General features: G+C 39.7%; 2 protein-coding genes across 4 annotated transcripts; one reads left to right on the top strand and one right to left on the bottom strand.

The window, feature by feature from the left end:
* Positions 1–51,805: 51,805 nt before the first annotated feature.
* CEP162 (centrosomal protein 162) lies at positions 51,806–99,564 on the top strand. 3 transcript variants are annotated; one of them, XM_082048855.1, is made up of 28 exons: positions 51,806–51,987; positions 52,836–52,939; positions 58,094–58,232; positions 66,686–66,823; positions 67,082–67,268; positions 68,242–68,291; positions 70,496–70,611; positions 71,589–71,619; positions 72,003–72,125; positions 72,799–72,990; positions 73,163–73,244; positions 74,078–74,345; positions 75,211–75,478; positions 77,143–77,285; positions 78,101–78,328; positions 79,004–79,141; positions 80,075–80,187; positions 80,932–81,040; positions 82,828–82,954; positions 83,876–84,039; positions 85,513–85,617; positions 86,670–86,894; positions 87,990–88,660; positions 89,553–89,694; positions 91,584–91,682; positions 93,940–94,074; positions 96,160–96,381; positions 98,286–99,564. In XM_082048855.1, exons 2-27 carry the CDS (start codon positions 52,880–52,882, stop codon positions 96,379–96,381), a joined length of 4,275 nt encoding a protein of 1,424 aa, XP_081904981.1. In that variant the 5' UTR covers positions 51,806–51,987; positions 52,836–52,879; the 3' UTR covers positions 98,286–99,564. The 3 variants fall into 3 exon arrangements, with proteins under 3 accessions (XP_081904981.1, XP_081904982.1, XP_081904980.1); XM_082048856.1 differs by having other exon boundaries at positions 99,044–99,561; XM_082048854.1 differs by lacking the exon at positions 98,286–99,564 and adding an exon at positions 96,963–98,191.
* A 2,527-nt stretch (positions 99,565–102,091) lies between these two features.
* MRAP2 (melanocortin 2 receptor accessory protein 2) lies at positions 102,092–113,617 on the bottom strand. The gene is made up of 4 exons (XM_082048142.1): positions 113,573–113,617; positions 112,745–112,894; positions 108,848–108,947; positions 102,092–103,603 (listed from the first exon to the last, which is right to left on the bottom strand). Exons 2-4 carry the CDS (start codon positions 112,869–112,871, stop codon positions 103,210–103,212), a joined length of 621 nt encoding a protein of 206 aa, XP_081904268.1. The 5' UTR covers positions 112,872–112,894; positions 113,573–113,617; the 3' UTR covers positions 102,092–103,209.
* Between the last annotated feature and the right edge of the window lie 21,648 nt (positions 113,618–135,265).

Consider the following 135,265-nt stretch of genomic DNA (forward strand, 5'->3'; position numbering starts at 1 on the left):
AAAAAAGTCTCTTTTTTTTTGTGAGGCTACCATAGTATCTTTCAACTAGTTACTTAGAAGCTGCAGGGGTAAGGAGCTGCCTCTACGTGTTGACCAGCTTCAATAGACTATGACGTTTTACCCAAAATTCCTGTTATATGCAACTCAAGGAGAAAGACATTTTCTATTTCTCCATATTTCTAAAAAGAAGGCAATGCAAGGTTTCTATTCTCTTTCTCTGGAGAGTACAAGAACAGCTTAAGCTGGGTTTTTTTGGCTGTCTTTTTCCTGCCCTCATCACCTAAGGACATTCCATTTAATTTGCTAATATCAACATAGTTTAGGACGACACTACCTGCTGGCAATCAACAATGAGGAGGGCTTAAGGGAAGGAGAAGGGACAGGTACCAAGATGCTTTTGCTTATTAACTCTCAGTGCTGGAAGACAGGGAACAGAGTTCCATTGTATTCACTGTCAGGGATCATTACCTTAATCATAGACGTACACTGTTGCCGGTCCTCTCTTCCCCTAGCAAAATCCTTTCATTCCACACCAGACCAGTGAAGGGGTTAAGCCTTTGTATGAGTGCCAGGTTAAGTTGTTCCCTGTTCTGAGACACATTGGTTGATGTGGCTGGCTGGTTTTTAGAGGATATGGTCTAAATTGTTTTGGGGAGACCTGCCAGATCTCCACTGGTATAGATTGGCTCACATCCCCGCTGCCGCTCTGGGGGAGAGGACCTTGGCACAAGCCATCCTCTTCTCTGTGTTTTGGCTGCTTCTTGGAGGAGATGGTTTGGTTTGTTGCACAATTGAACCCTAGAGTGAGCTACCAGTTAGGCAGAGGCCCTGGAGTCAGAGTAGAAAAAAAGCTGATGGAGCCATCACACCCGCTTCAGACTACCCCAACTGCTTAGACCTGGCCCCTGTTACTACTTTACAGCCTCTGGCAGAAGGAGTAGGTAGAGTTGTTTTTACTGGCAAGAACAAGATATGGTCGTAAGAGAATGTTACCGATGCACTAGAAAGAATGAAGATGGGCATTTGCACTAAAAATACAGTGGTCACAACATAACAGTTAACAACCTTGGTGACTGTGATCACATTTCCCCTGCAACCACCTTCACTGTCTCAGGATCCAAATAATTCATCTCTTCCCCTGGTGACAGAGGCACAAGCCGATGGGATCAGCATTCTCCCTTTGTTGAGAACTGCAGTGCACATGTCTGTCCAGCTGATTGTAGGTTGGATCCACCAGTTCAGCTGCCAGGAGTATTTGCTTCAGAAACATTAATTTGCTACTGGAGTAAGTGGTTTGCCAAGGTATTTATTCCCAGATCAAACTCACCCCAGTGGGAAGTGTTGCGCTCTTTGACCTGTTCCTCTGACTGCAGTGTCCCTTCAGCTCTCCAGGAAAGGCACAAAGGAAGGTAAACAGATGCCCTCCTTCTCCCCCTTTGGCTCCTCTGCCTGGCTGAGGTTCCCACGTCATTTCTAGTATTGAGTTCCCACATCTTTTTTAGTGCTGAGTTTTGGATCAAGGCCCCTAGTCTTCCTGCAGCTGTAACAACAGCAGCAATTTAGTGGTAAATTCTGTCAGAAGGATTATGAAATTCATTGACAAATGTTCCTGTATAGTGTGTCAGATCTGAAGCATAACTGAATGGGAAAAATAGTCTTACTCCAAAGAGTTTTGAAAAATGTGCAGTATGCACAACTATTTGTTCTATTTTGTTGTTCAAGGAATCAGTTTTGGTTATATTCACATTTCTTTTGTCACTGGTTTGTTGGACTGGGTCTGGTGGTAGCTGATGGATCTGTTTTTATGACATTGCCAAGGGAGTCCAGAAGTGTGAGGTGGGAGTTCTGGCACTGTAGTCTAATAAAAAGGGGAAAAATGCACTCAAAAACTGAATGCAGAAGGCCCAACAAGAGTTTGAAAGATGCAATGAGGGTACTTTCTTTTTTCCTTCTCCCTAAGTAACTCCCATTTATCATGGCCCTTGGGATGGCAAACAGCCACCTGACTGTATTATTTCTCTTTTGTGATTAAGACTTTGGTGTTTTGCTGTATTTGTGACTTAGGAAGTGATTTAGGAAGAAAAAAAAAAAAAGAACAAAACATCTCATTCTTTAATATGTGGAATGTGATTGTGCCTGTCAGTAAAGTGGGAAGAAGGGATAGAGAGTATTTCTCTGTATGAAGGAAGAACAACAGCTTTCCCAGTACGCTGGTGGGGTAGAAGGACTTACAGAAACTCTCAAGTTCCACAGCACATTGAAGAAACTATTTAGTTTTTCCTATCCATTTTTAGGATCAAATTTTTTTTAGTGCTCATACTTGACTTAACTCTGATCCCACTGACTTCAAAAATAACAGAAATAATCCACTGTTGAGCTCTTCTGCAAACCTCACTCTTAATTCTTATGCAAGAAGGAAAAATGCAGCCTCGGAGAGCAATGGGTCATGCAAAGAAGGCGAAACTCCTAGTTTTTCATTCAGAAAGCACACGGATGCAACAGTAAGTCAGAAGCATTATGGCAACAGAGCCTGGTATCATGTACACATTATAGATGCCAACTAATTCTCTGCCAGGATAAACTCGGAATAGCTAAGATTTCTTATTTGCGAAAGAGAGATCAAAGACTCAGGAGCAGGTCATATTTCATAGAATGAAAATACACACTTCTGGGAGCAGGCTGCCTTTTTCTTACTGTGGGCAGCTAAATAAAAGAGAAACAGGAGTGGCCAACCTGTGACTGTTGAAGCATGTGTAGCTCACAAGCGACACAGGAGTTGTTTCCTAAGCTGAGACTGCTCCACATAAGCAGCAGTAGCAATGTTTTGGTGGATAACTGAGATGCTCAGGGATAAGAAGAAATGGCCTATCAGATGCTACAGATGTTACAGTGACTGGTGGTCACTCAGTCTGCCGGGGTCCTGGTTGCTTCCTTCCTCGTGGAACAGCTGGAGACCTGCAGAGCATTTGCCATCTTAGAGTTTTCTTTTTCCGCTTGGTGTTTTGAGATATGTGTTACATATGGTGGGCTTTTAAAATAGATTAAGAGCTTTATATACTTAGTGGTGCACTAGGGAAGGTTAGCGACTCCTGTTTGTTATAAATCCACTCCCCTTGTGGACCAGCAAACATAGTAACACCCATTTGGTTCCCTACTGACGGTACTGAAGAGAGTGGCTCCTGCCCTACTCACTGTCCACTATTACATATGTCTCCTTCGGGGCAATGCTTATGGTAATACATGATTCCTGCACAGAGAGTAAATCTTTCATGACAGACTATGAGACTTCATCTCTGCAGGTACATGTTCTCCAATGCTTAGAAGAGAATTCTACAGTAGGATACCTCAGCTGGTCTTCAGCTGCAGGATAGACAGAGGAACTTGCTGAAGTGCTTAGAAGAAGCTAAGTATAGGTCTTTCCCTACTCCATAATATATTGCCTCCCATCTCTGGTTGCTTACTTCACAAAAAAGTGTAATCCAGATGAATAAAGCTTGGAACCGGTATTTGGGCCAACATGGAATCAGAGAGTCAAGCACACTGTCTCACCCCTCGATACATTGCCATGTATTTTACATCTATAATGATTCTGGGATGCTTTCACCAAACTATGCAGTTTCTGTCAGTAAACTTATCAAGTGAAAACCATGGTAATTTAGAAAGAAAATAATCCAAGTCTCCTTCAGAAAAGCATTCTTCTAGGGCTGTGTTGCATTGCCTTTGTGAACTGTCATTGAAATAAATGCAGCTTCTGATGGGATCAAGAGGTACACACTACAAGTTATGCAAGTTGATCCAATGCACCAGAGAACAGAATTCAATCTGGTCCTCAGCATGCCAGCTATACCTGGGGGCACTACTTGGAATGTCCTCTGGCTCAGCTGCTTCTAAGTGTTGTCTTACTGTTTGCTTGTGTTATTGTTTCCCCGTAGGAGGCGCATCAGAAATGGTCCAAGATTCCATTGCAACGCACTTATCCATGAGTCCTTTGGACTGAATTCCTATTACTGTACCCCCCCTGCTTCACTTGTGAAGCCCATGAAAAAGAAATCAGAAGCACTTTGTCATCTTCTCCAGGAGGTATATTTCCACCCCATCCCAGCGAGCTGCTGCCGACTCCGGTGCCTACCCCCTTGTACAATGGGTGTGTTTTATGAATGTTGTCCAAATTGTCTTTTGATAGCTACAGCACAGTATGTTTACATACTGTGAATGCTTAAGTAAATACATTAACCTCAGATCTGTGACTTCACAAAGCCTCATTATAGTTTGCATGCTTCACTGAAACTTTACCCTGTAGTACTTAACATCTGTGATTCAGGGTGTCAAAGCGTTAATCAGCTGGCATGATCAAGATTAAACAAGTAGATTATTTTGATATTCTTCAGTAATATATTAAAAGTGAAACATGATCCATTGGCCCTTGAGGTTCAAGTCTCAGCACATGCAATTATACAAGAAGTTCCCTGTAAAAGGTATCTGGAGAGCTGAAAAAGGCAAGTCCTTCCCAGATGTGGTCTTAGCAGTGGTCCATAATACATGACATCAATGAGTTAAACTGAGGAAACTAGTGAAGGCCAACATCTTGGTTTTAAGTTTCAGTTGAGGTTTTTGCTTATGCCCACCTCAGGAAATGAATATTGCATTCATAAATTGTTTTTCTTATCCAGGAGATGAACCTTAACATTTTCATTCAGCCCCAGAGTATTAGATTTCTTTAACACTTTGCCACATTAGAATATGTTTTCCATCTGACTCTGATGATGCAATATCTGAAGAAAAAGTTGACTGAGTGGCATTCCATAACAAGCAATAAAAGTTTATGATGCACAGAGTATGATAATTGGCACAATATGAATTGAATGCTTCCTTATGGATAATATTTGATAAGATATAGCATGTGCAGCCATCGTAACATTTCAATCAACCCATGATTGCTACTTTAAACTGTATTTATTTTATTGTCTCTATAATGGATTTTACAGTGCCAAAAATTGGTCTGACTTCACTAGAAAGATGAAAAATCAGTGTGTTGTTTTCCCTGGTGCATTTATTTCCCACTGAAGTCCTTTTCTCTTATTTTCTTCTCATTTTTTTCAACCCATCTCCTTGCCGTGAGCTGTTGACATATGATTTGTTGAAAGTCGAAGCTAGTGGACACCAGTGTTTTATTTTTTCCCCCCATCATGGCATTATTTTTGCATAGGGGCTTTTACAAGGTTAATTAAACCATAATGGGGAAATCATTCACGGACAATGTCCTTTCCCAGTTTCCAGATTTTATAAACCTCACACCTGTTTTTCTTATGGTTTTGTGCTACATCAGCCTATAAATCCTCTTGTATTTCCCAGTGTAGTTTCTTATGAAATAAAACTTTTTTTCCTTCCATTTGCTCAACTGTTTTCAATACTTGCAGTCAAGCCTGAAGTTGTCAATCAAGGAACAGCTTATCAGTCTGAGCTTTTCCTTTTCAAGCTTATACTCAGTGACTTTTGAGACCTGTCAACACCCAGTTGATTTTAGCCTTAACAATAAAGTCACACTCTATCTCCCACCTAGTAGCTTTAGATTAAATTCTGATGTCATATACGTCATATTTACATAGTTAAAACTCATAACAAAGCAAGCCACAGGCAATAGGATGTAATAACCATGCAACAGAGCCATTTCCTGTCCCCTTTTTTCTCTCACACTATGTTTCGTGTAGTTTATTGGATGTGAATGTTTTGAAAATGAAAATCGTCTGGGAGAAAACTGCTAGCCAGGCGTGAGGTTTAGAAGAATTCAACTAAAAGAATATATAGAGTTGTAAATGCTTGGCCACCTCTGGTATTGTAAAATAGAAACTCTTTCAATATTCCTTTCATTTCCACAAGAAGAATGGATGGGAGGCCACAATTATGTGTTCTAACAGTCGATTTTTAATATCTTTAATTCTGCTCATATTAAAGGAAAACAATTAACTCAGAGTCAGAAAGCTTTAAACACCAAAAGTTTTACAGTTTTCATTTTAAAGCACAAAGGACCTACTTCAAATACAATGCAATGGGAACTTTAAGCACGGGCAATGTTTAAAAGACAGATCCACCATGGTACTTTAAACAATCAATTAAGGCAAGTTTAACAATTTTTTTTTCAGCCTCGCAAAACAGCCCCATTAAAAGTAAGGAAATAAAAACTGCTGTGTGCTTCTCTCTCTCTCAGACATACATGCACACAGAGTACTCTTCACACAGTCATATCAAGAGATTGTGTTTTATCTAAAAATAAAGACTAAGCCTTAACCATTGAACTTTGTACAGAGCAGTGCAGTACCTCCTGCAAACTGTTTTTTCAAACTGAGGACAACCGAAATGCTCCCATTGATTTGGCTATTGCTAGGACTCTGAGTGAAAAGTAAAATATCACTTCAAACTATTTATTGGGGGAGAATTTTTTCACTAGTATTGATTTATTTTAGAATTTGAACCATATGCACGAATAAGAGAATACCAAGAGTGAAGGAAAAAGGCATCAGTTTCTGCCGGAAGGCCAAAGAGACCCTTCTGATGGGGAATCTCAACCACCTTTCACTCCTGTCCTTGCCATGTCCTTCTCCATGAGGTTCCAGCATGGAAACAAATCATCCTTTAATGCTGAAGGAGGGAACTCTAGGGGATCCTCCAGTTGCTAAAAGCTTACAGGTAGGCTGAGTTTAAACACACGTCTGTTTGGATTGAGCAGGGCTTGCATCTTGGGTTGCATGCAGTGGGCTTGCCCAGATGTATGGCCAGCATCCAGTTCTTGCAAATCTCGCTGCTTCTGTTTTCCTTGCTGCTACGACTGCTACTATTGTTCCATCGGCTTTCTTTGCTACAACAGCCTGGCCTGTGGAGGGTAAATCAAACTGGCCTTGGGGCCAGACAGCTCTCCACAGACTTGGGAGAATTATTTTATTTGTGCTGAGTTCTCCAGTTCTTGCTTGGTAAATAATGGTCCATTTCAAAGTGAACCATGTGTCAAAGCACTAGCTTCCTAGTTTGTCCTGAGAGTGCTTTATTTCTCAGCAGTCAGCAACCTAAATTCCTCAGGATAGACAGCTTGTTACACAGAAAGATCCACAGAAAAAGGATCTCATGGGTGACCCTGGCTTGGACATCAAATTTAAGCTACTGGTGCTGGAAACCACAGAAAAGGTGAATGCTGGAGGTATAAACAGGAGTGAAATTTGTGAGACATCCTTTGGCTCGCTTGGACAACTTCTGCTGAAATTCTGAATCTGGTCTTGGATGCAGCACTTCAAAATAATGTGAAGGGAGGGACTCACAGAAAGACAATGAGAACAAGCAGAGATTGAGGAAACAAGGAAAGAGAAGAAATTTTGTGCTGCTTAGCCTAGAAAAAAAGAAAACTGAAATGAGAAATGGTAATAAGGTTTGAATGTTTTGAATGATAGCTGCCAAAGGGGAAGGATCTATTCTCCTGCTTTTCACCTCTCTTTAGATATGACAAGCAATAAGATGCTTAAGATCAGGCATTATGAAAACCTTCTATCCATAAGGATCTTTGAGCACTGGAAGGTTCCTCTGAGGGAAGTTGTGCAGTTTCTAGTACTGGTGGCCTTTGTAAAAAGAAACATATCTGCCAGAAATGGCTTTGGCACAGAAGATCTTGTCTTGAGTCAAGGAGACGGGTAGTGAACTCCCACAGATTCTCACACCCTTGTTATCTACCTCTAAGTTTATGCTTGGCCTTTGTTTCTCTTCCTGACTAACTCCATATCAACACCTGTTTCTCCTAAGCCATCCTGCCCAAACCTGCAGCCCCTCCTAAGGTGAAGTTAATTGTCAGCAGGCAGTAGCACTGACTGGAAATAGCTGCCTCTATTCCCCCAGCTTCTGTTGGTGTTTTCTGACAGGAGTTTACAACTGCAGGAAATGGACGACCAAGAGCAGTAGCAGAGAAGGAAAGTCACACAAGGTCAAGCTACTGGTCAGCAGCTCAGTAGTCATCTTGGGCCTCCCACACCCATAGACCTGTGAATCCAATGGATCATGTTATGTCTGTCAATCAGTCAAGTGGCCTTCAGTACCAGGGTTTGGCTATCTCTACAGAAGGAAAAAATATATGGGTATAGTTAACATGTGTAACTCTAATGCATAACACATGTAGCCATGTATGTAGCCAGAAGGTGTTCATTGTGCTTGCTGGAGTGATGATTGCCTCAGCTTGCACCACATTTTTTGTGCCACTGCTGCATTTCCCCCATCAATTGCCTGTTTGGCCACAGAGCATGAATGCTTTTTTATTCCCACATAGTGAAACAACTGGTCTCATGCCAGCATCAAACCCACTGTGGACCTCCCTGTACCACAGGAGATTTCAGGACGTCACGCAGTCAGTCTGACATTCAGAGTTGCAAAGCTCTTGCTGAGCTTTTGCACCATGCTCTGAAGTCAGCAAGAACAACAGATGTTCAGCAACTTTGGAAATCAAGCCAAGAGCCTTTGCTGGGGTTGTTCTGATGGCAGAAGGACCCTATTCTGTGTATGTGATATAAAGCCCAAGCTCTAGACTCCCTATTCCTCAAGTGGCCATGCCATGTACAGTGAAATTACACTCTAAGTCTTCTGACTGCTTCATTTCATAACAAGGAGGTTCATATGAAGCCTTCATAATGGAAGACTTGATTGAGTGGACATAGACTGCTTAGGCCTGCAGAGATTGTGTATGCCAATAGAAACACATGAGGTGCTGCTCATCGGAGAAGCATGATGCTACTGAGCAGCATCTGTCTCTGGACTCCTCGTAGGCTGAGATTAGTGACGGAAGGATGCAGAAGCTGGTGCCCCTCACAAACACCCCTTTTATAACACTCTGGTTCCCATCTTCAGGCCTTGCACCAGTCCTTTTGCATATCAGCCCCAATATGCTGAGTACCAGCCTTGGCACTGGCGTGGAGGTTGTTGACCACCTGGTGTAAACTACCTACAGGACACCACCCAGTTGCTTTAAGGACTCAGTGGAAGAGCTTTTCAGCCAGCCTGAAGTAGCACACATATATATGTGAGAAACAGCTACTGCCCTTCTCGTTCTTTGATCATTGTATAGGGCAATGAATCCTGACAAGAGAGCTCATGTTACTGTCTGTGCATTTCAGTCCATAATGGCAACCAGTGCCTTCTCAGCTTGGCACATGGACTGATGCCGAGGAATGAGTTCTTTGCTGCCCTCACAGCTCACAGTGGCCTGGGTCTGCAAAGGCTTGTCTCCAGCAGGTGGGACACCAGCTACACCTCTTCAACCCCGACTCTCAGCTCTCAAATGCCTTTTGTACTCTCTTTTCTTACTAGCAAAGCTTTGTCACAACTTTTTAGAGAAAGTACAATTTTTCCTTCACTTTCCTTACCTTTTTATTTATTTAATCACAACATTTCCTCCTCTCATTTACTAATACTTTTATTTGTCTAGGGTAGAATAACTTTCTTTTAGTCTGACGCTCATTTGTACAGTGGCTGAGACAACATTGCTCTAAACCACTATTATTCTTTAAATAATAATTGTAGTGGTGGTGATAAGAATAACAAATGCTTAAGGCTTTATATCTCAGGAAACATGAACTGGGAGTCCATGCTTGCAGGAAATGTTGGGAAAAGTAAGCTAGAGGTTACTTGCTTACAAAATGCGTCCATACATTTTCTTCTGCAAGTGTTGCCTCATACATTAGGCTTTCTGGTTCTTCAGTGAATGAAGCACAGCATGTATAATATGTCAAGAAGACATTGTACCTGAGAAGTTTATGATGATTACAAAGGCAGAAGCCAGAGTGCAGTGTGAGTTCCCTTCAACTAGTCTTCTACCAGACAGTTTAATAAGGAGGAAATACAGGGGCAATAAAGTGAGTAAAAGAGTAACTGAATTAGTTGGAGGAATGAAGCAGACTGACATTCAGCTTGCCCAGCTTGTCACTATTAGATGTGTAAGGGATAAAATAATCAGAGGAACAGAATGGTCTCAAATACTGCAAACTGTTACACAAGTCAACTCTATGTGTCACATGAATGAGTATTTATGAAATTAATATAAAACAATGAAAAAGTTCAGTTGTTAAAATATGACCTGCCAACTGCTTCTACCATTGTTTTCACTGCATGCCATGAAACAAAGAACATTTGCAGTCCAGGCCTCCACTTCATTTTCAGCTCGTCCCAAGCTTGTGATTTGTTGTTGCAATTTTGTTAAGATGCGAGAAAACAGTGGCTGATTCCACCACCAGCATCTTCCAGTGGGCTCTACAAGGACTTTGCTACACAGGAACTGCCACACTGAAATGAACTGTCTCTTGTCAAACATCACATTGCATTCTCTTGTGAAGCTAAAGGCATTTTCTTGTCCTTTGCTACACAGGAAAAATCCTGTTGTTTGGGTTTTTGTTCCACTGGGAGCTGGGCCCGCTGGGCTGGGATAGATACCTGTGTTACAAAATGGCAGAGAAGATGGTTGTAAATCAAAATCAGGGCTCAAGTGATACCTTTCTACCAAAGTAAATCAGACCTGAGGACCTCACTTGGTATCACTGGCATATTATCATGGATCTATAATTCACACACAAGCGTAGCTGAGATTAATACGTTTTTTCTTTATTCTTTAGATAGAAGATATCTGTGGTCACAGTGAGATAATGACTGGCACATGATGATTTTCCAGTGACCTGTAAGGATGCTGCTCTTGATCTCAATTCAGCACTCCTGCTGGTATGTTTTCTTACCCTTTTTTAACATAGCGTCTTGGACTGGCTCCCACACATCCAGGCTTAGTTCTCTCAGGCTACATGTAGCAAATGCTGTCCCCTTTCTGCAAGAGGTTTGTTTTTTTTTTTTTAAATTACTTTCTGTTCTTCAACATGTGTTATTCCCTTTTTTGTTCGCTTCCTTTCTCCCCTCTGTATATTAGCTTTCCCCACTGAAGTGATGGGTCTTTACTTTCCATTCAGCCTTCCGACCTTATTATGCTCTGCCAGCCCTTGTATTTGGCTGGGGGACTCCTCTCACCTTTGCCATGCCCTGTTCAGGGCCACGGGAGGCAATCTCTCAGCATTGTTGATTCTTCCACACCAGCCCTTTAGCTGTCTCACATCCCAGACCTCCTCCTTTCCAGAGCAAAGGATAGAAAAACAAAGTAACAAATAACTTTCTTCACTAGGGGGTTTATGCATATAATGCATCTTTCCCTGGCTTCCTGCTTTCACCAGCTTCCTACCTCTCAGAATTCAAAGTTGTCCCTTTTAATGTCAGAATGTCATTTTTCTTGATTTCCCTCTTGGCCCCAAAATTTTGGGGTGTGCTGTCTCCTCTTTGCCTATGTGATGTATCATACAGATACTGCTCACTCCTCTGAAGATAAACTGCTAGTACACATACAGAACAACTGAGATGAGCAAATACCTGGGCAACTGTGATCAAGTGAGAAAACTGATCATTTTAGAAAAATAATACCTCACACTTTTAAGAACATTTGGGAAAATAATGCTTTGCTTTTGACATAACTCTTCCTTCCAAAGACAGCTGCAAAGGACAGCTGCAAAGAGACTGGGGTTTTTTTGTTTGTTTGTTTCCCTGGCTCAGATGTCAGATTTGTGTGGTAACTTCGGGAAAAAAAAAAAAAAAAAAAAAAAAAAAAAAAAAAAAAAAAAAAAAAAAAGTTCATCTTGGCTTTAGATACATTCAGTTGTCCCCCACTGTTATATCCAGAGACAAACTGATAAAACTGATAAACTAGTAACACAAGCACAGCTCTGAACACAAGTGGAGTTTGAACATAAATCAGACTGTGCCCAACAGTCCCAACATCATCTCTCCCCCATCTCGAGGTCCCATTGGCATCCTCAACACAGGTCAATGCATGGGGGATTAAACAAAACCAGGAGGGCTGGAGCCAGCCCTGGATATTTCAAGTACCTGCTCATATTGCCTTGTCCGAGTGCATTGTCTTTCATAATTGCCATCATATGTTCCTACGTGCAATGTGACTGAAAGGTAGCTTTATATCCATTTCATTGTTTGCTTATGCTGCATTACAGTATGTAAAGCAAGAAAATCGGGACCAAAATGTCCATAAACAAGCAAAATCAGTAGCCTGAACTAATTTTCACTAGCAATAATATTTTAGTTGTGTGTTTTGTGATGGGAGGTAGATAAAATCAACTCTCTATTTCTACTGATACTAAATGCAGATAGTATTTTCCCTTCTGTAATTGTGTCTCTTCCTTTAATTGTAGTTTGGTTAAAGCAGAAGTAGACTCTATCACATTAAAAAAAAACAAAAAAAAAAAAAACAAAAAAAAAAAACAAAAAAACTTTCTTTTTTTTTCCAAATGTAGCAATAATATTAAATTGATGTGGCAGAAGAAAATAATACATTATTTAGTTCTTCAAACTTTAACAAGAAATTCAACCTATGTACATAATTTGTCTCAGACTGTTTCACACATGACTGCCACCACTGCTTTGCTTTTTTCCACGTGTTTGTTCATTTTGTTTTTACCACTCCCTAAACCCAAAATTGCCATAAGGAAAATTTCACAATTTTGTGTACTCAAGGAAATTCAACAATCCTACTTCATCAAAGGCATTTGTATTTGGAAGCTAAAATGAGACAGTTCCGAATGGATGGGAGGACTAAGTTACAAAATGAAAGATAGTGTTGCAAACTTCACAGCACCATTATAAATGAGGATGTTTCTATCTCTAAGTCACATGATCACCATGGTTCCCTATTTCCTCAACAAATTAAGAACATCCATCAAATGACAAATCTTTCCACTGATAGAGAGGAATGTTTCCAGGCTCAGTAAATACATATCCCATTACAGAAACACAACAGTATCAAGAAGATCCTGTGCATAAATACAAATTAAAAGTAGCCTACATAGTTTCGTAATTTTACACAGCATCACCCAGCCAAAGAAAATCACTGTCTGAAGTGAAAGGACTTGAACTTAGACAACATCACTCAGAAAAGAATTCATTCAGCTGGGGGACTAGAGATTTGGGGTGCCATCAAAATGTCCATAATGCCCATGATGAGGTCCACTGCTAATTATTGCTACAGTGCTCCATTAGACAAAGATTTTCATGTGCTAAACAGTTCTGGGGGGTCACACAAACATGTCTATGCAGATCCCCATCTGCTTCCCTTGGTCATCACCTTCTAGATTTCAGCAGAACTGTGTTTTCTTTCTGCATCAAACCATCAAAGGAGGCCAAACACAGTCAGGGAATCCATTACAAACCTCAAACCTTGGTCCAACCTGCTAAATATTTATTGAATTTGGAAAAAATGTGAGACAAATTTAGACTGAACTTGGGCTGATTTATTGTGTTTGGCAAAACATGGTTATTTCGTATGATTATGACTCTCAAACCAGACAAAGCTAAGTGGTTTCTTTTGAATGAAACTAAAGCTTAAATCAAAGCTGGAGAGACATTACTGGAACAAAAGTTGTTGGGGTTTTTGTCTTTTTTTTTTTTTAAGGAACAGAAGTTATTTTGGTTTGATTCTTTTTTCATCTTGAGCCAAACTCCATAAAATATTTTACCTGCGGTTTTAGTCTGCCTGCACGTATACAAATGGAAAATCATGATGATTTTCGGTACGAGGTTTTTCCTGATCTTTATTTACCTATCTTCACTGGAATGTACAAAGTCCTCACAGTCTTCTCAAGGTGGATTTCTTCACAACAATTAGATTCTTCCAGAACAGAGAATTCTTAAATATGCAGAGACGCTCAACTAAAAAGAGAGGAACTCTCATGGTTTTATTGGAACGGTTAAAACAAATTACTATTCCAAATGTTAAATTACAGGCAATAGACAAGTGAAAGCAACAATAAAATAGCAACAGAAAGATGCAGAAAACAGGTTAATTTTGCTATTCTGGAAAATTCCTGTGCATTGCAAAATTCATAGCACTTCTTTATATCATCATCATTGATATTATTTGGAATCATCAAGTGGAGTTTTTGTTTTCCAGACAGAAGAGTTTTGGAGAACATAAGTTGCAAACAGTTTTCTCATAGTTTAACTGATATTTTTATGTAGATTTAATTTTTAACAAAAAAGAAAAGAAAAAAAGAAAGGAAAGGAAAGGAAAGGAAAGGAAAGGAAAGGAAAGGAAAGGAAAGGAAAGGAAAGGAAAGGAAAGGAAAGGAAAGGAAAGGAAAGGAAAGGAAAGGAAAGGAAAGGAAAGGAAAGGAAAGGAAAGGAAAGGAAAGGAAAGAGGAAAGGAAAAAAGAATCTTATATTTAAGAAAATGCAGATATGTAGCAAACTCCTCACAAAACCAGATATTAAGCAACAAAATTTGAAGAACTTGGACAAGTAGCACTACATTTTTCCCTCATATATTTATGCAAAATCATTTCTATTCAGGTTTGAATTATAAAATTCACCAAAGCAAACACAATTTTTAATTTGAATTGCAGATGTTTTCCTTGACAGAAGAATGCATTTAATTTAATTTGCAATGCAGTTGATGATGGAGTAAATAGAGAAGCAGTCATATTACAGTTTTTCTTAGGATAAAATTAAAATATATTTAATATTTTCGTCACTGGAGGATAAAGGAGAACATTTTGGTATCACTGTAGCCATGTAAAGCAGAATACAATGCAGATAAGAGTTCATTTGCACTGATACTCTGGCAACTGAAAGTAGAATCAGGGTCTTTTGGGTGGCATTCAAGGAAATCTGAGGATGGTATTTAAACCTGAGCAAAATGCAAAAGGAGGGTACAGAGTACTTTAGCACAGAACATGAACAAAGGTAAGAAAATAAGTTTTAAAAATAGATAGGGTTTTTATATAGATAATAAGACTATCTAGAAATGCAATGGGTAATGCTTAGGAAAGAGGTGGTCAGAAACATGCCCTTCAGAGCTTCATCTTGGGATTGTTTGTTCCTTGAAACCTCACAACCACACCATGCCCTTCATGGGGTCAGATCTTTGCATACAAGCTGGTTACACTCCCCAAGCCTTTCTGTGCCCGTCTCCAAGGCAGACAGGGCACACCGACAAGGCACATTGCTGGGGCAAGAGCTATAGCAGCTGCTCAAGCACCAACTAATTAAAGATAACAGTATGGTAGTAGGGCCACGCAAAGACCAATGTAAAGAAAAATCCTGCAGTTTTTCAGTACAGCAGATGTAACAACTGCCTCTGCTCTGTGGGTAGCTGCTGGCTAACATGTAGCCCAACTGGGGGTCTCCTGCTCACCTTCCCCGTTGTCTCATGCGATGCCGTGCTGCTAAGTATGAGCAACATTCCACAGCCTGGCCTTTCAGGGGGTCACCCCAAATTAAGTGTTTGCAGAATAACACCCTGGAAAGGTGAAGTGAAGCCATTTTATACTCTGCCACAAGCACATCTAAAATAATTCCCGCTCCCACTGAGGTGGGAGAAAAAGGCTAGCTGTAATGAAGCTGCTGAAGTATAGCTCTTTCATTCATTAAAAACAATTCTTTGATTTAGCGCACAACACAAAACACCCACAGACCACAGGAAATCTCTGGGCTAATTCTCCTGCCCTTTCACCTCTCACACATTCGAGCTTTCTGCTTTCTTCCTCCTGTCCGTCTGCTTTAATCATTAGCAAAAGCCTTGTGCAACAGCTCTAGCGAGTAAAGTCAGCTGTCATCAGAGCATGTTTAAACTCTGACTGTTAGTTTCCACTAAATCAGCTCTATGCCCACAGGCCTCATTAAGCAAGGAGAGGGGCAGTAGTGCAGGTCCCAGAAAAGGTCTAGAAGGAACCAGCCTTTCCCAGATGAAACTGTGGTCCACACAGTCCTCAAAACAGGTTTATCCTTTCCTGAGTTTTCCTATGGCTTTGAAGTGGAAACAGGATCAGTGCAGAAAACAGCCACTGCATGACTGACACACTGGAGGTAAATCTGACGATGGCAGTTTTGTTATTTTTTAGTTATTTTGGTTTTGGGTTTGTTTTTTTTTAGTTATTTGAATGCCAAAATACACTATTATTAGAAGGTAAAAGTAAGTACAGCTCTTGATAGTGGTCGAACATGGTAAGTACAGAGAGGACTACAGTACAAGACCTGGGTGGGGTTTGATTTTGCTTTGGAAATGAGCTCCCCTTTCATAACACGCTTGCCTTCCCACAGAGCGATGGCTGAAGGAAAAGAATGAAGGAAACATCAGGAGAAGCTCTTGATGTCTGATCAGGAGAGGCTCATGGGCAAAGAGGTTTGGAAAAGTCACAGCACTTGTCCTTGAAAGCAGCAACATAATAAAGCACATAAAATGGAGATGCAGTCCTGCATTGTAGAATCATTTACACACTTGGATTACTTCTGCTGGAGAACGGGGTATTAATTTCAGAGATGCAATTAAAACTACTCAGATTAAAAAAAAAAAACAAACATTTGGCCACAGGTAATCAAGCAAGCTGAAGGGATACCAGGGCACTTGCGTTTCCGCTGTCTTAGAAGCAGCTTTGGGGGTTTTGGCTGTGCTCCTAAGTGTACATGTACTGTTTGCCTTGTACGTATAATGTCCACTACAGTGTTCAATCAATCCCTTCATCCCCCAGCCTGTATTGATATCAGGAGCTGCCCTGACCCAGGTGCAGAACCTTGCACTTGACCTTGTTGAACCTTGTGAGATTCACATGAGGCCACTTCTCGAGCTTGTCCAGGGCCCTTGAAATGGCATCCCAACCCTCAGGTGTGTCAATCGCACCACTCAGCTTACACAGCACCTGCCATTCAAGAGCAGAATACTTGGGTTAGGTGTCCTCAGTTTGGAAAAGTGACAGTGGAAAAGTGACATCACAGAGTGACCAACAGTATCGCAAGTGGCATGACAAAGATGAATGACAAATCACTATTTACTGTTTGGAGGTAGACACAGTGTCTTTGGACCTACTCTTTGCCCTGTGCAACCTGTGAAATTTTCAGATGCTTAAAATGCCTGTACAGAAGTAGTTTTTGACACTGCATGCAATTAAGTTATGGAAGCTGAAAAGAAGCAGACAGATTGATGGGAGGAAGGTGTGTCTCAAGTTATTAATCATACTGGATTTCAGTGTAGGGCATCACTAAACCACTGATTGCTAGAAGCTGAGAAGATGGGTGAAGGTCTACTTGCCTTGTGTTAGTGTTCTGTCACTACCTGTCTGCTACCAATGACTGCTAGAAACAAGATACTGGGTTTGAGTGATCTTAGCTTTTCACGATGACAAGAACACCTTTATGCTCTCCAGAGAGCTTAACAACTTATAGGACACCTTGCCAGGTATTGAATTCAAATGTTAAAGTTACTGACTGAAACACTACAAAGCAAACAAATGAATGAGCAATGAAAAGTCATATTCCCATTGCAGGATTGTCAAATTATCACCTGGTATATTGAATAGTGTTTTTAATCTCAAGCATACTTTACTTATTAGCTGGTGGAAGGGTGGCAAGTCTACAGAGGAAATTACCCTGAGCTTCAGAAAATAAGGCATGTTCCCCTCAGAGTAGCAACAGATTCACGTTACCATGACTGTACACTCTATAAATGGGTACATTTAATGAAATAAATTTTAGTGTTTCAACAAAGTTGAATTGTTAGCATTAACTTAAGCATATTTAAAGTTAGATCAACATCTTGGTTCTGAAATCACGTCTTAGTGAATCAGTTTCAAAAGTGTCTTTTGGACACAAATTTCATCAAGCGAAAAAAATCTGTGCTGAGAATGGTCCTAGAGAGGCAGCTCCAGAGGGTTCAGCTACACTTGGAGCTCCTGATTTCATGGTCCAGGCTCCTGCCTTCCACTTCCCCCCAGAGGACCGTGGAGCTCTTGGTGGTTAGAGAGTGAGGCAGTGCTTTGGACCATCCTCCCAACCAAGGCACCCTTCCATATGTCTGCTGAAATGAATCTGGCTGTTTTCCGCCTCTTACACCTCTCTAAATGGCCACATTTTAAAATACACACATACAACGTACACGAGAACATTTAACATTTGGTTTTTGCAATGTAATGGTTTTGCTTGCTTTGTTATGGTTTCTTGCACCAGATGTTCGAATGCTGAGACATATGGAAAAGAAAATCAGCTACAGCAAGAATGAACTACCAGTCATTATTGCAGGTTCCTTGGAGATGATAGGTGAATAAAATTAAAGACAATGTCAACCAACTGGTAGCATGATTTAGAGAACCACTAGTGTTTCCTCCTTCTTTATCAACTCCCTCAGGCCACAAGTGTAATGCTGGGCCATGTTTGCTCAGTTCTTCAAAGGAAGCAATTCCAGAAAAGATCCTATTATGATAGTCATTAACTAAAGAGCCTGTTATGAATGTTGCAAGGCGATAGCAATTAAAAGAAATTTAAGCCCCTTCGCAGCCTAGTTTGGATCTCTTTACCAAACATTTAGGAGTTTAGATTAATGTCTTATGAGCAGTCCAGCCTTAGAGATGTTACCCAGGACAAGCATCACAGGACGAACATCACAGGACAAAGTTCAAAAATCTCTCCATACTGAGGGAAAACTTGGACAAAAGATAGAAAATCTAGTGAAGATCTGGTTACTCCTGGTTTGTAACCTACCACAGTGCCTTCCAGTCCACCCCAGCCTTACTAGATGTCATCACTTCCTCACCACTCTCTGCCTAAGAGCCTCAGCGGAGACAACATGGGCACACTTGAAATAGGTTTAATCTCACCAGCCTGTGGCCCTGTGGCTAGGGGCCAGCATAGGCACAGTCATGGCTGCAGAGAGCTGCCTGGGGTGCGGAAAACACCCACAGCTCTGACATCTGTCCTGTTCAGCTGCTGCCATCCCTAAGGCAAAGACATGCGGGGCAATGCCTCTTGCTGAGGCACCTGGCTAGAGCCTTTCTGCAGCACAGCCCTGGTCCTCCTTCTCCTCCTCCGCCTCCTCCTCCTCCTTTTCTTCTTCCTTCTCCTTCTCCTCCTTTTCTGCTTTCTCATCCTCCTCCTCTTCCTCCATGAGGCAGCAGCCCCAAGTTGTACTGCTGAGGAGCTTGGAGGTGTCGTGACATGCACAAGTGGCTGTGTTGGTAATAGAGAGCAAGATGATTGACTGCCCGTGGACTTAGCCAGTCTCTTGGCTGGGTTTCCCAGCCCTGGCTCCTGGCCTCCTCCCAGTACCTCACCCACCTTGTTTAAACCTAGTTTAAGTATGTCTGCACCGCACCACGCTTCCAGACGCACGCACCGTCCCAACCACCACAGTGCAATCTTGGCTCCAGAGATAACTCTTTGCCTGCGCAGTCATGCACAGAAAACCCTGGTTTTCGAAAGTGTTGACTCAACCCTTCATGCAGGCGTTAGGATCACTTAGAGAAACATACAGAATACTTTGTTTCAGCCATCAATGGTCTGTTTGTGTGTTTACCAACTGGAGGGGGGTTGTAGCATGCAGTTTTGCCAAGGCAAAAAGGTGTTCCAAGAAGAGCAGCAGCAGCTGTAAGCAGGCTCTGGGAATTAAATAATGACATCTTATAAAACTTCACAAATTGAGCCAATAAGTGTGCAATAAGTCAGTTTTGAAATTACTGTCTTATATCAAGTTTCTCTAATAAAAGTCAAATTTGTGCTTAGAAAAGCTTAAAGCCCATATGTAGGAAAATTTTATAACTCTAATGGGAGTCATGATAGAGCAGCATGTTAGTAAATACATGTGTAAGCAGCACAGTATAAAGAGAAAAGTAGCAATATGTTAATTATCTCCCTCTTGTATTATTTTTGGTTGTCACTGTGGATGCAACTGCAGGGAAACACATGCATGTTCCTGACAGCTGCTCTGTTCCTCAAGGAATAAAACAGCAGGAAGACTGGCAATGTGAAAGAGAGAAAACAGAGGCTTTTCTTCTATAAAAATTGATTACATGTCCATCCAGAGATAGAAATAATGTTTTTCATCTTCTCAGTGACTGACTCAGGGGCAACCTTTTTAAAGGAGATACATGGACTGGAAAAGAAAGCTGTCTGATGCTGGAGAACCAGTCTGCAGGGACAAGCTCCTTATTAACAGCCATAGGCTCTCACTTAGTTTGGAAGCATTGCAAATAGTTGTGCCAACATGGACAGAGATGTTGTCTCTCACATCCAGAAGGTCTTCATGGCCTCTGGCAGTTCACCCAGTGAGTGTGGAGCCAGGCTGGAATCCACTTGGCCACCAGAGGAAAGGTGAGCAAAGCTGTTGCTGCTCTGCTGGTGTGAGACTTGGACACTGTGCAAAAGACACGTCCCATCACTGGAGATGTTCTAGCTGCACTGTGCAGAGAACCACCAACTAATGGCAAGTCAACCAGTGGTTAACTGTGTTTGCCAAATGGGCACACTTTCCTTTGCCCTAAAAAAAGGTGGGCAAACTCTTTTTGCTTGCATTTTTCCTTAGCCACAGTACAAAGCAGCACTATTCTGTCCTGTCCAAATCGGGTAACCACTGCAAGATCTTCAAGGACAGATATTGGTCCTCTCACTTGAGCTTTCAGAGAAAAAAAGCATCTAACAGAGCACCAACACAATGGACACCATAGGCATTTTTCCATGTGTGGCAGTACACTCTCCCCCTAGACCCCACCTCCTCTGAGAACTGATGTGACAGCTGCATGTGTGCACACCCTCCCCGCCTCTCCTGCAATGGAGCAAGTTAATGGCTCTTATTGTGAGACCCAGGCCAGGGTCAATAGGAGAGAGGAGGGGGCACACGTAGCCATAGTAGTGGAGTGCAGAGGCACATGTAGCCACCACAGTAGGGGGGTGCAGAGAAGCTTCTGGAATGCCCACAGCCAGATCTGACACGGCTATAAATGGGGTCTGCCAAGGCTGCCTTGTGTGTGGTCCTCTCGGAGCACGGGCTAAATGCTGCCACTGAGAGCCCTCCTGGGACTGGGACGCCATCTAAGGTAACCTCCCAAAAGGAAAATGGGACTGCCTCATCTCCACGTGTGGGTGAGTGATAACTTAGGTATTTCCTCACCAGATAAGCAAGTGTATTAAATAATTCCTCACCACTTGGGCAGGTGTTTTCCTCACTAGACACAAGTGTATTCCATGCTTACATATAAGCACCTGTATTTTCTTTAATAATTCCTTGCCAGATTCAGGCAGCCATATATCCTTAATATAATTTCTCACTAAACACGTGGATGTATTTTTCCTGGAGTCAGGGATGGCTCTGGCATTGTTTTTGGTGAGACGTGTGTATGCACACTGTGGATCTCCATTATTCTTACTTGTTGTACCCCAATAATTTCCTCAAAGTTGATAGCCAAATCTGTATTTTATATTACCGGAGTAAATGATTGTACGAAACCCATTTCTAATTGGTTGTTTTCCCAAACTTTCCCAGACAGAATAAAAGCTTGTTTTGGACCTGGTTGTCTACCTAAAAGTAATTTTGGGGGTCCCTCCGTGACACCATGGAAAGAGCATACCCTTAAATTGGCAAGATGTAAAGACAAAGGACAGAACACCTTGACAAGGTGGTTTCACATGCTGAGTTAATCCAGCAAATTATGGGATAAAACACATGCAGTCCTCCCTCCATCCTCCAAACCTCGCCTATCTACCATATCACAGAATCGCCTTGTCACCTGGAAGACATTAACCACAATGGGGCAAATAGAAATATTTCCAAAGTTATCAAAGACTATTGTGGCCAATCCACAAAGGTGTGGATAACTAAACTGGAGATGTTGCATTAAAAAGGTAACAAAGTGCCTAAGTCCAAAAGGACATTCAAGGCTACAAGTCTCAGTGAGTCCAGGGTTAATAATGTAAGTCCCACAGTAGAACAGGTCTTTCAGATATACCTTTCTCTTCACCATTTCTGTATCTCCAGTTCAGCTTATTAGATGTTGTGGTTTCCACTCTTAGGCATTTAAGCCATCCACTGCACTGCATAAGCACCAGTCCTAATATCTTTATTAGATAATGTCTAAAACTTGGGCATTACAATGTCTGCTTCTTTTTATGGAACTATACTTGGGCTTATTGTAGTAGACTGGGTCATCTGTGTTTCAATTTTTTTTCATTTTGAGTTATTAGACAAGGCCACTTCAAAGATTTCCTTTGTCTTTGAGAAAAAAAAATGTAGCATCTATAACCTTTCCTTATCACTGGTCTCGTTAAGACCTACTGTTCTTCAGATTACTTCATGCTGTGCTTTTAGAAGTAGACAAATTATATCATTTTCCTGTGACATGGTAACTAAAACTGTATAAACAAGTGTTTCAGATAGCAATGTGTAAACAATGCACTAGGTCATCCCAATGTGAAAATGTAACAGGAATTCAAAATTTCCTGGACCACAGTGAGGGTGTGAGCAAAGTAACTCCCCAAATATGCAGGAGCCCTGGACTTGGAGGCCAGAAAATACTCCATCATCACAAGAGCATGCAAGTATGGGAGCCTCCTTCCTTAGCATGGTGTATGTTGTATATGGCTGATTATCTGGACAAAACTTATGTATATGGCAGTGGTTTGTTTTGCTTGGGCTTTTTCTTTTGTGTTTTGCTTTTTGAGTACACAGAGAGGACGAGTGTAATGGAGAGAACAGGTCATGGATGCACAACTTGTTTATTGGTCAGGTGCAGATGGTGCCCCTTTCTTGTAATAGGTTATTCCATGGAGATGGATTGTCCCTGTTGCTGCCAGGGCCTTCAAGGTGAATCCAGGCAGCCATCCAAGGTCTTCCCTCCCAGACCTCTTAGCCAACCCTCTGGAAAACCTCAGATCGGTTCCTGCCTTTTTTTTTCAAACAAGCATCGAGACCTTGAACTTGATTCATAATTCAGGGGAAAAAGAATTTTGCAACACATCCTTAAGAGGGAAGAGCTGCCTAGAGCTCCATGGTCCAGACTTTGGGCAGCCCAATTCCACATTAATCCCTGTGCTTATAGTTTCCTGTGGCTGATATAGACCTTCAGGCATCCTGCTCAATACAAAACACTAAAAAAGGCATTTCAGAGTGAAGCGAGGCTGACTGAACCTAGGAAGGTTATCACTCCAAGAGATGTTTTTCCCCATTTTTTATTCTACAATATGACCAAGCCAGGCAGGAAGTGTCCTGATTGACAGCAAATTACACAGCAACCTGCTGCAACTAGCCTGAGTTAAAATACCTGACCTTCAACAGGACTTTCAACTCTAGAACTCTGGATCTAGCTGCTGGTCTTCAATATTGGCTGCAACACCGGGGCAGAAAACTGCAGCCTCTGTTGAGTACAATGAGAGTAGCATCCAGAGGTGTTTTTGTCAGATGTTGGGAGAAGGGATTAGACAAATAAACAGTCTCAAATTCAGTACCTGAAACAGCAAGTCTTGCCTGTACCTTCACAGCATTTTATCTCTGGCACTGAAGATTTTTTACTCATCCTCTTGGCCTTTTTATGTGTGTGCATGTACACTACAAAATGGAAGCAGGGTCTGGAGCAAATAGTACAGTTTAGTTTAGTATAGTAATTCTGACAAATCTATAAAGTTTCAGTAGACTTTAAGTTGGATTCTGTTAATACAATAAATACACATTATTTTTAAAAAATATGGGGTTTTTTTCCATGAAAAGATTACAATCTGTCCCTAGCTTTTGAAGGTCTTTTGCCTTTGAGATGATGAAGCTCCACAAATGTGCAACCTTGGTATGGCCATTGTTTTTTTCTAGAATGTCACAACATGCTCTGCTCAGAAATCAGAAAATATCATTGTCTCCATATTTCACTATATTCTAGGGAATACAAAGTGAGCTTTTTTATGGAATAGGACAGAGAGGCATTGAAACAGCATGTGCAGGAAGTCACAGTGTGACCACTGGGGATATGTTGAGATGCAAAAAACTCACTTTTCTACTTACAGGGCTATCTGGGAAGCAATTTCCCAATAATATAAAAAGATATATGGATAGTCTGACCTATTTTTTTGTACAGACTTACTGCAGCTGAGTATTTCCTGTAGTGACCTGGATCCAATATCATAGAACCTAATAAATCAGATAATATTTCAGGTAACTAAAATATTAAAAGATGCCTTAAAGATTTAAAATTTTTCCACATATCATACTCCATGTTAACAAACAAAGGTAATGTGAAACATGTAAAAATTTCCCTCCTTTATTAATTTTTCATTCTTTTTTTCTTTTTTTTCTTTTTTTTTTCTTTTTTTTTTTAACTTGAAAGCTATCCAACTAAGCAAGGGGAAGCCATGACCTTAGAAAGCGCTTTTCTCTTTACCCGAGTGTTCGGAGACAATGTGTGTGGCACATTTAAGTGATACATAATCCCCAGTTCTTCCCCTCAGCCTCTAAGGAATAAAGACAGAATCTCTTGTTGTGGTAAGAGCTATTCTCCAGAATACAGATTTCATCTATTCAGTGCATCTAATGTTGTTCAGTTATTAAAAATCCTGTTTAGTTCTGATCTGTCTGCAAATACAGCATTTTCTTCTGTGATTTTACTCAAGAATCCAAATTTTCATTTCTGTCACAAAGGCTTTGTGGTGATCACAGAATCACAGAATCGTCTGGGTTGGAAAAGACCTCAGAGATCATCAAGTCCAACCCTTGGTCCAACTTCAGTCCATTTACTAGATCATGGCACTGAATGCCATGTCCAATCTCAGTTTAAAAACCTCCAGGATGGTGAGTCCACCACCTCCCTGGGCAGCCATTCCAATGCCTGATCACTCTCTCCGTAAAGAATTTCTTTCTAATATCCAGCCTAAATTTCCCTTGGCAGAGTTTAAGCCCATAAGAAGTCCTTCACTTCTCCTATGTATGGAGACTCCATATAACCACCTCAGGAATAAATATACTCAGAATAGTCCTAGCTCTTTTCACTTTGTTGGGCTCTGCTGACCATGATGTAACAGCACAAGTATCACACTGCTTAGCCCGGGAGAACCTTTCCATTAAAAATGGGAAGGAAAGGAAAAAAAAAAAAAAAAAGAGGTCTTCCTATTGTTGTCCTAAAACAATAGGATCCCAGTTTCATAAAAACAAGGCTTTTGTATTAATCAGAGAATCTGTTGATCTTTGCCTGCCACTACATTTCTTGGAGGTTCAAGGAGCTGAAACAGTTAATCCAACATATCACTAGAAAAGGGTTGGCTGAAGGCATTTTCTTGTGCTGAGTTTTAGTTAATTTTTACATAACAACTAGGACAACATGCTATTATGGAAAAGATTAAAATTCATTCCAGTCCATTTGCAAGTCAGGAATTCTAGGATTTGTATAAGTCTTCTGTAAAAAAGCCAATTTCATGTAGAGCATGCAAACACTCAGAATTACAACCATCAGGAGACAACACCAATAGCTGATGGAACTAAACTCAAAAACATTGCAGTTACTGTCTTCCATACTTGATAAGCACTAAATGAAATTTTACAAAAAAATGGTTGTGGTGCCAAAATGATATTTTGTCATTGATCCATATGTATGAATCCAACCCAAAATCCATAAAAGTCAAGATTCTGAATTTTTCATGAACCTCGGATGCAGGCTTCTACGCTTTTCAAGTTATCCTGTCTCTCCAAGCCCTGCAGAGAAACACGCGAACTAACAGTCCTTGGTGTAGCCATAGTTAACAGCCTAGTTACTGATTTTTTTTTTACATATATTTGCAAATATTCTATGAACAGACTGTAATTTGACTTCTTATTTCTTTAATTTCATGTAATTTCATCTTCAGGTTATAGACTGGACACACAGTATTTACTGCAAGTATCAAGTAAAGTCCATCTATGTTTTAAGCTAAGATTTCAGGTCATCACTGATAAAGCAGTAGACAAAGACCAAACTTTGTGTGTTTCTGTGCTGAAATTTAACTGCATAATGTCCTTATGTTTACACATATACCTAATGCTAGAAGTCAGGCAGTTAAGCTTGCAGCTGGATCAGGGGCTTGTCATAGGAGGAACATCAAAATGTTCTTTGGCATTGTTTTTACTTCAGAATAAAGAATAAAAGATGGTGTTATTTCATTTAACTGGCTGATTCTTTTTTTGTATATAAATGTGGACCTGACAACATCAGGTTTATGAACTCATCAGGTTTATGAATGCATAGTTTATGAACACATTTTGTTTTTAACAAATTGCTTATAGATGGAGAAATGTTTTAAAAAAAAAATTTATAATGAATATTTTTAATTTTCCTAATTAAAATAGGACACTTCATTAGACAATCTTTCTTTTTTTTTTTCTTTAAAAAAAAATCCTAAGACCTATAGGTGTCCCTAATGTTTTAGTATTTTACCTGTGCTACTCACCAGAAATCTTAAAATGTTTTAGATCTGGGTTAACTTGATTTTCTCCCCTCTGAACTGCAAACAAAACAGCCATCCTGGCTCAACAGAAAGACAAAACAAGCACAAATTTCAGTCTGAAATTAGCCATAAGTTTGGTTCCTGTCAATGCCATAAGCAAGTCAGGAGCTGCCCAAGCCTGGTGGTGGTACCTTCCTGCAGGGACGCAGCCCCCTTGTCTGGCTGGAGGGGATAGTAGGGGCAGGAACCCCTTCAGCTCCCTAATATTTATTCACTGTCATGTGTGAGTCAGAGCCTAAAAACTCTCTGGAGCAGAATTGCCATTTCATAGCATTCTTGGTACGCTCTAAATTTGGCCAACTCAAGCAGCTGCAATCCTACATTAGTCATTTGGCAAGCAGGTTGATCGTGCAATTTGTTGAGCGCATATAGCAGTCCTTCAATGTAGTCCATTAAACAAACCTTGATGCGGGTGAGAACTTCTCAGATTAGGTGGGAACTGTGTAGTGACTGAGAGGTTTTGGTTTCAAAGGTCCCACCCTGGCCAGTACATGGGAATTTTGCCACTGAATTCTGCTGGTGTGGGGGAAGATACTCTCGGATCAGGTCAAGTCTGTAACAATGTGGAGGAAAAAATGCTTTCAGGTGTCATGTGTCACGAACCTGGCATCCTTGTTCTGCTACAGGAAAGTTTTCTACATGCAGAATTTGCATTTTCACTTTGTAGTGTTAAAATTATGGTCTTTGTAAATGTCTTTGAAAGCAGGGGTAAAACTGAAATGACTTGTGTTAAAGGTGCCGCACGTTTGCAAAGGCTTAAAATGCCTTTTTCTCCAAACTCCTCACAACACACATCCTCCTGGCTAATCCTGTGAATCCAGGGAACAAAAAGCCACTTCACACAGTCTGGCTCATTTGGATAATGAAAAATCCAGAGGAATTAGGTCTGGGGAAATGCTCTGATTTGCGGTTGTTTGAAGGCAGGACAAGTTAATAGTGTCACTGGTGAAGATAATCCAAGGAATTTCAGAGATAAACAGGGCTGAAGTGTTCCTCCTTTAGTGGATAGCTGATGTTACACCTTGTTATTTTTTTTTTTTTTTAAAGTCTGCACTTATTAAAGACTGTCAACAGCAATGGATAAAGCAGACTTGAGCCTACTCATATCCACCAGACAATCCTGTTCTTACCCAGCTATCATATATTATTTGACTTGCAGCTACTTTTCTGATATATGCTGCTACACATCACTGCTGACCTGCCTTAATTTTGGTGCATGTGGCTATTGCTGTTCCCAGAGCACTGATAGCTGGCTGAAGGCTCTACTGTGGAGCAGAAGAAAAGGTCACTACTGAACTAACTCTCCAACTACAAGCCCTGTCTTCAGGGGCAGATGCATCTTCTCACACACACTCCTCATCTCCCTCAAATCAGGGGTCTCCAGGAGGAGCAGATGGGTCTACCTGTAGGGAGAAAAAAAGGAAAGGTGCAGATACACCCCTGATAGGAGAGATGTGTCAAGAGGAGGGGAAATAAAAGTGTCTTGCAATAAACCTTTCTCATTATAAGGGTCTGAAATCTGGTTTGGGTGATTTTTTTCTTCTGACCTGTAAATGCCTCTTTGAAAAGGAGACATGTTAGCCATTTAGAAAAAGTGTATCTTAAGGAAATGGTTAAAAGAAAATAATATGAAGGAAGAGCCAGCCAGACACTGCAGGCAAAGAAGACGATACTTATCAAAGTTGTTTTAATAGCAGAAAAAAACATAACTGTGTTGGTCAAGTAATTTCTTCCTGCTGAAGATGGCAAAAATAATAATTGAAAAACCTACTTGACAAAAAACTCTGGCTATTATTTAGTCAGCTGTAGTTAGAGCCTAATTTATGTCTTTTTCCCTCTTCATTGTTATGAGAGCATCCCTCAGGAGCTAACAGTGTGAGATGGTGCAAAAATGCTTTTATTTTATTTCATTTTATTTTATTGCCTACACCCAAATGCTTCATAATTGTACTAGGTTTTCTCAACATGACAACAAAAAGACATGCTGAGTGAGAATTTTAATAGGAAAAATTACTTAAGAAAATTTTTAAAATCACACTTTTCTCAACTTCCAATCTCTTGGACACCAGCAAATTACTGAATAGAAAAATGTCAGCCAGAAAGAAGTATTCATGACCCAGTCAGAGCATTAATGGGCTTTAACAAGATGACCAAGGTCGCTAGAATCCACCTATCTACAGCAAATCTTACAGGTCATCAAGGTAGAGGTGTTTCCAAGTCAACAAACTAATCTAGTATCCACACAGCAGGTTCTGAGACCCACAACACAAAGCATCCCTACAACTTCCTTTTTGCATGTGCACACAAGGCACGCACATATTTTTGAAAACGCCCAGAAAAGCAATCACAGTAAAAAATGCAGCAAAACCAGCAGGTGTTTGGGGACACTGGAGTATTTTCTCCCTTTATTCTTTTGCTTTTTCCTTCTGCTTTTATCCTCCCTCTCCCCTGAGCAGCAGTCCTTTCTGCACTTGATCCTCAGCTGTGCTAACCCTCTGCTGCAGCCTTCCTCCCATCCCCTGTATATCCCTGTACATCCCCATACATCCTTCAGCGACTGGCAGTGCCAGCAAATACTCAGCTCCTGGCCATGGCCTGCCCACTCAAAAGGAGAGAAAACGATGGAAATATTCCCTCTGGAGCTTCCCTTCAGCATCACCATCAGGAAACCTGCTGCTCACAAAGGCACTGCTGGCCCCAGGAATCAAACACCGGCCTGAAGAGCAGGGGCTCTTGCTGTAGCCCAAACACAACTTATTGTAATCCCTTGCTGCCTCCTGTGCTTATACAGTACAGACCTTCTTGGGTTACAAGACACTTTGAAGATCTCACCTTCTCCCATTACTTGTCTTTTACATAAAATGGCCACAGATGTGAGGCTGCTAGCATGCCAGAGTACTGTGGTTAATAATTTATAAACCAATACTTCCTATTGGGTATATTGTTTAATGTAGGGGTGTATGACAGAGGGAGCAGGCTGCCTCGCTGCAGGAGCACCCTCTGCTGATGCCTGCATGCGGTGGCAGCCCTGAGGCGGGGTGATGGCGGCCATGGGGGGCCTTCTGGGAGCCAGCTCCTGGCTGCAGGAACGCTGCGTCTCAGCTTCTCCAGGCTGATGGTGACTGTTAAAGCCCTCACTCTGCTTCAAATAGCGGGGCTTAATGTCTCCAGCAGAGCACAAATGAAAGGGACTCTAGTGGAAATAATCCGATATGTAATTCTTGAGAATCCCATGCAACGCACCCCCAACTCGTGAAGCATCACTTGCAGAAAGCCCAGCGTTCCTGTGTGCATGCTCCAGCAATCACACTGAAAAGGCTCCACTTGAGCCAAAGCCACAAGGAAATGGTCTAGACAGCTATCCCTTAAAGCAGACCGTTGTGTGTGACAGCATTTGCCCCATAATCCTAACTCACCCCAGGTCTGAGCAGAGCACAGGAGAGGATGTGGGCAGATATATTTGGCATGTCAAAGATAACTCTCTGCAGGTGGGTCTGGTGCTCTGGACCAGGAGTCACAGACTGAGTAGAAGGGTTCTCCAGAGGAGTATGCACTGGGTGGGTCTTCCTCAGACTCCTTTCCCATCTGTGACAGCTCTGGAGCTGGAAATGCCAGTAACAATGGTGAGAGCATTCGAACAGCATCTTCCTGCAGGGATGTGTGGACTAGCTCATCATAAATAAACAATCTGACATAGCCAGCAATGGCTGCTCAATAAAGAACCATTGTGTAGCTCAAGAGCACTGGTGGCAAGTGCTTGTCCTTCCTAATCTTACCACATCTGTCTCTATGAACAGCAAGTCTATTTACTATGCCACTTCAAAAAAAAAAAAAATTTTAAAGCTTCTAAAAACTTCTTAAGTATTTGCTAATTGGCGAGCTAATGGTTTTTCACCTCATCAGAGATCTTTGAGAGATTTTAAAATTATGATTCATTTCAGATTCCCAAAATGCAGTAAGCAGTATAAATGTTACAGAAAATTTTCCCAGGACACTGTGCAATTTCAGCTTCCTTTTAGTTTTACTTATATTGTAGGCCTATTTTTTACCAGAAAAGTGATTAGAAAGCCAAAATGTTGATGGGTCTCTAGGCATAGCTTTACTGACCTGAAGACGAGTTTGTCTGCTGAAAGCTTGTCTGCCTTTTCAGACTAGCATAATAAAAGATATTACCTCCCTTTACAAACCTTTCCTCGTTGACTGATCAAAATGCTGCAAATGTTATTTCCAGCAGTGCTTTATTATTTAGATTAGAAGGGCAGGTTTTGAAACCTAAGGTAGAGGGATGTCCTCATTTAGCTAGAAACCAAACTGACATCCTTCTGTCTGAAATTTCTGGCTGCTTTTCTCCAGTCTATGGCACAGGAGCCCATTTTTGCACCAGTGGTAAACATGAATGGCTGTTGGAAGCTCTATGTAGGACATCCTCCATGGAGGGATGGAGGTGGCCATCATTTCCTTCCCCCTGCCCCAGACAAAGCTTCAGTGTTCTCTCATCATGCACCAAAGGTGCTGGGCTATTTCTCCCTCCACACTGGTGCTTGTGAGCCCCACACTGTCCTTTCCTACTATTCTCATGTTGAGGATGCTGCTGGTTGATGCATGTGGGGAGGCATCACTGGGCAGCCTGGACAAGTGGTGGGGCACATGGAAGCTGGAAGCTGAAGAGGACTGTCATGGACTCCTTCAGACACACAGGTCCTTACCTGAGCTAAGGGCTACCTGTCTTCACAGGCTGCTGCACCTCCAGGAATGCCTTCAGGGACTGCTGAATGCATTAGCAAATTGCATTACGCTCTGCTTTCTCGGATTATCATATGACATAGAATTTGTCTTACTGATCTGGTTTTAACAGGGCAGGGATACAGGCAGAGGTGATATTGTGGTAAAAGATAAATTCTTTCTCAATCACCTACCCAGAGGGAATCAACACCTTCACAGAGGGCAGACCTGAACTTTTGCAAGGACAGACAGTAAACCAAGACCAAATGTTATCAGAAATACTGTGCGTGTTTTACTGCTGTGGAGAGGCAGTTTATTGAGCCCTCTTTCTGTGTATCAAGACATGTTATATTTTTAGAGGAGATGGTAAAATACAGAAAGGCTCCTTCTGCCAAAGCATACCTGTTAAGAGAAGTCTTGAGCTATATTTAGTTGGAAAAATGTTCTGATTGAACTGACTTTTGGATTTTACTTCTAATTCTGTTAGAGTTAGTGCATCAATAACACATGTACCATCTCTTTTCCACAGCTACGTAAGCACCTCAGTTTCCTCAGTGACCTCCTTTTGTTGGTTCTCCTTTCTAATTCTCTATGTTTCTCCTTAATTTGATAGGGAGAAGGAGTTTCTTGCACATATAGTCTTTCATGATGTGGACCAAAGATTGGTTTTGCAAAGTACCAGGCTTAAGCCAGCAGCTGTAATGTCATAGCATGGACCATGTTCCTAGGAAAAGGCTGAGCTTTTGGGGTTTTTCGTCAGACTCTCACTTCCATCTGACAGTAACAGAGAAAGGATTCTCAATAGTAATCTTGGGAATCTTGAATGCCACCCAGTTGCAGACGTCTGCACACAGTGACATTTCTTTTTCTCTTGGCTGCATTTAACATAGCCTTGGGCCATGGCAATTCTCAAGTAAAACTGGTGGGAGTTATTTTCACTGAAAACCAGATATTTCTTCCTGGTAGATGTCATGTTTTTTCACCACATATACGGTTTAGTTTTGTCTTCTCTTTGCCTCCTATCCTCAGAGCCTCATTCTCTGTATTTTTACCTGGTTTTGGATCACAGAATCAGAGAATGTTAGGGATTGGAAGGGACCTCAAAAGATCACCTAGTCCAATCCCCCCGCCAGAGCAGGAACACCTAGATGAGGTTACACAAGAAAGCGTCCAAGTGGGTTTTGAGTGTCTCCAGAGAAGAAGACTCCACAACCCCTCTGGGCAGCCTGTTCCAGTACACTGGCACCCTCACTGAGAAGAAGTTTCTTCTCATATTTAAGTGGAACCTCCTGTGTTCCAGTTTGTACCCATTGCTCCTTGTCTTGTCATTGGTTGTCACCGAGAAAAGCCTGGCTCCATCCTCATGAGACTCACCCTTTACATATTTATAAACATTAATGAGGTCACCCCTCAGTCTCCTCTTCTCCAAGCTAAAGAGACCCAGCTCCTTCAGCCTTTCCTCATAAGGGAGATGCTCCACTACCTTAATCATCTTCGTGGCTCTGCACTGGACTCTCTCCAGCAGTTCCATGTCCTTCTTGAACTGAGGGGCCCAGAACTGGACACAATATTCCAGATGCGGTCTCACCAGGGCAGAGTAGAGAGGAAGGAGAACCTCTCTCGACCTACTAACCACCCCCCTTCTAATACACCCCAGGATGCCATTGGCCTTCTTGGCCACAAGGGCACAGTGCTGGCTCATGGTCATCCTACTGTCCACCAGGATCCCCAGGTCACATTCCCCTACATTGCTCTCTAATAGGTCATTCCCCAACCTATACTGGAACCTGAGGTCGTTCCTGCCCAGATGTAAGACTCTACACTCGCCCCTGTTATATTTCATTAAATTTTTCCCCACCCAACTCTCCAGCCTGTCCAGGTCTCGCTGGATGGCAGCACAGCCTTCTGGCGTGTCAGCCACTCCTCCCAGCTTAGTGTTATCAGCAAACTTGCTGATAGTGCACTCTATTCCCTCGTCCAAGTCGTTAATCAATATGTTGAATAGTACTGGTCCCAATACCGACCCCTGAGGCACTCCACTAGATACAGGCCTCCAACTAGACTCTTTCCTATTGACCACAACTCTCTGGCTTCTTTCCTTCAGCCAGTTCGCAGTCCACCTCGCTACCCGATCATCCAGACCACACTTCCTCAGTTTAGCAGCAAGGATGCTGTGGGAGATTGTGTCAAATGCCTTACTGAAATCAAGGTAGACCACATCCACTGCTTTACCATCATCTATCCACCTGGATCAGCAACAGTTTGCTGTTACTTATGTGCTTGATATCCTCACAGTGCAGAGTCAGTCATCAGATATGGAAACAGGACAGTTTTAACTACATGTTGTTTCACTCATGCTTGTTACAAAGCAGCATTTAACAAACTCCCTGGCTCACTCAGCTGAACATCCACAGAGAGTAAGGTGCAAGCTGACCGACAGAGTCAGCAGTAAGAGGATTTGTTCTGAAGGTCTTTTATTTAGGAAGAGGAGCAAAATGTTAAGAAGTGCCAAGATTTTTCTTTTGCGTATAAATCCTCTCACTTTTTATTTCTAAGGTCACGCACCGCTGAGGTATGTGGTAAGGAAATAGCATCTTGAACTTGCCTTATACTGAAAAATGAAACAGATCTTCAATATTCCATGGAGAAGAGGGTGTGCATCGTTTCTTGAGAATAAGCCCTTTGTGTCTCTATTATTTTTACAATGCACTTTAATGACCTGAAAGCATGTGTGTGCCTTCTTAAATCATCACATACAAAACTATATTTTGACTGTAAAATATATTAAGAATCTTATAGAGGAAGTTATGCCATGTGTGCAATTTTTTCCTCTGTTTTTCAAAGATAGGATGAGCTTTGCCCATATTACAAGCTCCAAAAATGAAAAAAAATAAGGTGAGAAGAGGAAGATTGCTTCTTTTTTTTTTTTTTTAAATAAAATAAAATAAATCCTAGCCCTAGACACCAGTGTTAGAAAAGGCACCCTAACCAGATGGCTAATACAGACAGGGAAAATAGCCAACTTGATTTCAAATGTGAGAGTGATTTTTAAAATGAATGATAGAAACTACTTTAGATTCATTATTTTAAGCACCGAAACTCATGTGTTCAGCTTATGGGTCTGGTTTGAATAAAAGTTTGTCTTTCTTGAATAGAAATCATATGTGATTCCAGGCAGTGGCCTGGACCATTTGCTAATACTAATTGTTGCTGGTTGAGAGTAGGGTAGAAGATTGTTAAAGTCTTCCCTGGCAGTAACTTGATCTGTGGAAATGTACTTTACAGGAACTGTGATGAGGTTTACAGCTGGCAGAAGCTTGTGATAGGATGGCCACATGACTTTACATCTCCCTTTTAATAATAGAATAAAAGCTCACATGACACAGTTTGGTAGGTAAAGGATGGCAGGGACTATATAAACTGAAATGGGGATATATATTTTTATAAACATTTCACATTTTGAAAGATACTTGATGATGTGGCTATTTTGAAATAGTATTGTCACAATAGGCTGAAGTATAGCTGGCAAGTTAGAAAACCACCAACTGAGGCCAAATGGGCTGTTGGAGTTGTCACATGAAGCATCAGTGGTGAAAAATGTGTCAGATTATAATCATATCAGTTTTCCCTCATCCAGTCTCAACAGAAACCTGGTCAGTTGTTGAATACTTCATTTATGGATAAGGAAGAGCTCTAACATTAATTAAACAAAGAAAATGTTATTATTCTGTATAATTTAAATGCTAGCACCAGTAGTCTGGTAAATCCCAGAGTGAAACCTTATCTTCTGTTTCTGAAATGTCAGGGTTACACTATTTTCAGCCTTCAGCCATAGTGTAGCACTGCTATCCATATTCACATCCAAGCTGGCAACCTCCTACAGCTGCGTGAAACACCTAGGGCATGTATTCAGCTGCACAAAAGCCAGTCTTGGTGCCCTTCAAAATGCCCTGATGTGTCTTGGACATCCCTGAGGGGCTGACAGGTGCAGTGCATGACCCACCACACCTAATGACCCTGCATTCCAGAGTGGCGGCCAGCCACTCCGTGGGGACACCCTGCATCATCACAAACAGCGCCAGACAACAAAGGTTGAAGCACTGAATGGAGTCCCCTATGTCTGTGGTATAAACCTGCTTAGCCACCTGGGGATCAGGCTCTGTAGGCATCCCTAACAGCAGTGGCTGTGGAGCAGAAAAGAGCTGTGGGATTGAACCCCTCTTGTCCAAGAGGGATGCCATCACTTCTTTCCCACAGGGAAGTATGCTGAAATTGTAAGAAAAGCTCAGTCCTGGTTGAAGGGGTAAGTGGCATTTGGTTGGAGTTCAAACCGATGACATGTCACTTGCAGGCTCATCCAGAAGATTTTCAGCCTGCAGTTCCAGTCAGAGCAACACATACTTATTTTCACTGCACATCCAATCAGTATGAACGTGTTTTCTGAAGCTTTGTCATGATCGAGTAGACAGAAAGTATTCTTTTCACTAATATTTGTATTGTTTCACATCTGGTTCATAATAATTTTCATGCTATTGTCAGTGGAATTGCTCTGCCATTTCCTTTCATGATGTGCTTGATGGCTGCTCTGGAAAACAGTTTATTTACAGGTTCAAGAAGATGCCATTGGGTGTATTTCCATTTGGCAAACTACAAAAGTAACATTTACAACTATAAACACTTGCAGAGACTAACATATATGTTGTATAACTCTCTTCACAGAGAGGTATACACCATAAATAACATGTAAACAGCTTTCCACAAGTCAAAATGAATGCAGAAAAAAAACCCCGAGCCTCTTAAGGAAATAAAAAATAGAGAAGTGCAACTTTTTTCAAACCTTTCACTTCCATTCCTTCCCAATCCCAGTCTTTCTTTAGTGACTCTCTTTTGAAAGTAGTGAATATCGTGTGATCAATTTATATTCTATTGAAAAATAGAAAACCTTCACAACATTTGTTATTATTCATAATTTTACCACTCTACGCATTTACTGAGTATCAGCCAACTATGAAAACACTCTGTGTTGTGTTGTGTTCTGTTCTGTGTGGTCCTATTAGAAGTTTCAGTGTATTCTTCTTTGGGGAAAGCTGAGCTCCTTGGTTGGGTCCCGTCCACAGCCAAGGCTGGCATTAAGTCTTTTCCTCTTTTGCTGGTTCTCACCTGGGCATTCTCTGGCATTTTTAGGCAGCACAGTGTCCTTGCCCTAAACACAGCTAATCAATTTCAGACCCATTGCTCAACTGAAGAACAGATATATAAATTTCAGAATTAATATTCTTGACATTAAAATGTAAGCTTCAGTCATGCTGTTTTCTGGGTTAACTCTTGCTTTTTCTTGATGGTTTGTTTGGGTATTCTTGGCAATTTCTTGTGACAATTACAATAACCTTACAAGTATAGGTCCAAAAGCAGACTCTTCTAATTTCTTCACAGTTGTCACGTAGAAATAAAGGTAGTAGGCTGGAATGTACAAGAAAGTCGATATTTCCATTGTTCTGATGTGTTTCGAGCAGTATATTGCAGCATGGGGTATGTCTTTCATGGACAAGCACACAATGCTACCCATATAAATACTATGTTTGGATATGAACTGGCCACTTAGAATCACAGAATCATAGAAGAGTTTGGTTTGAAAGGTTGTGTAGTCCAACTCTCCTGCACTGAGCAGGGACATCTTCAACTGGATCAGGTTGCTCAGAGCCCTGTTCAGCCTGGCCTTGAATGTCTCCAGGGATGGGGCAACCTGGGCCAGTGTTTCACCACACTTATTGTAAATAATTTCTTCCTCATGTCTAGCCTGAATCTCCGTTCTTGTAATTTAAAACCATCACCCCTTATCTTCTCATAACAGGCCCCACTAAGAAGTCTGTCTTGTGTATAAAGACTGCAGCTTCCCCGACTATGGAGTTTCCAGAAGACTGTAACAAACTCACAGCTGCTCATGGCAAAAATACCTGGGAGAAAGTTCAGCTCTGACACTCATAAACCTGATACTACTCACTGAAACCTGCCTCTTGTCTGCATGTCTCTCCAGAGGAACAGAGATGGCTGTGGTACAGACCTTCTCTTCTCTGATCCAAAGGCCAACACAACACCTTTTTTCCTGGCACCTACATTCCTCAGGAAATTTATATATTTTTCTCCCTGTGCCTTGTATGTCCTTCAGTCCTCTTCCAGTGGAGGATACGAGGGAAATGGGCATAAAATGTGCAGCAACACTCATGTCACTGCCTGTGGGTGGAGTCTTACCCTGGAGTCCTCTCCTGCCTCTGCTCCTGCACACTTCTAGGAGGTACAAGGCACCAGTGGTGTGGAGAAACAGATCAAAGGACCAGCAATCCATAGCTGTTCACTACGGACAGAGCTGCAGCATGGACTTGTGGGCAGGTTCTTGGAAAGGACTGATTTAATTTAGCTGCGTCTCCAGAACTGCCAAGATTATGCAGAGACCACTGAGGCCACCAAAAAAGAACAACAAGACAGACTGAAGCCACCTGAGACCCGCACTTTCTACGCCATACCTCTGAGAGTTTCTGCACGTGTCAACCTTTCACAGGCAGTTTGGTGCAAACGCTAAGCAAATGTTGGTCTTTGCCAGGAATATGCTTTAAAGAGCAGTGTGGACAAAGGCTAAGAAAAGCTTTCACAAAAAGCACAGAAAACAGGAATTCATGGAATCTCTTCCCCTGCTGTAATCCACGTGTGTTTTAAATACTATTAACACAGACAAAAACAAATTGTCAGATAATTTCTGTAATAGCAAAAGTGGTTGCTATTGTAACAGGTTATGATTCAATGTTTCTTTTTCTTTTACGCATTATAACTTACATCCAGCCATCTTTTAGCTGTTTCTGTCACCAAGTCCTGACTCCCTGTTAAACTTCAATCTCTGGCACTCATGACTAAAGCAATGAGACCAAGTCCTTAAACTTATCCACTAAATGTGTTTGCTCTGAGAGCCTTTTCCAGAGTTATGTCAACCCTCCACTTATCACTTATCTTCCTACCTCCTGCAAGTGCCCCTATTCACAACACTTTGTATATAGCCTAGAACTTTCAGAGACCATCATGCAACATATTAAAACCATTCTAATCTGCTGCTTCACACCTAACCCCTCAATCACAGCTCGTACTGATTCCAACCATCAGGCTCATAATCTTTGTAGCACATTAGCCAAAAAAAAAAAATATCCATTTTCATTCTATCTTATCCATAACATGTGCAAATATTACCTCATCCATCCTTAAGCTGGCTCCAGAGATTAACCCAAAGCTGACATGATAGATGTCTAATTTAAAAAATAGTCTGTTTCCTGGCAGTTGATTTTATTGTCAGTTTTGTTTTAAACTTCAACTTCGGGTGTGACATTGCTACCAGAATTTCATATTTTTAAATACCATTTCACTTTCAAAGGCTGAAGCCAAGGATGATGTCATGTGTGCTAGTAGCTTAGCGCGTATCTGAAGTGGGAGCTTGAAGATTAAAAAGCAAGTTTTCCTTGCAAAAGCAAGAGCCGGACATGTAGGGAAAAGATTTTTGTGGAAACCAACATGACACTATTTAACCTTCTGATTAGGTAAAGCATTACATGACTCTTTTTAATTGAGGGAATGTCACTTAAGCAGTTTACCAGGCAGGAAGCGGCTGCTGGTGCCTGTGGAAAGGAGGCTGCATATGAGGTTTGAAGCAGCACCCTTTGAAGTGAATGGAAAGAGTTTTACTGTGCTCAGCGGAGGCATTCTGCATTTGTATTAATGCAATTCTGAGCACAATTTGACCCATGGGGATAAAGGGCATCGGCTAAATGAAAAAAGAGCATGAATCCTTTGTTTATGTTACAGAAAAGCTCATATTTTATGCAATATTACTAAGAAATAAAATATCTTTTGCAGTGAAACAGTTTGTTCTTCCTAATCCAGTATTATTGTTACGCATGTGTTAAATCATAGGATACACATGGCTGTAATGCTGATTTATTAACTAACTAAAAATCAGAGGCATCCACCCAAGCGCCACCCAGCATCTGCTGGGACTAACGTCCCTCAAAAAAGTCACATATGTCAAAGGAGGGTATAGGCTCAGAAAAATACTAATCCCAGCTGGTCAAAAGGAGCAAAAGAAAAACAGGTTTTGCTTTATAGACTACAGTATTTTGTTTATTTTCATTAAACACTCTTACTGATTTTAAACATCTGTATTTATTAATTTGTTTAGTTCTTTCGAACTTAAAGAGTACAAACAGCACCATATGTGCTCACTGCTGGCATTTCTGTTCCCCATGTTAACATTTGCCTCCAGAGCCAGGCTTATCTGTGACAACTCGGTAAACACGGCTCATGATGAAATTTGAACTATGTGAGGTACTTTGCTGCCTCGATAAGGCAGAAAGGACACGCAGAAACCTCTCTCAAAACCTACCACGCTCCCTGTGGCAATGTGAGCTCAGCTGAAGCAAAGCTGACATATGGGGGAGTAAAAGGAGTAATCATTATTACTGACTGGAACCAGTTACTAGAGGAAGCCATGTCTTTGTGGTTGCTTTCCTAGAAGGCAAGTCATGGTGAAACAAGTCACCAGTCCCAGTACCACAATACTTCCCATGGACAGGAGATCAGACTATATGATGTGTAGTCACCTTCACCCTGTATGCTCTGGGAACCCGCTGAGCTGTGGATATGTCATACTCCCCAGAAGTGTAGGGAAATGACAGTCATGCTTCTTCTTCCACTTTGGGACCAACTGAGAAAAAAACCCCACTTTGATTTCTGCTAACTTTGGCAATTTGAACAGCCACATTCAACAAAAACAGACTCATTTAAGGCATTTCCTATACAGTGCCCTCATTTTGAATATTCAGGCTACTTTTTGCAACTATTAATCTAATTTCAGGCTGATACCTGTTTCAGAATATTTTTACTTCACCTATTTATTCTTCGGTGATTGACCTGTTATGTCTAATTCCAATTTATGATATGCCTTTATGTCTCCTTGGCAGGCGTAAAATCTTGGAACCTGGCCTGGAATTATCCAACCTAATTATTGGCACCCAAGTTTCCTGCAGAACAGTTAATAAAAATGCACACGTTTTAAGCAACAATTCTTAGCTTCTTTTTCTCAGGTAGTTTGCCCCTTCACACAGAGACCATAGATACTGACATTAAACTTTTGTCTATGTTTAGAATTACAGAAATATGTATCTCTTTGCTCCTCAAACCCTGTCCCACTTGCATTCAAAACCTGTATTTCATACTTAGTCCTTCTCTAAGGCCTTGCACCCCACCTGTGTTCCATGCTATAGAGGTACAAGTCTGTGCTTGTCTCTCCCAGTTTGTTCTCCATGAGCCAGGCAACTCCTTGAGACGAGGTGTACCTACACAAGAGAGCATGTGCATGCATGTGTGTGTGTGTGTGTGTTCACACACATGGACTCACTTTTTTCAACATGTGCAGCAGCTCTGCTGCCTCTCTCCAGCAGAAGACATGGGAAACACTCATACTGTATAAAAGCTGGGGGAGCAGAGGCAGGGAGAGGGGGTGGTAGGTACATGTATACATACATTTCTTCAACGGAGAAGAGGAAGTGTTAGTGGAATATATATGTGTGTGTGTGTTTAAATGGTAAATGAGGGGGGAGAAGCAAAGGAATGGCAGAGCTTACTTGCCAAAGGCTACAGAAGGCAGAGGACACAGGCAAATTGGGTTTGTGGATATAGGAGAACAGAGGAAAGCTTCTGCTGTTCATGTGCAAGAGTGTGTATAAGTTGGGGTAAGGGAGGATCATGTTGTGAATAGAGGAAAAAAACTTCTCCTGATCCTCTCTGGACATGCCCCATGTGAGCCTGACAGCAGCTGGATGAGACAACCAACAGAAGATGAGATCGGGCAAAAGCTATGGTACAGCCTTGGTTCATTGAACACTGCCCAAAGGCAGGAACCCAGTGTTAGGAGAGGTGCATCACAATCCTTCAGAAGTCTAGTAAGCAATCCATCAGAGCCACTGAATGTCACTGCTACTCCTACAGACTTTCTGAAGTATCTCTCAACATTTCACTAACAAAAGTGTGTGAAATTGTCTCTTCTGCTCTTGTACGCTTCCCTACAGGAGGAACCAGCAATATGAGCTGCTCAGAGAACGCACAGGTTTCTAAAGATGTGGTTGATACCTTTTTCTTGTTCCTCTTTTTCCTGCAACATCCCTTTCACTCTAATTCATTCTTTAATATGTATCTTTTTTGGATAATAAACATTGGACTCGAGGACGGCTAAATCAGCACATCGGTAAGAATGTGTGTGTTAATTTGATTAAAGTCCCTTAAAAGACAACAACAACAAAACAGGCATCAGAGGCAATGAAATGTCTAAAGAAATCTGGCTTTACTCTTCTGGGTGCAGACTGTTGCTTGTCTGCATTTCTGAAATCAGAGGCAGGTGTCTGGGAATGCTACCGCAAAGCAAATACACAGGGGGGGTCTAATCCATATCACTTCACATCCCCTCCTGAATTTGTACCTCTTTTCTTGTCCAACTATTGTGTGGTTTTTATCGCTTATTACATTTTGAACTCGACACTGTGAAGATCAAATAAGCAGCCAGTCATCAATTAACTTTCCAAAGCAAATACTTCAATATTCACAACACATATGTGTTGCAGGCATAAATGTTGGGGGGAGGGTGGGGGTGCTGGTGTGTGTGTGCACATGCAGAAGGAACCAGGAGAATGGGCTACTCAGTTAACACACAAGTTTCCAAACATGTGGATTATACACCATTCTTGTAGCTCTTTTCCCCACAACATCTCTTTCACCCCAAATACTGGCAGATACTCATGCACACACGTGCTCACCTTTGATATGAAATTGGGTCTGGCTCTTGCTGTGAATGTAATTTTCTTCTGCTCAATGGTTCTCTTACGCTTTTCTGTAAGTGGTCCGAGGGGGCCACCAGCTAAGGAGAATTTTGGCTCACCGTGTTTCAAACCTCATCACACATTAAGGCCAGAAGCAGCAATAGCTTCTCATTGTAAATTGTGCCTGTTATTGTAATTTATCAGGATCAAACGGTTGCTGTCAGGCCTTTCCATAAGATCCGGTTGCAGTGTCTATATCAGCATCAAGCAAAATCAAACATGGCTTGCGAACAGAGGTTTAGCGATAAATAAATCACTCAAGGAGCTTTAGAGAAACAAGTCTTCACACACACCAGTGTTATGGTACTTGTCTTTATTTCTCTTCCAGCTTTCCTTTCTTTTCTTTTCTTTTTTTCTTTTTTTTTCTTTTTAATTTGATTCACAGTGTTCCGATGACATGTGTTTTGCCTTATTCAGCCATTTGGAGTACAGGTGCACGACTGTGTTTTTGATGGAGTGTTGCTATTCTGGAGTGCTCCATCCAAAACACAATCCCACACATGTAATCCAAACTGCCAAAGATGAGTCAACCATCTTCCCGTTGCCATGATAATTAGACTTTTTTTTTTTTTCATTCAAAGTTGCATAGTCTTTATTATTAGTTGCAGATGCCATGCTTGAACAATATTGTTGAATCTTAAAAGGCTTTCACACCGGGCTATTTTATCCTTCAGAGTGGAGGAAATTAACGGAAAGCCCAAGCTTATCCAAACTTAAATCAAATCAAATCAAATATTATTACACTGCGAGATAACAGTGACACCGAAATACCCTTAGTATACAAGTAAAGATTGTAGCTTAATATTCTATTAAGTAAATATAGCAGCTCACCAGGGAAGGTTTGTCATAATTAGGGGATTTGTGGAACAGCAGCTTCCAGTCTTACTAATCCATGCAGCCACACATCTAAGTGTCTTTTCTTTGAAAACATTTCAGTTTCTTATCACATTAAGAAAATGACCACTTCCCAGAAGCCTGAAACAACAAAGAACCTCACTAGGTTCAAAATCCTTCAGCTAGGTATTATTTTCCAGACAAACGCTTGCAAAAGGCAGTTTTCACAGGTCTTAATATACACTGTCTGAACCTCGGGGCTGCTGGTGTTTATTTCTGGTACTTTAGGAGCTAATAGGCGATTAGTGGGGTTGATATGGAGAGAAAGAGACGGCACAGGAGAGCAGGTGACATAGTCCTTCAAGGCTAAGCTTTAAGGGCTATTTTAGTCCTTCGACAAGCTGATCTCTTGGTGGCATTTTCGGAACTAGGTGGGTGGCAGACAGACACCAAATGTTCGGCTGCTGGAAATCTCTAAGTAATGACAGGTCGTATCCCTACCTAAAGCACTGTTTAGGAAAATAAATAAATAAAATTAATCTGCCTGTCCACATTTGAGAGTTTCAGAGTGCTGAGGTTTTCCTTTCCATAGCACCTATCTGGCTGGCTTTTGTTTTCTGTACACAGAACATCAGTTTAAACTATCTTAATTTCCAGGTATGAAAAAAAAAAAAGGGGGGGGGGACATGTGCTGACTCCAAAAAGGTTGCTTTGCCTGGTGGAAAATGAGAGCTGCCTGTCAAGCACCGCCAGCACAGGGCAGCAAAGGTGATGTGCTCTAAGTATGCTGTAGGTGAAGGATCTGCACTGATCTGAAATGGCCCCAAACAGTGCTGGGGTTGTGGCAGTGGAGAAGGAGATCTTAGATTTCTCTGACCTCCCCATCCCTTGGCTCTGCACTAACAGCATCAGTACAAATAGTGTGGGACCAAGGTCTGTGCCTCCATGAGCAAGAGGACGACAAGATTAACTACATTAAAACAACAAATACGTGAACTTGCTTCACACAGAGAACCGATTTGTAATAGTCAAACTGTTCCCCATCTCCCCCAGTCAATATCAGTTAACAGGTCTCAGGATTTTCATTATTACATGTGAACCTGAGTTCTGGGGGGTTTATTCCTTGACTGGCCAAAGGCAGAAAAGGTTATCCATATGCACTCATCCACCTTTTTTTCCATTCATTGGGAGAAAATGGCTCCCTGCACATTCACCTGGGCAGTCCATGTATCAATCAGTGGAGCAGAGCTCATACTGGCCACAATTCCGGGCAGGGATCTGATTTTGTCCCCTTAGCTTTTAAGACTTGGTGCTCAATTCCCTGTGCAAGAATGCAAGACTGAACCTCACAGCACAGTTTCGAAGAAAATAAAAAAATATGGAGCAGATTAACTTAAGATGAAATTATAATGAGAAAAAAGCTTGAGGAAAAAAGGTAACAGGGATAAATTTCACACTCCAGCTCTCCTGTCCAAATGTGCACTGTGACTACCTTTAGCCTCCTGAAAATGCCATAGAAATACAACTAACAAGCTGCCTGGTTCCCAGGAATACTGTTTATAGCAGACACAAAGTCAGGAAAACTGTGGAATACATTATTGATGAAAAAGTTAAATGAAACTTCTGGCAAATAAATTAATAATGGTCATTCCAAATTTTATTTCTAAAAATGAAGACTACCATACGGCAAAGCAAGTGATTCATCAACAAGTAATGACCTTTCAAGCCAGAAGACAATCTTGTCCAGTACCTAACTGCTTAATGAAATTATTACCTCAGCAGCATGATTACAACAAGCCTTTTGCCAGGAGCCATGAAAAGTCAAGTGGACCCTGACCAACAACCTTGAACTCTGGGGCTTACAGCTCCACCGCTCTATTTCAATGCAAGAAGCTATGTGTGTGTGCTGAATGCCCTCAGCCCACCACAGGGGCCTGAGCCACTGAAGCAATCACAGAATCATAGAAGCACAGCATGGTCTGGGTTGGAAAAGACCTTCAAAGGTCTCTGCAATGAGCAGGGACATCTTCAACTAGATCAGGTTGCTCAGAGCCCTGTCCAGCCTGGCCTTGAATGTTTCCAGGGATGGCGCATCTACCGCTTCTCTGGGTAACCTGTTCCAGTGTTTCACCACCAATGCAAACTGGTATCAGATTAGCATTAGCTACCATGCACATAGGCACCTGCTGCTACGCCCCACACCTTTCCCAGGGAAGACAGGCCTGGAGTTACCAGAGAAGTGTCAGCAGCTACATGCAGGTAAAGAACAGGTTGGAGGGACTGTTCTCATGCGCCTCCACACAAGGAATGGGCACCACGTTCCTCGGCTGTAGCCTTCGCTGGTGTGGGGCACACTTAGCAGGGAGCTTCAAAAAGAGTGCTCCCAGCCTCTAATAGAGACATATCTCAGCACTGGGGGTAGAGCAGCTTTTTCAAAACAGAGCAGCTTTGAAACATTTTGACTGATTTTCCTGAGAAGATGCACAAGTCTTTCTTTCCACCTCTTCACTTCAGTGGGGACCCCAACCCACTGGAAGTAGGGAGGCATGATCCTCGGCCAAGTGGGTGTTCCAGGTTCCCACCATTCCAATAACAGATCATTTTTAAATAAACCCCCCAAATACCTGAAGACCTCCCAGTTGCACTAAACACAATAGTTTGACCCTTTTTCAGCCAGTAGGACAAAATGTGATGTTATGACTAGATATATTTTAGGGAGAAATCTCTTGTGGCAATCTTCAATCTACCTTACTTTCAGAAGAAAATGTGGAAAATTGCAAATCTATTACTTCAGATCTTATGCCGTTCTGTACCAAAAAATGTAATTGCACTTGCCATACTGCACTTTTTTGCACTTTTTATCTGTATCTGCAGAGAAATTATGTTCCCCTACATTAGCTTTTTAAGATAAACACACATCCATGTGCTGTTTATTGTGCTTTAAAAATACAAAAAAAAAAAAAAAGAAAAAGAAAAAAAAAGAAAAAAAAAAGAAAAAAAGTTGAGCACAGAGAAAATTCTTCAAACTGCATTTGGAGAGTGACCTAAGATGTGGGAAAGTTGTCTATTGCTTATGTTATTTTTTCACCCACTTTTGAGTGCTTTGAGGCTACATTTCCCCTGAGTTATGACAGATATTGCCACCCACCTTAGTTCTTCCTGCCTCTGCCCTAACAGAACCTCTTTGTTGTTTTATCTAATCAGATTCAGAGGCCCTGCTAGAGTTGGCTCTTTCAGACTGTTCAAAGCGGTTATATTTCTTATTTCCCAGGCTTCAGAAGAACTAAAAATAACCAAGTGAAAATCTGAAATGCAAAGCTAATGTTCTTGCCAGTGTTAAGCAGATATGTTGTCAGGATTAATGAGAGATTTTACAGATCTGAAAAATTTGAATAAACCAGAACACTTAATTTTTCTTTGCTGAGTTTTCTGAGTTTAATCTTTCCTAAGTCACTAAGAATTTCTAATAAAAATATTTACCTTAATTTTTTCAGAACTGAAGATATGTGGTATGTCTTCATGCAAAGAGAAAAATTCATTATAAAACTTTCTATACACAAAGGAGAATATTCATGGCAGATGAGGGTTTGCAGTTCAAACGACTTTGGGGTGAAAGCGATCCAAGTTGTTTCTTCAGTCCCCACAGAGAGCAGGAGTTGCAGGTGTGCTGCCCAGTACCAAATACTGAGAATTTTCACTGGCAAAGGACTTGCAGTAGGCACAGGGCAGCATCGTCAGGCTAGTTCAAATGTGCTATGGTTGGTCACCCCAGTCCCGTTTGTATCTATCTTTGCACAATGATTTTTCCAGGTTTTGTCCAAAGTGACAGCTTGTAACAGGAGGGACCTTGCTTCACTGGCTGGATTACACACTAAAGCAATGTTTCCCTACAAGTTTATAGAGAATCAGGGAACAGAAGAAAAAGCAGTGTTAAATGTTGGCAAATGCACTTCTCTTAAATTGAGAGAGCAAGAAGCAGCCGTAATTACTGACTGCAAACATCCACCCTCTTGCAGGAACTTCTAACTGTTCGCATTTGCTGGCGGTAGCAGCTTTCCCTGTGATGGCATAGGGGTTACACCTGCAGCCAGCAATTACAGCGACTTCGCACTGCCCCCTCTTTCGGGGTAGTCGGAAAGTCGGTAGTAGAGGGCACAGCATTAAGGCCATTAAGCATTTACACAAATGAGCCAAAGGGAGGATCCGTTTTGAAGAAGTCTGAGAAATGGTGCATGTCAGCTAACCTCCAGAAACTGGGAAATGGTCAGCCTAGCTTCTAAACCTGCAGGTCAGTTCAAGGGACACAAGCATGAAGCAGAAATAATACTAGCAACTGGTCTAAGCTTCTGGAACAATTTGAAATATGATGCAAGATTTATTTCTCAGCTCATGGAGAAGCTGCGTGATGGAAAAGACACTGTGGGTGAGATGCTAAGCTGAGTTCATGCTCACTACTGTAACACAGTCGACCATAAATCTGGCCCTTAGGATATGAGGACTATGGCTAATCAGTGGCAGAACAAAATAAGATCTGCAGTGAAACAAAAGTGAAAGTATTAAAAAAAATATTTTAAGTTATAGTTAGGTGAACTACTTCATAAGTAATCCTAATTTAACAATACCAGACTACTGTTGTCTCTCATATGAAACAGTTTCATACAATTTTTTCAGTTTTCTGCACAACTTGTACTTTTACAGAAGGCTTTTCCTTTTTCGGATGTATATACTGAAAAGGATTTTTATTGCATAGTCATGTAAGGAAGTATTATCACAGTGGGCATGCATGGAGAATGCAGTTTTAACTTCTTAATTCACCACTGTTTGTTTGCTTTTCATTCAGTAAGAAACTGTTAACCTTAAAAAAAACATAACCAAGAATATAGCTAAATATTTATTATCATAATCTCATGTTTCACATATTTGCAAGTTCAGTACTGAAACACTATCTAATGCAATGCCTCAGCCAAAGTGGATGTGGCAGACGTTTCGTTTCTTTTTTATTTGATGTCTTTTTCCCTATTGACATTTATGGATGATACGAATCTGAAATTACACATGCAAAAACAAACGTACAGATATTTTATCCCTTTTAATTTTACCATTAATTCTTTGAAATTATTTTACTCATCCATGACGTCTTATATTTTAGGAATCTGAAGGAAAAAACTGTGTTGTGTACAGATGCTACACATTTAAATGAGAAGCCAATGACTACAGCAGCAAAATCTGGTTTCATAAAAGTCAAAGACTTCCCACTCAGCAGAGCCAGAATTCTACTTTATAATTTGGGGCTCTGTCCAGCAGGATCTATTTCAGAATTTGTGACTACCCTTCTGCTTTATTAGCATCATCATCCAAATTGCCACGTTCCTGGCTGAAATTCATGGCTAGTCCTGCTGTTTTTTAAGCTACGCTGTTAAGAGCTCTTGAGAAAAATACTCCAACTGGTTGGCATTAGAAGGAAATGAAAATCTTTTAAGTGGCTATTGTGCATGTCATTTGAATGCACTGGATGACATTTCAACACCAGGCAATGCCTCCTCTCCACCACAGTCATCAAGAGTGGTTTTGGTTTTTTTTTCTTCCCATATGAGCACTGAGGTTTCCAACAGCATTGATCCCTCTGCACATTTTTCTATACTTTGTAAAAGCCTCTTTCTTTGAACATATTTCTGCAAACAGAAAGGCTTCAATGTGCTACAGTTTTTTAGCAGCTTGCAGGACTGAGCCCTTGATGTGATTATTTTTTTATATATGAAGTAACTCTCATGATCAATGAATGATGTCACGGCTATTGCTTTGAAGTTAACAGCAAAATTTGCATTGGCTTAAATCTGAGCAGGATCAAGGCATGCAGCATCAGAGTGACAACTCTTAATTAGTTTCCATATTTCTCTTTAAATGCTCGTGCCTCCTTCCATGCTTTTTCATAAGAGGAGAGCAAAGAGCAAAAGCTGGAAATTGATGTTTTCACCAGCAGTAGGCTGTCACGCTTAACAAATTGTTCTAGTATATTAGTTTATGTGGGCATCCTGTCCTTGATCTGCTCCCACATTTCCCATAGACAGCAGCAGAAGATGCACAGAAAGACAGAATAAATAACCCATACTTTGCAAATGGAAATACAATAGCCCATCTGCAGACAAAAGGCTGAACTGAAATAAGTATTGCAGCACCTTCAGCAAATTCCTATAGACTTGGGTGGAAAATAGAGAGCTTTGCTTCTTTGAATTTAAACTATAATTTATACTTGCATTAAAAAAATCTGGGATACATAAAGGCCATATTGGAAGCACAGTCTTTATCTCTCAAGCTAACAGGAAATGAGAGACAGCAATCGGATTTTAACCAGTTTTTCACTTATGATGAGTATCCAACACTCACCGAAGAAAACTTCCTTTCAAAATCTTTTCATCCCAAGTCTGCTCAACGGAGCATCAAAGTGTGTGCGTGTGCGAACAATGTTCATTTGTGTTCTTAAGTGAGCTTGTTTTATTTTGCCATTTACTAAATGCTGGCGTAAAAATTCCTAAAGCAACGTGACTCTCACAACAAACACGACTGACAGACCCTGGCTGGAGAGCACATGCAAGCACAGACTGTAATTGTTCTGTGGTTATTTGAAAGACAGCGGCCAGGGAAACGGGGGTCATTAATTTCTCTGCATATTTTAAACATTTCCAGGGATGTGCTAAAATGTATTAAAAGCACAAGAGCCAACATCTGAGGCAGAAACACTAGGAAAGTTTTAGGGGGGATTTCTGTGTAGGAACAAGAACGGACGGTTTGGGTTTCACTTTAGTTCAAGAAGGACAGGGAACTGCTTGAGAGAGTCCAGCGCAAGGCAACGAAGATGATTGAGGTAGTGGAGCATCACCCTTATGAGGAAAGGCTGAGGGAGCTGGGTCTCTTTAGCTTGGAGGAGACTGAGGGGTGACCTCATTAATGTTTATAAATGTGTAAAGGGTGAGTGTCATGAGGTTGGAGCCAGGCTCTTCTTGGTGACAACCAATGATAGGACAAGGGGTAATGGGTACAAACTGAAATACAGGAGGTTCCACTTAAATATGAGAAGAAACTTCTTCTCAGTGAGAGTAACAGAGCACTGGAACAGGCTGCCCAGGGGGGTTGTGGAGTCTCCTACTCTGGAGTCATTCAAAACCTGCCTGGACACCTTCCTGTGTAACCTCATCTGGGTGTTCCTGGTCAGGTGGGGGGATTGGACTGGATGATCTTTCGAGGTCCCTTCCAATCCCTGACATTCTGTGATTCTGTGAGTTTGTGACCTTGGCATTAAGGAAAGCAACGTATCTCGCTGTTGCAAAAGACAAGCTGAAGGGCGGCAGAAGCAGCGCACCCTCCACAAAGCCAACAGAGAAGTTGTGGCTGCGGGTGGCACCGGCGTTATCCCCGCGGCCCCGGTGAACAGAACACGGGAGCTCCTCTGCCCGGGCCCGGGCCACCCAACCGAGAAACACAATGCAGTGTTACCTCCCCGCTCCACCCGCAGAGCGCCGGCACGCGGCGGGCAGCGGGGGAAGGGCAGCCCCGAGACCGTCCGTGCGTGGCGGCGGGGGGCGTGCAGCAGCGCCTTGAGCCGGCACCGCCCACCCCGCTGCGGAGGCAGGTGCGCGGGCAGACCTCGCAGGCTCGGCGGGCGGCGGGGGCCGCGTTACCCGGCGGGACCCCTCACGGAGAGAGCGGCGGCGCTGCCGGGCCCGCACCCCGGGCCGGGCTCCGCCGGCGCTGCCCAACCGCCGGCCAGCAGGTGGCGCCGCTCTCGCACGGCCAGGCGCGCGCCGCCGCCTCACGTGACCGCGCGGCGACTTCCGCCTCCAGCGGCGCGGGCCCGAGGTGGTCTGTGCCGCGGTAGTAACGGCGGCCGGAGACCGTTCTCTCCCGTCACGTGCCTCCTACGCGCGCGGCCGGGCGGGCGGCAGCGGGGCGGGCAGAGAGGAAAACCCAGCCACGTGACGCACGTACCCTTCTCCTCCCCCCTCCCCCCGTCAATTTTGGCGGGCAGTACGGTGGCCGGGAGGGTTTCCTAGGCAACCACGCCGCCAGCCAGGGAGGCGGCCCTGGCCGGGAGCGGCCCGACGGGACACAGGTACGCTCCCGGTGCCACCCAGGTACGCTCCCGAGGCGGGGCAGCGCTCGGCTCCCAGCCGCATCATCTCCTGTCCCCCGCCGCACGCCGGAGCGCCACTTCGGGCCGCGGAGCCGAGTCCCGCCCGCCCGCTCGGCCCGGCGCTGCCCCGCTGCGGCTGCGCTTCCCCCGCCTCCCGTCCGGCCCAGAGCCCCTGCGCTGCCAGGGCCGCCCCTCCGCGCAGCACCCACTGGGCCTCGGCCGGGGCGGGAGGAGGGCGCGGAGCTGCGGCCGGAGTGGGGAGGAGAAGGGCTGCCGGCCTCAGCGCTGCTGCCCGGCCCTGCGTGTGCTGCCGGGGAAGCCGGAGCAGGGTCAGGTCCCGGCTGGTCCTGGAGCCGGGATGATCAAAAGGTCACATACAACGTGTTAGGCCGTACAAGCTTCACTTCATCCCTCAGGTTTAGCCAGACCTTCCCAAAACTTCTGCTTTCTGAGCTGTGCTATGGCAAATATCCCAGCAAGGGGCTTCTTTGCTTTACAGCTTGCAAAGTCATTCGTGAGCCTCCAGTTCTAAGGCTGTGGCTGTAAGGTGTACTTCGGAAGGATGTTTGCCTGTAATCTATGCTTATGGAAAGTCTCTGACATATTTTTTTGTCCTCTTGAAAATAAAGTTTTATATCATTAGTTTTTATGAAAGCTGTAATTATAAGGTGGACAGAAGTATGGATAATGTCAGAATAATCAGTTTGTTCTTCTGGCAAGGCTGAAATTAAACTATTCTCCATTTGCTTAAGTAGTTGGCACAGCTGGCGAACTGTTAAAGCATCTAGTGGTCAGCGTGTAGTGTTCTTTGATGTAAAAGTATAAAAGGATACTGGATTATGTGTGTCGTGAGAGGTAACATTCTTAATCTTCTTACCATGTTTTCAGAGATACTGTCCAAGTGCTTACGTAAGAGTACCTTATTCAATTCAAAGTCTGGGCTGTCTCCTATGATTTTTTTTTTTTTTTAACTGCCAAAGCCAAGTGTCGGGTGGTCTATGGATGAATAAGGAGTGAAAGCAGGAAGCAGTTGTCACAACTCGCCTGTCAAAATCAATTTACTAGGTAGGTAACAGTCCCGTGTACTGAGAGGGCTACATATTGGGAGGTTTTATTTAATGGTAAAAGCATTTCTGCAAATGTTTAGCCCTTTTATGTTTACATAGCACTTTTCAGCCTGGAAGGTGCTAGGGTAGTTTAATACTGCTGTACAAATGCAATTTAGAAGGTACCCATATGTGTTGAGCAGTCTGATATACAAAAGCTTTGTAGCATTTGCAGTGTGGGGCATATTTTGTACCTGAGAAGTCAACACAGACTTTTCAGAATGGGAGGAGGGCTAGTGACATTCACTCTCTGTGTTAGGGCAGATCTGTCCAAGTGTCATCTTCTAATCTTAGAGACTTTCATGCATTTATTGTTTACTGAGTCCTGAGCAGAAGAGAGGCAATGGGATAAAACTCTTAGTGCTAGATGTCTCCAGCTTTGGAGAAGAAGCATAGAGAAGAATTAAAAGCCCCTAAAATGGATGGGAAGTATTACTGCAGTGGATTCATGTTTGATAGTTGATAAAATGCTTAAATGTGGGTAGCAAAGAGCTGTCTTTTGCAGAAAAATGTAGAGATGATGAAGAGAATCATATTTTGTTTATCCCTCAAAGTTTAAATACTGAAACTGTTGTTTCAGAATAGGGTATTATGGTTATGAGGAACGTGAGTAATTGAGGTATGTTGGCATTGATTGTCTCATTCAGTAAATAATTCAGATTAGGGGTGGGAAGAATGAAATTGGGCATCTCAAGGTTTGTTTGGGTTTTTTTTTTTCTTATATCTCTCTATGAAAGCAGCAAAACACTAGGCCATCTCTGATTTCAGAATGCTTTTAATCAACTGTATTTTTATTTTAAATCTTAGTTTTTAAACTCAGCTGTTTGGAAGGTGATCTGCAGTTGCAGATCATGGCTCATCGACTTTCGAAAGAAGAATTAGATGAGCAGTTTGAAGAGTTTCTGAAAGAGGTATGTTTCAGAGCAAGGTCACGTCCCTTTTCTCTATTAAAATATGGGAGGAAATTGTGTGTGGAAGAATATAAAATGGAAGATGCAGCTGTGCTTTTATCACATAATTCACTTAGCTGTCTTATGTGTGCCTTTGCAAAGCCTTAACTTCATTGCTAAACTTAATTCACACCATTTTACTGTATTGAAATCAGGAGAACAGTTTTGTGAGTAAATATTTTGTCAACTGCTAGGTTGTATCTTCAGAAAGAGCCCTTGCTTCTTGATTTTTGTTTCAACTTAATTGTGTGTGTTATTTAGTAGCAGAAGCTTCAAATTGATGTATACTTGAAAATGAGATAAAAAACATTTCCTGTATGTAGGCAGAAGCTACATTTTAAGCATTTCTTTATTTTTCTTTGCAATATCTAATTTCACTGAATTATATTTTTAAATTCTTGTATTAATCCTAACAAAATTAAGTATGTTTCAGTGATTAGAAAATTTTAATTTGATTCCTTTTATTCCTCATGGTGCTTAGTGATTCTGAATACAGACAAAATCATGCAAGTCTGTGGATTATGACTTCAGCTGATAATTATCAGATGTGGTCAAAAGGCCCTAACTTGCTATAGTTTTTTTGCTGTGTATATACCTGTAATTTCAGAATTTGCACTTTGGATTATCAAGACACACAGTATGGTAACCATGAGATATAAATACTGCATACATAAGGCCTTTACTAGATTCTCTTACTGTATACAAGTGTAACAAATGGCGGCAGAGAATGTTCTTGTGGTCTCTGTTATAGGTAATGTATACTTGAAGATTTTTGGATGTAGAGGCTGTGCTACAATTTTCACTCGTGAAAAGTGTAGCTGCTAGATTGTATAAAATTTGCACTTTTTACTGTGTAGTAAAGGTCTGTGGTAACCAGAGGCTTCTTTTTCAAGATGATTTTAGCTTTCCCAGGTCGGTCTGTAACTCTGCCTCGACCACGCGGCTTGTGAGGTGTTTTTACAGATACAGAAAAAATGTAACTTTACTGAGCAGTACTAAATAGAGAGAACAGAAAACTAAAATGCCATCTGAAAATTAAGATTCACCAATAACTTAAAGGTAGATTTTGGCATTTAATTTGGTGATATTATTGAGTTAATGTTATTGAATTAACTGAATTTATTAATTTTAGTAAAAATAGAAAATTAGGCTCTACATTTCTGTCAAAAATTCTTTCCTTACTGCTGTTATAAAGGGAGTTGCTCTGGGGAGGAGAAAGGAAGTTTATTCTTTTATTTATTTTGTGCGCCTGACAAAACTCTGCATATGATTGCTTCTAGTATTTTGTTCTGCATTTGACATGCTCTTCTTGCTCCTCAACTATTGCCCACATTGAGAATGCTTGAGTTAGAATAATTCAAAACAGCTATTTTGATTTTTTTTTTTTTTTTCCTAAGTGGTATTTGGCATGTTACAGAGTAACATGTAACTTTTAACAACTCATGTCTTAGTTGTTTTTTATCATTTCAAACTAAAAGTGTTTATAAACTTGCTTAAACACATGTACTGCCAATCTAGTCATTAAAAATATGCATTGTTTTATGTTTGGCCAGCTTAGTACAAACCCAAATAACAATGACATTACACTCTGTTACTTTATATGTATGCATCTTCTGTTATGTCCCTCCCTTTGCTTTTGTTTTTTTTTTATAAAAACTGTGCAGCCTTTTAATGTTAGAAAGATGAGAAATTTGTGTACTCCTTTGTTTGAAATCGCTGTGTAGGTGATGTTTGTGTTGAGAGTGTAACAACAGTGGGGGGAATAGCAAAAACTTTCTTAGTAGTTTGAGGAAGACTTAATATTGTTTAAGCAAATCTTTCTGAAAAGAAATGGAGCAGGATGTTTTTTTCCTTTTAAATAACTCATAGTGAAACTGCTTTGGGGTGGGGGGTTGTATGAATGTTTGTGATTAAAACACACAAATTTCAAAGGGCTGTGTATACAGTTGGATGATGCAGGTCTAATATAAGGATTAAACTAAAGTCCTTTCATATGTACTGAACTTTAAAAGCTATCAGTGAAGAGGATTTTCTAGGCTTTTATTAATATACAGAAGAAAACACAAATGTGTAATAATTACTGCATGTAGGACAGGTCTTTTAATGATCCCTCTGCCCAGTCACGCATATTCCCAACCCTTTTCCTGAATAGCCTGTTGTCATCCATGATTCTTCTCTTCCTTCTCCATTGTCTGTGTCCCTGTGACCCTTCCACTCCCCACCACCGGTATCTTGCTGTAGTGTCCTTCCTCTAGTGTCACTTTATTTTCCTTTAAGCACCATCTATCATATTCATATAGCTCTTAGGTTCTCAGAGTGTTGGCTGTGAAGTTCCCTTAGGACATGCAACATGAGGAGCAATTTCTAATACACAGTGTTTCAATTAATTGTTTTTTGATGACACTTCAAGCAAAGAAAAATTATCAAAAAAACATTGCTTGCTTCTAGTCTTCTACGTTGACTCTTGTTCTTGATATTCATGGACAGCTGAGAGGAAGACTTTCAAAAGGCGAGACTATACCATCTTTATTAGAAAATCTGTAGAATAGTATCTGGAAAAGTAACAATGCATATTAAATTATGCTTGAAAAACATTTTTCTTTTTTTACTAAAAAATCAAATATATGAAATATTATTTTGTACTAAAATATAATTTGGCTTAGACTTGTTTTATTGAAAAATACTTGTTTTGTGAAGTAATTAGGACAACTGGTCATGAAAGGCCGAGTGTTTTAGATCCAGTCCTTTATTACCTACTACTTTCTTAAGTTAATTCATGTGTATAGGAGGTGGTAAGCTGATTATGTGCCATGTAGTTGTCCCAGTTCTTAAAACTGTCTCTTTTGGCTTTTATTTAAATTGAGATTAAACAACTGGCACTTTTTTTTTTTTTTTTAATCTGTGATTCTGAAAGGATGACTGGCTGTTTTATAGAGGAGTAGAATGAAGAAATCAGTGCCAGTAAGTGGCACTGAAAAGCCATTACTGGTCCAAAAAGTTTGGTTTTTTATTTTTCAGAATAAGAAAAAAATCTGTGGGTTTCACTGTTGAGACAACCGACATGTTGGGAAAAGTGCACTAGTGTTTCTGTGGCGGCATTTCTTTCCCAGCTGCTGCAACCTTACTGTCTGCCGTTGACAAGATGGCTGGACATTGAAAGTTTCCAGAACTTGAGAACAACCTGTGGGAGATTCAGTTTCTTTAGTTACAGTACTCTGACAAGTATGAGCATCACTGAACTTCTGCTTGCAGAATAGAGGATACCGTGAGTCATAAAAGAAAAGGCGAGTGATAACAGAGCTTGTGTCAAGCATCTGTCAGTACCTCTTGCTGGCAGGAGGCAGCCTGACCTTTGGGGACAATGGCACTAGGACTTTCACTGTGACCAGTGTAAGGAAGTTGTTATTTATAGGGCATTTATTAAGAATGTGAAGCTGTTTTGTTCTATGTCACTGAGCCAATTTAAAGAAATTGCAATACATCCTGTTGTCTGGCAGTTTCATAATTTATTAAAATTTTATTTTATTAAAGTGCAAGGCTCAGAGCACTTAAATTTTCTTTCTGGCAATGTATGACAGGCATTTAGTTTTCTCAAGTGAAACTGTAATCTCTAAAGATGTTACTGGTCAGAGATATTAATAAGAATACTATTTACTTGTAATTATTTTTTTCTTTAAAGGTAGTTTTGGATAATTTGCATTTGATTTATGCATGTTCTTGTTAGGGCCATATACATTGAAGCGTTAGATATATAATAAAGGTAGGCTTTTGTGGTAGTGCTTTTTATGCAATAGGAGTCAGGCAGCAGACTGAAGAGGCTTGTTTTAATAAAACATCCTCGTGTTTTACATATTAAGTACCCACAATCCTGTTGCCTCTAGTGTTCTGTTTATACTATTCTGTTTTCTTATTTGTGACTATTAGAAAAGTGAGGCTTTTGAAATTTTCTCATATGATGCTTTTCATATGTGAATTCTTTGTTTCTTACGCTTTATGGCTTTTGCTAACTCTATTCACTGTGTTCTCTAAGACACTTTAGGACAATTGGTTTCAACAATTACGGCTAAAAAAATAGATAAAAATAAAAAGTATGCCACTCTCCTTAACCCCATGTTTACTGTGTTTAAGCACAAAGAATATGTAACACGTAAGATTGCAGTGCACTAGTTTAGTGCAGTAAAAATATGCATTTTTTTATGTTTTGCCAGCTTTATACAAACCCAAATAACAATGACATTATCTACTCTGTTACTTTATACACATGCATCTTCTCTTATGTCATTTGCTTTTAGTTCAACATCTGGACAGCTAATTGTGGCTCTGAGCCTGCTGTAAGCCACAAAGAGCTTTAGTAAAAGAAAAGAGCAGAGATTAGTTTTTTTAAAAAAACAAACAAACAAAAAGCTACATCACTTGAAAAAAGTACCGTTGTCTTTTGAAGTATCTGTAGGTCTTTTCCTTCCTGTTACTCTTCAGTAACTTGAATTCATAGGATGTTCATACTCATAGACTGGTTTTCTCCATTGATTTAAGCCATCAGTCAAAATTGTCCTGAGTGACTAACACATATGAAATCTTGATACACAGAGTTGGGTAGGAATGGCTCTGGCATTTCTATTAATTTCCATGAAAAAAAAAAAAAAGTATACAAACAGTTTCTGAAATCTGATTTTCTGGGAGCTAGAATATTGCTTATGAAGGTTTATTTTTAGAATATTAGTAATGTTGTTCATGCACAAAGCAAGGCCAACAGAAAACTGTTTCTGCCCTACTTCATTATCTTCAGGGATGTATTCAGGATTTTGGTTCTTATATGTTGTAACTAATTGAAAAAGAGCTGATTATACTGTTCATTTGAACATGTACTCTACTAAGCGGTTAACTTCGAACATATCCAGATTCTGGCAGCAGGATTTTTATAGTATGCAGTGTTATGCCACATTAATATAGTTATTGTTTCTTACTCAACTTTGTGACTAATATGCGAAAAAAGCAGACAGTGTGGAGTAAAGAGAGGCATCTGAACTTGGAAGTCCAGAATTAAGTGGCATAAAAGACAGTTAAACAATGTGAAAATGTAAAAACTGTCTTTAATCGTGGACGCCATTGTCTCAGTCTCTTTCAGATGATTCACTTGGAAATTCAAAGAAAAAACCCAGCATTCTTGAGACATTGGGACAACCCAGGAAGAAAGAAATGAAGAAAAAGGATTCTGTTCCGTGGTGGATATCTGAGGAAGATTTGGATGATGGTGGTAAATAATGTAGTTTTGCAATTTTTTGGCCACAGGAGGTCAGGCTAGTTCTTTCTCATACTTCATATAGGCCTGGTTTCAGATTAAGTCGATGCCACTAAAGTGCTTCAGAACATTACAATGCAAGTTTGTAAAGTATAAAATGGAAATGTAATTCTATTATTTTTAAATGGATCATATTCAAGCTGTAAGCAAGCTTTCTGCTGTTTTTCTGTAGATTTCAAGTTATTAAAACTTGTAAATAGTAAGGGCATTATAAAGAATAAGATAATTAGAAAATGTAACTTATGAATTCTGCTGAGATGTTCATAGGTGTGTTTTTTAACCAACTTGTTCCTTATACTGACCTTTAATAGATTTCTGTTTTCAAAACTGAGAGGAAAAAGACGGATGTGTATAATCTTATGCAAATGGCAACATTTGCAATAGGTTGGGGAAGCACAGAAAAACTTTTCAACAGCAGCTGATTCAAAGATGTATGTCTGTCAGTGTTCTCAGCGTTGCCTTTGCCAAGAACCACAGCTCAAGAGGAGAAGCGCTATGATGATGTTTGCTAGTTCAGTATTGACCTGGTCACATAGTTCTGCAAGAAAATATATTATTGTTCACAAGCTTTCCACCTCTAGTTTTCCATGTCTTCATTGTTTTCTTACTGCATAGTAAAGCCTATGAGTAGTTAGTTTCTATGGAGTGGTTGCCTCTTGTTTCTTGTAGTAACTGGTGGCTTCTTGTTGTCATGATTTGTATAACCTTGCAACTGGAGCTCAACAGAAAGATTCGGAAATCATTTTTTTCTTATGACAGAGTTAAGATATTGCTGGTAGTCTCCCATTTTAAACATAGCCCTGTCCTGTCAGTGTTGTCATAGTTGTGAGTCAAATCTGAGTCGGCAGCTGTGCCATTTAGACATGACCCTACAGGTGTTGTCTGGACTGCATATCTACCCTGGCCATTTAAGATGTTGCTGGGAAACTCAGATGGATATGAAAGAGTTCCTTTCAAGTAGTTATGAGATACTGTGATTTGCTTACAGGTTTTCAAAAAATGGAAGGTTGGAGTGTTCTTGCTGGTCAGAGTGTGAGAACTAAGCGGTTAGCATGACCTCTTTTCCCTACACACTATCAAATAAAATTTTCAGGTGACTTCAGAAGTTCAGCATTTTTCCATGGTTTTTCAGAGATGCTCAAGGCAATCTATAAAGCACTTTGTTGCTTCTCATGCTACTTAAGCCAAAAACCACTGGAATAGGTACTTAAAAGGCAGGGCGATTACAAGTTTTAGAGAACAGTGCTTGTGTGGGTTAACTACAATGCAAAGCAGAATCAGAAGAAATAATTAGAACTGAAACATACTTGATCTGCAGTTAATTGATATATAAAAGAAAAAGAGATTTCTGGTAAACTTTTTATGTTTGGTTAGTTGTTTTTTTTTAAAAGTTTTTCAAAAAAGGCTTCTTCTTTAACAAGATAATCTCCTTTACTTGCAGAAGGTAGCCTGTTCAGATTCATACTCTTGATGAGGGGCTGGATTTTTTTTTGGAGGGAGTTGAAAGTAATCTGTGTGTAATGCTTTTTGAATCAAAGGTCCAACTTGTGTTGGCAGCTGGAAATAGTAAAACTGAGAATACAAGAATGTGGGGCAAATATGCTAGATCTGGGCACTGAATTCTTCCCCAAGCACCATTTTTGTCAGCCAGATTATGTTTTATATCATCTTTACCTCTGTAACCACTCTTTGCGTAGAATTCCATGCTTGTGGGACGTATGCAGTAAGCCATATCCCACCTAGTACTTTATTATTGCCAAGCAGAGAGGCCTTTAAGTTTTAGTAGACAGCTTTCCAGGTTCTGTCTTGGCCAGAAGATGACAGCTCTATGGCACAAAGCAGAGCTCCTGATTGTATCATCCCATGAGGAGAGGGCTATATTTGTCCACTGGGCGCTTGCAAATGGTAGAACTTGTATTAACATATACTTTGATAGATTAGGAACTGCATACAGAAGCAATCTGTGCTATGATGAATGCCGTTCTGCTAACTGGAGTCTAGTTGTAGGGCAGGTAACTTGGAGCCAAAAGAGACCCGTTTGCAGAGGCCAGCTTGGCCACTTTCAGTATAAACTGAGTTTTCCTCTGCACTTGCAAAAGCGGGTAACTTTTATGTGGCTGTAACTGAGAATGATGAATCTCATACATAAAGGAGGATTTATACATGTGTGTGCACACTACAAACTATGCCATGTTTTTAGTTCATGTAGATCTACTTGCAATGTTTTAAAATGACAGGTCAGGTGAATGTAAGGAATTCAGTGTGGACAGTCTTCTAAAACTGCTCCTTTTTCCCTCTGCGTGTCTCTCTGTTTGTCTTGCATGCTTTGTCAAATAGAATTTTGCCAGATCTAAGATTCTTCAGCAGGTGTATGTTACACAGTATGTTGCTCAGATGTATTAATAACGGATGAAGGCACAGCAGTGTTGCAATATAAATTACTGCATGGGATAGCTGAGATGATGATTTAAATGTTTAGCTTTTTGTAAGGTTATTAGATGTGCTTTAAACAGCAAAATAATTGTCCTGGAGAAAAAAAAAATAAAGCTGCGATAATAACAAATATGGAAATAAGCTGAATTTAATTTCTGAGAAGTATAATCTTGGCGTGCTTTGACATTTTATGGAGTTCCTTTGTATTCTTCTAGGCTTGAACCTCCACATTGGTTGCAGACAGGACTCTATTAACAGGCTGTCAGCTAATAGAATTATTATTGTCATCATGAATGAAACTTACGTAAATGTATAAACCTTACCTCCACCCGCAGTACCTTACAGATACGTGCTCAGTATGTATGAGTTGATGTGTTTGGGTGGCACTGTATAGAGAGATTACTATATTAACAAAGTCTGGCTAATGAGCTTGAGTAATGCACCAAGCTGATAAGTTGTTTCCAGTTTGAGGTTTTCATTTTGAGTTACTTTGGTATCTATATCATGCTTTCTTGAAAGACAGAAAGAGAGATTACTGGAAGACTAAACATATATTTATACATTAATTTGTTGTCTGATTGGTTTTTTCAAGGCATCTTCTTACAGAAGTGCCAGGAAATAGGTAGAGATTTAAACTAATAGCCTGGTTTCACTTGGTTTTGTAGATTAATGGTAAACACCATAGACTATTACTGGTCATTTGGTTGAGAAATATAAAATACATTTTAAAATAAATCAACTTATTATTTTAGGCACGTTTGAACTCTTTGTTCTTCAGCTTTTAACTGAAATGTGCAAATTATGATTCAGATACTGTCTTACATATTTGACAGGTTGAAGACCTGCCGCTAACTAATGTCCTTTCTACTTGCTTTTGTCGTTTAAATGATAAAAAAGAAATTGGATAATAAGAAGTCCTGTCTTGCTTGACTGTCCTTGCTGTTTGTCTTACTTTTCAAGATTTTCAAACAAGATTTGTTAAACTGAGGAAAGAGAAGAAACTGGTGGAAAGTCATGCTGAAATAGTGGAAAATAGTCAACAAAAGAGTCCTCATTCAGATTCACAGTCTGGTATTTGCTTAAATACGTTTTGTTATATTTATTCAATATCAGCCTTGTATTACTAGTGCATTTCCTGTAGAAAATCGTTTGCCAATCATCCATTTTGACCATAGTGTTCTCACTGAAAGCAAGTTGCCGCTTACTTCATTTGTCATTTCCAGAAGAAACTAATAACTGTGTGAATTTTCGCTCAATTGTTATTACATCATACATCACTACCTATAGTGATGTATTAGGACAGACAGTACTGAATGTGAGCCTGTTGCGGGAAGAGGAATAACTTTAAAAATCTAAACAAAAATCAGTATGTTTATTAAGCAGAAAATCTCTTATGCTTTCTGTATTTCATACTCAATAAATATTAATATTCACTGCTTCACTTGTTTAGTTTCAAAGACTGCAGTCAGATAAGTATTGTACTTATTTTCTATATATGTGATTCTTTTCCCTCTGCTGGCCAGTAGGCTGCTCAGTTCATGATGCCCCTGGAATGGAAACAGTACAGTTGGTGTAATAAGGACAAACTAAATTGTTTAATCTGCAGGATTATTTTAGTTAGCATCACTTCAGGTTCAGCCTTTTATGTGAAATCACTTTTTATGCTATCTGCAGAGAAACTCCAAAGAATTATTAAGAGTTATAAATATTGATCCATGAAATACTTTTGTGTAAATGACAGTAGGGATTAACTTGTATGTACTAGTTCAAACATGACTTTGGTCTTAAATTCAAGCAGATTAAAAAAATTTCAGAAAGCCATGACAAATAAGTATTTGGCACTTGGTCTCTGGATCATGTTGGTGATCTGCTATGTAGGCTATAGAACCTTTCCCTGTGTCAGCTTTCTAGAGTGTGTGCGCTGTCCTGTTTTCCTAAGTTTCATTTGCATAGAATAGCTATAAAGCATCTCGGTCTGGGAGAGAAACACTCAAACTGAATCTGTTTCTCAAATTAGGCTTAATATTTGGAATGTGAGCAATAGGAGGACTCTGGTAGTTATTTCAAATTACTGTTTTAAAAGCCATCAGGTGTTTGCATTATTTACAGCAGAAGGCATGCTGTCAGCACTTAGTTTTCCAGTGAATGTTGGAGAATAGAAATCTAGATAAGTGATTCCTCACTAGTGGACTTGGACATCACTTTAGGGAAGAAAAGACTCAGGCATTGCATCAGAATGGATTTTATACCATTTCTCTTTCCAATGCTGTACCTGCCATATGCTCACCGGCTTCTTTTAGTCATCGTGGGTTTCTGGGTTGTGTTGGCTTCTGGCCACACATCCCCATGTTCTTGTTTCTAGAGAGCAGAAGTATTTGGCCTGATCCCCTTGGCTACTCTTGCTCTCTCTTGCATCAAGGTAAATTGAAAAGACTTGTACCTAAGAGTTTCATGTGTATTATCCAATTTAGAAGTCCCCTTCACCCTGAGAATTAGAACAAGGAAAAGTCTAGTACAGTGCACCTGGCTAGCCAGAGGTATATAATGTGTGTAGTGCGACTATCATCCAACTATCATGAGAAAGCACAGTTTTCAGCATAGGTACTCTTATCTAAAATCAAATTCTACTAATGTGAATGAAAGGCTCTTGGTTTTATTTGCTGCTAAACAAGTCCTCACAAGGCTTTGAGCAAACAACATGCAGTTCTTGCACCTGACAGTGATCAAGACAGTAACAGTTCACATTTATGTACCTATGTTTTTTCACTTTTCTTTGAACCGATCCAGATGCTTTCTTTCAAAACTTGTAGTACAAAACGACTTCTATTGTTGAAGTAGTTTTACTAGTTTTCTTTGTTCTCAGGTGATATATTGAGCTCTTAGAACAGTGTATTTGAATGCAGGATATACATGGAGCAAGAAGGAATTTGTCTTTTTAAAAAATAAAAGAGAGTTACAGAAGAGTTACAACTTCTGTTCTCAGAAGTTGTAACTATTTACCTTAATTTTTAGTTATAACTAGAAAATTATAGATAATTCAATCTACAAGAAACTAAACTGCATAAACTAAACTAAACTAAACTGTCAATTTGAATTCTCACATCTTACCTTTCTCTTTATTCCCTGTCCATTTTGTGTAAAAAATGATAAATGTTTGTGTACACTTAAAAGTAGTTCCCCCTAAACCTTCTTCTAGTGCATCCCGCAGCGAGGCTTTGTCTAAATTCAAAATGCTGGAAAAATTTCATAAGGACAAGAAAGATTTGTACTTAAACAAAGAAGAAGGAAGCCTTACTTCTGACAGTCCAGACGATTCTGAGGGTAACAATTTTACTGTATATTACATGATATTAAAAAGGTAAAGTAGCTCAATTCTGACAGTCCTGGTCAGATCAAGGAGAAGTTACTTTTTAAATAGATTTTGTAATTGTCTGTAAGTTTTAGTCCTTTTTATTTATGTTTTTAAACTTTTCTAGGCAAGTGTTGTGGTTAGAAATGTTTCTCGAAGTGAAACTCAGGTTCTTATTTTAATTGATTTCAAGTGGCAGGCTTTTAAAAAGAATACTATATATAATTAGCCTTACAAAATATTGCACCTGAAGATATGGGTAGTGAAATCTTTGAAGTTCAAGAAAACAGCTGCTTCAAGAACTTTTTATGAAAAGTAACAAATATGCCCCCCAAAAATAAATCACTCTTGCAAGCCCCACAGAAATCAGTAGGACTGTTCAAACAGCCAAAAACCACAGTGAGAAGAAGCCTTGAAACATCCAAGTTGATTTTTTTTCCAAGTTTGATGTTCCTCAGAGTTCAGATTGTGTAAGGCGAGGAAAAAAAGACATTCTTGCCTTCATTAGCAACAGTGGTATTCCTGTAATTGGGGATGTGTGTCTGGGAGTTGTGAGTGGCTGAGTTGCAAAACTCAATGGCTGCAAACCAGTATTTGATTTTCAGATTATCAAGGGAAGTGCTTTCTTAAAAAAAAAAAGCTCTGGTCTGGTTTCAACTGGCGAAATACTTAAAAAATATTAGATAGCTTACATAAATCCCATAAGCCTTCAAGATCAATATAAGTCTGTTCAGAAAGTTCATTAAGTTTGAGATTATTCAAATAGAACAACTCAGGAAAATTGTTTTCTCTAAAATTTTCCTCTGTTAAACTCTCTGATTATCATTTTACTGTTTCAGTCTCCTTTCTTGTAAATCTTATATAGGAGGACAGTGACAATTTATCTTTGATTCTGCTAACATATTCCCATTGAAAAAAAATAGTGTTGAAGGTCTGGTAAGATTATAGTTAATCTAAATATGTGCAAAAATCTTGTGACCTAGCTTCAAAAAGACTCCTGTTTGCTGTTTTAATAACTAGAGTAGAGCACCATCCAGGTAAATAACTTTAAATTACTCACTTCAGCTACCAGAGAAATGGACTATTTGTACTTTTTCACTTCTGTTCAGCATTTTGAGCTTTCTATTTTATACTTTTCAATGTAGTAGCAAAAATATATTTATTTAGGCATAAAGTTTGTGTACATGTGGAGCTTGAGCTTTAGTCAATGTCTCTGCTATTAGTTTGTTGCATGGGAGGCAAGTCAGCTCTGTATTGAGGATGGAGCTGAAGTTAGATATGGTAATGTGGAAGTCATTTCCAAAATGTAGAATCTTATGCTCTTCGCCTCCTAATAAAGTGTGCAAGAGAACTTTGTCATTGAAATCAATAAAAAAAAACCTATTCTGCTTCTTAAGAGGGAGGCTCTTACATTCTGATTGCACATTATGAGGGCTGCCCAGTAGGGAAGGAAAAGGTATACCTTCCCCACTCTGGGGAGAGGATTCTCCTTTGTTATGACAGAGGCAAGTGTGGCGTTTCCTAAAACGGACTTGACTGGACCTGTATAGAGGACAAAGTGACAGCCAAGAGTTGAAGCGCTTGATCAGCACGTGGAAGATGAGTTTAGTGTTCTTGATTGGAAGGGTCATTAAAGTACAGATCTATTGCAGTCTCCTGCCAGCAGGAATTGAGCTTCACCCCTCCTGGTATGTTCTATACAATGACAAAACTACAGTCTGAATCATTTGGTCAGACAAAACAAAAAATTCTAAGTTTGTTTTACCAATTGGAGATGCGTGTTAGAAAAGATGGACATGGTTTCTGTTCCCTTCCGTGAGAAACGCTACATCATTTAATATGTCATTGGATAAAATGCATGAATAGCTTTTCTCCTAGCCTTTCTCCCAAGAGAACCTCTAAAGAATCTAAGTATAAATGTATGTGTGTTAGGGGCAGGTATTGCTTTTTAATTAGTAATGTACTGCAATATTTGTCTTTTGGTTTTCCATAAGAAAAGGCAGCATTCTGTCTGAAAGTAGAATTCACACACGAAGTTGATAAGGTTATGTTGAACCCTCACAAAAATGAAATTACAGAAAGGAGAGCAACTGCATGTTGTAGTTGCATAAACATACAGAATGGAAGAGTTGGGTGTTCATCAGTGACATTTAAGTAATTTTCGTTACTATTTTTTTCCTTAAAGCATTTAATTTGCAACAAATGAAAAGGAATTCCTGGGCCAATGGCTACAGTTTTCAAAAGTCTGTAGGTAGTAGATGAAACAAAATTAATAGCCTTTTAGCAAAGAAATTTTAATTTCTGTAAAGGGTTTGTGTGTGTGATTGTCCTCCATAAGTAGTCAGTTTTTACAGTTGTATTTGCCCTACACTGGACTATAAGTTTGTGTTCAGATATGAAGGATGGCAAAAAAATGTATATAATAGACTAATTAATTGTAATTAAACAAGATTTACAAATCTCATAATAGAAACTAAGTTTAAATTAATGTCATTTGTGAGAGGGTATCTTTGTAGTTGCAATATGAGCTTAAAATTGGTGGTTCTGGAAGATGACTAAAAGACTGAAGTGTCATACGAATAGCTTTTAGATGATAGTCAAGAATATTGCAACTCTTTTTCCCTAGGAATGCTTGGAGCCACTGGAAACTTTGTCAAGATACAGAACACTTCACAGCCTACAGAGGAAATTGATGAGAAGATGCAGCTTCAGAAAAGTAATGGGGTTCTTGTCTCCTTGAGTAGAGACAGCCTGGAGACAAATGGTGAGAACTGAGAGTACAGCCATTTCATGAAGTTAGCTAGATCTAAATAAACTGTAATTACAAACTAATTCATTGCAAGTCAGGATTCTTTGCTTCTGTCAGCTGCATCTCATGAGCTGAAAGCTCCTGGTACTAGCTTATGATTATTTGATACTGTTAATATTTTGTGCATCTGTCCATAGTTGTTAACTATTGTGACTATCATATGTGGACATACAACACAGACACAATTAGTTTATTCTTTGTTTTGAAATTTAGATTTGGTTTTAGCTTCTGGGCCTAATCAAAGTGTTGTGGGAGTTGGATTGGATACCTTGGAAGAGCAAGAAGAAAAAGAGATCTTCTTTGCCAAACTTGAACAAGAAGCTTCCTCTACTATTGATTATTCAAGACTAAATAAAGACCTGGATTCCCATGATTCTGTATTACTAGCACCATTTGTACGGTAATTCAGAGGGAAGAAAAGTTGTGGGCTATATTACTGGTCACATGTGATGTGGGTATCTGAATACCGTGGCCACTGAAATTTTGCTTGACAAGATACTGTATGATTTCAGTCAGTTTTTTGTTTGTTTGTTGTGGTTTGATTGATTTGGTTTGGGGACTCAAGTGAGTTTAATAAATAAAATAAAGGAATAATGTGAGAGCATGACCTGGTGATGAGTGGACACGGCTACACGCTCTTGTGCATAGCTCAATAATTACAAGTTGATTTAACATTCTTAATCGTAAAGTGTAACTAAATGAGAAGTTAACAGTGGATAATGACAAGGAAGTAGATCAGGAAAGATTCTGTGTCTCCTTGGACATGGTGTTTCAAAGGAATCTGGAGGAGAGATACAAAATCTCCATAGACTAGGATGATCCATGTATGATCAGTTATGTGAAAATAGGCTCAAACATATGTGAGAAAAATGGGGCAATTCGGGCTGCTGTTGCTAAAAATGCTGAGTGCAAAGGAAACTTCCAATATGAAAACAGTTGGAGGGTCAGAATTCCAGAGAGTTTTAGGTAAGGGCAAAACATTAACTTTACAGGAAAAGGGGAAACAAAGGAGAGATATTGGGGTTTTGTTTGGTTGGGGTTTTTTAATGCAGAATGAGAAGGTCAGAACAGGAAGCAAACCTGATGACAAAAATTTATTTTAAAAGCAAATGTAGATGTTGGAAGGAATGCAGAAAGTGATTTAAGAGTTAGATTGAGAGTTTTAACCATGGACAGTTGTAAAAACTTAAATGTCAGCAATTACTAAAATAAATATTTATCCACCTTCCTTACCTATGATTTGATATGATGGACAAGTCCAGATTCTTTATTTTATTGCAAATTGTAAGAACCATCAAAATTTGGAATTAGAGAAAAAAAAACTGTATTTTTGCTGTCTAAGAAGAGAGTAAAATTTTCATTTTGTTTCTCAGAAATGAAAAAACTGAAAAAGGCGAAGAATCCACACATGAAGAGAAATCTGGTAATACCTTCTCTCTAAATTGTTAATTTGAAAATTCTTGGGTTTTGTTTTTTTCCATGTGTACCCTAGGAATTTTAAGAACCTCATTAAACAGAATAACAGAAATGAAAGCTGTGGATTAGTGCTCCAGTTCAAATGCAAAATCTTCAGAAAATGTCACAGCAGGGTGTCAAAGGATAGTGCAGGATCTTCCTGTTAGTAGTGGGATGTAAGTTCAAGATCTAGAAAGAGAAAGTTGTAATACAGTCTCATGGCTTGTTCTATTCTCCATGTTGCCTTTGGAGCTTGTCAGGAAACTTGACTCTCTAGGTTTCAGATTCACAAGACAGCCCAGCATCCTCACTGAACTTTTTTGTTCTGAGGAACATGGAAACTGATTAACTTCTATTCCCGTATCACCCTGACCATTGTAGGTAAAGCTTTTATTTATCTGAAAGCTAATATAATTTTCATATTAATGATTTGCATTTATCTGTAGTGCTCACATTGGCCTTTTCATCTGCCTTTGCATTACAGTGCTGCAGCTGGTGTTCAGACAGAGGGTTTCAGGGGTTTGCTTTTGGTTTGTACTTTTTTGTTTTGAAGTGGATTTTTAGTCTGTTGTCACCTATATCTAAAAGAAGAACAGCAAAAAACCTCAAGCAACTGTCAATCAAAAACTGAAGAAAAACATGACCCCGATGTTGAAATACATCTTAATGTTTGAGTTACTCTGACATCTCAACTGTCACCTGTATATATTTTCATACCTGAGTTTGATCTCTGTAATCAGCAGTATTACTCTTACCTGATCACTTTCTTGAATTTCCATGGTATTTGTCTTTCACCTATTTGTCTTTCACTTGTCCTCTCTTTTATTTCACTCTTCATTGCTAACATATAATAGAATGTATTCCTGTAATTTAATCAACAGATTGTTTGTTCAAATTTATATATTTAGCTGAACTGTTGAGAAGTACTGTTGTCAGGCTCAAACTTCCCAAATATAAAAAGACTATATTTGTAAACCTTAATCACAGGCAATCTTTTCTCCTTGCAAGGTTGATTACTCTGTAGATTGCAAGAGACCATGATACTTGCAGTAGAAATGCTACAACAATTTGGTAGCCTTTTTGTGGATGGGAAGGTTGAAATTACTTGATTGTTATGGTCAGTTTTATGAAATTGATACCTCTGATTTTTAGCACAACTGTTTCTATGGAATACCTGGAATAACCCATCTCTGTGTGCTTTGCATCGTTTGGTTTAGTCTTTGCCATGAAATAACAAAAGAAATTGTAGATAACACATGTACAGGAATATTGTAAGCATCGTGTATGTCTTCAGTCAGTATGAGAGCTGTTTTCAGCTGTTCTCATGGTCCAAAACCAAAGAGAATGCTCATATAGTTACTTTCTACAGAGTATTTTTTACATATGAGTTAGAAAGAACACATTTTAAACCAAGGGTTTGCAATGCTGCTACATTTAAGGCAGGATGTAAAAAGGGACTATATAAATGTAACTACTCCTACATTTATACAATCCTAAAATTACATTTGGCCCTTGGAGGGCAACTGCGAGGCTGATGTGGCCCCTGGTGAAAATGAGTTTGACACCCCCGATTTAAGGGATAAAGATAATGCAGCCACTGAAGCCTGGAGCCGCAGGGGCTGAGTACGGGAGATAGGGCAACAGGGAATGAGAACTTGTGGAAGGATCTGGGTAGCTGAAGGAAAAGCATTTGGCTTGCTTGTAAAATTCATTCTCTGACACACAATGATGCTTACTCTTGAGGCTGGCTGTTGAGTCACCAAAGCAGGTTAGAGGAAACAGAATTACAGATTCTGAGCCCAAAAACTGCTGGAGTTGTCAAGGTGGATGTACAGAGTACTTTGTCTACTGGGGGAAAATTGCATCATTTCACCCCTAAGTGAGAGAAAGTGATGGAATAAAAGGGGTCAATTAAAGTACACCTTGAGGAGACAGGTAAAGTATATCTGATCATAAGACAAACTTCATTTGAATTTAGAGAGATTACGTGTGACTTTTACTGGAGTTTTAGTACCTCACCCAATTTCTCAACCTTTCTGTTGCTTTTGTGAAAGGAGTAATAGTGGCAGTAGCTTTTCTTAGACAAGAGATTGAGGAAGAGGAAATAGCTGTCTCTTACTGTTTGATCTTCTTTGAATATTCATTCTACTTCATATTTATTTTACTTTTCAGGCAGCTACAGTGAAGATTTTGAAGAAGAAACAGATGATAATCCTGTCTCAAAAACTGAGGGAAGTCAGGTGAATCAAAACATCATGTCAGGAGTTGATTTAAGTCCTCAGCTACAGGTATGACTTACTAAACATTTATATGACTTGCATGAATTGTAAAAGCTCTGCAATGGATAACTGTAAATATAGTAAACCTTTATATAATGTGTACTGTCTGAAAGAAAATAATATAGTGTTTTTGGCACTACCTTGTTTGATTAAGGGTATCCACTTTCCTGTGATAAATCAACTGAAAGGATTAAGTTCTTGACAGGGTTTCCTGCTTACTCCTTTGAATTAAGAGCTGTGGAGTGTACAAATGATGAGCTCTGGTTGGAGCCTCACCCACAGAATGGGTAGTGATTAATCTCTCACTTGGAGCTATTAAGGTGATGTCTACAGTAGCAGGTGACACAGACTGAGGGGGGTAGTTCTGTACAGAGGAGCACTTTGGACAGAGAAACAAAAGTCTACTCTGCATGAGTGTTGGTATCACTGTCATGTAGCTTAGCCAGGGATTTGGATGTGGAGCAAGTGTGGCTGGAGCACAGCAGACGCATTCCTGGAGCACACCTTCCGGTTTGCTTTTTTATGTTAAGTAGTCCATAGAGCACCATGTGTTAATCTAGAATGGATAAAACCTTTTTAAAAATTATTTTTAAATAAGTTTACTAAGATAATATTTAAAATAAATGTCTGAAAAGAACAAATAGAGTTGAAGTGTAATGTGCTTGCTGCTATGTTATTTTCTTTTGTCAAACTATAATAGAAGACAACCAGGGAGGTACACAAATATTGTTCCATTTATGCACAGTAGCACTTAGTTCCAAATCACTTGTGAGAGGGTTCATAGAGTACAGGATGATGAGGACCTTTCGGCATCCTAAGGAGAGTTTTAGAGCAATGCATGTTCTTGGAGCACCAAGAAGTGCTTAGTTCAAAGTTCTAAGAACTGTTCTTAGGTTTTGGACCAACTTTTAAAGTTCATCCAGATGTGGTGGGGTTTTTTCCCTGAAATTCAAAAAGTAATATTATTTTTTCTTTATTTTTCTTAGGAAGAAGCAAATGCTGGCATGCTAGCTAAAGGTAAAATATAAACTTTGATCAGTAGGAGAATACTAAATGTAACTTTCTTACCAGATTTTTACTACTTTGATGTTTTTCATCTGATTTTACTGTGTTCTACTGAAAATCTGGGTGAAAACAGTTAAAAATTAATCTACATGTTAGCACTACAAAGTGATTATCTGTGTCATATTTTATTTTACTACATCTAGTCAGCACTCAGATTTTGGTGCTTGCAATCAGAGTTAATCCGTTTACCATTAGTGGCATTTAGAATAATCTATATGGCATTTTTTGCATGTTTAGTACATCGAAGTAAGCTTTAGTAGTCTTCTACTTTCAGTGTAAACAGAGTATAAATAAGAGAGTTGTGTTTTCTTTAACATTTACCTTCTTGGTTTTAGTTGTATTACTTGATTCACAAGACTCAACTACAGAATTTCCAAAGGCTGTTGAAACATCAAATGTAGCTCTAGGTGAACATGATCTACCTGAAGAAGTCAGTGGAATTGAAATGAATGAAGCAGGTAAGGGTTGCTGTAAAACAAAACAAAACACACAACAAAACCCAAACACCCAAATCTTTCTTTAGTAGAAAAGATGGCTCTGATGTTTTCGTTGTTCTTAGGTTATCACTGAACATGGCTTTTAGTAACAAATCTTGAAAGGAGGAGAAAATATTTCAGGGAAAAAGTAATGTTTCTGCTCAAAAGACACCTTTTTACACTTGCTAACTGTAAAGCTGCTTTTGACATTGCAGTTTGATTTTTAAATACCCTCTCCTTTTGTTGTTCATCATAGCTAAAATTCTTTGATGGCATTGAACACAGTTATAAAACACATTTTCTTATCAAATTTTGTACCACAGTGTATGCCACTTATATCCAAAGTATGGCTCTGATGGCATCTGTTAAAATGGTTATATCACATATGCTGTTAGTTTTAGTATTGTTAAAATATTGAGGCGAGGGAGGGGGGTGGAGAGGCATGCAAACTGCAGATAAGACTATTTTGTATGTACTAATTAACTTGGCAACTGTTTATAGTAAAAATGAGATTGTTTGGGGTTTTTTTCATAACTGAAATCACTATTCTCACCACATAACAGAACAAGCTAGTAACTGAAACATGGGCTCCGGTGGGATGTTTCCCAAAACAGAAAATCCTGTAGTATCTCTTATGAGCCTGCATTTTTCACAGGCGCTTCCTATGGACGAACCACTAGTGACATTGAAGCGCTACACCAAGCATACCACCATATTGATCAGTCTTTGGGAGACACTGATGAACAAAAATTGCAGGATTCTGCAATGGCAGCCTCAGAATGCTTAATGCAAGGTGCTTCACAAAATAATGACATCTATCCAAAAAACATGTCAACTATTGAATCAGGTAAATACCTCAAAGGAAGGCATGTACTGTACAAGCATGTAAAATTAGTGAACTAGTAATATCTTTAATACTTTATGAAACATTTTTAAATGTTGTGCTTTTTACAAATATTTTTTAAAGTTGTTTGATGTTGTTTCTTTATTTTTTTTTTACTGTTTTGCGCACTAATTAGACTTACCTACTGTGGAAGAATTGATGAAACCAATTAAAGGGCATTCATGTAATATTAGAAGTTTTGATGTGGAGCCTGAAAGGTACTCATTTCAGAATGCATTTTAAGAATTGTAATAACTTAAGTACCTTAACTATTTGTGAAAACCAACTTGGTAAATAACTCATCTGTCTTTTCCCTAATTCTGAAATTTCGTTATGACTTGCACTGGCATTATGGCATCTGTGGCAAATTGTAAAATGAATATACAGGGTTAATTGGTTTAGACTAGGGATTCCCAAACTTTGTCTGAGTGATAAGCAGCAACGTTTGCCAAATCATCTGGAGGAGTGTCCCTCACTCTCACAGCTGCCACAGCTAGGATCTCTGCTTTCCCAGTCTTCTACTCTTTCCTGTCCCCCAACACAGATTTCAACCCAGCTTCCATAATCTGAGATCACATCTTCTTATTCTGCTTAATCTTGTGATCCTTACTAACCTGTGCTCCATACCTCCTCCTAGTTTGCTCCAACTGTTGTGTCTGACAGAGAAAGCACAGGTCCTGGAACTGTCAGAAATAGGTTATGTTTAGCAAATGATTTTTGGAAACTTACTGTGTAGCTGCACCTAGCAGAAATTACCATTCATTTTTTTAGTAGCATTAATTGCATGCTTGTGGGTGTTCATTTTGCAGCCGAGTTTGGTACCTCCACAAAAACAGTCACCGCTGGGAAATAGCTCTTTTCCCACAGAGTAGGAGTTAATCTGTATAAATAAATCTACAAGGTTCTTCTTAAAAGGAGCCTAGTGGCTCTTTCAAATTCAAGCGGTCTTTACAGCTGATACCTAGAGGAAAAATGGCCCACTCTTTCCAGAGCGATAGAAAAGCAAAAGGTAAAAGTCTTACTATATATGATGTTATTCCTTTTTTTGTAGTCCTGTGAAACTGGTAGGCAGCACAGCAAATGACCTTTTCAGCCACTCACCCTCTAAGGAGCACCAAAATAACACAGCTTGGGAGACAAACTTATTTGAAAAATTTAACAGAGAAGAGAGCATCTTGCTGCAGAGAGCTGTGAATGATGATAACTTCCAGAAGGTGACTGAGAAAGAAATTCAGACCAGTGAATTGCAGCCTGATGTACTAAGAGAAAAAATAGCACAAGACTCTCTGCTTTCACCAAAAGGCAACAAAACTAAACAAGTGAGTAATATCAACCAGATTTTTATTATGTGGAAACACATTTAAAATGTATATATTTTTAAACTGCCGGTCATTTGATTATGCTCTGATGTTTAGAAATTGAGAGACTGTTGCTGTTTTTCTTGAAGGATTCATGTTACTATTGCTATTGTTAGAGGTAGGCAAATCCAGTGGATTTTGGGACCAGCAGGATTCTTGCTGTCCCAGCCCCATATGCACAAGGCTCCTGTGGTTCCATGTCCCCAGCTCAAGCCAGTAGCGAGTCTGAACACATGTTGTCTTGGGGGGAACCTGTATTAACACACACAGGCCCAAAACAGAGAACAAACTGTATCTGTGGAGAGAACAGCTAGAGTATAGGAATATAGGAATAAGAATATAGGAGAGACTGTAATGATCAATGTAGGGCTTAGACAACTGTACTGACCAGCAACCTGGTCATGTCACCAGCTTCTTTAATCTTGTTTTCCCTCTGTTTCCCACACTTGTTCCTATCTGATCCACTGTGATCTCTCCACCTAGTTTTTAATCCTTTCCCCTAACATCCTCTAAGTTTTGCATGTTCTCAAATCCTCTCAAACATTTCATAACAAGATTTATACAATCCGAAATCTTCTCATTTTAATACAACTTCCCAGAACAACTAAATGGAGCCAGTACAAAATACTTGAACTATGTGTGTTTGCAAAGCAGAAAAGTTCTGTAAAATTACATACTATTAATTTGGTTAAAAATAATTCTTCCTTCTGCCCCAAGTCTTACAGCTGTGTAATTCTGGTAGCTGGTTCTATGTTCTTTTAGTAGTGAAAGCTTAAGATCACACTAGAGCCTAAAACTTATTTTAAACAAATGTGCCCTATCACAGGCTCTTCAGTCTTGTTCCTTGAAGAATGAGAGATCAGAACCAGTGACAACTAAACCAGTGTCATACAAGAACATCAGAAGTCCAGCATCTTTACATAAAAAGAAATCTTCATATGGTCCTCCTGGGGTGGTTAGAAGTTCTGGGTATGGGAAACCCACTTCAGTCTCAAAACAGTCTTTTCCAGCTAATGAAAAGAAAGCACCAAAAGAAACTTTCAAAAAGACCAGTGTGAATGCCAAAAGTCCTGCTGATAGAGCGAGATATAAAGGTAATTCTATCATAAGAAATCTGCATTTTAAGAGCCAGAGAGCTTTGCTGTTAATGCTCACATTTAAGGAGAGGAAAAAAAAAATTCCAAGTGTTATAGAAGAAATCTAAACCCAAACACAATCAAGTACTGAGTTTTTTCTGTATCAGCATGAAGTTACTGGAAGAGAGACTTTTAAATAAAGCTTTGCACTGTAGTCTTTTTTCATTTCCACTAACATATACCACCACTATGTTTGAGACTTACCTATTGTTCATCAGTAGGACGAAAACAAGAAGAAGCTGGTGTTCGGCAATAAGTATCTACAAGTTACATTTTCCTTTACAGTAAATGCAAAAATTTACTGACACACTAACTTCTGTGTGATGCGAATTGCTATTCTTAGCTGCTTCTATTTATCTTTGCTTTCCTAGAGTACAAAGAAAGCACTAACAAGAAAGTCCTATTTTCTGCTCATGTCTCATGTAATACTAAGGAAAGGAGAATACCAGTGTAGTCTTGTGAAAGCTGAGTTGCACGTAAAGGACTGAACTTCTTTATTTTTGTTGTGAAGCCTGAAGAGTTTCTTGAGATAATTCAGCTTAGTGTATTTGAAGACAACGTTTGCTGTCTCTGAGACATGAGAAAATACAGTTGCCCAGGTTTTAGCACACTTCTAACATGTAATGCCTTTAAAAGCCCTGCAAGTAGTGTTCGGAAAAGCAGTTTAGGATTATGTTGCCCATTTTAGGGAGATGCTTCATTAGGAGCTGTCAAATTAACAGACCTTAGTTCCTCAGTGCATTGCTGTGCTGCTCCCTGGGGAAGCAGGGGGTTTGCAGCCAGGTGGAGGTGGTGAAGTGAGTGATGAGTCCTGAGAAATGAGACCACTGGCCTCATTCAAACCTCTTCTTCCCTCTCTAGCTATAACCATTCTCTGCAGCATTTTCAGCTGACTTCAGAAGTTAATCTCACAGGGATGAGAGAATGGCATTGAATCAAGCAATCCCCTAAACGTCAGTGCCAAGGGAGCACCTTTGTGAGGGGATAGTGTGAGAAATGTAGAAAGTATCAGATTTGGGAAATGAACATTGCCTGTTTGTTTTCAAGTATAACATTCCTGAGCAGGAGCTCTTGGCTTACATTGCTATAGGCAGTTGTAGTTACCATCTGTATTTCAGAAGACTAAGGTGTGAATAATTTCATGTATGTTAGTTACCCTTTAGGGGGAACTTCCCTGATTTTTAATTTCCAGTCAAGTTGCTATTTGATGCAACCGATAGACATTGCCTGTCTTTGTATGCTGTCTGCCCTCAAGTCCATTTTGACAATTGCTGTGTCTTCACCATAGCTTGAAATATGTTGTATTTCTGAATGCTTAGGTAACTGGCCACTTCTTGAGCAGAGAACTGAGGCTAACCTTGTTTCCTGAAGGATTTATTATTCGCTACTTGTTTCAGTTGTTCCCTTGGGTTTTGTTATATCTTGCCATTAATTCCTTCCCAAAAGAAAAACTACAACATTTTGCATAATGTCCCATTGCTCTCAAGATTCTACATTTAATTCAGAATTCAGGTTGTAGAATACTATGCCTAAGGGGTAGATCACATGAATAGATTTTTTTGGAAGGACATATTAAATTCTGTATTTAATTTTGTTCTATTTTACTTTCTGCCTAAATGAAGAAGCCTTGTTTGCTACTAGGATAATAAGATCTGCAACAAAGGAACCATCTTCAAAGGGGAGCATTAACAGAATTATGTCTGGCCAATCAGTTGTTAACAATCTTGGACACCAAGCTGTGGATTATTGCAGGCAATATCAGCGTGTAAGTAAAAATCAGTGATGCTCCCAATTATAGTATGTACCGCTTGGCTTGCAAGCCAATTTTGCCAAGACTTTTAATAATTATCACAAGATTGCCAAATGCTGAAATCTTGAATAAAGACTTCCCTTAAGTCAAATGATAGTTTTTGCTTTTAAAATATGCAAGTATAATCATAGGGCTTTTCAGTTGTGTGGATAATTCTATTACTTGGGTGGTTCTATACACTTAAAAGTTGGAATGCTTATTAATTTCTAAAAATTGCTATTTTGTGGTAGAAATTATTTATTCTAAATAAAACCTTTTCTTAGATGTATTCTGTTATGATTGTTAAATAGTACAACTGTTTGGAGTTTTTTTTTCTGTTTGCATTGCATTGAATATTTAACAGTATCTTCTGACTTCTCCAAGATTACTTGATTTACAGAACCATGACAGATTTTCCTTCTTCCTTATAAACTGTATATAAAAAATAATTGAATACCTAAGTCATTACCGCTTTTCAAAAACTCAGTTGCTTAATAGAATAATTCTGGTAGCCAGATAGTGGCTCTCGTATGAGAGGTGTTTGTTTCTCATTGTTTTTTGGCTTGTTTTCCTCAGACATATTTTGGAAATGATAAAGTAGCTCATTAAAGTAAATGCAGGATGTTTTGCTATTAGAATGTTGTTTGGGATTTTTTTTGTTTTCTTTTCTTTTCAAGGACATTGTGTGGTTGCCAAGAGCCAGACAAGCCAGTTAAATAAAACTGATGAGTGGAATTTTTGGTAAACAATCAGCTTGGTGTAATGTTTCTCTGAATTTTTCTCTTCATTAGGATTTATCATTTTCTCCTACCAAAAATTGTGATAGAGAACTATATTTGCTAAAGCGAGTGCAAGTTGCAGAGGAGGACCTGAACACAGCTCGTGAATTGATTCAACAGCTGACCAGCACGGTTTCAGAAAAAGAGAAAGAAATAGAGACAAAGATGGTAGAACTGAAAACACAGCATGAAAAAGAGCTTTCTCGGTTGGGTCAGGAAAATTACGTTCTTCAGAGTAAGGTACTTCATCATCTTGTATCCCACTACTATAGACCAGGAGAAACATTGATTCTGAAACTTGAATTAATGTTATTTTACATAAGTTGTTAATGAGCAGAAAACCCAGATTTACACGCGTGCTACTAGTTTATAAATGCATACCCACTGTTGCATTTATTACCCATAAGACATGATTTTTTTTTCCACAGAGATAAACTGTGTTTTCCCAAGTTCCTTTAGTTTTCTGTTTTGAGAGTTCTGCAGAAGGTTTTTTGCAAAGATTTAACTCACTCTTATGTAAAAAAAAAATAAATATCTATATATAAACAGATGCCAGTTTTTACGTAGATAATTAATACTATATGATGAGATATTGTTTATTTTTTGATCCATTTTTCAGTGTTGTATTTTGCCTATATTGCATATTCCCAGGGTTATTCCACTATAACCTCCTGTCTAGATACATAAGAATAGAAGAGGCTAAAACTTCATTAACTTTTCCCAAACTTTTTTATACTTCGTATCTGTTTTGTAATGCTTCTGTAAAACTCCAAAAATAAGATTGGCTCATTGGTGTGCTCTCATATCTTAATGAGAAGTTTGGCCTATTTTTATTATAAAAATGTAGTCTTGTAGATAATTGCGTATTGGTAACAAAATTTGCTTATTAATTGTGTGTCTTTTTCTTTCTGAAAGTTGAGAAGTATGGAAGAGCTGACTCAAGGAAAGAGATGGACCCATCATACAGCAACAGTTCCTGTCACTGAAGAAAAACTGGCACAAATACGAAAAGAAATTGAAGATCAAGAGGTCATTATTCAAGGTTACCAACAGGTACACCACACAGAACTGTGTTCTAACCAGTTTCAGAAAGAAAATTATTTAATGGATGCTACTTTTCTGTTGAAAACAGTTATCTTGCTATCAAAAAAGTGGGTGCAATTTAGGTGTGAAGGGCAAACGTATTGCATTTTTTTAAAGGTATTTCAAACATGTCTAGTTTGGGCAAAGTTCTTCCATGATTCCATGTAACCATTATAAATTGTAAAAATATGCTGACTTGTCAGTTGAGAACTGGGAAAATACTTTATGGCAAATAGAGAACTACCAACTTTTTGCCACAAATACAGAAGAAAACTAGTATTTTTAAGCAATATCAGAAATCTAGAGGGTTCTGTTTTTAAGATGTTTTTCATAGGATCTGAGCAGTTGATTTCAACGAAACCTTGTAAGTATGCCTGATTTTTATTACTTAGTCAACTGCAGAAATAGATAATTCAAGCTTAATAATCCTTTTGAATACTTGCAGCTGCAGAATCGAATAAGATAGTTTAACCAGCTCTCAGCTGGTGTGCAGCAGCATTTCTTGGTATAGGTCAGAAGTCTTGCCAGTCTGGCTGTGAACATCCTGAATCGGGGACGGTTTGTGTCCGTGAGACTGGAGTGTGGGCAGGCTGAGCTCTGATCCGTCAGCGCCCACCCATGTATATGCTTTTAGAATATAGTTGGGGTAGCTTTGCAGAGGAACTGGCCTGGGTTCTTCAGTGTGAGCAGACACTTGGCCAAGATTGAATTCTACTGTATACTACTTTAGCATAAAGCAATCATGAAAGTAGGTATCTATTTCAGAAACTTAATAATAAAACATTTGGTGTTTGCTTCCACTTTTTCAGTAAGCAAACTATGTACATCATACATCATTTTGTACATCATTTTGAACTGGATAAAATGGTAATTTATGAACATTCTTTGTCTTTCTCATCTTAGGAAAATGAGAGGTTATACAAACAAATGAAAGAGCTACAGGTCCAAAACAAAAAAAATGAGGAACGAATGTATAAGGAGAATCAGTGTTTAATGTCTGAATTAATAGCCTTAAGGTAGGCATATTTAAACACTAACTAAAATCTCTGGAGTTTTGAGCTGTGTTTATTATTTTAATTTATAAAGAATGACTGTGGAGTCTGTTAGATGCATGTTTTCCAGTGTTTCTTGGGTTTGTGGCTTTGGCTCTTTTTTGAGTATTGGTTTATGTTGATAATGGGCATTTAATTCTTAGTGTTCTTGCAGACTTGTGGGAAGACTCGAGTCTTTCATTTGGGAACTATTTCAATGCTAAAATTCAAGGATTCTTATTCATATCAGAGTGTAATGCATCCTACACTTGTTATGGTATTACATCTCTGCTCATGCATCAAAATATTTTGATATTTCAGTAAGGTACAGGGTATATCAGAGGTGACAAGACATCCCCGTAGTGGAAGAACAATTAGATTCACTGCACTCGAGCTGCTGTAAGATTTGGATCCTATACTAGTAAAGAGGAAAAAAAACCTAGCAATTGTGTATATTCCTAACTTACAAATCCCTGCCATAGATTAGTTGCACTGAGCCAGAGGAGGTTTTGTTTCCCTCCCTCGTGTAGTCCCAACAAACAAGTTTGTGCAAGGTGAGGTGAATTTTTTTTTTTGTAGAAAGATGTCCTGCATAGTTGCTTCTTTAAGTCTGCACAGATTGACATTGTAGTACCATTTGGGGGAGGGTTGTGTTTGGTTTTCAGTATGTGCCACTATTAGTACACCAAGTCACTGCCTTGTATAAATGTTTTTGCTGTTACTGTTTAGAGAAAAGACAGTGAAGACTAATAATATCCAGTCACAGATTGTACAGAATTCTGAACCAGCCAGAAACTGGAGTTTCACAGAACTGATGTCAGAGCTTCGAACAGCACAGGTAGCTCTACACCAAGACTGGTTTTCATGTGTTCTTAAAAACATCACTTAACTAGCCATACTATAGACTAATAATGTAACTGAAGAAAGTAGCAGGGGATGCTACTATTTGCCACACTTCTGTATCACAAATGTCTCATCATGTGAACTCTAGAAGAAATCCCCTAAAACACAGATTCACTTGAAAGAAGTGCAATGTTGCCATGTTTACTGGTCATTCTGGAATACACTGTGAGAGCTTTCAGAAAGTAGTGATACCTCTGTAGCTTTCCCACATAAGACAAATCCGGAAGAGTGTTTATCCCCGCTCTGTACCAAGTAAGTTCTAGAAAAGAACATCAGAGTGAAAATAATCATTTGCTATCCACTCCTGTAATGTTTTTTGTAGTCCTGTAGGTGCTTGTGATTTTGAGGGAGGATATTTAGATATTTAGTAAGCTTCATGTTAAAATTAAAGGTTTTCAGAAACTTCTATTGTTCTGCTTCCTGCAAGTAGAGACTGTTCTGGTACCTATTTCCTCTGATAGACCAGAAATAAAAGGAAGGAAGAAGCAGCTTTTAAACTTTTTTTTTTTTTTTAATAAAATGAATAAATAAGGAATTAAATTATGATGGAAAATAACCCAATAACAACAAAGACAGGTTGGGTATGTGATAAGAGGATCTTATGTGATAAGTATGTGGTAAGTGGAACATGGGAGGTTCCACTTAAATATGAGAAGAAACTTCACAGTGAGGGTGCCAGAGCACTGAACAGGCTGCCCAGGGGGGTTGTGGAGTCTCCTTCTCTGGAGACATTCAAAACCCACCTGGATGCCTTCCTGTGTAACCTCTTGTGTAGTCTCTTTCAATCCCTAATATTGAGTCTGTGATCTGCGTCCAGTGAGGTTGAGGACCAGCAGAGGTGTTCCTGGTCTGATAGAGCTGACTGAGCTCTTAAGACTCCAGGGGCTCCCCAAGTTCCAACCTCACAGGTACTGCTGCTGCACTTTCCTGTCCTTAGGTCCAGCCTGTAATGAGACTGACCACAAGATCCAAAGATGGAGAAAGACACAGAGACAACACTACCATGGTCAGGCACACAGATAACACAGAGCGCAGTGCCTTTGCTCATACCACAGAAATACAAACAGCACTCTTGAAAACACAAGAAGCACAAACAGACTGATCCTGTTGAGCAGCTCAGGATCGGAGTTGATGAGCAGTAACACAAATACATGCACATGATGGCCATCACCGGCCCTGGACACTTGGTCTGTTTACTGGCTGGCCCCAAAATCTCAGACCTTGCAGTTGCTGCTCCCTGTACGTGTGGATCCCAGGACCAAGAGCTTCCCTCTCCAGAGGCTGACACTGCAACCTTTCCTCCTACTTAGTCTTGAAGTTTACTTGTGATCACATATCAACAGAACATGCAGAAAATGGCAAGAAATAAAATGTAGTAAGATGAACTGTTGGACAATACACGTCTGTTTAAGCTACAGTCTTAAAAATAAGTGAAATGATTACTGACCCTCTCAAAATGCAGATATTTTCTGCTTTTGAGACAATTATGTGTGTATATATATAAAGTACATATATATATATATTTTTATATTTAGCTTAAGTTTTCACTTGCTTTGCTACGGCAAGGCCTGAGAATAATAACAAAACACGAAAACCTGGTTGCTGCTGTGGTCTCACACAACTGTTGTGATTCAATAATTTTATTTTAAAAGCGTGTTCACGTTTTTAGTATGACAATGTGCATTCAGTTTCTCCTGTCTTACCATGTCCTCTAAAACTCAGAAGGAAGAAACTAAATTACAAGAAGAGATAAGACGTCTCAAACAAGATAAGCAAGCTCTTCAGGTAGACTTGGGACAAGCAAAGAAGGAGAGAGATTTAGCAAAAGTGCAGATTGCATCCACATCAGGTAAAGCACCTTCATTTTATTTAATAATTTTGCCTCCTCTGTGCTTTACTAAATAAACATGTAACTAAAACTTGTTTCTTATTAAAATATGACTTTGCCAAATGCATCTAGACCGTTTCCCAGTATTGTCCTTCACGGTATGCTTTTATTAGAAGTTTAGACATGCTACAGTACTTTGGCACTATTCGAAAGCCTTTTCTTCTATCCAGCCGAACTCTTTGTTGTTGCCTATTAAGTTTGATTTCTTGCCTGTCTCCTGCTGGGCATGGGAAACAGACCATTCCATTTATACAACAACTCTGTTCATAAGAAAATATTTACTATGTTGTATCTTGGTCTCCTGTTTAGATCTTGCCCTTTTTTTACCTCTAACCTGATGCCTTGTGACATTGTAAAAACATTCTTTTCAGAATTCTTTCCAGTTTGACTTTAGCTTTCTTAATGAGAGAGGGCCAGCAATTGGACTCTTTTATTTCCAATATCAGGCATCAAGCACTAAGAGCTGTACTATTTGCCTCCATGTCTCTTCTCAAAATGTTTGATCCATAACTGGCAGGAGTATGGTCAATATATACCTATGCAGATATTCTGTATTGTCATCCATGTTGTTACTGAAAATTTGTTTATTAGAACATGATCAAGAATAGATCCTCCTGGGATTCTGTATTAAATACCATCCATGGTAACTGTCACCCATTGAGTACTACTATGTATGAGAGAAATAAGTTGTTGGGTTTTTAGGTTTGTTTTTTTTTTTTCAAATAATGTTGCATTTAAAATCCTAATTAGGTTCTGGTTTTAAAACTTCGGTGTAAAAATAGGATTAGTAAATATATTAGATGTGCTGAGAAGGGTAGTGTTGACTAATTACTTTTTCAATGCGTAACTACTAATAAGTCTAAGGATAATTTGTTCTTATAGATGAGAAGTCTTATGAATTTAAAATGATGGAAGAATCATACAAACAGGAAATTGCTCATTTAAAAAGAAGACTTCAGTGGTATGCAGAAAATCAAGATATTCTGGATAAGGATGCAGCCCGTCTTAAAGATGCAAGAGAAGAAATTGAGAAACTAAAACTAGAGGTGATGTTGAAATTTTAAATTATTTCTTTTCTAGTGATGAGTATAATGTAATTCCATCCTTCATAATAGTCCTTTTTTCAAGAAAAACATGTAAACTGTTTATAACCTTTAAAGCAAACATGGAGTCTTTATATGCAAAATTGATATTACTGCATATGCGGTGAGAGTTGCAAGTGCAGAATGCTTAAAATGTGGTAACCTGGTTTTGCTTTTATTGGACATCTTGATGATTCTTCTGGAAACAAAAGTAATATGTTTCCTTAAAACCTGCAAAATTTGTGACTAAGTTGTTACCTTAACAACTTGGAACATCCTTCTTGTCTTTTTCTTTTCTTCCTCTTTACTTCATGGTAGCTTAGGCAACACTTTTTTCTCTTAAGTAGTGGTTCTAGATTCTTTCTTACAAAAAATTCTCTGGTTGCTGTAGTAGGAAGAAAAAAAACAAAACGCTCAAAATATAAAGCAAGCAAAACTAATATATGAATCTTGAATAGTTCCGAGATTCACATTGCCTGCTTGTCAGTAGATTTGACCTAGGATTTCTAGAAATAAAGAGTTTTACCAGTGATAAAATATATTTGATCTTGGCATTTTTTCATGGTGTTTTACTGGAGAGATTACAGATGAAAGGAGGTGCTTCTGAAGGAGCAGCCAGGGAAGGAGATCCCTTAAACACCACCATATCAAACTTTGATCAACATATCATTGCTGTGAAAGAAAATTTTTTGCATTTTCTCCAGGATGGACGGGTGTTTAAAAACAGTAAAGAGCTCCGACTTCATATAAGCAATCAAGTTAGTCAAACTATGCTGGCATAAAAGCATTACTTATGTTAACATTGCCAACATAAGAAATCAAGATAGGAATATTTCCAACTATACAAGGTGGAATATCACTGTACAGTGATTATAGTGGCTGATAAAGGTAGGAAATTCAATTTAGGTTAAGGCTTTGAGTCTTTGTGGCCAGGCTTTATGGAAATGCAAGAGTGTTAGGTATACAGTTCCTTACACTGAACCTAAGAGTCAGCATTTATTTAGGCACAAAGTAAAGTTGCTTTTTGACTGTTTCTGTATCTTGTCATACAGCACAGCCTTGCAAATCACAAACTATTTCCTTACCTCACCCTGAATTCATGTAATGTACTGTAGTACTTCATATTATAGCTTATTAATGAAGCTTGCATGCTGGAAGTGTGGCAGAAAGAAGCAGATGTACTGGTATGAAGACAAGAATGTCCCAGAGTTCAAGTTTTCTTATAGATTTCCATGGCTAGTCTCAGCTTAAGTGTCTTGAAGATGCTGTAACTCAGTTTAAGAACCTCAAGAATCAAATACTACAGAAATTACTATTACCACGTTTTAACCTGCAGAATACTTGCATTACGTTGTGTGTTCTTAAATGCTTACTTCTGTACTACAGTACAATGTCTCTGACTATATATTTTAGTTTATTTTCTCATAAATTGGATAGGTTGAGAAGCTCAGAACTGAAGCTGGAGATCAATGTGTGCAACAGAAGAAACGTTCGCAGGACAGAGCAGCAGATGCTAAAAGAATTCAGGACCTTGAGCGACAAGTATGCAATAATAGAGCTGTGTTTTGTTTAACCTTTATTTCAGATAAGGTCTTTTATAACACTTACCAGCCCTTTCATAAACGTAATGCATTGAATGAGGCCCTATGATAATGTAACTTGTGCTCAAGACAATTACTTATTATACTTACAAAGAACTCTTTTGCTACTATCTCCTAATAAGCTAATTACTGATATCCATTTTTAAATCCTTTTACATTAAAAGGCTGTTTAAAGTTTCTTGGAAAGGAGCAATAGGGCAAAAGCACACACAGCCTTGCTGTTTGTCTTCTAAGACTCCTTTTGTCAATGTTCAGTAACCCCTTAACATTATGGCCAATTTCAACCAAGCTGATTGAAGAGCAGAGGTTTAAATATTATTGGATCCCTATGAGATTTGTGAAAAATGCAGGAGCAGAGACCTTCAAATTCTATGTTTCTACTGAAGAAAAGTTGGGTGGGAGTGGGCTTTCTGAAGTTTAGTGAATGCCAGCTGCATTTGGTAGGGATGTGGGACAAATGGGTAAGAGCCTCTGCAGTATTCTAATGCAAAGAATATCTTATCCGTAGATAAGAGGGGCTTGTTATTAGTCTTGCGTGCAAGGTGTTAGTTTTGTTTTATTGCAGACTTCAAAATAAAAGGCATATAATCTGTTATTTGGAGAATCATTTCAATGTGGTTATTAAATATCTCTGTAACAGCTGAAAAAGTAGAATGTGAATGTAAGTCCAGAAAAAAAGCAAGTACTCCAACAACATTAAAAGCCATATACAACTTAAGTGCTAAGAAAGTATATAAAAGATCCATTTGACACAAGACTGAAGACGAGAGCAATATTTTGTTTAAGATTATGTATAAATCAATCAGTAAGAAATGAATCTTGCTTTTCTGTAAATAATAGCATAAATGTAAACAATACACAAAATTCTTATCATATGCATCTCTAGTTTTCATTCGTCACCCAGCTTAAGCACATGACAGTGTTGACATTCTATTACTTAGTTCAGTTTTCATTAGAACTCTGTTCTTTTTGACTTAGTTTTCTTTTTGATAGATCAGAGAAATGGAAGGAATTCTCAAAAGAAGATATCCAAATTCCCTGCCTGCTTTGATTTATGCTGCTGCTGCTGCTGAGAAAACTAATGATCTTTCAGCTAAAACAAAAACAGTTGATTTTTTGGAGAGAAGAATTAAAAAGTTAGAAATAGAACTTGAAGGTAAAGATGATGAAGCTAAAAAAAGTCTCCGTGCCATGGAACAACAATTTCAAAAAATAAAGGTAAAAGCTGGTGGCTTGTTGAGTCGTCTGCTCTGCAAGTTAGTCACAATGTCACTCTGGTCTAACACGACACAGTGGTGAAAACTGAAGGCAAAGATGACATTCAAGGGAACAGATACTCATAGAATTCAGAGCCAGAATTTCAGTAGCTTCAGCACCTGAGATAAAAAGAGCATTGCAACCTTTGAAGTAGTGTTGAAACTGAGAGGACAGGTTCTTGAGGCATAATTTAATTGTTACAACTGGGGTAAGAGGATTTCATCATGTAGGTCAGAGTAGCTGCTTACCTAATTCCTGACGGTACCAAAGACTGTGGTTTCAATTGGTGTTTCTGCAGGGAATGTCTGGGAATGCTAAACATTCTGTCCAAAGATGACATGGTAGTGAGTCTTAAGACTTGTGATAGGAAGTCTTACTTCAAGAAAAAAGTGAACTGCACAAGTGCTTAATGAGCAGGAAAGGAAAACTGGCCAGTTGTTCTTCCTTTTCTCCATGTGAATAATGCATTACATTTTCCTCAGAGGCTATCCACGCTATAAAGAAGGTTAGGTTTTCCTCAGCTCATTAGGAAGAGAGGTTCTGTGTGTCTGAATTTATACTTTTGTATTAAAAAAAAAAAAACTGTTAAAATTTAAGATTATTTTTAAAATGTGAAGTGCTATTTTGAGGCATATGACAGTAGTGTTTGCAAACTGACACATGGCAAATACATAATGGCAGATTTTAACAAAACTAAAGATTTCTTGCCATATTAAAATAAGATTTTACTCTGCCTGTCCAAATGGGTAACATCTGTGGAGAACACAATTATATAAAAATTAAACAGTTCTTTGTCAATTTTTCTTTCCCATAGTTACTGTATTCATTGTGAGTAGATGATTAATTTGTAGTAGATTTTTTGAGTAATTCTGTTTTACAGCAGACTTAAGTTTGCTTCACATAATTTTTCACTCACTGATTTCTGAACTGGTGTATATTCTGCCTTAGGAAATCTTGCTTCACATGTGCACTAACTTTAAAGAATAATAAAAAGAACTAGCAATAAATGTATACTTAAGGAAACCAGATTTTTTTTCTCCCTCTCCCCTCCATTAGATGCAGTACGAGCAAAGGCTTGTAGAGCTTGAGCAGCTACTTGCCTACAAATTTGTGAGTGAATCACCAACACTGAATGGTGATAAAGCCCAATCTACAGAACTTGAACAGGAGCTTCAGAATCTAAGGAAGACCCATCAGATCACTGTTAAAAACCTCCAGACAGAAATTGAAAACCTTAGAAGTCAAAATTCCCAATTAAAACTCAGAAGTAAAAAGGATAATAAAGACTTGCAGTCCACAGACTCTCAAATGAAGCAAGATAACACAAAAGACAGACTGTTAAAACTAAATGAAGAACTGGTCACCAAAAACAGAGAAATACAAGACCTTACAAAAACTATAGAGAAACTTCAAAAAGAAAGGATGATGATGTTGTCTGATAATAATTTGAGAAATAAAACGGATAATAAGGAAAACTCTACAGAGACCATGAAAAAGAATACCTCAGCAACAGACAAAAGGAACTCCAGCAACAGCGAACCCTGCCAAAGGATTTTCAATGATGACAAAGTATACCGACCAGATGCCTTTTCCGATTCTAATCTCTTGGAAGTTCTCCAAGAAAATGCACAGCTGAAAGAGGAGCTAGAAAGATTGTCTCTAGAAATGAACCAGCAGAGGGTGAAGTCTCAAGCAACACTGGCTTATTCTGAAAATAGCATACGAAGGTAAATGCTCAAACACATTCCTTTTAAAACCTTGTTAAAGTGTCGGCTGATGCAGGACTGAAGTGGCACATTAACATGTCAGCCATGTGTGAAGCTAGTTCATACTTGGCCAGTGTTCTCTGTAAGTTTCTTTTTTACTGTTTATTATTCTTTTGGGGGGTTTTTTTGGACAGTAGTGTTTGATTTTTTTAGAGCAGTGCACTGTCATGATTCTATGGACAAACCTATAATAATTCTTCTTATTAATGCTACAGTTCATTGTGGGTTTGAGTAAGAAGATCTCAGTATAAATCATTGCGTATCACATGCTTTATATTTGTGTTGAATAGCATTAATGTTTGGTGCAGATACTTTCTTTCACACTTGGGTTATGCTTTCAGTGAAATTTACTTGACCAACTCTAGAAACTTTACAGTGGAATTTACTTGAATTTACTTGACCAACTGTAGAAACTTTACACTTGAGGTAGTTTCCCTTCAATCCATTCATAGTCAAAGTAGAGGACACTGGCATATTTAGGTTGCAACACATTCTGTTCTGAAATAGATAACCGAAATAGGACAGCTGAATTATTATTTAAAAACACCTATTTTGTCTCCTTTTTTTTTTTTTTTTTAATAAGAGGAGCCAAAAAAAGATGATTGGCTGAGTTTTCTGTATTCTAGCTGCCTCTGCTTAAATAAGGCACATGTCCAGCATTGTAGGCTTCACACAATGTCGTCCCTCCAGAGCAGCAGTGGTGCTGTCTTGTGAGGTTTTGTTATGAAATTTGAAAGATGTGCTGCCTTCAACGTTTTTGATATTTTATATGTTCAAGTGAGAAACTTTGCTGCATTTTTGAAGAACTGTCTGTAGCTGCTTCACTACATCTTATTTTCCTGTTACTGTTCAGGATGCAGGAGGATACAGCAGAATACATTGCATCTCTGAAAGCCTCCCATCAGAGGGAAGTGGAGAAGATTATTTGCCAGCATGCAAAGGAGCATTCTACTTCTAAAGTAGCTGAACTAAACAGCAGAATTTCAACACAAGAGGTAAGATACAGCAGATACATTCATTGCATATAGATATCTGTTAATGGTGTTTCTTTCTAAATTACTGTAAACTTTATGTTTCTTTGAAGTAGGATCTACTGTTTCAAAAATGGGCCGGTGCCACTGTATTCACAGAATCACAGACTGGCTGAGGTTGGAAGAGACCTCTGGAGGTCATCTTGTCCAACCCTGCTCAAGCAGGGTCATCTAGAGCCAGTTGCTCGGGACCATGTCAAGATGGCTTTTGAATATCTCTGAGGAGGGAGATTCCACAACTTCTCAGGGCTTGGAGACCCAATAAATGCTTGGGTACCTTCACACTAAAGAAATTTTACTTATGGTCAGACAGAACCTCTTGAATTTAAGCTGGTGCCCTTTTCTGCTTTTCCTGTCGCTGGATACCACTGGAAAGAGCCTGGCTCCATTTTCTTTGCACTCTCTCTTCAGATATTTGTAAACATTGACAAGATCCCTCTGAGCCTTCTCTCCTCCAGTCTGAACAGGCCCAGCTCCTTAGAATTTCCTCATAGGAGAGATGCTCCAGTCCCTTCATCATCCTGAAGGCCAGTCTTGCTAATAAAGACTTCACTACCTCACCCTTTTCCATGTCCTGAGTCACCAAGGCCCCTGGCCCATTCATCAGCAGGCCCATGTTTTCTCTAGTGTTCTGGTGGCCACTTAGGTACTCAGAGAAGCCCTTCTTGTTGCCTTTGCCAATCTCACCGGATTCAGTGCCAGGTGGGCTTGGGCTTTCCTAATCATATCTCTGTATGCTCATACAGTGTCTCTATATTCCTCCCAGGTTACCTACCTGTCCTTGTCCTCACTGTCTGTAGGCTTCCTTTTTATTGAGTTTTTGCCAGGAGTTCCTTGTTCATCCATGCAGGTCTCCTGGTGTTTTTGCATTTCTGCTTGTTGGGATGATCTGCTCTTAAGCTTGGAGGAGGTGATCCTTGAATGTCAACTGGCTTTCTTGAGCCCCCCCTTCCTCCCCAGGCCCCATCCCATCTTCCAAGCAGATCTTTGAAGAGGCTGAAGTCTGCTCTCCTGAAGTCCAGGGTTATGATCATGCTTTTTGGCCTGATCTCATGGTCACTGCAGCCAAGGTTGCCTTTGACATTGACACCCCGAACAAACCCTTGTTTGTTTGTGAGTGGAAGGCCCAGAGGAGCACCTGTCCTCACTTGGGTCAGGGAGTTGTCATCAGTGCTCTCCAGGAACCTCCTGGATTGCTTACACCATGGTGTTCCTCCAGCAGGGGTCAGGGTGGTTAAAGTCTCCCATGAAGACCTGGGCTTGCAATTGTATTTGTGCATTACAATTTTGTGAGTTTTGCACACTGTATGGAAGTAAAGAGCTATTGAATTTGGATTATTTCAGAGCTTTTTATAACTGAGGAAAGTTACTTGAAGATTGAGACTTGTTTTCATATTCTTTAGAGCAGGGGTGTCAAACTCATTTTCGCTCAGGGTTTTTCAGCCTCAGGGTTGCCTTCAAAGGGCTGAATGTAATTTTAGGACTGTATAAATGTGGGAGTGGTCACATTGTGTAAATGTGGGAGTGGTCACATTGTGTAAATGTGGGAGCGGTCACATTGTATAAAGGTAGGAGTCGTTACATTATACCGTCCTAAAATGACATTCAGTCCTTTGAAAGCAGCCACAAGGCTGATGTGACCCCCGGTGAAAATGAGTTTGACACCCTTGGTTTAGATGTGCACGTGTGCTGTGTAACAATGCTCCTGTTAGATATAGTGTAGTTAAAATATGCATCAGTTATACCTCCAGTGCTGCAATGCTGATTATATTTTTGGCATATTTTTCCTGTATAGGTTTACACGTTGTTATGGGTATTTATGTCAATTAGAATTATTTTTAATCTTTTTCTAGATATTAATAAAACATCTCCAAGAGCAAATCAGTGAACAACAGAGACATCAGGAAGCCCTTCTAATTTCACAGATGCGAGAGGAGCTCCTACAAAAAGAGGTATATTTAAACTCGTATTAGGGGTACCTTCTTCTAATAAGAGTTTTTATCCTTGTAAAGCCTCAAATAATATAAAGTCTTAGAAACAGTGTCTTTCTCAATTGCTTCTACATCATTTACACCTGAGAATGCGATATATTTTTCTAATGTGAACAAGAGAACAACACAGCACAGAAAGTGGAACTTTGACCTCCTTTAATTTATTTTTTTTAATATTATTTTTAATGTTAGAAAAGTCTGGCACCTGTATGAAAATTGATCAGCATGTTAATCCAGGTATTCCTAGCCTCTTCTTTGAGAGTTGTGATGGGTAGTAAATAGATGACAGGAATTTTTCTTTATGAAGAGGGTATTTTGTTATTCTATTCAAATTCTTTGTTCAGGTAAAGCTTCCCTTTTTTTTTAATCCTTCATTGCCATAAAATTGACATAGGTGATTGTATTTTTGGTGTTCTCCTTTGATGTCTATTCAACTTGCAGTCTTTTAAGAACATTAAGTTAGTTGTAATAGTTCTTCTGAAATTCATTGGGTTTTGAGGGAGGTATTCTACATTTTTCCTAATCTTTTACTTCTATTAATAGCATATAATCTAAAAATTATACTTGTTCATGTTTTCATTTTTGGGCTAATATTGTGTAAAATTGCTGTCTTTAGCTGTTTGAACTATTGGTCATGTTTTTGTCATTCCTGAAGTGCTGCCAATCTTTTTTTTAATCACCTCCATCACCTCCTGTTCAGGAGAAGACATAGCCTGTCTTAGCATTGTGCCTAAGCTTAATTTGCCATCTCCTTGATCTATGAACATGGCTAATTTTACCTTCATTTTCACAATGCAGTAATTAACCTGCAGGAGTTATTAGGAAGGAATTCTCCTATTCTGTAAGGGACTGAGAACTCCAGACATTTAATCTTGTTTGCTGCCTACATTTAGAAGAAAAGAGAGAAGTATTAACATGTGTTTAGTACGTACTTAATGTAATTAATCTTAATCTCACTAAACTCATTCAGTATTTATGGTATCCATGCAAAATTCCAACTCGGTGAAGTGTTCATAGAAAGGTGAGGATTTGTAGGGAGACAAAAAAGCTGTATTAAACAAGCTCTGCATTTGCTGAATGAAGGCTGAGACTTTGCATTCATATTATGAGTCTAATGACAGATGTCACCTTTCCATACAAAGCTTAATTCACTACAGTGATCTCAGTATAGATCATATTTCCTCCTGGGAAAACAGGGCGAGAGTACCATTTGCTTTACAGATTATTAATGATAGTGATGGTTAAAAGAGTGAGCATCCTATCTGACCCATGTTTACAGGCTGGATTTGAGGTGCTGGCATTTAAGAAAATGTAATTGAGTGCCTTTGTTTAAAAAAAAAATAAGAAATTACAAGACCATATAGAGAGAAATGTGAAAGTAAAGCCTTGCTTTTGCCCTCTAGCATCATTGCTGTGCTTCTTATAGAATACATTTTCAGCATTAAATGGTTAAATAAGTTGAGCTGAAAGATGAAGGCAACTAAACCTACAAACATAATAAGTGATGGTAGTGAAAAGCGCTACCATTTGTAATGGGATGAAGAGTCCTCTGTCTAAAACAGTGGTACCTCAAAAAGGGCAAACTTTTCTCTGAGGCTCACTGGAAGATTATTATTTGAATACTAATCTCAGAAATGCTGTTCAGGGATGTTTTTCATTAACTATAACCATATACTTATCTGGTATAACAGCTTGAACATAGGACAGCTTTGTATTAGGAAATCAGTTGTAAGTCATTGGTAGACCTGGCAATTTTTAGACCAAAGAGGGTTTGTAATCCTGTCTGTTAGCAGCATGTCTTGTATTAATTTATTCCGTAGAAATACACTGATATATTTTGTATTTGATCTTTATTCAGAGTGTGAGAAGGGACTGTGTAAGAACATCTAATCATAGTCTTCTCTGATAATTTTTTAGTATGTTTAGAAGTATAAAAATTGACTGTGAATAATCACTTTATAACATATTATGAACAGGATTTGATTTATCAAAAAGAACTAGATTTTCATATCCTTAGGCCATTTCTTACAAATGAAAAATCCTAACGTAAGTCCCTGAGCCTCCAGTTAAACTCCTGAATAAAGGAGATTTCTCTTTTATCTCTTCTCTGCAGCTTTTGAATGAAGAGATTAAACAATGCAAATACTTTGAAAGGTATCCATTTTATATACTACTTAACACAATGATAACAATTTTCATCAATTCTCTCAAACTGCAGGTGACAAAACTGTTGGAAGAACTGAGGGAGGCTAAGGAGAGCCAGAGTCCTGAAATGAAACATTTCCTGTGCCTGGAAAAGAAAATCAAGCATATAGAGACCAGACGTGCAGAAAGAGAGCAAGAAATTCAAAAGGTACACCTGCATTTACTTCTCAACAGCAATTTATTGGTTTAACTATATTTTCATGGTGTTTGCATAGGCTTGTTTAGCCCAAACTGCAGGGGGACAAGTACTTGTTGATACAGCTGTGGTTTTGTCTTTGCCTGTGGACGCAAGTGAATGTTGATGTGATGCTAGTCAGCCCTTCCTTGCTGTGGTAATTGAGATTACTTGTGCATGGCTCACATATCAGGTGTGTAACTTCCTCACAGCCCGACCTACAGAGGCCCAGCATTAGCAGAGGGTTGGACCACATCATTTCTAGAAGTCTCTTGTCTCATGCGGTTATTTCATAGTTCAGTTCCACAAGGAAAGCTATTGAAAACCTGACAAGAGTGTGTAATGCAGAGCTGGTTAAGCTATGATGTATTCCTCAACTGAACTGTCATTTTATTCTAGTCCTGAAAAGCTGCATTAAAAGTATAGAAACATCTTGCAGCAATCTACCACATACTGTCTTTAATATGCAAAACAACAACAAAACCCCTTTATCCTCCAAACAAAAAGTTCTAGATTATGAAGGTTGGATCTTTGTGATAGAGTACAGCTTCTTGTATCTGATATTTATGTCCCTTGAATGAGTAAAACAATTTTACATTGATTTTTTTTTAATCTCATTTTATGTCTTGGCCTCCATGCTAATTTTTCATCTCTCTGAGGAGCTCTTGTCATCTGGAAGCAGTGTTCTAGTTCACTTTTTTTTTTCCTCAGCTCTTTCATCACCTAAATATATGGTTGTCATTCATGTTTTAACAAACCTGTGTTTTTTCAAACCTGTAGTAGTTCTTAGTTGGTGCAGTTTGTTCTAAAGTTTTGAAACCAGATCTCAAGTAATACAATTTTATGTGCAGAATTGCTCATGGTAGAAGGCTTTATTCTCATACATTTCTACAGCAGATACTTAATTTTCTTCCCCAGAAGAACTGTGCATAAAACAAGTCAGTGGATTAAGAACAAACTCTGCTGTGACTGATTTTATTATTCTCATTCTGTCCTGCTGAAGGCAACTGTAATAGTTCTTTATGCTGTTCATTTGCTTTTGTATAACGTGAGAAGTTATTTACCATTTCTGTAGTGGCTGCTGCTGCCTAGTCTGTGGTCTGTCTCCGCTGAATTAATTACCTGACCTATAGTATTTACTAAGATGTTATGTAATGTATTTAACAAAACCAGAGATAATAGTATACACCAGAGTTGCTACTAAGTAATTTCATCATTCCTGGTGCTACCGGCTTTGTTATGTATTAAGCTTTGGGTTTTGTTTGTCCTACTTTTGCACCTTCAATTATCTGCAGGGGGGCACCAAACACTCCCTCAAATGAATATAACAAATTGAACAATGTAGAAAAACTAATTGCTGGACAAGGAAGTAATGGATTACCCTTCGTATCAAACTATAAGTACGATAATTATGGCCATTGAATGATAGAGCTTTCCTTAAAGAATCTACTACAATTAAGAGTAGTGTGGAGATTTTGATATCTTGTGACGCTTTTTATTTTGGGTAATTTAATAGAATTATGCTATGGATTAATGTAAAAATAAATTCAAACTTTTATCTGCAGCAGCTTAAGACCTTTGTGTCTACAGGATATTTTGTGATAATTTATAGAACTTTTGCTTTTTAAAAGCACAGGAATAGCCCATAACACGTCATTCAGATTTCATTTGTTTCTCTTGCAGAGTATTCTTATAATTAATGCATTTAAATGGCAATTCAAAAAGTTCATTTTGATTACAGACAGTTTTATGTTTTAGGCTCAGTTTTGTCTTAAATATTCAAACTTTTAATTGCTGTTTTGGAGAGGATAATTCTCCTGAGACTCATTAGTCAGTAATGGATTCTACCCTTCTGTCACTAATACAAATATTTAAAGGAATTTATTGCTATCAGAATGATTTTTGTAATATTCAGAACAAATTGTTTCCACTTAACATGAGCACTGGGCTTTGGGACTGAGCATCGAATATAATGCAGTAGCATATTTTTGCACAGTGGCCATGTTGGCAGAGTATTTGATGAGGGAGTCCCAACACTGACTTGCTTCTGATGTGCAGGCAACGCAACTGACACAACATCTCAGCGACGCTCGGCAAAGCCACGAGGTTGAGAAGTGGCGCAGACTGGCACAGCGGAAGAACCAAGAACTGGAGAAATTTCGAGTGGAATTGGATTCGATATTAGATGTTTTACGCGAACTGCAGAAACAAGGGGTGGTTATTCCTGCGCCTAATTCCAGTGGATTCAGCATGACAGACGGCTGTTGGAAGACATCTTAGGTATGAGTTGATTAGAGAAGCAGAATATTTGAAGTTATGTATAGACAATATTGTTAAAAATCATTAATGTAACACTTGTAAATTTAATTACATTCTGTTCTGGAATCCTGCTTGTCCAAAAGTAGATTTACACTGAGCAACACCCCAGTCATATCGTATGTCTTATATTTCACTAGAAATAAAGCTACATGCCATTTAGAAAAAAAAAATTAGGAATATCGAGGTTATTCTACAAACTCAATTACCATTGAGAAAATCCATTTGATGCTTTTGCAGATACTATAGAACATGCCTGAATATTTTTAACTTTTGTTTATAACTTGTTGCACCATGATTCTTTTGTGAGCAATTTGTGCAGTATGCTGTTTGGCTTGTATTTTTAGTATATAAAGTTACTATTTTTCATTTGGTAGGGCATGAAAATCCTCCTTTTCCAACATTTTGTTTCCATCCAATCCATAAACCATTCCTTCCCTTATCCTAAAGACCCCTTTCAACTTTGTGAATGACTGGAGGGTTGGAGCAGAGCAGGTGTTCTCACATGATGATCAAATTCAAACTCTTCTCTGTTTATACTGCAGATATTTCCAGCTGTGCTGCTAAGAACAATGGCAGAGTGGTCGAGCTGAATTGTTATGAGACAGATATGAAAAAAAGCCTGTAAAATACAGTGTGAGAGTAGTTTTTGGTATCCCTTTTAAAAGGAAAGGCTATATTGATGATCTTTACGGAATAAAGAGGCCAATTGAATGTGAAGACAGGGATATGTCAGTGGGGAAATTTAGAGTTAAAACACTGACCAAATTGGAAAAGGGGACAGGAAAAAAGAAATAGTCTTCAGTATTGACAAAGGAGACTAGCATGCGGAAGTGGGAATAATCTGACACCCAAATACCAAACGTGGATATAACTTTCTGCTGAACTGACAGGCACCACAGCAGGTACCAAGCTGAGTTTTAGATGGTTGCCTTCTCCGTCTCCTCTCATGCCCAGGTGGAGTTTATACACCTCAGTGTAGAGCCTGTAAGATACTAGACAGCATAGGAGCAAGTCCTACTACATCACTAACATGTAACTTAGTGTGCTAAGCTTTTGGTCCCTTGTTTCAAAAAAGAGATGGACCAGCTCCAGGGAAGAGAACAACCAGCAATATATTTGGTGGCTGTAATGACAAGTTTTTCAAACAATAAAATCAATAAATTGCTAGTTTGAAGTCTCAGCACTGCCAAGTCTTTAAGAATTTCATAGCACGTCTATTAAGGTTGTAGATAATTAACTGTACTTATTTAAGGCCAAGAGAAGATAAAAGCTAGGATCTACTGGTCAGGTATTGGTTGAAGCCTTTAATTCGTGTGAAATAGTTCGAGTCTGTGTATATGTATTTATGTGTCATGCTGCTTCAGGGACCAGCAGTAAGCATGCATTTTTGGCATATACAGGCATGTGACTGAGCACACATAAAGAACAAAATAGTATAACTAATTATACTATCTAGACAGAGACAGGAAGCAACAGTTGCTTGGGTGTTTTTTTTTTTTTGAGCATACACACAAAGTGAGATTGTATACACATATAAAAAGATATAAAAAAGTGGTCAGTTAACAATTAATATGGTAATCTTGGTTGCTTCATATTCAGATGTTTTCAGTATTTTTAGTATGGGTATTTTGTCCCCCAGTAATGAAGTATTAGTCTTTATTCATAAAATGTAAATACAATAATGCTTTGTATATAAAGTATCAGTTATATGTAAATGTGCTCTATTTACTTGATTTGGGACTGTTTTACAAATGAAAAAGGATAAAACTGACTAATTTCAACTTACCATTTACTTCCTGTAGAATGTGCTGTGTCTGTAATATTGTCTTGAGGTGTGTGACCTGAAATTATTTTTTTAATTGCAGCAACCCTTGTGTTGCCAGTTGCCGGGATCTCTCTCAAACGTAGAATCCTTAGGTCATCAAGAGGGTTGCCTTAGTACTCATGCAGTTCATTCAAACACCTCTTAAAATTCTTATATTCGTTTGTCAGCAAATGCTGGTATCTTACATAGAGAGATAATTTAATTTGAAATTTATTTCAAACTAAGTCTTGTTTACTGAGCAGGGGCAGTACTATTTACTGTTTCTATAAGTTACAATATGGTTTATACTGTGTTCTTACGGGTATTTATGTAGCTGTACACTCACTGAGTTTTCAGGCATCTACCATGAAGTGGGCACTCTGCACAGTATCAGACTGTCTCTGCTCTTGAATGGTGTCACCATGGTGCTCTTTTTGGAGAGCTAAGAGCCGAGATTTAAATTCTATGCTCAAGAATTTATAGTTCTTGACTTTCCAGCAGACTTAACCCTGCTGAAAGGGAAAAACACCCTGAAACAGAGCAAGAAGGCTGACAAAACAGGTTATTAGGTTTTAATGTATTCCACTGAGGATTTCAGTAGGATCTTTCAGAGAATAATAGAATTATATACTCTTGTGTGTGTTTTTCCTTTTTTTAATGCCATACTATTTAATCACACATTTCCATAAGGCATTATAATGAATGGATTAAAAGAATCTGAAACATCATTTCTTTGAATCAATGCCTTATGGGTAGCTGGAATTCACTTGTTTACAGCAAAGCAGCTGGAGTATAATAATTTGAATTGTCATTTTGAAGCTTTTAGGAAATCAAGTGAGCAGCTGGCTGGGTGACTCAGTGACCTAGATTACAAGGAAGACATTTGCTCCAAGAGAAGAAAACGGAGTGTGCAGAAGAATATCAGGTCTCATCATGGCATTTGTGACAGTGTGTTCTATTGCAAGTTTTCTGAAATACATGTCAGTTTTTCTTGTAACAAATTAAATAGGTTATCATGGATGAAGTCTTTATTTGATAGTAGGAGACCTCAAAATGTATTCTATACTATATTCAGTAATTAACCTATTCTGGAAAAAAAAAAGTCAAACAGCTTTCTATCTTAGCACTAGCTGTGCAAACCCAGTTCTGCAGCGAAGGGGGGCCTGGCATCAAGTGCTACCCTGACACTTTTGAACAGGAAGTCCTTTGATAACTTTGAACTGCAATGTTTAGCCTCTCATACAGCTGACTACATACCTCTTGTCCACAAACAAGAAAGCACAGGCCTCCAGCTCTTGCTTTTCTTGCAAACTTGCTGTTTCTAGAAAGCATGTGGTGAAAGGCTCTGGCTCTCTACTGTCCTTGCTACCTGTCAGGACCTGAAACTGCTTGAGCATGTTCAGTCCAGCTCTCCAATATCTGTAGTTAATTTATTTAGCTTTGTCATCTTTCACTGCTGGAAGAACAGGCCAGAGTAGAACAGCACACTGCAGTTCCTCCTTTGGGAAGGGTTTTGTGGGGCTCTTTCAATCACAGAGTGACAAAAGGTGTCAGTTATGAAGTATTCAGGATCTACAGCTCAGATACATAAATACTAAATTGCATGACCAATGCCCAATACACATCACTTATTTCACCTTTTAGCATTAGAGAACATTCATCACTGGGTGCCAGGAGAGAAGTTCATGGTTTTACTTTTCTATTTCTTTTCTCTGTGAGCAGTCATTTATACTGTAGGTTATTTTGGTTTTGTTTGTTTTTTAAAAATTACACAACTGAAACTTGTTTACACAGAAAAACATTTCACAAATATTCACCTTTGAAAACTGAAATACACAACTTGGCCTAGGAACTTCATACAGAATATAGTGCATGTTTATGCAAGCAAACATATGTAATTATGCTAGGGTAACTGTCCATGAAGTTAAATCTACCAGCCACAGGTGATGCATTTAGTGAATTTTGAGAAGAGGCTCTGAAACAGACAGACCAAGCAGTAAGAAATTCCATTTCCAAACTACATTAAGTTGCAAGTACTCCTTTTGAAGGATTACCCTGGTCAAAACACACTCTTTTCACTTTGTAGTGAACTAACTCATGCTGCTTGACTGGGAGAAGATTATTTTAGATTTTTTTTTTTTTTTTTTAAACACACTATACAAAGCTGGTTATTATGCCAATCCCCTTTCCCCTGAGACAAAACACCATGTCTGTTAGTTCTTAAAAAGGGAAAAGAAAGAAAGAACAGCTGTAAAATAACTGGTTTTGAAGACTGCAGAAAGTTTCTGCATTTGCCTTTGCTCTACTGCAGAGGTAGAGCAAAAAATCTGAATCAGACTGTATTGCTGCCGCAGAGCTTCTGAAGCCATGTGGGAGCTGTGCAGTGGGGGCTGACAGGTTATTTTTCTTTAAAAAGCAGCATGAAGGACTTTAAAGATAGAAAGGAGAGAAGATGGAAAAAGTAGATGGAAGAACAGAAGCAAGAACCAAACACTTAAATACCTTTACAGGATTAATACATGCTTTAGAAGGACATAACATACAACATATGGGAATTGTTGGTATTATCCCTTGATTGTTTTATTAAATTCTTTTCCTCTAGGCATTAAATGTCACCAGCATCCATACACATGTATACTTTTCCTTTCTCCCCAAAGAAGCAGTTATGCACCTAAACAAAAGCCACACAGATTTAAATATGGCAGAAAACAAGCTTAGGTTAGCCCACTGGGAATAGCAAGCTTCAAGCTTTTCTTTTTTTTGAGAACCAGACCTGCATTATTCTAAAACATAGCTTTGAATGCTTTAAAAATGAGCTTCATTTCTTGTTTGCTGAGGACCTGGATTCTACACAGGTTTTCCCCCCATTTAAGCAGCAGTTCTGTTTTCAAGTATGGCAAAGTAAAAAAAAGAAAATAACAGATCAGATATCACTGAAGGGAGCTCACTCATCCAGAAATAGGCTATAAAAGCCACCGTTTGTACAAGTCCCAGAGCTTGTTAGCAAGAACAATATTGAGCTTCAGTTCAGACAAAGCTTAACCATTAGATAATTAACAGCTGTTCGAGGTGCCGCAGCAGGAAGCTGTTGCTACGTTCAGAAGGCAGATTTCCCAAAATTTCTTAATTTGGGAAAAGAAAAGGCAAGTCCTCAGCCCCAGCTTTCATACTTACTCATGGTAAAGTACCTGTTGTAAGAGGCGGCCTTTTCTGCCCCTGAAGCAGCTACTGGAGGCCCGTGCAGCTGTGCTCATTTGTAACATGGTTCACCTTCAGTCTTCTCTTGGGAACTATTTTCCACAATAATCGGCTGGTTTTAAACAGTCTGCTTTGTCTTAAGTATCATCTCATTACTTTAAACACTAGGAAGTAGTGCAAGCATTACAGCTGAAAACAGGAAATTTAGGTATAATGGTTTATAATAATGGCACAGGAGATGAAAATAAGAGGTTTCTCCCAGCTCTTACATTCTTTTAATGCACAACCTATTTGCTACGTTTTTCTATTCATCAGGTGAAGGAAGAATTAATTATTCAGCATTTAAGTGTCTCAAGAATGTATCAGCACCCCATTGCTGCATTTTCACTCTGACACAAACACATTGTGTACAAATCAGATGAGTTTTAACAAAACCCAGACGGGCACGGGATCTGGAATCCACTAGCTCCATTTGTTAATGGAATATTTATTAACATCCTGCAGGGCCCTCTTACTCCAAATCCAGCAAAGGATTTGAACCTGCTTCCTCTGCATCCTACATGCTTGCTCTAAAACCATTTGGCCATTAGCTACCATCTTTGGAGGAAAGCTGAAACATAATTTAAATACTGGCTAAGGTTCAGAACCTTATTCCTTCTCTGAAAAAAAAAAAAAAAAAAAAATCAACGTCCAGGCTGAAATTACACCTATTCAATTCCTTAACAAACCTTTCCCTGGGGAAAAAAAAAAACTGTGGTTGCAACACCATCCCAAGTGAGTACAAAAAGAAGACAGAGGAGACATGCAGCTCAGCTATGCTTTTGGAGCTGGTCCTCTCAACAGCTCAAAGCCTGCTAGCCCTTCAGTGGCCCACTGGTCAAAAAAGGGCTATGTATAGAGCCAAAAAGTATGTGAAGGTTCAGCCTATAAGCAAAGCGTAACACCAGTTTTAAAATATCCTTTTTTGCCAATAGAGTTATAGTGGTGGTATGTTAATCAGGTTTCCTGCAATTGAGCTACTGAATCCTGCCTTTACCAAACAGGAAGTTTGCATAAGCAATTAAAAAAAAAAAATTACTGTGTATGTGTAAAATATTAATTCCAGGTCATCACTGTGCAGCTGTCAGAATGTCACTCAGAAGTGCTATGATTTCAGGCACCCATTTGCTTTTACTCAGCAGCAGGTAGTGGTAGCATTTTGTAAACACTGTAACCAAACATTTTAATATGCAAGATATTAAAGCTCTATAAGCTTTTAAGTTGGGTTTAACCTCCACCAAAAAGCAGTTAGGAATCAGCAGTTGAAGTTCATGCCAAGCAGATACGCACAGTGCTGCCCAGTTTCAGGTGTCCTTTCTGGGAGTGGCAGAAGCTGCAGAACCTCCCCCAGCAACTGCCTGTTTGTTCCTTGCGTCAGTCTTGAGGTTTATACTTTCCTTGGCTGAGGAGTTTTCTTATCTCTCCCACTGCCAGGCTCCAGCCTTCACAGTCCCTGCAAAATATTATCGTATCTTTCAGAAGGGCATAAACAGTCACTTCAAAACAAAGAGCAAAACAAGCAAACAAAGAAAAAAATCAGGAAGCAAAAATAATGTTGGGCAAAGGTTTAGACTGCAGAAAGCATCAGAAAGAAACGTTCACTCCTTTACTTCTTGTATCAACTGAGTTCTGTCAATAAAACACACAGGTCTGCAATACCTTCTATCAAAACACCACAAGGCCAAGAAAGGCTTCAAACTGGACAATAACAGGAATGCAGGAATGTTTACCTTAAAGTAAAAGACTTTTCAGTCAAGGATCTGATGGGAAGATTGCATGACTGATTTGCTTTCTAAAAAGATTGGTGGCTCTGAGATGAGGAGATCATCATCACCTAGTGAAGAGTTCTGCTCCGTGTTGACAAAGTTAGGAATATTAAATTTTGTGAGACAGTTCAAGTCCTCATCAAACATTCCACTGCTCCTGGGAACTTCCTGGAAGTGGATATTACTTTCCAGACCTGGACATTTCTGACTTTGTTTTGCTTTGTCCAAATGTTCCACTTCATTAATACAGAAATGGAAAAGTGACTGGGATTCTTCAGGTATTTGACGAGAAAAAACCCTGTCCGACTCTAGAGGTCTTCCAAAATCTGCCACAAAGCTGTTCATGTGAAATCTTTTTTCAGAAGGTTCTGCATTACTAAGGAGGAAAAATAAAAATACAGTAAGCCTGAAAGTAGAACTATCCAAGATCTTAACAGCAAAACTAGTGTCAGCAACTATTATGATCAGGAAGAAATGAAACCCTAACAGTTTATTGACAAGACACTTCAAAAGCCAGCGCTATTAATAATTTCCTGCTGAAGCTATTTTAAGTCTTGATTTGCTATGATAATTTTCCATGAGAATACGTTATCAATGCCAGCACTCTTAAATGGTACTTATAGGATCAATATATTTTAATAATTGGCTCGCTGAATGAGCTCAGAAATACTCCTTAGTATTTCCTCTTGACATCAAATAGTGTCAAGCTTTTTTAAAATGGCTTTTAAAACACTTTGAGAAAAATCTTCAGTAGAGAAAATCTTTCTGAGACATAAGCAGCACTGTTGTCACTAAAGGCATTATTTGAGCACTTGGTTGTCCAGACATCAAACCATTTTTTCCCCTGACCTCAGTCAATTACATTCAGATTTCCAAATCAGGAGAGCTGGAACTAAAAACTGCTATAAAGACTGGCAGCCTTAACCAGACACATAGCCCAGAAAGGACATCTTTACATCTTTCTTGGAGTTTTCTAGACATGTTAGCTCAAACCAGCTCCAATCTGCATGGACTTGTCAAGAGCCATGAACACCTGGGGCAAGAAAAGCTCAAGCTAGAGGGAATTTTTACAGGTAATATTATAATACAATCTTTGTCAAGCTGAATTTTGGTGTATCATCACAAAATGCAAGTTACTTGCATCTGAAAGGCAGCAGAGGCATTCAGATGATGAATAAAGTCTAAACATATTTGCAGAATGTAAGTTCTGTCAAGTAAGAATTAAAAAAATCCAGCTGTTCACATGTGAACGTGTAGCAAGTGACACTGGAGCCACATAGTTGGACTCCCTCTAAGGGACTACCAGCACTTACAGAGATTTTCAGAGAAACATTATCATTTAATTTTCTGGGTCCTGCAGTAGGAGGTAGATGACTACATGCTTCTGAAAGCCTCAGATGGCACATTCAGAAATCTGCCCCTAAAACCTGCAAGTTCCAAGGACACCTACCATTAGTCTTTTAGCCATAATTAATCTTAGAGACCCTTGCTTATCAAATGGTAATTTACTTCCATTATGTGATATAAGAATTCTGTCCTAACAAAATCAGTTACGCTGGCCTTCATATTAAAGTAGTCCTCTGATTTATCAAAACTGTATTGGCACATTCTGCATTTCTAAGTGAAGCTTGTATAATAGAAGCATAACGTTTAAACTGATGCAACACAGACCAGTAACTAACTAATAATCTATGGCATACACACTAATAAGCTACTGCATACACAGCAAGACACAAACAGACTGGAATAATACTGTGGTAGCCTTCAGAACTGATGACTGACATTTATGTATTTATAATGCAACAGAAATCACCACTCTGAGTTTAAGTTGTGTATGTAGTCTTGCAAATCTATCACCAAGAGTTTCTATGTAGTATTGCAGCACAGACAGTGGAGGTAGCAAATAAGCACAGAAAGAAGGACAAGCATTATAAGCCTAGGAAGAAATTACTTAAAAAGCATCCATTAGAGATATAAAACTAGTTCATAGGTGTGGAAAGTGCTCTCCAATCCAGTGAGCTATGAAGGAGCAAAGGCTGATTGTGTAGCGGGGCATGCAAAACTGGCAGTGGCAACCCAACCAAAGTGGAAGAATAGAAGATGCAAAGAAACTTCGTAATGACCCAGGAGGTTGAAAACATACAGAGAATAATCCTGTGCTAATGAGTAGAGAACATGGGATTTCAGATTCTGAAATTCACAAACACTATCCTCCTGTATTCTGGGGAGGATATTCATTATCTTTTTAAAACTAGACTAGAAACTTGCATACTCTTGCTCATTACAGTATACAACTATACCTCAGGGTGTATCTTTTCAGAACACTCAAAATAAGAAATCCCAGTTTTACTGTGGAAGGGAGCACAGACACCTGGTCAGTCAAATCCCTTTTGCAATGTTTGGGCCAACAGGACTCTCAGAGTCTCAGAAACTGCCAACACAAGAGCAGGCAGGTGAATGCCACACACCTTGAGCATCACACATACTGAAAACCACTCAAAACAAGCAGTTGCTAATGAACTAGCCCAAGCTCCCTTTTCTAGGAATCTTCCAGCCCACAACGTGGGGTTCTGGTCTGCTGGATTTGGTATTAAGCACTGGACTCTGCCCAATGGACCTGAGTGCCCTGTCAGGGTACAGATCATTTTGACCAAGATACCCTTCTAACAAAGGAATATTTGACATTCGTCTCTACCTTAAATACCCCTTCTCTCAGTACTCCCTGAAGTGACGGGGGGTACTTGGCAAACCGTGGAAAGCAATAAGTAGCCAGTCCTCCAAAACAGCAGGGTTTGGCATCCCAAAGGGAACTTGGGACATCTAAACAGGTCCTTAGCAGAAGTGCTACTGCGAACCTGAGAAGCCTTCCTGAATACATTTTCAGCAAACACATACATATATCTGTAGAAGGTTTTGTTTCAGTGGATCTGCATTTCTCTGAGTGTATTTCACCCCAGAATTCTTAACCAAAGCCACCTGATTTCTTAAGAAATAAAAATAAATTTTTATTTTTATCTTTACTGCAACCAATTGTACAACCTGCTTCAATAGCTGCATGAAACTTTAGGATGACATCAGCCAGGATTTTGTACTGATAGGTTACGTGAACACCTGCATTTGCTGCACACGTTTTTTTAAGGACTTTTGAAATGCAGAAACAAACATAGTGTACTCTCTTCTCCCGAGTGATGAATGACAGTAGTTTTCAGGCAGCAACTCAGAAAGATTGTCAATGCAATGTTTTGTTGCATCACCTAATGTTCTACATATACTAGCATGCAAGCAAATGGAAAGTGCAACAGGCATAATTTCCATAGGTAATTAAATTTCTGCCTCTCCCTATCCATATCCTGAACCTTTTCTTCTGGTCTAAGCAGGTATCCAATTCTGAACATCTTGTACAATTTTGAAAGTAAATGCTATCATACCCATTTATATTGAGCCGAGAAAAGCATACTACTAGAAAAATCAAGAGTATTCTACTTCAGATCCATCCATCTGAACCCAGTTACACTTATCACTCATGTTAATGGTACTTTAAGGAGCAGTCAAATTGACTTACTGAAGTTAGAGACACGTCCATCAATCAGGCTGGCTTTCTCCCGAAACCCAGGAACCCCATTAACATCTATTTCTAAAGGAGGGCTGCAAGACAGCTCACTAATGAAACCATGAGTCATGAAGAATCCAGTCAGGGATAAAGACAGAAGATGCAGCAAAGTATTATAAAACCACAGTCTGCACTGGTTTTACAGGTACGTATTTATGTTTTCCAGTTTTTATATATGTGTATCAAAAATAAGAGGAAACAAAAGGATTTGCACCCCTTAGCACATTCCTGGATGTTCTGTTTCCGGTACTGTACACAGGGGGTTACCAAATCTCAAGAAAACAGTGCTCAAATTTGTTAAAGGTGCCCACTCAGCATACGTATTAATTGGGCAAGCATTCAGGCACACAGCTCCCAAAGCTGCAAGGAAGTTTAAAACAAATATAGGAAGGAAATGACTGGGCTCCCTTCAGGAACTGAAGAGAAGTCATTAAGATTTAGATTGAAAGGGATCTCTGGAGGTCTTTAGCCTTATGTCCTGATAAAGGCAAGGCTGACTCTGACTCTATTCAGGTTATCTGGATGTAGGTGACCAAAGATGGAGGTTTCACAAACTCTCTACGCAACCTATTCTAAGAAAATTGATGAAGGAAGCAGCAACACAGTGGGAGATATCAAGCAGCCCTCTGCTACCTGAAAGTGCATTTTTACAAGTATACAGACTTTTGATAATATCCATATTAAATTCTCCCTGGTATAAAACTGACTTCATCACTTCTTCCCCTCTTGTATTATTCATGTGGGACACAGACTCAGCTGCTCAGCTAAGAAACAAGATCTGCAGGGAAAAGAAGCAGCACACCAACATTTACAAGGACTTTAAATATACTTCAGAACAGAGTCTGGCTACTTTAAGGCACCCTGTAAGGAAGGCAAAAATACCAGCCATGAAGTTCAGCAAGTTGGTTCTGGGAAGCTGAATTCTTCTGCCTCTATTTCCTTCTCACAGAAGCAAAAAAATAAGGAGCACAGAAGAGGCTCATGATACATGCACGTCCTCCTAGTACGGCTCTGCATCTAGAGCGGTGCTATTACAGCAAGTTTCGGAGCCAGTCAGCATAGGACTAAATAGCAAAGAACCTTCAGCAGGCAGAGACAGGCAGGCTGCTTTAGAAAGTGATAAGCACTAACAATTGCCTTTCACAATCATTGTTACCTGCCTGTAAGAGATCTCACTCTTCAGAGAGGCTTTTTGTTTCTACTTAGTGGCACGCAAGCCTGAGAGGACATGTGGGTTCAAACTTTTTCAGAGGATGAGACACTGACAGTTTGTGTGCTGCACAAATGCAGATGAATGGTTGAGGCCAGGCATAGTCTGCACGTACTTAGCAATAAAGAACAAGAAAAAAATATTAATTTGTGACTTTCAGGGGACCACGGTGCTAAACACACGTGGTCTGATCTGTACTTCAACATCTACTGCAATTTCTCAGCAGAAACTAAGACACCCTGACACTGGGGGAACAACATGGTTAAGGGAAGATTTCGTAAATACTACCAATATCTACCTTTTGGACTTAAACATACAAACATGTGGAAATCCTCCAGACTTCAACTTCCTTAATTTAACATCTGCACTGCATTTTATTTGTATATACTCTGTCAGTATTCACGTTTCTCCACTCCATCATAACATAAGCCTACCTAGAATGACCCCATTTGTTTGCAGAACAGTAATCTAAAGCCACCTGTTTGGCATCCTACCCACCAATGTCATTTTAGCATGAAAATGCACACATGCAGCTGTTCCCTTTTTACTGCATGTCTACTACATATTTGCTAAATAGATCACACATTAATAACAGTTCTACAGAACTGGTCTCCTACAAGTGCTTGGAACAAAAGTTATTTGAAACATTGCAAGACAGTATTTGTTCGTAAGGACAGAGTAGAAGAAGAAGGTGCTGAGCCAGGGCAAGGTCAACACTGTCGCTGCTTGTTTGGGTGCTACAAAGAAACAGATTTGCCACTTAGCGGGGTGGCAGCTATTATTCCATTTTTCAGACTCACTCTTGATGTGGTGCTCCTGTCTTTGTCAGCAGGGTCAGGACAAAAAACATAAAGATGACAAAAACTGCAAGACCAACCCAAAATCCAATCACAATGGAATCTGGTGAAAAAGAGAAAAAAAAAAGATTATTAGTATTTCACCTGCAGTTGCAGAAAGTTCCCTTCCACATGCAGCATGACTGCAAAATCCAAAAGACTTTGCATCTTACTTCTGGATGGCAAAGAGAAAGGACAATCATATTTATCTCTATCTATTTTTAAACAGAAAGCCACCACTGAAGCTCTCATTTCTAGCCGAAATTCTCTCATTTCTAGCCGAAATTTTACTGACGTCCGGACACACAGGAAACAAGCTGAAGGAGGGAAGACACTGAGTTCTCTTGGTTAGTAAAACAGGAACAGCTCCCGTTGTGATGCCTGGCTCATGTCCAAACATTGCTTTGGAACAAACTTCAGTGCTAGAACTCTGAAGAGATGTTTATTTGATTTACAAGAAAAATCTCTATCCCTGTAGAGCTGAGCTCCTGCTACTTCAAATTATTTCTGCCTGAGACCATTAGGTTTCTGGGTTTTGATAGATTTCTTTGACACATTAAGTTTAGGAAGATCCAGCTTTCTTTCAGTGGTAAGATAGAGGATTATGAAACAAACAGAACCACAGGAAAAAATATATTTGCTACCTTAACAAATAACAACCACCAACATACACAAGACATTTCTGAGTAATTTTTAATTTAGGATTTGAACTTGCATACAGAAAACTGCAATACAATGTCAGAGGAGCCAAACGGATTTGAACAAAAATGTCAAACACCAGCTAATTACAAGAAAAACACCAATGCAATAGCCAAATATAGAAGTAATTGGGAAGAGCATGGTTTTTTGCCTATGTGCATAAAATGTACCTGCTTTTCTCATTTACAGCAAAATGATCCCTAGATAAATTGTCAGTCCTACTTAAAACAACTTATGTCCACTTATGACTTCAACATTGATCCACAATTGCTGCTGAAGGAATCAAGTTCCTGGAAGCTCTGAGCTTAAAGAGAGGTACAAGTGGGACAAACATATTTCCTGAAAACAATCTGCCCCAATCTGGCATGGCCTAAAGCTACAGAGCAACAAGCCAAAATATGACCTGGTCTAGGACCCAAAGTATATAGGTGCTTTTTCATCTGTCATTTCAGTTACTTAGTTTTTGTTTATGCAAATATTCAAAATTTCCACCATAAAGAGTTCAAAAAATTATCATATAAACAAGCAACAGGGAAGTCTTGGTCAGGACAGGTACCCAGATTTACCCTCAACCTCTTGTTATGCAGCTACTACTGAACCTCAGAGATCCTTGCTGGCTAGAAAGCTCTGTGATGGTCCATCTAACCCAGTGCAGCAGGCACAGCACAGCACTTTAACCAGCATGGTCCATCTCCTACAGGACTAACTTAAAGACACCAGAAAACAAGGAATCAGCTCTCCTGCCTGGTGTTTGACCCTAGTGGTTAATCACACTCTCACTGTGAAATATCTTCCACGTTAAAAGGCAGATCTGGGAGCTGGAAATCAATTCAAACCATTTGCTCTTTCTCTGCAAAGTGCCTGATACAACTTGAGATTTTCTCCCTGGGAAAATGCTTCTATGACAATCAAATCACTCTTTAATCCCTTTTTTCTGGTAAGCTAAGGAGGTTAAGTTTCAAATCTCTCCTCTGCCACATCTCCCACTCTCAATACCCTTTGTAAAATAACTACAGAGTGGTTCAAATATAGGTATCCATGACGGAGGGGAGCAGGGAGAGTTTGTAATACTCCTTTTTGCTTAGAGCACAGTCGTATGAGTTTATTTCTGTAATTCCATGCACTACGAGCCCTATATTATTTTCTGTATCGTTCTGTAAATATAGCCTGTATTCGGTGGTTCAAGATGCATCTTGTGTTTGGCCTAATACACAATAGCTCATGATTATCTACCATCCTACCAGACTTTATAGTACCTGAAAATTTCATCTAAAAAGAAATACACACATTTCAAAAGATCACCATTTAGCCATTTACAGCTACTATTACCTACCAGTTAGTCAGATATGCTTCGATTATATGCAACTGCACTGATAAACAGAATATGAAGTCTGACCAAGTAAGATGTCTTAAAAATATGCATGTAGATTATATTGATCACGCTGCAAAACCTAACAAAGGGAAAAAACCCTAAAGAAAAAAAAATAAATCAACATTCTGATAAACTACTACTCTCCACAAAAACCACACATGCCAGCATTGTGTGTTCCTATAATTCATGAATAACAAGCCTGTCCTGCATTTTGGTTTTTGGGGTTTTTTTTGTTTTTTTGGTGTTCCAATCCCAACAGAATTCCTAAGTTTACTGAGCACAAAGCTACATCTTCCTTGCTTTACTATGGCTTCTGATACCCTTCCAACCCTCTGCTGTATCAATTACATTATTTGGATTTGTTTAAAATTAAAGCAGGTGGCCCAAGTTCTCTTCAGTGTTAAATTTAGGCCTCTCTCCATGTTGCCACTACAACATCTGCAATCCAGAGGTGACTTATTTATATTTTTTCTCCTGTCACACTCTTGGACACACCAAGCTAAAAAGAGGGCATGTACATAACACTGCAACTAATCTTTGTAATCAGTAATCTTTGTAATCAAGTTTGGCTTCTGATTAATGGAAGAATGGAATATAAATAGAAACATGATAACAGCTAACGTACATTTTTCAAGTATCTAACATTTGTAAAAATACAGACCACAATCAGCAGACTTCGGGGGAAAAAAAAAATAAATAAGTACAATTCAGGTTGAAAAGCAACTTCTGCTCTAGTTCTTCTGAAAGTTACTAAGAATCGCAACAAGTTTCTTTGGACCATTACAGAGTCTCTCCGAAACATCCTGACTATGCAGACCCAAGGGAGACCAGCCTTTCTGGACTACTGATTGCCACCGCAATCCCTCTTTCCCACTCTGAATCCTCATCATGACCAAATGAGGCAGAAAGTATGTATCCCACCCTGGACCAGATGGAGACCCTTCCCCAAGACTTTGAAGGCTGTTGCTCAAACCCTCTCACAGTGCATCCAGCTCAGAAAAAAAGAAACAAAATTATTTGCTTCTCTTTGGTAAACTGCTTTTAAAACACCTCCCAGTAATTCTGAGTTAGTCTCTTACTTTTTTTTTTCACCCATCATTTCCTCCTCACCTCCTTCAAAAAAATAGAAATTTAATAAAAGTCAAAGCCATTGCATAGACTTTAGATAAATGTTGGCCCAGCTGTACTAGCTTGTCCTAGCTAAATTTCCTCTCAGTTCCTACCCACAGTGTTCATCTGTCTGATCCCTGCCCTCCACCTGTTACTTCTACTGTAAAACAGCTCCTGTATTAGCAGAATTCTGAATTCAGCACCCTCCTCCTATGAAGTCCCAAGGACAAAAGTTTCTGAAGAAAGAGAAATTTCTTCTTTAGATCTGTTATAGTCTTCAATTTATTTTCTATGAAGAAAAACAAAAGCTGTAAGGCTGCCCATCACTCTCCTTTTAGCATTAACAAGAACAAAACCAGAGCAAACCAGAACTATATCAAGTAGTCACCAGTAGCTGTATTTGCTGTTATAAACTGTTCCTGATCCTCTGATATTCCTCAGTATTGACAAATTCCTACCACAGCCAAGAAATCCATGGTTCTCTCATACACAAGAAAAGCAGTCAAGATGTAGAATCATAAACAATTACAATAATCTAATAAACAGAGTAATAACTCTAATTGCTGAGAATCAAAAAAATTAGGAGAGAGATTTTTGTGCAATAATCAGTTACAATGAAGAGTAGGAACAGCAAGATGGGCAAGCTCAGCTGCAATGAAGTGTATCTCTACTGAACTTACATTTATGAGCCTTCAGGCCTTCAAACGACACTGGTCCATACTCATAGTACTCGTACTCCCAGGTGTAATCAGAGTTAGACAAGGCCTGCTGGGAGGTTCTGTTAGAAATCAGCCTCAGGGCAGACATCTTGCACCTCAATAAATATATACCTGTGGATATGAAATGTGTTACTAGAGACTACACACAAAGGCTGGAGGGCAGACTGTTACTCAGAGAGACCTGGAGAAGCTGGAGAAAGGGAGTGAGAGGAAACTCACGAGGATCACCAATGCAAAGTCCTGCATCTGGTAGGGAAAAATCCCACGCAGCAGTGCACCCTGGGGGTTGACTGCTGGGGAGCAGCTCTGCAGAGAAGGACCTGTCATGGACAACAAGCTGAACATGAGTCAGCAATACGCCATGTGGTGAAGAAGGCCAGGTGTGTATTGGGCTGAATTAAGAAGAGTGTAGCCAGCAGGTCAAGAGAAGTGTTTATTCTTCTCTGCTCACCACTGGTAAGGCTGGATCTGGAGTACTGTACCTCGTTTTGGTATCTCAAATAACAGAAAGACATGGACATGCTGGGGCACATCCACTGGGAGCCCACCAAGACGGTCAGGGAGCTGAAGCACAGGATGCACAAGAGCCTAAGGAAACTGGGTTTGTTCAGCCTAGAGAAGAGGCGGCTCCCACGAGAACTTAGTGGTCTCTATACAGTTACAATTACAGTCAGAAGGTGCAGAGATGACAGAGGCAGACTCTTCTCAGAGGTGCAGAGTAAAAGGACAAGATGCAAAAGACAAATTGGGAAACTGAAAATTTAAATTAGATACAAGGAAAAAATGTACCTGATCTAGTTGATCATGCTTTGAGCAGGAGGTTGGACCAGATAACCACCAGAGGTCACTTCCAGCCTAAATTTCTCTGTGCTAATAAACAGCTTCAATATGTCACTATAGAAAGAAAATAAAGCAGGAGTGATTTTCCCCACAGATTAACAAAGACCTGCAATGCAACATTAAGCATCATTAAATTGTCTTGACAGATATTTCTGTCATTAGCACAATACTACATTAAGGATTTGTATTTTGCAGAGTATTTTTTTCAGAATGTTAAGACAGTTTTACGCATACCAAAAGAGAGCACATCTCTGTGCAAAACAGGTGCTTCAACAGTTGGAGTCAGGACATCCAATTTGGAACATATTACAAAATACTTTCAGTAAAAGTGAATTTAGCTTTGGGTAATTTTGCATTCACTTAAAACTCATTAGGGTGAAGACTTCATGTAGTTCAAAAAACTATTGCAATTAGTTGTTCTGTGAACAGTGAAACTTCTCAGAGCACAAAGTCAAATCCAAATAAAACTTACTGAAAAAAAGGGCCCTAAATAGCTGTGTCACTCAAAATAACTAAACCTTTAGTCCTTTCTAAGGATAATTAGATTGACTAAGGCTGTGCAAGTAAAGCACATCGTTCTGCTAGAAGGACCACACGTAAAGAATAGGTATCAGGCACAAAATGAGGAACAAAAATTCACCCAGGGAATTTGAACAGCTTTTCAAATCTGTAAAAAAATTCTTTCTGCAGCTATTTTAGTGTGAGTAAATGCTGGCAGGAATGTCTCAAAACAATTTTAAATAAACAGTGAAGTATTCCTGAAAAAGTAAACTGCATACCCTGTTGCAATACATACCAAATACATACCAAAATACATACCAAAACTTGACTAGCAAGTATATAAATCCTTTAAAACAAGAAATGGATCTATTTACCAACTCAAACCAGCTTAGTTTTCACAATAAACAATTTGCCAACAGGAAGGAGGCAGGTGGAATTGGGAGAGAAGTGACCAGTCCCATTTGCTTGGGTCAGGAAAAGGAGCTTCAGTTACCCTCACTCTCCTTTAGGCACTCAGAAAGCTCCCAGCAAGAATAAATAGCCTGAAGCATGGAGGAGGAAGAAAAAAGATGGCTGTAATGGACAATCCATTTCATGGCTGAGGATGTTTCCCACCCTGTACTTGCAGCCCTTAAAGAACATGACAGAAAGAGGTACTTGTCACTTTAAGTGACTCTGCTAACAGTAAAGTTCCTCCTCTGATTTACCAGTGACTAGAAGACATTATTTTCTAGAATCAAAGAAAGAATGTCTAATTAAACTTCAGGCAGAGTTCACCTTGTTTTTAATCAAGTAAGGTAACTGCTGCCTTCTGGGAGAAGCAAACAGCACAGAGAATAACTTAAGATTCTTATCCTAGTTTGCTCCCATCTCAGCTCTGTCAGTTTTCTCTTACAAGACTGTGTTTCCTTTTGTGACTGAGTCCAAAGAGACTACATAGTGCTGCACAGGGTTCCCACCTACCTTCTCCCTCTCTCCTTAATGTCTTGTTGATGATGTGTCTATTACACATTCCTGTTTAAGGGCTGCTTTTCACTTTTATAGCTTCCTAGAGAAGTCTTTCATTTAAATATTTCTCATATGGAATCACCAATGCTCATTGTCACCTCCTTGCTTTTAGTATTATAAAAAAAAAAAGCTGAACAATACAGTAATAGGCAGGCAGAAAACTTCAGAACAGGGTATATGCACAGTCTGAAAATTGTTTCTTCTTCAACCCCAAGTGCAGGCAGATTGGATTAACTGGGCCACATGCAGATCTCTCCTGATCTAGTCACTAGTGTCCATTATGATCTATGGGGAGAAGAGCCACTTCCAGGACACAAAGAAACTGTCTGGTTTTAGTCTTAGGTTAGGACTTGGAGCTCCAGTGTTTCATCACTGACTACAAACATTTCTAGACTTACTTCTACCGTAGACAAACCTACTATCAGAGGTAGAGGTGCTACCTAAAACTTGGATCACCAGCTATCAGGCTAAACCTCTGTCTCAGGATTTGTGGGAAATATAAAATATGCCTCTAAATGATCTAGTACAGCTAAGCATAAACATTGTCCTAAACTAGTTCACAGTTCACTTGTAAATTTTTTCTGTCCAAGAGCTTCCAAACCCTCAGCCTGAAACATGTTCAAGCTAACCTTTTCTACTTAAAAAGTCAGCCTAGTATGTGGAACAAGGACCAGCCTAGCAAAAGTAGTGAACATTAAGACCATGCATCTCCCAAAGAGCAAAGCAGGGCAAGCAGAATGCCAGCAGCCTGTCACATGTATCTGCCAGGGTGCAGCAGGTCATGGGATAAGGGCTTCTGGGAAGGAATTCCCCCAGGAGATGCACTCAAAAAGCCCTTTTTGCCTGGGGTGGATAGCAGTGATTCATCCCACAGCTCTGAAGCATGACAGGGAGCTCCTCTAATTGACCTTGCTGAGGGATTTTGAGGGGGGACAGGAGTTGTTTGAGGCAAACATGAAAGCCCTCCCTTGTTGACTTTGATGTGCATGGATGCAGACAGCATTTCCTCACCCTGGTTCATTTCCTTCAGGAGTAAGCGAGCAACAAAAAGCTTCACTTTGATCACTCAAGAAACCCCAAAGCAGGGCCGTGTTCAGCGCTGCCAGCCAGGAGATTCAGGCGGATCAGTCTCCTGGAAACTAAAAAGGGCAAGTGCTTATGGCCTTCTTCTGGAGCACTGGGTTGTCCTCTGCAGATAGAGGATGTCAACAGGTACCCAGACACTCCCCATGGAGACACAGCTGCAACTCCGGGAGCTGAATTATACCTTAATAAGAACTCATTTGTAACCCATGTGAAAGTTTGTAAGGCCACAGCTTGCCTGCCAGGCGTACCTGAGCAAGGCAGTTTGGCCATTGAGCTACATCTGCACAAAATCTACATCTCTGAACTGCAGCAGTGGGGATCCAGACACTGCTGCACTTAAGACTATTTGTTTCAATCTGGACATCACTGGCACATCACACAATGCTTATAGCCACTTACCTTTCAAACTGAGTCACTGTAAAGGCAGAACTGGTCCCACACTGTATCTGAAGCACAATTTCCTGGTTTGTACCACCACAGGCAGCACAAAGGCAAATCTGGTTTTGTGCACATCTGGAACCAGCCTCGTATGTAACCAGCAGCAACCACCTCCGAACCCGACCTGCATGCACAAGAAGAAATCTACGTGGACTAGTCAATGTACTGTTCATTTCTGGAACAAGAGAAACTACCTATACGGTAGACACAAGCAACCTGGTAAATTTTTAATCCAAAGCTACCTTTGTTTTTCCATATAATTCCATTCTGCTTACTGCTAGAGAGTCTAAGTACTTTACACTCTTCATAGAATAAATGAACAAACTGTTGGCCCCTTGGAAACTGTGAAGATCCCAAAAGCCAGGCAGGAAAAAAAAAAAAAATAGCAACATTTCAAACTGTAAGAAGTCCTAGCCTGAGAAAGCTTCGCACTACACCCTCAGGCATCAGCTCGGCACTACAATTAACCCAAAAGTTGCTAGCTACAAGAAGTTAACAACTCAGGCTGTTCCCATACCTGCAACAATATTCTGCATTGGGGAAGAAGGGGATCACCCACCACTATGTTCCTTTTTACTCTATCGCAAAGACTAAGAGGTGGGGTCAGAGGGAAAGAAGTCAGCAAGGAAAGTAATCACAAACTGATTTACTCTGTACTGCATGAGCTGAAAGTTACCACAGACCCCATCTTTCTAGAACCCTACTACATGGATACTGCTTCAAACAATCTGTGCCACACCCAAACACTGATGAGAAAGGAGTGAAACTGTTAAACTGTGAGTCTGCAGGAAATACTTAACCAAACAGTCCTTGCTTCTTGCTAATTCTCAAGACCATAGAGGTGCAGGATTTGAGTTCAAACTTGTGGTCTTTTCAGGGGAATACCCAATCTTCTTGCCTGCAATAAAAGAAAGGAAACCAAGCCATACTAAACAACTGAAATCTAGCAAGAAAAAATACAAAGATGGCTGAAAACTGACTGTACAAATGAAAAGAAAAAGGGACAAACTAATCATACATGTTAACTGTGAGTGCATAACACCTGGGACTTTCCTTGGAGAGGAAATAAAGTACCACTGTTAACATCAGTTATGTTTGTGATTTATGCTCACCAAGAGCATCATAGGCATGAGCTAGGGCACTAAAATAACAAGAATGATGTTGGGTTCATCACAAAAGGACTTTGTAACAATGGTAAGAAAAAAACATTGGTTTAGTTAATGCTTGTCCTAGGAACTAAGGATCAGAAATGACAAAATTGCACACACTTGTGCCTCACATCACTGTTATACATCATATAACATACATTTTATTATCCTTATAACTATGCAATGTAAACTAGACTCCAACAATAAACTGCTTACATACCACACATATAAATTCTCATGAAAATTTCTTATTGTCCATGTGCTAACTTTTAGTGTCTTGTGCTGTGTGTGTTGCAGTGTAAAATATGGTCTCCACAGCATTATATACAATTTGCATGCTAATTGTAAAGCTACTGTTTGTACTTAATTTAAATGTTATGACTTTAGAGTAAAATTTAACAAAGAAAAGACCAAAACAGTTTGCCAAATGTTTTCCTAACAGAAGACAATGATGGATGCAAGCACTAATGCCTACTTAGCATTCAACTCAGCAGAGGGCATCTGGAAGTCAAACAGAAACTAGTATGAAATCGAACTGTACTATGAGCTCACAACTATATGGATCTGAAAATAGATGGAGCAAACATATATAAGCTCACTCATAGACCTTGTCTGAGAAGACAGCTGAACTATACCTAAGACTGTATCACAGAAACTATGTATTCCTTCTGCTCTTAAAAAGTTACAGTCCTGCACTGACAGTAAAGTGAGATGGAACAGTTAGTGTAGAGCTATTGGGACTTGCTCACAAAACACACTAAAGCAAATAGTTTAGCTTAAGTCCAGTACCAAAAGCCTTAAAAACCTGCAGCCAGAATATAGTGTCTTAAGAGACACTATTATCTACAAATTGATGTTATAATTCCACTTAAGTAATGATAAGTAATGATAATTTCACTTATTTCCTGCAGCTAGGGCAGAATTACACAATCAGTCCATCACATATGAAAGTGAGCTTCAGTTAAGCTCAAAAAAACATTTCATTTTGACATTCAAGATGGCAAAAACTGATATATTACAAAAATTTACCCTTCCACCCAAATAATAAAAAAAAACCCTTGACAGTTACTACAGTCACACTAGAAAACAAGACTAAACCTTCCTTTTAAGCAACAAAAATCTATTTTTTCTAAAGAGAAAACAAATAGATAAAACTGCAATTGAATAACAGGTTTAAATTTCTGAGCATGTTGTAAAGAGGGAAGATTATCTTTTCAACAATCTTTTCTCAGACATGCCCCAGCTGAAACCTCCACTGAACTTGCTTTTGGAGGGCAGCAGGCTCAGGACATGGCTGGGACATCGCGAGGCTCTGGTCAGAACAGAGCTCTGGGTACAGCGGAGCCCATCTTCATCTCCTCACTACGAGCCACATCTCCTCACTAAGCTGCACATCTGGCAGCTTCAAAACCCAAGTTCTTTCAAAACCAACCAGACTAGAAGTGCTACCAGTGAAGACTAAAGTACTGTGACCTTCCAGTTCTATAACATTACAAACGCTGATATCAGTGGTACATGTAAGTATATTCAACACTCAGCTATTCCCCGCAACTGCTTAAAATACTGCCAACTAAATTTAACCTTTCACACTACAAATTTTTAACCTTCAACCTTTGAGGGGTCTCAGGCTGATTTATTATAGAAAACCCTCAACTGAAAGAGGTCTGGTATATCCACTAACGAGGTGAGAGTAAACTGTAGAGCAAGTTTGCAACTGGCGTGCTCTGAATGCCTCTGCTTTTGGGCTGTACTATCCTCCTGAATTTTCCTGGTTGGCAAAGTAGTATTTTTTAATTTTACTTTATTAAATGTCTCTTTTTATTAGCTTTATTCTCACAGAAAGCTCAGCACAAAGATGGAGATGTTTTGGTTTCCTTGTTACCCCTGAATTCTGATGATCTGATGCCATATCCAGAGTAGAGAGACAGGAAAGCTCTTCCCCCTCCATGCTCTTACTGATCAGCCCAGTGCAGGTCAACTGGAATTGTTCCCTCAAAAGGTGAGTTAGCTATAAGAGTTTTTTTTAAAATACCTTCTATTTGTGTTATCACTCAGGAATCTATTAAAAAAAAAAAAAAAAAAGGCAGCCTCAATAGCACGGACAGAACACTGTACATTTTTTATAACTAAAAGATGATACTAAATTTGAAAGAAAAAAAATCTTGCTGTGAATTTACGTCAACGCATATAAATCTAAGCATAGGGTCACTAGACTAGATTTACTCAAATCAGCTAGTCTGCAAATCGTGAAGAAACACTAGAAGCACAGTGCTCAGTGTAGCCAAAAAACAACTTAATCCAAGAGATGAGACAACCAGGAATATTTCAAATAACCATACTTAAACTGACCATTTTTAACAGAGGCGAGGCTGAAAGAAGGAACTACTCTTGTGTGATTGCTTCTGGGATCTCAGCACTGATTAGGAGCCGAAATTACCCAGGCTCCCTTTGTGTCTCTCACCTGGGTGTGAAGAGGCCTGTGCCTCACTGCCACTGCTGGGGCCAACCTCCCCAGACCCATGGGTCTCCCCATCGCAGTGTGCTAGACCTGAGTTTAAGTGCAGAGCAGCTGTTGGTAGGCTCGCACAGCCAAGAAAACGGATGAGTGCATTCAGACCTCATTTCATAGCTCTGTTTTGGCTTTGCATCCATGAAAAACCACCAAAGCACCAAGGCTGACAAGCAGAGTGGAAGCTGAGTACATTTCCCCTCTCCCATTACAAAATCAGACTCTAATCTTCACATAATGTCTATCTGGTCTGAGGTACAGGCCACAGCACACCTCCCATAGCATCTCTTCACTTCTCAGTGGTTCTCCCTAAAGAAATAGGTTTGTTTCTAGTCTATGCTGAAACCAGTGGAAGATGAACTGGCAGAGATGTAAAAAAAAAAAACCTAGTATGATAGACCATTTGTTCAGAGCTACTATCACACTTCGTGCTACAGTGAAAAAATGTTCAGTTTATGCTCTCACCCACACAGTGTCTGTAAAGCCATAATCTCTCAGACACAAAGTAACGGTTGAGTTTTTCAATTTGAAAAATCAGTTGTGTATTACATTTCCCCAAGAACTAATAAGATTAAAAAAAAATACAGCTTTTCGTGAAAACTTTCACACTTGAATGACAAACATTTTCTGAACTTTTGTAGCTAGCCTACAATACAATAAAGAAAGTTTGCTTTAATCAGTTCAGTGAGAATTTCAAACAGGCACTGAAACAGAGCTGTTTATTAGAAGTCAAACTGGTTTGGGATTTTTTCAAACAAGAACTGTTAGTTTTTTTTTTTTTTCCTGTCTTTTAGATATAATTCTTCCCTCCAGTGCTTCTGAAGAAGCAAACAATTTATTGTGGTGCCTCAAATATAAATTTCTTTTCAAGTAAATCAGACAGCAGTACACAATTCACAAGCACACATCTGAATTCTCCCATTCTTGATCCCTGCCACATCTCTGTGCTACACCAGGCTCTAAACTAGAGACCAAGAAAACAGTACAACCAAAGCCTATTGCAGTGAGTACGCAGAATTAAGCCTTCATTTATTTGTACTAAAATTTGAACTAAAATTTTGCCATTAATATCTCGTATTACTGGTTCAAAGACTCGTAATTTGATTTAAACTGTTGAACAAGCTGCCAGAGTTAACATTTGTCCTTCACCTTAAAACCTCTTCCACCACAAAGTACAGGCAGACAACCAGCACAAGAATAAGCAGTAAACTACTTTGTCCAGCTCTTAATATTCTGGATTATTTTTTTCCTTCAAAAAATAAAAGGTATTCTCTTGCAACAGCTTGATTTATTTTATATATTTTTGCTTGCAATTGATACAGCCAGAATGTCTCATTATTTTTGGCAAGAATAGAACCACACTGTTCTCAGTCAATGGAGAGTTGCTGTTCCCCTGGCTTCTTTCCAGGTATTTACTGCTGTAGTTAAAAATTATCTTGACTCTCTGATTAGGAACCTGAATAGGAAACCACAAATGGACAAGGAAAAACAAGCAGTATTTGATACAATTTTATCCGATTATCTCCAAGCAGAAACCAAAACATCTATTTATTTCCATAGCACTTATGTAAATCTGTATCCCTGTGTATACAGATTCTGGGGAACTCAAACAAGAGTAACAGACAGGAGCAGAGGGAGCAGCTTCAAAACAGAACAGTAGGCTGGGAGACACACCTGGAAATAAAAGTGCCTCAATGTTCTCATAAACAGCCTTGCTGAGACACTTTAAGACAGCATTGCCACTGCTGTCCCACGCCTCTACCAGCTACCCCTGTCACAGGAGAAGTGGCAAACTTCTCCTGGTGTGCCTATGCTTCCAGTCACCACCCAGCATTAACTTCTGCAAAACCTTGATATGACAGGATAAGACGCAAATGTCAGGGAACAGAGACTGTTCAGAGGGAAGTTTTGCCAGCTGATGAGGTGATCGTCTCTAGCAAAAAGAAAGGCAGACAGATCAGGAGAGGGACCTGAACTGAGTATCATGCCAGTCACTGTCAACGGAGGCTGCTCACTAGACACTGTGCAGAGATAACTGTTAAGAAAGAGACAGTTAAGGGAGAAGGGGGGGGGGGGAGGGGGGAGAGGAGTAAAAAATATGAGAATCAGGAAAAAACTAGAGAAGAGCACATGAGAGAAAGGGAAAAGGGCAAGACTGAAAAGAGGAGAAGTAATCTAAGGCTGAATGGAGAAGAGATGGTCATCACAAAATCATAGAATGGTCTGGGTTGGAAGGGACCTTCAAAGGCTATTTGGTCCAACCCCCCTGCACTGAGCAGGGACATCTTCAACTAGATCAGTTTGCTCAGAGCCCTGTCCAGCCTGGCCTTCAATGTCTCCAGGGATGGGGCATCTACCACCTCTCTGGACCACCTGTGCCAGTGTTTCACCACCCTCCCTGTAAAAAATTTCTTCCTCATGTCTAGCCTTTTCATGCCTTAAGTCTGAAAGCACAAAAGGAAATGACATCTGGGAAAACAAAAGGAAAAAAAAAAAAAAACACGCCACAAGAAACACACAACAAACTTATCTTGCTCATTTTTGCCAACAGGTTGAATTTTTAAGTCCATTCAAACATTCAGCAGTCAGAGCACAACACAACATGTAATTTGAGGGGACTGAAAATAATTCCCATGTATTCCGAGCTGTAAACCTAGCTGGTTTGCTTTGTTTTTGTTTTGATAACATCAGAAGGAATCACTCTGTTACAAATTCGGAAACGAGACACAAGCTTTCTGCAGGTTGCGTTTTCCACGCCAATCAAACGAACAGCGCCAACCTCAAGCGTCTTCAACAATTTATTTCAAATCAAGTAAAAATCAGAGGAGTATTTAAGAGCTAGAGGCTTGCAAAAGTCAACAGGTCTCAGTATCAGAACCACCCATCCGCGCGGTAACGCAGGCTGAACTACCGGCACTCGGGGCAGCGGCGCCCCCACCCGCGCCTCGCCGGGAGGCAGGGCAGGGCAGCACCGCCCCGGCCCTCCCGCCGCTCCATCACTCCCTCACCGCGCTTACCGCACCGAGCGCTAGGCAACCCCCGCAGCGCCGCTCCGTCCCGGGCGAAAAGGAGCAGCCCCGCGGCGGCGGGACGAGACAGCGCTGAGTGGGAGGCGGGCGAGATGACGCCGGTTGGGGTGACGCCCGCCCCCGCTGTCCTACCTACCTGCCTGCGCCGCGGCAACGGCCGCTCCGCGCGACGCCACGCGCGAGACCCGCCGAGCCAGACCAGACCAGACCAGACCAGACCGGACCGGACCGGACCGGACCGAAGCGCGCCCCACCGCAGCCAATGAATCAGCAGCAGCCGCGGAGCCCCAGCCCGCCCCGGCGGCATGGCACGGGCACGTGACGCGGCCGGGCCAATGGGCAACGCGGGCGGGAGCGGCCCCGCGAGCGGCCGCAGGTGTGGGCAGCGCTCGTGGACGTGAGGCGGCCCGGCCGGCGGGGACCGCGACCGGGACCGTCACCGCGGGGGCGACGGCGGGCGTCGAGGGGAGAGGGAAGGAGCGGGGCAGGGAGCAGAACGCAACTTGGCGGTGCCCGCTGTGTGTCACTTGCCGCACCAGAGCACACACATGCCAAGGGGGAACGCTGATTTTGGAGGGTGAGGAGAGCTGACAAGGATGAGCTGCCCTACTGGGAGTGGAGGGGCCAGCACGTTTGCATGTGGGCAGGCCACCACAGGGAACCATTGTGACTGGAGTCCTTGGCCCTGGGCAGCCAGGCCCAGCTGTCCCAGCTGCCAAGGGGTGAAGGGCAGTGCATTAAAACTGTGGGGATTGTGTGGCTTCTCACACCATTTCCATCCCAATGAACTGCAGCTTCTTAAGATGAAGAGGCCTTTAAAAGTATGTGAAATCGGTACCTCACTCTTCTGTGTGCAATCATCAAAGCACAAGAAATGGCAGACTCATTGAGGATTGGTAGGATATATTTAATGGAAGTTCCTGTTGCTGCAATTTGTGCCCATTGCCTCTTGTCCTGTCACTGGACATCACTGAGAAGAATCTCACTCCCACCATCAGTTATTTATGCACATTGGTAAGAGAACCCTGAGCCTCCTCTAGGCTAAGCAGTCACAGTTCGCTTAGACCCTCATACATCACATGCTCCAGTCCCTTCACTACCTTCGTGGCTTTTAATCATCTTTGTGGCAATCAAGTGCTGTAATGAATGACGTCACTTCATTTTTCAATCCAGTACTAGGAAACAAGTCTGATCTACCCAACGAAGCCACCTACCTGCTGCAATGCCCACCCTCAAATGTTATGGTGGGTGCTTGCTAGTGCTCTGGCACTTACTCTTTAGCATCAGCCTCTTGATGTGCTTCGTATCCATTTGTCTTCTTGCACTTGAATGCAGGTCATGTGCAAGTAAGGGCATCTGTGAAACCACTAGTTTTCATATATTTCTTTCCATGCAGAAGTATCGTCTTGGACAGTGCTGTCTCTCTCCAGCAACAGTCATAAAGGCTATCGTCATCTTCATCTCAAAGACTTAGAACTGATGCTTATGCATTGTCATGATTATGATCAGAAAAGTGAACAAGCACAATGGGAACCTCCCATCTACTAATTCCACTGCTGTTGAAAAGGCAGAGTGACTCAGGCTTTTGTGCATTTTACTCAGCCTTAAAAAAAAAAATAGCATTCAAATTGCCTCCAAAAGAAAAAAGCCTCATGTAGCCAATACCCTGCTTCCACCACATCTCTTGTGCTTTGTCCTTTCAGAAAAGATTTTAGAGCTTTTATATGAAATGCAGAAGAGGCCGAACAAAAACAAACCACAGCTAGACTAAAGAGGCAGAATTGTAGCATTTCCTCCAGATTCTTAATTTTATTTCTAACACTTATTATTACTGGAAATGTGGAATTAATGACTATTCAGTAACAGCAAGATGGCTGAGATTGCAGCAGAAGGAATGTACTGTTCTTTCCTGATGAGATATGGAACTACAGGTGCATAAACTCCAAGTGTAGATAAGGGTGCTGCACAACCTGTCTTCCATTCCTCCTGTCATTTAATTATCTGTCTCTTTATGCACATCATTACTGTTTTTTCCTCCTAATAGAGCCAGCAGTGGGAATTTTCAAAAGGCAAAGGAATTCAGCTGAGGGAAGAGGAGAGGCAATGCAGCCACTCACGCTGTGGCTGGCCAGAATGAGGATGGAGTTTCATCTGCAGCAGCTGCCCTCTTATGGCTCAGCAGCTGTGGCATCAGCCCAGGGTTTAGTGACACACAGCTAGAGACAATTAAAACACAAATTCTGCAGAAATTCATTCTACCAGTCCTTGTCTCTTGCCAAACCTTTAGATTCGTGTATAGTTAGTTGCCGCCTGGGGTTTAGCAGTCATCTAGAAAGCACTAGCAAGGAAAAAAAATCCTCTTCACTGTAGCTTGCTTAGAATTGACACAGGAAAAAAGCAGCCTTGACAAGGAAGAGTGTTACAGAGTCAAGAGCCTTGCTGTTCTTCCAGATCTCTGCTGGTTTCAATGAAAGCATCAGAGGGACTTTCTGGCACGACTTACAAGTAGGACTATGTTACAAAAATAAAGTTGTTTGGTTGCATTTGTATGTTAATAAAAACAGTATAAAGAAATGAACTTTAGCATATTTACAGTTTTTCTGTATTAACACTCTCAAAAAAAAAATTTTCAGGGTTGCAGACTGATGAACAGGCTTCTCTAGTTGGCTTCCCAGTGGTGATGGTAGGCAAATGTACTTAAAAATTCAGGGTTCAGGTTGCCAAAAATTTGGTTTAATTTTCTCTCAAACTATGTTGAGTTCTGCTGTTTCTCATGTCTTGAAAGAAATAATTTTATAGGCGAAAGTATACTTCATGAACCTTACAACATGAAACTAAATCAAACACTGAAACTAAAACATCCATGAATGGAAAGTGAAGTTTTAACAGAAGCCAACATAATTCTACAGATACACATTACAGTAATAAAAAATGGGTGAGTAAAGAACTATGTTCATATCTTGTAGCCACAACACTTTCACAAGTGATAATTTTTAAGATGGAACTAATATTAAGTCAAGGTTGCAGAAATACCATGGGGAAACTCCACGTTGTGCAAGCAGAATAATTGCTTCTGAGGGACCTTCCTTGGCCACAGCAGCAGTAGGAGCATCCACCTTTCTCCACTGGAACATCTAGTGGTGCTTTTGTGCTCACCTGCTGAAACCGCTGCCTCATTTCCAGTTGGAGTTTGAAACTCTTGGTACTATTTCTGTGTTAATAAGCAAGTAGTTTCCTGGTATATTCTTGTGGTAATTGTGTAATTATAATTAACATTCTTTGGATAAGGTTCATAATATAGAACACTGTCTCAGAGTTATTTTTTTTCTTCTGGTAACCCATTTTAGTTTTTCAGTAAAGGTAGATCAGAACTTAGGCATAACTCCAGCATCAGCCACAAGCAAGGTAAATATCACCTATCTACTTATCCTGAGTATTCCCCTTAAGTAAGGCATAGAGCTGACATAACTCCTTTGTACTGACAGTTTTGTCCTTTAAAACTGCTTCAGAATCAGGAATTTCTAGTATACACTCTTTTTTTCTTTATGTGTGACCTTCAGCCTGTATTCCTCCCTCTACAAACCGAATGTTCTAAAGTATCTTTCAAGAATAATAAAAAAATCAAGTAAGCTCATACCTGTACCAGCCTGCCACTGATAGCCTGCCACTATTTGAAACCTGAACCAACTGTGACCCCATCTGCTATGTGCTTCTCAGCATTTTAATGTGATTAATTTTCTTATCTGAACACAGTGCAGATATTGTATGTGACTTGCAGTTATTTTTATGAACCAAACTTTGAATCTAATTTTAAAACTGGTTTATAATTGCTAGATATACCCTAATGCTCTTAAAAATACTAAGTGATACTTAGGTTTGGGATAAACCCATACTTACTTTTACTGTCAGTGGTTAAAACAAAGAGCTCTCTCTAACAGCCAGCAAATATCAGTAATCAGACTCCTAGACAATTGTCTCGTCCCCCAACACTTGCAGTTACCTCTCAGATATTAACTTCTGAAAAGAAAGAACAAATTGCCCACAATACTTGCAGTCTGTGCTTTAGTTTATTGGATGAATGCTGTACCAGTCTTTACGTTCTTCTGCCCGTCTGTGGCAAGTGATCTAGGCTGTGCCTATACAGATCCTCTCATCTAGTCCTTTTGTTAATGCATTAGCACAACATCCCTTTTTCTTGGTATTTTGAACACAGAATAAAATCTTTTCAGCTAGCATGTTTCACCCTAATTTATGGAGCGTCTTTCCTTGTTCCTAGAACAGCTCCTGCTTCTGGGAGGTGTAGAGGGAAAAAAAAACCCTCAGAGATATCCAGTTCATTCTTGTATGCAAAGGAAGGAGAGAGGAACAGGCAGACTTCAGTCCAATAAATTCCAGGTATTGTTTTCTGAAGATTATGTTGGATATGAAGCAGCTTTATTCTGGCAAAACTAGTCATGATTCACAGGCACTACGTCCTAGTTTATTTTACAGATTACGATTCTGCCATACTTTAGCACAATGCTCTGCAGTGCCTACTGAGCCCAGGATCAGTAAGTAGCAACACAGAAATGTGCTCTGTGTCACTGAAATTTGATAAGCTACAGTATGTAGTTCAAAGCCTTATCAGAATGCCATGTTCACCCTCTGTATTTGATAAGCCACAGCAATGGTGCAAATCACAAGCATGCGTAACTGCCCTAAGCAATAACCCTTCCAGGTGACATATACTTTATTTTACGGACTGAGGAACTGGTAAACCTAATTTGCTTTTACTGTGCGGGTTCTGCTGTGCTGCACAGAGGAGCAGTTCTGCAGTGGAAGCCAAGGCAGTTGTGTCTCTCCAAAGATTCTACAGGAAGGGAAGGAGGGACCCTCACTTCAGACATCAGGCTTACAAGTGCTTACAGACCCCTGCACTGAAATTCAAGTGTTCCTGAAGTTGTCTGTAAGAAACGCGCTGTTCTGAAGCTGCAGGAAAGGAAATCTTTCCCCTGGAAGTATCCCCAGACTTACTAGCAAGGGCAGCTCTCTCTCTGCAGCAATTCTGTTCTCTTTTCACAGATTCATATTTTTCCCTAGGCAGGGGTGACCTGCCTAGCATATTAATATTGGCATGCCTTGCAAATATTGACACAAAAGTTTAGATTGCCATAGGTTTTACTTCACCCACTGCCCTACTCAATCCATGTTCTCCCCCTTGTAGCTCCAGTCATAGCTCAGGTGGGCCTGGGAGGGGTGCATTCTCTCCTCGTGGGATAAACGGGCATGTGCTCAGATGGACTGCTGCAAAGGCGGGATCTGAAAATCCTTCGTGAAAATCATTCCCTTACACAAGAGAGATGGTGTTCAGATATTAATTCTCTGGTCCTGGACAAAGGCTGTCATCTTATGCTCATCCCTTACTCAGAGCAGGTTGTAAAGCTTCAGTATTTTTTTTCGATATTTCCTTTCTTGCTGGCTTCTCCTTAGGGCTGGGCACGTAACTTACGGCAGATATCCCTCTCTACCAGAAGTGCTCTTAGAAGATTAACAATAACTTTTTCACTGCTGTAGAAAGGATCTTTATCAACCAGGGCTGCACCTGCTGAGAAATAGAATTGCTGAACCACCACACAACTCAGGATTCAAAATTATTACAATACTTTCTGTGAGGTGTTTTTTGCTGCAAGAGACAATTGCTCTTGTTAGATAAACCAGTATAATCAGACAGGCAAATTAACATGCACACAGCACTTCTTCTGGTCTGAAGGAGAAGCTACATCCTCAAAGCTAAGTACAATTCGAAGAAGATTTTAACTTGATTTATGTTAATCTATTAAATGGTTTGAAGGAAAGGGTGGCTGATACCTGTAAAGCAGAGATGGATACTAGAAAGACATAAGCCTGTGAGGTCGTTCGCTCCAGAAAAAAGAGAGACGAGTAGTTTAATCTTTATAGAGTAGATCTGTAAGGGGTAAAACAAGGCTGGGAAGTAGGCAGAGGCAGTATATACCACAACATGATCTTTCTTTTCAGTCTGTGTTTTTCGGTATGCAGTACAGTTATGAACTATACTTGCTACACTCTTCTGGTTCAGGTAAATACGTTGAGGGTCATGAGAGAGGTGAAAGGAGCACTTATCTGAAAAAGCTGACAGTGTGACTGTAAGGAGGTGTTTGTTCTGCGCTGATTGCACAGCAGCAATTTCATTTCTTCAAAATTCATAGGCCAACACCCCCACTTCTACAAGAACACCAACTGTCCAACAAAATAGTACAGATACTGAACAGTTACTGTAATAACATTGATTTAAGAAGCATGTTCTTCTATGGTTATGCATCATGTTTTTGGGGAGCCCCTTAAGTACAGTTTACTATATTACAAAAGCAAACCCTGTTTATGATATTTGGGCAGTTGTCATGTAGCACCAGTATTGGTGGGTGTATGGAAGAAATATGCAACCAAGACTGAATCACCGTTTCTAGTGAAAGAAAAGATCCTTGCTGGGAAGGAATTGCCTCCTTTCATCAAGGTGATCGATAGACAGTCCTAAAATTTTAACAGTTTCCATTTCTCTTAGGCACTTAAAATACCAAACATAACTTTAGAACTCATCTCTTATTTAACCTCCAGTGAAAATTTTGCTTTTTAACTGGTTTGCTGTTTTAAAAAAATCATTTTGGAACCTCAGTTGGTATAAAACCACAGCTCGCTAAAGTCTATGTGTAATATACTGGCTTTTATCCACCTTCAGCTTTGAAAAGTTTCCTTTGATAAAACTAGATCTATTTCCACTAGGATTGGGTTTTTTAGCCCCTAATCTTTGTGAGTCATGTTTCTTCAAAGAAATAATCTTTCTGCTTGGACTAGGATAGGATTCAGAAATAGCTATTAATATTTAAGTAAGTGCTATTTGAATAGCAAAGTGCATTTCATCTGCAGACCTCAGACTTTTGGCCAGCTTCAAATCTGACTCTTGAGTTCAACAGAGTACGTTTAAGCTGCCTGCTGTGTCAGAGAGAAGAGCACACACTGTTTTATCTTCTGCATGATGAGAACTAAAGCGCTCTAGAAGCCAAACAATCTCAGCAGATGGAGAGCGTGGAGAGCAAAGATGATAGATATAGGAATCTTGCTGGCCAGCACAGGGACAGGAGGTCAGAACCTTTTTCCAGCAAGTAAGTGTGGAGTATTCATTCCTGCTCCTTTGAATGAGGCTGCCCACATCATAGAGGGCTTTCTAGTGAATCAAAAAGTCTGCACTTGCTAACGTGCAGGCCTTTCTTCACTCAGGGTCTGGAACTTGGATCATCCAACGGCTCAAAGATTATTTTGTAGCATGGAAAAGTTTTGCTTTTCAGCATTGAAAACCTCAACAGGTAGCACGCAGCCTTACTTCAGTGAAAGTCTCTTGTGTCAGAGGCTGTACAAGTATGGAATTTATAAGTCTGTGCTCAATAAGTTTTTGTATCCATCCAAGATCTCTCCTTGGTAGGGAAAAAACACCTCCTTTCAGCTTACTTAGGTCAAAAAGTCAGTCCAATGGCTCTGTTGGACCTAGTACAAGCAACACTGTGTTTCCAACTCAGCGCTGCTCCTGAGAACCTCATTGGCAACTTGTTCTCAAATGGAACTTAATGGGACAGAGCAAAGGACAGAGGTGGGTGCCAACACCTTCAAGCACCATTCAGCCCTCTGTGAACTCTGGACATACATGTGCATGACCATTCCCAAGAAAGAGGAAACCAAAAACCACTGCCACAAGAACATACTATAGTCAAGCATATGGTTTAGAAAGCTAAGCGAAAAGTTGGATACCAGGTACATTTAAACCATCAAATATGAAAAAGCCCTCCTGTGACAATAGGCCCGATATGCTAGTTCTTGTACTAGAGTGGTCTTTGAGCAGTGAGTCAAGTTCAAGCAGGTCAATAATATAAATAATAGGCAGATTCATGCCGTCATTTTAGTATTTAAAAGGAGCACAGCAGTCATAAATTTGCATCAGCTTGACAGGGATATAACTGTGAAAAAATTCACAGTATTGGTTTTATGATTAGTGTGGGTGGAAGTGATACGCCTGAAGTCTCCTCATGAGAGACACAATTAATGCTGAGGTACTTCTTTCCAGCAAGAGCTGATTATTAACTTCTTGTCAGTTTTGCATATCTCCAAGAAGAATAGTTTTCGGATTACATGGGAGGGTATGAAAACAAAACTGATAATATCCCTACATCTTTCTTTTAAATCAAGTTCCTGGTAATCAAGTTATCATCTTTTAATAAGGCCATTATGATAATGAAAAGCGACTGATGTCCTCTGAGTTTGTAAAGTACAACATCCAGGAAAAAAAAAGACAAAAAAAAACCCAAAACCAGAACAAAATACATGACATACAAGAAGAGGTAGCTAAGGAACTCCAAATGAAGTTGAAGAACTTCAGTTTGTTTGTTTGTTTTTAACATAGGCCTTGGCAGTAGCTCCAGATATTGCAGTTTCGTTGTAGGAAGCATAGTACAAGCCCATACAATGGGGGAGGTCCTCTCCTGAAACATGCTAAGCTTAAATGGGAGAGGGGGGATGTTATAGCAAGATGCCCAAAGAGAGAATTGAGAAGCTCAAAGCAGAAAAGTACAGTCACACTTTGTGTCCAGGGAAAGAAACCACAGACATCAATTCCAAGGGAGAGGTAATAAAATGCACTGGAAAATCTGTTCCCAAATCTTAGCTTGTGAGTATGATTAAATTCTCCATCACTAGCAGTGAGAAGTAAACTCTGCTGAACTGCTGATGAATGTGTCTTGTCACTGTGCTGCACTGACTGGTTTCAGCTGGTATCAAATATTTCTGTGATTTTTCAGAAGAAAAAAAAAAGTCAAATATAGGACTACAATATATTTAAACTTCATTTTCTCACCATCTTTACAGAAGCAACAAGAACACAAAAACAAGGTCTGTTGGGAGAACATAAGGCTGGAGATACCAGCATAATCTAGGTGAATGTGCTTTAGCAGGTGGATTGGACTAGATGATCTCCAGAGGTCCCTTCCAACCCCAACCATTCTGTGATTTTGTGAATCCCATGATTAAGAACACCTCTCTCAGATTTCAGGGGCAGACGGGCCATCCTTTCTTTCATCTAAATGACACAAAAAGCTGCTTTTGCTGCAAGCCAAGCCTGAAGTTTCAGGGAGCCTGACAACTTCAAAAGTGAGATCATCAACCTTTAGTCTCCAAGTCTGAAATATAGCCTGAAGCTCACTTTAGAGTCTCTTTGGACCATGAAAGCTTCGTCTAGCAGGTCAAATACTCACTTGAAATTTCACTGCCCACTTGTGAGTTCGCCCCAGTGGGCAGCTGAGTCCCACACAGCTGCTCACTCACTCCCTCTCAGTGGAATCTGAGAGAGAATAGAAAGGTTAAAAGTGAGAAAACCCATGGGTTGAGATAAAGACAGTTTAAAGGGGAAAGCAAAAGATGTGAACACAAGTGAGGCGAAGTAAGGAATTCATTCGCTACTGTCCATCAGCCATTTCCAAGAAAGAGGAACTTAATCACAACAGTTACTTGGGAATACAAACATCTTAACTCTGAATGTTTCCTCCTTCCTCCTTCTTTCTCCAGCTTTTATTACTGTGTGTGACATAATATGAGAAGGAATATCCCTTTGGTCTGTTGAGGTCAGCTGTTCCAGTTGTGTCCCCTCCCAGCTTCTTGTGTAACTTGCTGGCAGGGCAGCGTGAGAAGCAGAAAAGGCCTTGACGCTGTGAAAGTGCTGCTCAGCAATAGTTAAAACATCCTTGTTTTGGTCACAAATCCAAAACATAGAATCATATAAGCATCTATGAAGAAAAGTAATTCTATCCCAGACAAAACCAGTATGCATGGGGAGAAGATCAGGGCAGTTAAACACATGTTCACTTGCTTTTTGTATCCAAAAAAAGACCATATTACTGCCTGCTTACTAAGTCAATCAGGAGTTACTTGGCCACAGTAGTACTATTGGTAAACATGAGCTTGTATCTCTTAGGATATAGATATAGATTAAGTGGTTAGTTCACATGCAGTCTGCAGGGTAATGTATCCATCGGTAAGAAGATACAGATGAAGCTCCATGTGTTGGATTGCAAAAGTAGAGACTTTTCACTGTTCTCAAGACATCGCCAGACATCATGTGTATTCATTCAGCAAGAGTTCGGCCAGTTACAGAATCCACTGAAGTGCTCTTGTGCCGAGACACAATGTGAACTTATTTTCCGTACTTGTGTCTTTTGAGATACTTATGTATCTTTGTGAATAATATTTTCAAACCTTGCATTTGGTATTAGAAAAAAATGGAGGATTGTCCCAGTTTTGGGGCACTTGTAATCAGAAGCTGAATGAAAAACTCAGGGTCACACACCATGTGATAGCAAGCAGATTACTTTGCTATGCAACTGCTGAAGAAATGTTTAAATTCAAATCTTACTCTCCCAGAAGGGAAGAGTAACATTAGATTTACTTCTGGATAAGCCTCTTTTTTTTTTCCACTGCTGTTAAGGATGTCATAACACTAAAAAAAGAGGAAGGTATGTTGCACATCTTATGATTTTCCCATTCCAAAGGGAAAGGAAATGCTTCTTTTGTTGTGATGTGAATAAGAAGCTGCATTTCTGTTAAATCTTTATTACAACAAAAGCATCTTTTTTGCCTACACCTCAATGCCAATTTTAACTCATGGATGTTTAAATCTGACAGTTTGGGTTCTTCAGCTAGTAGATTTATACATGTGTACACATACGCAGGCATGTTGCAAGAAGAGCCAGAGGCCACGAATGCATTGCAAAGAGCAAGTTTTATTTTAGTTATCTCTCTACTGGGGGATCTCCAAAGCCACACCTAAGCTCCTAGGCAGAGGTGACACTAGCAAGGATGCAGGCGCTGGTCAGTTCAGCCCTGCTGGAACATCACCGGGCCTGCTGAGCTTGTCTGTCTTTCAAGGCTTCAGGCAGACGCAGCCTCCCGCTCTTTTCTCACAACAAAGCAGGAATCTCAGACATAGTGATAAGGTGCCTGGAGTTTCTCACAGGCCTATGTTATCTAACACGGAGGTTCTACTCAGCAAGCACACAAGGTCAGTAAAACAATTAGTGTGATGTATGTGCTTTTTCTACAGACAAGTGCAAGTCACTTGAGCGTATTTACATTTAATTAATGTCCTCGCCAAATCTTCCACTATATCCCCATACAATACACAAAGATTTTCTATCCAATTTAACAACAAACAGGAGTTGTCCACTCATCATCTTGCTGAATATCTTCATTTATCAATGAAGTTAATGGACAGTGTCTGGGTACTGCCTAACTAATAGCAAAGGCAGATTTACAAGAGTTAGCTGTCAGAAATAACTACAGGATACAACTGACATTAATAGAAAAAGTCTTAAAGATGTCAAAAACAGCTGATGAAAAAAGATTGTGTGTGTCCTGGCACTCAGCACTTTTTCATTCCTTCAGCCTTTTCTTGCCAGCATCCCATCTCCTTGTCCAAACAGATCTGTTCTGCACTTTCTGTGCCTTTTCACTCTGGCGAAGGTTGTTAAAATCACAGCTGGGAAGGGAACATGAAAATCAGAAGGGATAGTAAGCTCCAGGAAAACCCTAATGGTTGAAGATCTACCCAAAACTAAGCTTCACCTTGTAACTGAAGGTTCACTATGGAACAGACTTCCAGAACAGTTAGCTCCAGGTCAGCAAGACCCAATAAAGACATTTTAAATAGTCCACACTACAGGGCAATGGTCATTTTGGAAAAAATACCTTGTCTTGAAAGAGGACAGAAAATAGCTGAAAGGAAACTTATTGCAGATGTCACCCTTCAGAAGCAACCTACCAGAGTCTAGTTTTATCATGCTGCATAGCAGAAAAAAATATCAATTTTAATGTAAGTATCAAGCTGGTGTTT

This window comes from Streptopelia decaocto, assembly GCF_964273445.1.
Source record: "Streptopelia decaocto genome assembly, chromosome: 3".
NCBI classification, from domain to species: domain Eukaryota; kingdom Metazoa; phylum Chordata; class Aves; order Columbiformes; family Columbidae; genus Streptopelia; species Streptopelia decaocto.

What these genes read in the sequence shown, in the direction of transcription:
- CEP162 (XM_082048855.1), top strand. Translation starts at nt 52,880, where the DNA reads ATGGCTCATCGACTTTCGAAAGAAGAATTAGATGAGCAGTTTGAAGAG. An exon ending in TGCTGGCATGCTAGCTAAAG is followed by an intron (nt 71,620 to 72,002) that starts GTAAAATATAAA and finishes TCTTGGTTTTAG; the next exon opens with TTGTATTACTTGATTCACAA. An exon ending in TCTGAAAATAGCATACGAAG is followed by an intron (nt 88,661 to 89,552) that starts GTAAATGCTCAA and finishes GTTACTGTTCAG; the next exon opens with GATGCAGGAGGATACAGCAG.
- MRAP2 (XM_082048142.1), bottom strand. Translation starts at nt 112,871, where the DNA reads ATGTCTGCCCTGAGGCTGATTTCTAACAGAACCTCCCAGCAGGCCTTG. An exon ending in AGGCCTGAAGGCTCATAAAT is followed by an intron (nt 108,948 to 112,744) that starts GTAAGTTCAGTA and finishes CTTTTTCACCAG; the next exon opens with ATTCCATTGTGATTGGATTT. An exon ending in ACAGGAGCACCACATCAAGA is followed by an intron (nt 103,604 to 108,847) that starts GTGAGTCTGAAA and finishes TTTCCTCCTTAG; the next exon opens with TAATGCAGAACCTTCTGAAA.